A 130,466-nucleotide genomic window follows, 5' to 3' on the forward strand; every position below is an offset into this window, starting at 1 on the left:
TTAATTCTGCTAGTGATAAACCCCAAAACTTAAACTTTTTTCCACACGTTCAAATACTCAGTTTAACTGATTGAATACTTTTATTGGATAAAAACAACTCAAATATATGTGTTATTCAAAATGACCCTTGCATTAATAAATTCTTGTCACAGTGTTAATAGCATGATTCTACAAGGGTTGTCCATTTATTACCTTCACAATGTGATTAAAAAAACCTTCAGTCATGGCTGCCTTTAGCTCACCATTATGGTTCAAGACATTGGAAAGTGTTATGAAGGTACCCTAGGTCCGAGACGAGATTGTCAAAACCTGCAGGAAGGAGACCTTGCAGGTTCTCATCGTTGGTAGGTGAAGCTGGCTAATGTGGAGATCCAACTGGACCTTCATCAATACCAGCCCTAGATCCCTGCAGGTTGAGCCCTTGGGTGCCAGGGCTGGCTGGACTAAGAAGCAGGTCTCCAGAGAAGAGCAACTCCATGAGGCAGCAAGCCAATGGAGTCAAAGACAAACCACAAGTCAGGGCAGGCTGCAATCCAGTGAAGTCCAAAACCATTAGAACATAAGAACATAAGAACATGCCATACTGGGTCAGATCAAGGATCCATCAAGCCCAGCACCCTGTTTCCAACAGTGGCCAATCCAGGCCATAAGAACCTGGCAAGTACCCAAAAAGTCTATTCCATGTTACTGTTGCTAGTAATAGCAGTGGCTATTTTCTAAATCAACTTAATTAATAGCAGGTAAGAACTTATCCAATCCTTTTTTAAATACAGCTACACTAAATGCTCTAACCACATCCTCTGGCAACAAATTCCAGAGTTTAATTGTGCGTTGAGTGAAAAAGAACTTTCTCCAATTAGTTTTAAATGTGCCCCATGCTAACTTCATGGAGTGCCCCCTAGTCTTTCTATTATCTGAAAGAGTAAATAACCGATTCACATCTACCTGTTCTAGACCTCTCATGATTTTAAACACCTCTATCATATTCCAAGAATTGGGACAGGCAGCAATCCAGAAAAGTCTGAAACCATTCCAGAAGTTGGGGCAGGCAGCAATCCAGCGAAGTCCAAAATCGTTCCAGGAGTCAGGGCAGGCAGCAAGCCAGCAAAGTCCAAAATGTACCAGAAGTCAGTGGGCAGAGATCCAACAAAGTCCAGAAACGTAACAAAAGTCAGGGCAGGCAGCAATCCACATGCAATCCAAAACAATCCAAATCAAGACCAGAGAAGCAATTCAGGAGAAGATAGTGACAGACAACTAGCTACTCACAAGGAGCACAACCTGTTGCTGAGGCAAGGCATTGCAGGCAGGAGCTGGCTTTAGTAGGCAGAAGTGCTGACGTCATCAATAGGGACTGTGAGAACTATCCAATGCAACTGTTGTGGAGCCTTTATTCTGAGGGAAAGCATCTGGAGACTTGGAGCTTGCCCGATCTGTGCACAGCTCTCTTCATTGAAAAAGGAGCTGACTGAGGTTACAGCTCAATTAGCTTCAATTACAAGAATTACACCCACATTGCATTACTCAGAAAATAATTCCCCAATACCAAAGAATAACCAGGAGTCAAGAAAAAGAAATACAGTAGGCTCAGGTAGGATAACACATGTGTCCCACAGTCACCCATTCTTGACAGATGGGAAGCCAACAAGTAGGGGTGTGCATTCATTTTGAACTTATATGTAAAACGCTACTTTTTTTTTTTTTAACTTAAAAATGTGATGAGGCGAAAACGATCGGATTTCCAACTTATTCAACATAGCTATGTTGAATACGTTGGAAATCGCGATCGTTGATCCTAAATAAAAATTTAAACCCCTCACCCTCCTTAATCCCCCCCAAGACTTACCAAAACTCCCTGGTGGTCCAGCGGGGAGTCAGGAGGCCATTATTCTATTCCTTTGCGAGGAGCACGTGACGTCCGCATCACGTCGGAGTGACGCGGCCGTCACGTGGTCCACCACGGTTCCGCGGTGGACCACGTGACGGCCAAAAGTTCCGTTTGGTCCAAGGAGGGGTCCAAGGAGGGGTACAAGGAGGGTGACGTCCGCGTCACTCCGACGTGACGCGGACGTCACGTGCTCCTCGCAAAGGAATAGAGGAATGGCTTCCTGACTCCCCGCTGGACCACCAGGGAATTTTGGTATGTCTTGGGGGGGGATTAAGGAGGGTGAGGGGTTTAAATTTTTATTTAGGGAACCGGTGCATGTATGGACATAGACTCAACTTATGGAATTCTCCATATGTCCATATTGACCGAAATTGACCCCCCTTTTCGACTTATGGACTTATGAACATAAACTTTTTGTCTGCACATCCCTACCAACAAGTATACCCCCCGACTCAAACAGGTCATTTAGTAAATCATTAAAAACCAGGATTACGGTGGGCTCTGGTAGAATTAGACCTGTAACAAGGAGACACACACAGTATCAAATGCAACAAGAACAAAAAGCCTTCCCTATATTAATAACTGAAGAAGTTCTAGAGAAAAACATTGAAGTGTTACCAGAAAAGAGAAAAAAACAATGCATGCAGAATTTCAAGATCCATAACCAAAAGAAAAAGCTAATTGAGATGGATAACTCTGGCATCAGTGGCACAACTGCAAAAGGAAAGAGTGAAGTGAATAACAAATCTCAACTAAAGTCTCATAAGGAGTCCAGGAAAAGCAATAACCTTAAAGAGAGTACATGGAAAGCTATGACCACAAATGCTCATAGTTTGGGAAATAAAATCCCAGATCTGCAGGCCCTAATGACGGAGGCAGAATTGGACATTGTTGCTATCACAGAGACATGGTTCACAGAATCTCATGATTGGGATACAGCAATACCAGGCTATAACTTGTTAGGGAAGGACAGAGTGGATAGAAAAGGGGGAGGTGTGGATCTTTATGTCAGAAATAATATCCAAGCATCTGAGCTGCAAGGAAGTTGGGGCAAGGAAGAAGCACTATGGGTCGACCTAAAAAAAGATGATGGAGCATCCATTTATATTGGAGTGGTTTACAGGCCTCCAAACCAAAAGGAAGAGCTGGACAGAGATCTGGTTGAAGACATCCATAAGATAGGTAAGAAGGGGGAAGTGGTGATCGTTGGTGACTTTAATATGCCAGATGTAGACTGGAAAATCCCATCTGCAGAATCTAAACATAGTAGAGCGATAGTGGATGCCATGCAAGTAACTTTGTTCAAACAAATGGTATTGGAACCCACGAGAGAAGGAACTATACTCGACCTAGTGCTCACTAATGGAGATAATGTCTCTGATGTCAAAGTGGGCGCCCACCTCAGCACCAGTGATCATCAAACGGTATGGTTTAATATCACTAAAAGAATATGGAAAAGAAGCACAAAGACCAGAGTTTTACAGTTCAAAAACACAGACTTTGAGGAAATGGGGAAGTACCTAGAGGAAGAACTAAACGGATGGGAGAATGAGAGAGATGTGGATCAGCAGTGGACCAATCTAAAAGGAGCAATCACCAAGGCAACTGCTCTATATGTTAGAAATGTAAAGAAAAGCAAAAGAAAAATGAAACCTATCTGGTTCTCAAAGGAGGTGGCTGACAAAATTAAAGCTAAAAGAACAGCATTCAAGAAATATAAAAGATCCCAAAGGGAGGAGCACAAAGAAGAATACTTGATTCAACTGAGGGAGACGAAGAAATTAATCAAGTTGGCAAAATGTCAAGCGGAAGAGAGGATTGCCAAAGAGATAAAAAATGGTGACAAAACATTTTTCAGATACATCAGCGAAAAAAGAAAAGTCCAAAGTGGTATAGTGAAATTGAAAGGTGGAAATGATCAATGTGTGGAGAGAGATGAAGAAATGGCAGAAATATTAAACGAATACTTCAGCTCGGTGTTCACTAAAGAAGACCCTGGAGAAGGACCATCTCTACACAACAAGAAACTGGAGGGAAGTGGAATAGATGAAAATTAGGGATGTGAATCGTTTTAGGACGATTAAAATTATCGTCCGATAATTTTAATATCGTCTTAAACCGTTATGGAACACAATACAATAGAGATTCTAACGATTTATCGTTATAAATCGTTAGAATCGTGAGCCGGCACACTAAAACCCCCTAAAACCCACCCCCGACCCTTTAAATTAAATCCCCCACCCTCCCGAACCCCCCCCAAATGACTTAAATAACCTGGGGGTCCAGCGGCGGTCCGGAACGGCAGCGGTCCGGAACGGGCTCCTGCTACTGAATCTTGTTGTCTTCAGCGAGGGTTCCGGCGCCTCGCTGAACGACCTCCTGCAGTCGATCTCCTGCCGGCGCCATTTTCCGTACGGAAAACGATTCGCGGCGGGAAATCGCTCCCTGACCCCCGCTGGACCTCCAGGAACTTTTGGCCAGCTTGGGGGGGGCCTCCTGACCCCCACAAGACTTGCCAAAAGTCCAGCGGGGGTCCGGAAGGACCTCCTGCCGTCCAATCGTGTTCGTCTATGGCCGCCGCCATTTTTCGGCGCCATTTTGGAAAATGGCGCCGGCTGAAGACAACAAGATTCAGTAGCAGGAGCCCGTTCCGGACCGCCGCTGGACCCCCAGGTTATTTAAGTCATTGGGGGTGGGGGATTTAATTTAAAGGGTCGGGGGTGGGTTTTAGGGGGTTTTAATGTGCCGGTTTTGCGATTTTACGATTTTTCGATTTTTCACGATTTTTCACGATTTTTCACGATATTTTACCCCCCCCAAACGGCAACAATACGATTCCCTCCCCCTCCCAGCCGAAATCGATCGTTAAGACGATCGAGGACACGATTCACATCTCTAATGAAAATCCTTTTACAGTAGAAAATGCATGGGAAGAGCTAAAGAATCTGATAGTGGACAAAGCCATGGGGCCTGATGGGATTCATCCAAGGATACTGAGGGAGCTCAGAGATGTGCTGGCGGGTCCGCTGTGTGACCTGTTCAATAGATCCCTAGAAACGGGAGTGGTACTGAGTGATTGGAGAAGAGCGGTGGTGGTCCCGCTTCACAAGAGTGGGAACAGAGAGGAGGCTGGTAACTACAGACCGGTTAGCCTCACTTTGGTGGTGGGAAAAGTAATGGAGTCACTGTTGAAAGAGAGAATAGTGAACTATCTACAGTCCAGAGAATTGATGGACCAGAGGCAGCATGGATTCACCAAAGGAAGGTCCTGTCAGAAAAATCTGATTGACTTTTTTGACTGGGTAACCAAGGAATTGGATCAAGGAAGAGCACTCGATGTCATCTACTAGGATTTCAGCAAAGCTTTTGATAGGGTCCCACACAGGAGACTGGTGAATAAAATGAGAAGCTTAGGAGTGAGTGCCGAGGTGGTAGCCTGGATTGCAAACTGGTTGACGGACAGAAGACAATGTGTGATGGTAAATGGAACTCTCTCTGAAGAGAGAGCGGTTTTAAGCGGTGTACCGCAAGGATCGGTGTTGGGACCGGTCCTGTTCAATATCTTTGTGAGCGACATTGCAGACGGGATAGAAGGTAAGGTTTGTCTTTTTGTGGATGATACTAAGATCTGCAACAGAGTAGACACACCGGAAGGAGTGGAGAGAATGAGATAGGATTTAAGGAAGCTGGAAGAGTGGTCGAAGATATGGCTGCTGAGATTCAATGCCAAGAAGTGCAGAGTCATGCAAATGGGGAGTGGAAATCCGAATGAACTGTATTCGATGGAAGGAGAAGGGCTGATGTGCACGGAGCAGGAGAGAGACCTTGGGGTAATAGTGTCTAATGATCTGAAGTTGGCGAAACAATGTGACAAGGCGATAGCTAAAGCCAGAAGAATGCTGGGCTGCATAGAGAGAGGAATATCGAGTAAGAAAAGGGAAGTGATTATCCTCTTCTACAGGTCCTTGGTGAGGCCTCACCTGGAATACTGTGTTCAGTTCTGGAGACCGTATCTCCGAAGAGACAGAGACAAGATGGAGGCGGTCCAGAGAAGGGCGACCAAAAAGGTGGAAGGTCTTCATCGAATGACTTATGAGGAGAGATTGAAAAATCTAAATATGTACACCCTGGAGGAAAGGAGGAGCAGAGGTGATATGATACAGACTTTCAGATACTTGAAAGGTTTTAATGATCCAAAGACAATGACAAACCTTTTCCGTCGGAAAAAAATCAGCAGAACCAGGGGTCACGATTTGAAGCTCCAGGGAGGAAGACTCAGAATCAACGTCAGGAAGTATTTCTTCATGGAGAGGGTGGTGGATTCCTGGAATGCCCTTCTGGAGGAAATGGTGAAGACCAGAAGTGTGAAAGACTTCAAAGGGGCATGGAATAAACACTGTGGATCCATAAAGTCTAGAGGACGTGAATGAATGTGGAAAAAAAGATTTGCATTCACAAAAAAGCGGGGGTAGCATGCTTTTTACGGCAGTTACTACCCCAAACCAAATAAGCCTGATACTTCACTTTCAATGCATATCCAACATAGCTCTCTGCTTCAAAGGCAGGGGAGAAAGACTGATACTTCTCACATATCCAGCATTGCTCTCTGCTTCAATGGCAGGGGAGAAAGACTGATACTTCATGCATATCCAGCATAGCTGTCTGCTTCAACAGCAGGGGAGACAGTCTGATACTTCACGCATATCCAGCATAGCTCTCTGCTTCAACGGCAGGGGTGAAAGACTGATACTTCACTTTCAATGCATATCCAGCATAACTCTCTGCTTCAACGGCAGGTGTAATGAAGAAAAGTGGATCTATATACAGACAACCAACAAGGACTGAATTAGATAGTCTGGGTAATCAAATAAGCATGGGTGTAGCTTGCTTATTGCGGCGGTTACTACCCCTAACTAATTAAGCTAGATATTTCACTTAGATGCAGCTCCAACACTGCTCTCTACATTAACGGTGGGGGTGGAAGGGAAATAGAACCAAAAGGTTACTAAGAGCGAAGAGTAACAGATAAGTATGAGAAAAAAAAAAGTGTGAAACTTGCTGGGCAGACTGGATGGGCCGTTTGGTCTTCTTCTGCCGTCATTTCTATGTTTCTATATTCTAGTCCCTGTGGTTTTGATAGGGGTAAGACAGGCTGACAGAGCTGAGGTAGTCTAGTCCCTGTGGTTTTGATAGGGGCAAGACAGGCTGGAAGAGCTGAGGTAGTTGAGGTCAGACCCTTGTAGTGACCTAAGGGCTGTACAGACAGGCACAGCGGTTGAGGTCAGGCCCTTGTAGTGACGTAAGGGCTGGACAGTGGACAGACAGGCACAGCATTTGGGGTCAGGCCCTAGTAGTGACTTAAGGGCTAGTCAGAAAGGCACAGCAGTTGAGGTCAAGCCGTTGTAGTGACGTAAGGGCTGTACAGACAGGCACAGTGGTTGAGGTCAAGCCGTTGTAGTGACGTAAGGGCTGGACAGTGGACAGACAGGCACAGTGTTTGGGGTCAGGCCCTTGTAGTGACTTAAGTGTTTGACAGACAGGCACAGTGGTTGAGGTCAGGCCATTGTAGTGATGTAAGGGCTGGACAGTGAACAGACAAGCACTGCGTTGGGTTCAGGCCCTTGTTTTAACTTAAGGGCTGGACAGACAGGCACAGCGGTTGAGGTCAGGCCCTTGTAGTGACATAAGGGCTGGACAGTGGACAGACAGGCACTGCGGTTGAGGTCAGGTACATGTGCTGATATTATCTGGAGCATATGAGGTAAATGAAGCTGCTGCAAGGCTTTAAAATGCTTTTATTCATCTTGCCATTCACAAGGAAAATCTGGAAACCCAAGCAAAGCATGTTTATTTTCAAAAACACTAGCATTTCCATCAACTCTGGTGCCAGCCTTGAGCAATGAGGGCTCATGATTTCTCCTGTCATTGAAAATACACGTCCACTGGGCACACTGGTTGGTGGACATGACAGAAATCGCTGAGCCACTTTGGATAGATGTGGCCAGACAGTGGACTTCTGTGCCAAATATGCCAGCTGATCTGTCTGCATGTCCTCTATGGGCTCTGTGAGATACCGTGTCACTGACATTTGTGTTGGTGTCTCCTTTGCTTGGGTAGGATGAGAGTCCATCTTGCCAGCTGCTTTCGCTCTAGCCTGTGCCAGAAGAGTTGATTTTTTAGGGGCAACATGGCTTTGGCGTACTGAAGTGGAGGAGGAAGTATTAGTATTAGTACTCTCTGAAGTACCCGGTTTCCTCCTCTACTTCACGCCTAATCTGTCTCTGCCTATGGCGCTCCTGTTCACAGGCCTTTCCTAACAACATGTTCTTCACAAATGTGAGATAATCGGACTGTAGGGCGAATTTCCCTTTCAAACGGAGATCATACTGTGGCGAGCATTTATCTGTCATCTTTTGTTAATGGTCCTAATCTCTCTTGCACCTGCTTATGCAAAAAGTCCAGACAACACAGCACCTCTCCTGTCAAAGCCCTCTAAATTTTCCTCCAGAATATTAACTATAGGGATGATTTCAGCCAAAGTGGCACTTCTGGAACTCAGCTCCTCCATGGCATCCTGAAGGGCTGCAGGATTTTTACCAGCTGACTCATGACTAACCAATCATGATGCCCTAGGGGACTCTGCACACCTATGTCCATTTCCACAGAAAGTTCATGAAGGGGTGTCTGCTGCTCCACTAGCCTCTGCAGCATCATATAGTTGGAATTCCACAGGGTGCCTATGTCTTGAATGAGATGCTTGTGAGGCATCTCCAAATCAGTCTGCTTTTGTTGGAGAACATGCCCCGCCTTCACACTTCTGTGGAAGAACCCTGCTATGTACCTGTACTTGTGTATTAAAGTATGCAGGTATTCATTGTCTTGGTGCTTGGACTCCAACCCAAGAGCTGACTTCACTACCAGGTTCAGAGTGTGTGCAAAACATCGGATGTTCTGAAAGCCCCTGTTGGATATTGCCTTTGCCATGTTTGCACCATTGTCTGTGACAAAGAACCCTGCCTGAAGATTCCTGTCTCTCTGGTATAACTGCCAGCCTGCCAGCATCTGTCTGATGCATGCTAGAATATGGGCTGAGGTATGGGCCTCGTCTGTCAGGTGGGTGTGCAGTAAAGACCACCTCCACTCTGATACTTGTTCACTAATAGAGCTGCTGACTGAACCTGCCTCAGCCATGTCCCACCAGTGTGCTGTCAGGGAGAGGTAAGTGTGTGAAGCATTCATGGTGGTCCAGATATCGCAGGTAAAATGCACACTCCCCTCTGCCTTAGCTAGCATCGCTTGGATATGACTGTGACACCGGCTGTACCGGGTGGGGATGACCATTCTGCTAAATGTGGTTCTGGAGGGGGCTTAGTAATTTGGAGCTAAGACCTGCAGCAAATGCTTGAAACCCACATTTTACACTAACTGCAAGGGCTGGTCATCAAAGGCAATTATTTCCCCAATGCCCCTGGTTACAACATAGAAACATAGAAACATAGAAACATAGAAATGACGGCAGAAGAAGACCAACCGGTCCATCCAGTCTGCCCAGCAAGCTTCACACATTTGTTCTCATACTTAACTGTTTCTCTTGGCTCTTAGTAACCTTATGTTCTAATTCCCTTTTCACCCCCACCATTAATGTAGAGAGCAGTGCTGGAGCTGCTTCCAAGTGAAATATTAAGTTTGATTAGTTGGGTAAGCGGCAGCATAGCTCTCTGCCATGAAGCAGAGGGCAATGCTGGAAATGTGTGAAGTATCAGTTTTTCTTTTCCCCTGTCATTGAAGCAAGGAGTCATGTCGGACATGCACCGAAAGTGAAGAATGCCTTGAAAGTCACATTAACTATCATCAAATATTGAAAAGCCTAATAATTGGTAATACCTATAAGCCCATGAACCCATCCCTGTTTTTTTTTCTTTTTTTCTTTTCTTTTTTTAATTGGGAGATGGATGCCCTTCATCCTTCTACTCTGTGAAGCTGTCTGCCTCCTTCCCCGGGATAGAATTACTGAACACCACCCCATTTGTTCCATGGTGGGTTGTCGCTTCTGACACATGGCAGGGGGCTGCTGGCCTGCCACCTGACTTCTAGAAGGGGCTCAAGGCGTGGGATGACTCTGCTCCTTTTCAGCCACTTTACACTGCCTGGAGAAAGGGTCCCCTGAATGGTACTGCCTCCATCCCCAGATGTCAGTACTGTTGGGTGTTGCTTCTGCATATGATGCATCATGCCAAAATTACAGGTCGATACAGTAAGGCCGCGTTAGAAAGAGTGAGGCAGTGCCGGGCGCACCCTCGTTTTCCACACGCACAGTTCTGTTCACATACCGCTCGATACTCTATTTAAATTGCTTGCAAATGCAAGCCGCGTCTGCGAAGCGTTAGGCCCGCGCAACCCATTTTACTGTATAGGCGCTTAATACAGTGCCTATACAGTATCCTGGGTGCGCTGGTACCTGTCATTTCAAATGTCATTTCAACTGACATTTTAAATGACAGGTACCAGGAATTGGATGGTTCCCCCCCTCCCGAAGCAAGGCGCAGGGCGAAAATTAAAACAAAAAGGAATAAAGTGTAAAAAAAGTAAACTTACTGGTGGGAGCCGGCGGGCGCGCGTTCGAGGTGGGAGCGAGTTCATCGAGGCGGGAGCCGGCGGGCACGCGTTGATCCAGGCGGTAGCGGGAGCCGGCGGGCGGGGGGGCGCGCATTGATCCAGGCGGCGGCGGGAGCCGGCGGGCGGGTGGGTGCGCGTTGATCCAGGCGGCAGCGGCGGGAGCCGGCGGGCGGGTTGGCGGGCGTTCATCCAGGCAGCGGCGGGTGCCGGCAGACGGTGGGCGCGCGTTGATCCAGGCGACGGCGGGAGCCGGCGGGCGGGTGGGCGCGCGTTGATCCAGGCGACGGCGGGAGCCGGCGGGCGGGTGGGCGGGCGTTCATCCAGGCGGCGGCGGGAGCCGGCGGGCGGGTGGGCGCGCGTTCATCCAGGCGGCAGCGGCAGGAGCCAGCGGGCGGGTGGGCGCGCGTTCATCCAGGCGGCGGTGGCGGGAGCCGGCGGGCGTGCGTTCATCCAGGTGGAGGGAGCCGGCAGTGAAAGCGGCCTCCAGCAGCCCCCGCCGGCAGTGAATGAATGCATGCCTGTGTACGCCCGTGCAATTTTGGCGTTCAAGGCGTGATGTCACGACGCTTGACGTCACTGCATGTGACGTCAGCGTTCGCTAATGCACTGCCCGCGTGGAGATGGGGGATTCGGAAAGTGACATCCAAGGTTTTTATAACAACTTTACCAACAACTTGTTTTAAGTTCATTTAAGGAATTGCATGTGTAGTGCAATGATTCACAATATCATGTAAAAAAAAAAAAAAGGGGGGGGGGGGGGCTAGCCGACAATAATAAATAGACATGGACAGTAAATAAGAGATTAAAAGCTGCCCTTTCATATATTTAATGGTTTAAAGGTTTTTAGGTTTTCTTTTGAGGGAAAGTTTGCCGTCTACCCTTAACCCTTGCCTGTAACGCAGGGGTAGGGGTAGGCGGTAAGTTAGCAGGTTAAACGCGGGGCAAAATGGCAGGGTAAAATAGCGATAGTCGGGGCGCGCGTTACTGTATGGGAGGGAATAGCTAATTCGATCGTTTACATCTGATATACATGCCGCGTGCGGAAGGGGTTACCCGGGGATTTAAAGAGGCGGTAAGGATGGATTAAAGGGGATAGTGTATCGCGGGTTGGACTAACGCAGCGGAAAAGTGAGTAGAAAGCCAGTTAGGAGCAGGGTAACCGCAGCCGCACTTTACTGTATTGAGCTGCTTGTTAGATATCCCACTTGCTTGCCTCTACTAATATCCCTGGCACAGTAATTAGACTGAGCAAAACATGGGTCATCCCTTACTTTAAAGTGGCTCCAGATCACAGATTTCTTTCGTGATCCCTTCTCTATAGCCTTCGGGGTGGATGCTGGCACTGGAGTTGAAGTAGTAGGTGCACCCTGAGAAGTAATGCCAGGGGCATCAATCACACTCTGTGCCTTTGCTGACTGCTCTTCCTCCTCATCATCATCCATTTCCTCTCTCTCCACCAGCACTGAAGTGGAGGCTAAGACAGAACTAACTAATCCTCCTAAATCTTCTTCAGCTATTAAGTCTTCCATTTCTGATGAAGGGAATCCTATACAAGATGATTCTTCTTCACAATCAGATTCAAACAGTGTCTGCACTACATTGTCAGCACTAACCAGATTCTGCTGTCGCACTGCTGTTTTTGGGTCTCGCCCTTTTGTCTTGCATGACTCCGCCTCTCCTTCCCTCATCTCCAAAACCACAGAGTCAGAAACAGATGGTGGTGGTGCATCATCTTTAACTTTCAGTTTTCTCAGGATGGAACTGCCTACCCCTCCAGAGATTTTGGATTGGAACAGCTTCCTTTATTTCTTTATTGGTGAAAGAACACCTCCGGACCAATATATGTGAGTGTGGAAACTACACACACACACACACAGACCCAGACACACACACAGTGCAGTGCCTTGCTGTACACTACAAATGAGACTGCTGTATGTGCACAAAGAAAATGTAAACTCCAGATGCCTACTGGGGATTAGGATTAAAAGAACACTGCTGTACCAATATATGTGAGTGTGGAAAACCACACACACACACACACACACACACACACAGAGTGCAGTGCCTTGCTGTACACTACAACTAAGACTGCTCTGTGTGCACAAAAAAAAATGAAACTCTAGAGAAAAGACTGGAAGCCTGAGCAAGCCCAATTCCGACAGTGATGCTGCTTGTTGTTTGAAAATACCAACTCCCAGACAGTCACTGCAACTGTCACACTATCTCCCACCCACACCACCCATACCCTGCCTGCAACCTACCCCAGGGAGATAAGATCAGCAGCAAAATGCCACTGCTGGCTGCTTGTCTTATTGGAAGAGACAGAGAGACAGTCTGAGTTCAATAAAAAAAAAAAAAAGTGCAGTAAAAAAAAAGCCTGGCTGGCACAGCAACAAAAACGAACAAATATCTTTTTCTTTTTTTTTTTTTTAATTTATTTTTTATTAAGAATGTTTCAATAACAAACAATAACTTGCTAATTGCAAAATACTGCACATATTTGTACAATATACCAAGTTACATAAGATAAAGCACTTATAGGAAAACATATGTATAAATCCAGATCTCATCACAGGAAAAAATAGAGAAGATTATTTTTTGAGCGAAACAATATAATTACGTTATCAATTAGGTATAATGCAAAGAAACCCCTTATTTACTTGTAGCCGGTGTTATCATATTCTCAAGGAGGTTTTCCAGATGTAGAGGTTCTAGAAACGAATAAACCTTCCCATCAAACTTAACCACACAAATACAAGGGTGTTTTTTTTTATATCTCTTTATTACATTTTTTACAAATTACAAAGATAATTTAACACTTTGTAGTGAAATACAATAGCAGACATAACACATTGATGTTATTCAATAAAATTACAGACATAAATTACAAGAAATATTATCTCATCTTTGTGCTTGTCATTGCTAAAACATCAGAGAGGTAATACTTGCAAGAGGCTTCTGTGCAACATTAGATCGGGATTTCCAAAGATATTCTAACAATAACAATTGTATAAGATACAGCCATTATTCTTTATTGACCTCTTTACTATTTCCTTCATTCAGAACTTGTTGTTTTGCTTTCAAAAACTCTTTTAACTGATTTATTTCAAAGAAAATATATGTTGTTCCTCGAAGTTTTAACATACACTTACATGGGTATTTATTTTCATTATAGCACCTAATGCCTCAACTTCAGGTTTTAACAATAAAAAAACCTTTCGACGTACCTGGGTACACCTTGCTAGGTCAGGAAATAACCTGACCTTATTACCTAGAAAATTAATATTCATATTTTTAAAGTATGCTTTCATCACTAAATTCTTTTCCTGTTCAGATTGGAAAGTAATCAAAAGTGTAATGTGTGTGAGTATCTCTACCTGAGATTCTTCTAGAAATCTTGTTAAATTCTGAAAATCTATGGGATTTCTTTCTATATTATCATTAGAAGTAGTAGTTTGCTTATTAGATAATTGAACAATTTTCTTTATATCCGGTATATTATCTGATGGAATTTTTAAATTTTCCATGAAATATTTCTTAAAGGTAATAAGCAATGATTCTTCTTTAATTTTTGGGAAATTTAAAACCCGGATATTCAAGAATTTAATGGAATTTTCTAAAAACTCTATTTTTCTAGATGTTGCCAACTTGTCTCGGGAGATAACTGATGACAAATCTTTTAATCCCTTTACTTCCTCTCCTAGAGATTGTATCTGTACACACTGGTCTGTAAGAATTTTCTGATGATCTTGTGATACAAAATCTAACTTCTGGGAAACATTTCTTAAAATTAAAGACTGTTCTTGAATGCTAACAGACAACTTTCTGATCATGTCCACCAAGGACTCTATGGACACAGCTGATAGTTCTTTAATCCCTTCATCCTCTACTACCCCAGATTTACCTTCTGGTGTAGAGGACCTAGCTATCACTAAATCCTCTCCATGATCTCCAGTTGTTTGTTGTACTGTGGTAGATTTATCTCCATTTCCAGCAAAAACCATGGAGGGTGTTAGGGGGGAAGCTGTAAGCAGCTGGCGAGGTTCTGGGGGGCTTAAGGATATTTCGCCCAGTGATAGCGGTGTCCCTACCCCCGCTACACCAATGGGACTAGCACTCCCCTGTGGTATGGCTGATGTTGCATATTCAGGAATTAGGCGTTGTTGTAACAAGGGAGAGGGTTCAGTTGGAAAAACCCGTACCTTGGCTTTTCTCTTATGAGGCATTACTTAATAGGAAATTTTAACACTTAACCCAAAATCCTGAATCAACTCTTATACTAACAATTAGTACACAGAAAGACTCTTATGGAGAGGTTTGGAATTTTCTAGTCAAAAAACAAAAGGATAAAATATCCTTTAAAAGGAAAAGTTATGGGCCCTAAAATCCGTATAATCCGGACTAAGCCGGACAAAGCCGCGCGCGCCCAAGGGGCGCACGCGGCTTTGGCGGAGCGCCGGCGGCAGCGGGGCGCCGCAAGGGCGTGGGTCTTATGTGCACCTCTAGCTCCTCCCACTGGCGTCCGAATTCAAAGAAGAAATCTTTAAGCAGGCAATAACTCACACTGCAGCAAGAAATGTCCCACACAGACTGTCTGATGAAACTCCAATTGAGAAAAGGATTCCAAATCGCCCGGTGAGCTCTCTCAGGCCGCGGATCTTATGCGCGCCTCTAGCTCCTCCCACTGGCGTCCGAATTCAAAGAAGAAATCTTTAAGCAGGCAATAACTCACACTGCAGCAAGAAATGTCCCACACAGACTGTCTGATGAAACTCCAATTGAGAAAAGGTTCCAAACCGCCCGGTGAGCTCTCTCAGGCCGCGGATCTTATGCGCGCCTCTAGCTCCTCCCACTGGCGTCCGAATTCAAAGAAGAAATCTTTAAGCAGGCAATAACTCACACTGCAGCAAGAAATGTCCCACACAGACTGTCTGATGAAACTCCAATTGAGAAAAGGATTCCAAACCGCCCCACAAGGGTATTTTAATAAGAAGTTACCACCCTTGTCAATTACACTTTTTCTCATACCCAAAAATTTCCTCCGACGTATTTGGGTATTCCTAACAAGGTCAGGATATACCCAAATTTTTTGCCCATAGAAAGGAGTTAATCTATTACGGAAGAAAAATCTTAATACATTTTCTTTATCAGTAATGAAAGCAAATTTCACAAGTAGTGTTCTACGCAATTTAACCTCAATTTCCTCTTGAGATTTTTGAAGCAAATCTGAAATATTAATTACATTTCCATCAGAAATTTCTTGTTCTTTATTGATCTTTTCCTTACCCTGTATTAGATCTTGTTCTTGTTCCTTCATGTTCCCTATATAAAAAGCTTTTTCAATTACAGGCATAGCCTGGTCAGGGACCTTTAATATCTGTGAAATATATGATTTGAATAAATCAACAGGATTTAACTGCTTAATAATTGGGAAGTTAACTACGCTTAAATTCAGTATCCGCATGTTATTGTCCAAAATTTCAAATTTTCTTTGACTTTGCTCCTCTACCTTAATTTGATTACACTGAATTTTTTCAATCTTAGTAATTCGCTCTTCAATTTTATGAATTTCCTTTTGCTGACTCTCGATCTTTTCTGAATTAATTTTCATTGTGTTGTTTGCTTTCATTACTGCATCTGTCAAATTTGAAATAGAAGTATCCAATTTAGCTATATAATTCCACAAAGTCTCCAAAGTAATATTTGGGGGTTTCACAATTACAGAGGTTAATACTTTAGGTTTAACAACTTTAATTGTATCTTTATGCTTTATCATACCCAGCTTTTCTATCTTAGGTGTACTTTCATCTTTGGGGATCAAAATTAGGCTAACAGAATCTTCTGATCCAGATACTTCAAGGGGGGGGGGGTTCCTTATTAATTTGATTAGATGTAAAACCTTGTTTAAAACTCTGGTCCAGTTCTCTTGAAGCCTCATGAGAATCACCCGGTTCTTTTTCTGGGGATTCCCCAGCAATCTCAGGTGGTGGAGGTGTTGCCAGTGCCCCTGGACTTAAAGAGATCTCCTCAACCAGGTGGGGTGCAGTCCGCTGTACTGGCACTTCCACAGCGGTTTCCTCTACAGGGGTTATCTTAAGGGGTTCCAGCCACTCTGTCACACTCCTCTGACTCATCTCAATAGGTATATTACCAGAGGAAGGTCTTAATTTAGCCTTCCTCTTAGTATGAGGCATTATTTATTTTAAATTGGTGTAGTATAATGAGATTACATACTGAGAAGGCACCTAGCAGCTGTAATGCATTCTATTTCAAAAATCTTCTCTAATGGGGGTAAGAGAGGAGAAAACTAAATACCAAGCCTACCTGAAGAAAATTTCAAAAGGTCCCCTTGGAGTCTCTTTTCTTTTCACCAAACAACAAACACTCAGGATTGGAAGATAATAATATCCACCAAATCCAAACGAATCCGGATGAAGCCGGGCAAAGTTGCGCGTTGTAGCCCTTCCGGTTCAGGCAGGAAATGAAAAACAGCTGTGCCCCCTCGGGGCTAGGATCACTCCTACCCCAGTAAGGCTGTGCTGGAAGAAAAGTTCTCATCTGGCTCCCCAGGTAATCGCTGCAGTGAGCTTGTTCTTGTAGCCCTTCCGGTACAGGCAGGAAATGAAAATCAGCTGTGCCCCTTCGGGGCTAGGATCACTCCTACCCCAGTAAGGCTGTGCTAGAAGAAAAGTTCTCCTCTGGCCACAAATATCTTTTTCAATGTAAAATTCTATCAAAGTAGCAAGCAATAGCAATTGAATACAGATTTCAGACACTTGGAGAGAGCTCAAAAGCAACGACCTTCTCAGACAACAACCAAGAAGAAAGTGTGTGGAGCGCCACGTGCTTAAGGTATAAATAGTACAGCAGGAACAGCATCACAGAACACTGAGAGCAGCGATTGGCTGCATTTGAAAAATGCTTCGCTCTGATATGTTGGCTTTTGGTCTCCTTGCCAACCTGTCTGACCCACTCTATGACAGGGCTGTGAGGTCACTTATGACTCACAGGAAAGGGCTGGTTGTTGCTATGGATACTCCCACATGACCTTCTCCTATTTCAAACGGCTGCTAAGAAATCACTGCGAACTAAAAGAATGAAACAAATATGATATGTTTCATTCGTGGGGGATCGCCATGCGTTTTGCGAACCCACGAATCAAACAAACAGGGTCTTATGCATTGCGGATTGCACATTCGATGAAAACGACTGCACATACCTAGCAGTTGATACCTTTAGAGAAATATGGGGTTTCCTGCTTGGCGTGGAAGATACAACCTTAAGAAGCTTGCAGGGATTACTGGATGGACACCTTGGTCCCTCTCTGCTCTCACCACTCTGTTACTATGTCATAAATGCAAATCTAGGAGGTGGCCCATAAAATGCAGGCACCTGAGCATGCAAGACTCTGCCACCCACAGGACCTGCAGACATTAGGGCACTCAGTTTTCTTGATGGACTATGTTGATGGGGCCAGGTGTACCCAAGACCTGGAGAAGAGGATAGAGCACACATGCGTATCCCCCCCCCCCCCCCCTTGTCTGCAACTCCCCGACTGCCAACAGCCACAGGATCAGACAGAGATTCCATCCGAGACCAGCAGCATGCCTCAAACAGTGGCCAATCCAGGCCACAATCACCTGGTAGGCACCCAAACTCAAATTAAATCCCCTGAAGCAATAGCTGAATTCCACTTTGGGATTTATTTTTAGCCATACCTACCCGTGCATGGAGGACCTCCATGAATGGGGAGCACCACCACCACCTCCCAACAAGACTGCTAACTCAGTGGCCACTGTTGGAAACAGGATGCTGGGCTTGATGGACCCTTGGTCTGACCCAGTATGGCATGTTCTTATGCTCTTATGTAACTAGTAGGTCTCAGACATGCATGCCTACAGCCCACCCATGTTAATCTTGTGCCCACTCAAAAAATCAGTTCTGGCTATGCCACTGTTATCAAGGTCCCCCAGACACCAAAGTGAGGCCTCCCAAAGCAGCAGCAGTGTCCCCACATGGCAGCAGTGTCCCCACTGCTGCCATGGCAAAAATCAACAAGACTCATGGCAGCCTTTGATTGTCCTGTGATTGCAAGCACCTGCAGAACACCTCCTGCAGCATCATGTGAAACAGCACAGCTCCTGTGGTTATTCTTCATCCTCACCTGGGATTGGCACACACCATGGGGGGGGGGGGGGGTTTGAGGAGGGAGAAACATGCCTCAGCCTCCCTGCTGCTGTTGTCACCTCTAGAACCCAACACAGGGCTGAGCTCACCTGCCAGCCTACAAGCCAGAACCACTTCAGTCCTCATTAGCCAGGTAATTTTTAATTTTTATTATTATTTTTTTCTTTTTGACCCTGTTACTTTATTTGTACTTGACCCTTTTTTCTTTGCTGCCAAGTATCAGGCACAACAATCTTAGCCTAATTATGTAGACTATTCAATAGTAAGGTGCACACTCCTTTTGCTATGCATACAGCATTTCAACAGGACACATCCCATGTCATGTGCCTATTGTAGCCATTATTTGCAGGTTTTTTGATGCAACTCTGCTACATTCTTGTGAACAGCTATGTTTAAAAATGAGTCACTGACATCAGACTTATACATTGGTAGCTGGGAGATGGCAGCAGATAACACCTTTTAGGCATCCATACTGTCCAGTTGCTTCTGCCTATGCTACGTTTGCTTTGGTCATGTTATGGTTATGAAATGTTGGAGTGGATTCTTGGGTACTGCAGTGATGGCCACTCCCACGGGGAGGAGCCCCGTGAGTAACCTCAGTACTAGGCTAGACTCTATACACGCAGACACAAAGAAGTTGTATTTCTTGTACAGCTCGATGGTACTGCTCGGGGAGCAGGCAGCAGTGAAGCTAACACAGTGAAGTAGTCCAGGGGTCTTCAGCAGAGGAGACCAGTCTCACACTCAAGTAGGTGATAGGCAGCGCAGCGTAGTAGGGACAGGTCCCGGATGAAGAAACAGAGCGCTGAAGCTGAAGGTAAGCCAAACTGAAAGGGTTAGTACTCACTGAAGCATAAAGCTGTATAGTTGAAGGTCCTGGCAGGCATAAGTTGTTCAGTGGCAGGCACCAGATTAGGGGAAGCAGGCCCTCGAGGAGCGAGTACCCGGTGTCCTAAGATAGGTACCTGAAATAGAGCAGAAGGGCCCCCGAGGAGCGGGTACCCAGGTTAGTGAAGAAATACCCAGAATGGCAGAGAGAGCTTCCTGTGGCATCTGGGAAGTGGCATAGAAGCTTAGACTGGAGGCAATCCAATCCTTGCTAACTCAGTAGCAAACGAAAGGCAGGCTAAATACCAGGATGTGATGATGTCACTCGGAAGGGATGCCCCCGAGGTTCCCGCCATGATGTGGATAAAGACGGTGGCATGCGAGTGCGTACCCTAGGAGGCCCTCAGGAAAATCATGGCGAACACCATCGCCATTGCCGATCCAGGGACACCGGAGAGAGCGGCATTAAGACACAGCAGCAGCCATCTTCCCAAGGCTTGAGGAGAGAGAAGGAAGAAAGGTGAGGCACAGAGTTCAAAGCCATCTGAGACTGATGGATGCAGCAGTACCACCCTTTAAATGGCCCCCTCCAGACCCCCTACCTGGTCTAGGTTTTTGAGGATGCGATCGATGAAATTGATGAAGCATCTATTTGTCCATGATATTAGCCAATGGTTCCCAAGAGTTTTATTCTGGTCCATATCCCTCCCATGACAGGAGGTATTCCCAAACCCTGCCTCTATTTCTTACATCAAGGATGGCATCAACCTTATATTCGATGTCTTCTTCTGTATCAACTGGGGTAGGTTCAGGTGTCTTGGTGGAAATCTCGCTAAGGACAAGCGGTTTCAGCAGCGAAACATGGAATGCATTGTGAATCCTCATAGCTGGAGGGAGTCTCAGACTATAGGTGAGTGAGCTCAACCTTTGGAGAATAGGAAAGGGTTCGACAAAGGGTGGAGCAAATCGAGCAGATGGAAGCTTAAGTCTCAGATGTTTAGTAGAAAGCCAAACTTTATCTCCAGGCTGGAATTCAGGAGCCTTGCTTCGGTGAGCATCATAGCCTTTCTTTGCTCTTTGTCCTGCTTTTTGGAGGATCTTTTTAGGTACAGCATTCGAGGTCAAACCCTTGTAGAGACATAAAGCCTGGATGGACAGTCACAGCATTAGAGGTCAAGCCCTTGTAGGGACATAAGGCCTGGATGGACAGCCACAGCATTCAAGGTCAAACCCTAGTAGAGACGTAAAGCCTGGACGGACAGGCACAGTATTAGAAGTCAAGCCCTTGTAGGGACATAAAGCCTGGACAAACAGGCACAGCATTCAAGGTCAAACCCTTGTAGAGACATAAAGCCTGGATGGACAGGCACAGCATTCAAGGTCAAACCCTTGTAGAGACGTAAAGCCTGCACGGACAGGCATAGCATTCGACGATAGAGGTCAAGCCCTTTTAGGGACATAAGGCCTGGATGGACAGGCACAGCACTCAAGGTCAAACCCTTGTACATGCGTAAATCATGGACGGACTGGCATATGATTCGAGGATAGAGGTCAAGCCCTTGTAGGGACATAAGGCCTGGACGGACAGGCACAGCATTTGAGGTCAAACCCTTGTACAGATGTAAAGCCTGGATGGAGAGGCATAGATTTTGAGGATAGAGGTCAAGCCCTTTTAGGGACATAAGGCCTGGACGGAGAGGCACAGCATTCGAGGATAGAGGTCAAGCCCTTTTAGGGACATAAGGCCTGGATGGACAGGCACATCATTTGAGGTCAAACACTTGTAGAGACGTAAATCCTGGACGGACAGGCACAGCATTAGAGGTCAAGCCCTTGTAGAGACATAATGCCTGGACGGACATACACAGCATTCGAGGTCAAACCCTTGTAGAGACGTAAATCCTGCACGGACAGGCACAGCATTAGATGTCATCCCTTGTAGGGACATAAGGCCTGGATGGACAGGAATAGCATTCGAGGTCAAATTGTTGTAGAGACATAAAGCCTGCATGAACAGGCATAGCATTTGAAGATAGAGGTTAAGCCCTTTTAGGGACATAAGGCCTGGATGGACAGGCACAGCATTCGAGGTCAAACCCTTGTACAGATGTAAAGCCTGGATGGATAGGCATAGCTTTTGAGGATAGAGGTCAAGCCCTTGTAGGAACATAAGGTCTGGATGGATAGGCAAAGCAGTTGAGGATAGAGGTCAAGCCCTTTTAGGGACATAACGCCTGGATGCTGTATGGACAGGCACAGCAATCGAGGATAGAGGTCAAGCTCAAGTAGGGACGTAAAGCCTAGACGGACAGGCACATCACTAGAGGTCAGGCCCTTGTAGGGACATAAAGTCTTGATGGACAGGCAGGCACAGCATTCAAGGATAGAAGTCAAGCCCTCATAAGGACATAAAGTATGGATGGACAGGCAGCAGGCACAGCATTCGAGGAGAGATGATCAAGCCCTCGTATGGGCGTAAATCCTGGACGGACAGGCAGCAGGCACAGCATTCGAGGATAGAAGTCAAGTCCTCGTAGGGATGTAAATCCTGGACGGACAAGCACAGCATTAGAGGTGAAGTCCTTGTAGAGATGTAAATCCTGGAAGGACAGGCACAGCATTTGAGGATAGAGGTCAAGCCCTTTTAGGGACATAAGACCTGGACGGACAGACACAGCATTAGAGGTCAAGCCCTTTTAGGGTCATAAGGCCTGGATGCTGGATGGACAGGCACAGCAAATCGAGGATAGAGGTCAAGCCCTCGTATGGATGTAAAGCCTAGATGGACATGCACATCATTAGAGGTCAGGCCTTTGTAGGGACATAAAGCCTGTATGGACAGGCAGGCACAGCATTCGAGGATAGAAGTCAAAACATCGTAGGGACATAAAGCCTGGACAGACAGGCAGCAGGCACAGCATTCGAGGATAGAGGTCAAGCCCTTGTAGGGGCATAAAGCCTGGACGGACAGGCAGCAGGCAGAGCATTTGAGGATAGAAGTCAAGCCCTCATAGGGACGTAAATCCTGGATGGACAGGCACAGGATTAGAGGTCAGGCCCTTGTAGGGATGTAAAGCCTGGACGGACAGGCAGCACTGCATTCGAGGATAGAAGTCAAGCCCTTGTAGGGATGAAAGGCCTGGATGGACAGGCACAGCATTAGAGGATAGGAGTCAAGCTCTTGTAGGGACATAAGGCCTAGATGGACAGGCACAGCATTAGAGGATTACCTTTGTGCAGGTATGTTGTGGTTTGATCTGTCACTTCTTCTTGAACTGGTTCACTGCCAGAAGAAATTGGCATCTTTTTCATTTCTGAAAGATAATTCAACAGAGGATGCTTTTAGAGCAATAGAGACTGCCATTTGTGAAGCAAGAACTGAGCTTGAGATTATTTGTAAATCCCAGAAGCTATTAACAGTACTTATGCACTTCAGCTGATGACAAAAAAACATGAAGCGCTCTCAGAAATAAGAAAATAGCTACTCAAGTCCAAATCTACAATATCAACCTATGTTGACTTTGTAGTTTACACAGTGCCTCTGTAAACTATGGGAAGACAGAGGTTGAACTAGAGTGCAAGTACCACCAGTTTTCTATAATACTAGAAACATTACTGTTGGCACCTAAGAAAGATTTCGGGAACATGGCCCATATTATGAAGGTCATGAAAACTATTGAGCATATGAACTATGCAAGCTCCAAACATTTATTTATTATTTATTTATTTATTTAATATCTTTTATATACCGACGAACGTTGGGAACATCTCGTCAGTTTACAGAGAACAGAACTGAGCAACAGGCTTTACAATTATCGCATAATTATATGAGGAACAGTAAAAACATACATACAATAACAGAGTAGATTATACAAGTAATAATTAACTAAGTGGGATACATGATTGCGGTTATCTAAACGGGGGGGGGGGGGGCAAAGAATTCTGATAAATAGGAAGGATATTAACATTTGTAGGATATCAACATAAGGATATCTTAAGTAAGCTTTTTATGTTCTTACATTCCAAATGTTGCAAAACAGGAAAAGAATATTCTGGAAAGAAGTGATGCACAAATACATGAAACCGAAATTAGAAATACTAGAACTAAACTCAGACAGGCACAGCGTTTGAGGTCAGGCCCTTGTAGGGACATACGGCCTGGACAGTTGACGGACAGGCACAGCGTTTGAGGTCAGGCCCTTATGGGGACGAACAGCCTGAACAGTGGACGGACAGGCACAGCGTTTCAGGTCAGGTACATGTGCTGATATTATCTGGAGCATAGGAGGCAGTTGCAGCTGCTGCAAGGCTTTCAATAGCTTTTATTCATCTTGCCATTCACAGGGAAAATTTGGAAAACCAAGCAAAGGCAGGTTTATTTTCAAAAACACTAGCATTTCCACCAACTCTGGTGCCAGCCTTGAGCGGTGAGGGCTCATGATATCCCCTGTCATTGAAAATACAGGTTCACTGGGCACACTGGTTGGTGGACATGACAGATATCGCTGAGCCACTTTGGATAGGTGTGGCCAGGCAGTGGACTTGTGTGCCCAATATGCCAGCGGATCTGTCTGCATGTCCTCTATGGGCTCTGAGAGATACCGTGTCACTGACAGTTGTGCTGGTATCTACTTTACTTGGGTGCACTAAGAGTCACTCATGCCAGCTTCTTTCTCTCTAGCCCATAGCAGAACAGATGATTCTTTAAGGGCAACATGCCTTTGGCGTTCTGAAGTGGAGGAGGAGGTACTAGCTGTCGCTGACAGAGTGCTGCTCTTGCTTGGGCTAGCACAACTCTCTGAAGTGCCCGCTGTTTCCTCCTCTGCTTCATGCCTAATCTGTCTCTGCCTATGGCGCTCCTGTTCACAGACTTTTACTAACAGCAGGTCCTTCACAAATGAGAGACAATTCGACTGTAGTGCGAGTTTCCCTTTCACATGAGGATCACAGACTGTGGCAAACATGTATATGTGGTCTTCTGTTAAAGGCCTTAATCTCTCTTGCACCTGCTGCTGCAAAAAGTCCAGACAATGCAGCACCTCATCTGTCATTCCCTCTTCCTGTTTAAAGCCGTATTCACGAGTTCCTAATAAAAATGATTTTGACAAAAAAAAAAAAAAAGCCCTCTAAATTTTCATCCAGTAAATTAACTATAGGGATGATGTCAGCCATGGTGGCACTTCTGGAACTAAGCTCCTCCATGACATCCTTGAAGGGCTGCAGGATTTTTACCAGATGACTCATGACTAACCAATCATGATGCCCTAGGGGATTCTGCACACCTATGTCCATTAAACCAGAAAGTTCATGAAGGGGTGTCTGCAGCTCCACTAACCTCTGCAGCATCATAAATGTGGAATTCCACTGGGTGGCAATATATTGAATGAGACGCTTGTGAGGCATGTCCAAATCAGTCTGCTTTTATCGGAGAACCTGCCTTGCCTTCACCCTTCTTTGGAAGTGCGCTGCTATGTTCCTGCACTTGTGTATTAACGTATGCAAGTATTCATTGTCTTGGTGATTGGACTCCAACCCCAGGGCTGACTTCACTACCAGTTGCAGAGTGTGTGCAAAACATCGTATGTTCTGAAAGTGCCCGTCGGTTATTGCCTTTACCATGTTTGCACGATTGTCTGTGACAAAGAACCCTGCCTCAGGATTACTATCTCACTGTTGCAGTTGCTGGCCCGTCAGCATCTGTCTAATGCATGCTAGAATATCGGTTGTGGTATGGGCGTCGTCCGTCAGTTGGGTGTGCAGTAAAGCCCACCTCCACCCTGATACTTGTTCACTGATAAAGCTGCTGCCTGCCTCTGCCTCTGCCTCAGCCAGGTCCCACCAGTGTGCTGTCAGGGACAGGTAAGAGTGTGCAGCATTCATAGCGGTCCAGATATCGCAGGTATAATGCACACTCCCCTGTGCCTTAGCTAGCAGCGCTTGGATGCGACTGAGACACTGCTTGTACAGGCTGGGGATGACCTTTCTGCTAAATGTGGTTCTGGAGGGGACTTTGTAATTTGGAACTACGACCTTCAAAAAATGCTTGAAACCCACATTCTCCACTTCTGCAAGGGCTGGTCATCAAGGGCAATCATTTCCCCAATGTTCCTGGTTACAACTTATGAGGCTGCCTACCTCCTACCTGGGATAGCATTACCGCACACCACCCCATTTCCTCCATGGTGGCTTCTCGCTTCTGACACATGGCAGGGGGCTCCTGGCCTGCCACCTGACTTCTAGAAGGGGCTGAGAGTGTGGGGTGACTCTGCTCCTTTTCAACCACTTTACGCTGCCTGGAAAAAGGGTCCCCTGACTGGTACTGCCACCATCTCCAGATGGCAGTACTGTTGTTGGGTGTTGCCTCTTCATATTTTTTATTTATTTATTTATTTGAGTTTTTCTATACCGGCATTCACGGAAATTCGTATCATGTCGGTTTACATAAAACAAGGGGTGATCAATACATTATAAACGTACATAAATATAACATGAGAGTATTCATTTACAGATGTGTCATGCCAAAATTAGATAGATGTCCCATTTGCTTGCCTCTGCTAATAGCCCTGCCGCAATAATTACACTGAGCAAGACGCGGGTCCTCGGTCACTTTAAAGTGGCTCCAGATTGCAGATATCTTTCATGATCTCTTCTCTATAGCCTTCGGTATGGATGCTGGCACTGGAGCTGAAGTAGTGGGTGTACCCTGAGAAGCAATGCCAGAGACATCAGTCACACTCTATGCCTGCGCTGACTGCTCTTCCTCCTCATCATCAGTTTCATCTCTCCCCTGCAGCACTGAAGTGGAGGCTAAGACAGGACTAATGAATCCTCCTAAACCTTCATCAGCTATTACTTCTTCCATTTCTGATGATGAGAATCCCACACAAGATGATTCTTCATCGGAATCAGAAGCAAACAGTGCCTGTGCTACATTGTCAATGCTAAGTCAAGACTGCTGTCGCACTGCTGCTTTTGGGTCTCACTGTTTTGTCTTGCATGACTCAGCCTCCAAAACTACAGGGTCAGAAACAGGTGGTGGCGATGCATCATTTTTAGATTTCATTTTTTTACAGATGGAACTGCCTGCCCCTCCAGAGATTTTAGATTGGAACAGGTCCCCTTTTAACTTTAATGGGGGACTGTCACTCCCTTTTGAGGTGCCTCCTCTCCCAGTCCCAATCACTCGACCACGTCTAGCTTTCCCTGACATTACTGATTTAATGCCAGTGCCTACTAGGGATTTCAATTAAAGAATTATTTCTAAAAAAAAGCCCACTAGGGATTTGGCTTCAGAGACCACCGCTGTCCCAATATACGTGAGTCTGCAAAACTGGCTACCCACAGGAACAGTGCCTTGATATGTGCACTAATGTAATGTATATGCACCCAACAAAGTTGTAACTACAAAAGAGGCCCACTGGGTATTATGGTTTTGAGGTGTTTGAGTGGATTCCTGGGTACTGTGGTGGATGACCACTCCCACAGGGAGGAGCCCCGTGAGGAGCCACAGTACTGGGCTAGATTCAAGACGCACAAATACAGAGTTTTGTCTTTTATTGTACAGCTGATATATACCACCAGAGGTGGCAGTAGTGAGGTGATCCAGAGGTAGCAGTCCAGGGACCCCCGGCATAGGGGACCCGTCTCACCGAGATGGTATAGGGAGATCCAGGAGTAGGTTCCCATTACAGGAGAACTGTAGATGAGACAGACTGAGAATTAGATTACTCACTATATGGTAGCTGTAAGGCTGATGATTCCACCAGGCAGAAGTAGATGGTTACTGGCACCGAGGCAGGGAGAGCAGGCCCTCGAGGAGCAAGTACCTGATCCCAGTAAGGCACTTGAAAGAAAGCAAAGGGCCCCCAAGGAGGGGATACCCAAGATAGAGAATACCCTGCAGGGCAGAGAGAGCTTCCAGCGGCAGCACGGAAGCAGCAGAGTAGCTTAGACCGGATAAGTCCAATCCCTACGATCCGAGTCCGTGCTAACTCAATGAGCTAGCAAACAAGGGCAGGCTAAATACCCAGATGGCATGACGTCACTCGAGGGGGACGCCCCCGAGGTTCCCGCCATGACGTAGATAAAGACGTGGGTGGCGTGTAGGAGGCCCATGGGAGAAACATGATGTGAGGCTTTGCCAAAGCTGTTCCAGGGGTGCCGGAGAACGTGGCTTGCAGACGCGGCAGTAGCCATCGTCCCAAGGCTAGCGGGGAGAGCAGAGAAAAAAGTGAGGCACAAGGGTAGAAGCCGTCTGAGACCGACGGATGCAACACTGGGGATTTGGCTTCAGAGACCACTGCTGTCCCAATATGAGTGAGTCTGCAAAACTGGCTGCCCACAGGCACAGTGCCTTGATGTGCACTAATGCAATATATATGTACATAACAAAGTTGTAACTACAAAAGAGGCCCACTGGGGATTTGGCTTCAGAGACCACCACTGTCCCAATATACATGAGTCTGCAAAACTGGCTGTCCACGGGCACAGTGCATTGATGTGTGCACTAATGTAATGTATGTGCACACAACAAAGTTGTAACTACAAAAGAGGCCCACTGGGGATTTGGCTTCAGAGACCACCGCTGTCCCAATATACATGAGTCTGCAAAACTGGCTGTCCACGGGCACAGTGCATTGATGTGTGCACTAATGTAATGTATGTGCACACAACAAAGTTGTAACTACAAAAGAGGCCCACTGGGGATTTGGCTTCAGAGACCACCGCTGTCCCAATATACATGAGTCTGCAAAACTGGCTGTCCACGGGCACAGTGCATTGATGTGTGCACTAATGTAATGTATGTGCACACAACAAAGTTGTAACTACAACAGAGGCCCACTGGGGATTTGCCTTCAGAGAGAACCACTGTCCCAATATGCGTGAGTCTGCAACACTACCCAGTGCCCACTGTTACTGATGTCCACTGCCCAGTGCACTGCCTTCTTGGATTAAAAGAGAACAGAGAGACAGTGAGTTCAATAAAAAAAAACAAAAAACTGCAGTTATGCCAGATAACAAAAAAGCCTGGCTTGGCACAGCAACAAAATCAATGAAATATCTGTTTCAATTGCAATTCTATCTAACTAGCTAGAAATTGAATATATCTCCCACCCACAACACCCAAATGCACTTGCAACCTACCCCAGGGGGTAAAATAAGAAGCAAAATGCCACTGCTAGTGCTAGCAGCTTTTCTCAGTGGCACTGACAGGGAGACCGTCACAGATCAATTAAAAAAAGTGAGGTAAAAAAAAACCAGGGCTAGCTGGCACTGCAGCCAAATCTATCAAATATATTTTTCTATCGAATTAGCTAGCAATTGAATACAGATTTGAGACACTCAGATTAGCTCTGAGTTCAGCAGCCACCTCCCGGACCACCTTCCCACCATCCCCGGGAAGAAAGTGCGTGGCATGCCAAGTGCTTCACGTATAAATAGTGCTGCATCATCAGGAGCAGCGTCACAGAGCACTGAGTGAGAGCGGCAATTGGCTGCATTAGAAAAATGCTTCACTCTGATATCTTGGCTTCTGGTCTCCTTGCCAACCTGTCTGACCCACTCTATGACAGGGCTGTGAGGTCACTTATGACTCACAGGAAAGGGCTGGTTTTTGCTATCTCATATTTCAAACAGCCACTAAGAAATCACTGCAAGCCAAAAGAATGAAACTAATGATATATTTGTATTTGTGGGGGATCGTGATCCGTTTCGCAAACCCATGAATACAACGGAAAGGGACGTATACGTTGCAGATTGCCAATGTGTTGCAAACGAATGCACATCCCTATTATTTAACTTGATATTGCATAATTAACAAAATGAATGCAGTTTACAATAAAAATGCATGCATACAATTTCTAATATCACATTCAACACACAAATACAAAAAGTATGAAATTAAAAAATGTAAGAGGTGAATTTTAATGTCAATTGCAGGATTGCATGCACAAGATACATGCGTATCTCCCACTGTGCACACATATCAAAAGGTTTCCAAAGGGGGGGGGGGCGGCGCGGGACCTTGGGGCATGGTCAAGAAATGTGTGCATAAATACTTACGCGGCTGGGTGTACACCCAGGTCCAATGATGCATAAGTTGACTTCTGCTAGGGATGAGGTGTAAGTTAAAAAATAAATAGAAAGAGCCATTTCTCAGAGGTTAAAAGGGTCTGGAGTAATTGGGGGGGGGGGGGGGAATGCAGTCTATCAAACCAGGGGGGTTTGGAGGACCTGGCTGTTAAGTGGTTGAACTGGTAGATGAACTTGTGAAACTGGCAATAGCGTGGATGCGAGCCCCTTTTAAAAATCCCCAACTTACGCAATAGAAGTGGGCTTTATGCACATAGGCTCGAGCTCACTTCAAACTGGAGCCACACAGTGAGGCCATTTTATAACATGCCAGCGTATTGGTTTGAAAGTTGTCATCTTATTATTAGGAAAGACAGCCCAAACCACCCAATGATTTAAAAAATGATAGAAAAAACAAGACCAAACATTCTTCTTCAGTTTTAAATAATCTATCTCAAGCTTCATGTCAAGGAGAAGTGAGTAATACAACTGTGATGCCTGATAACTAAAAGTATTTTGTCAAGTGGTCTTGAAATCTCAATAGGTCAAAATAGTTTTTATAAACCCTGTTTGGAAGAACGTACTAACCTTGAAGGAGAATAATGCACTATGGGGTAGATTTTAAAAGAAGCGCGATCAGCCTACTTTTGCTTGCGCATCAGACTCAAGCAAAAGTACGCTGGATTTTAGTAGATACGCGCGGAGCCGCGCGTATCCACTAAAATCCTGGATCGGCGCGCGCAAGGCTATCGATTTTGTATAGCCTGCGCGCGCCGAGCCGCGCTGCCTCCCCCCGTTCCCTCCAAGGCCGCTCCGAAATCGGAGCGGCCTCGGAGGGAACTTTCCTTTGCCCTCCCCTCACCTTACCCTCCCTTCCCCTACCTAACCCACCCACCCGGCCCTGTCTACACCCCCCCCTTACCTTTGTCGGGGGATTTACGCCTCCCGGAGGGAGACGTAAATCCCCGCGCGCCAGCGGGCCTGCTGCGCGCCGGGCCGCGACCTGGGGGCGGGTACGGAGGGCGCGGCCACGCCCCCGGGCCGTAGCCACGCCCCCGTACCCGCCCCCAAAACGCTGCCGACACGCCCCCGGAACGCCGCGACGACCGGGCCCGCCCCCCGACACGCCCCCCTCCGAGAACCGACTTACGCGAGTCCCGGGGCTCTGCGCGCGCCGGGAGGCCTATGTAAAATAGGCTTCCCGGCGCGCAGGGCCCTGCTCGCGTAAATCCGCCCGGTTTTGGGCGGATTTACGCGAGCAGGGCTCTGAAAATCCGCCCCTATATGAAAAGAAAGATATGTTGGTTGACCTGTGTGCAATACAACAAATGTAAATGAGATACATTTACATACTTTTCAGTCCCAGCATATACAAATTTGTCTTATGCATATTCATTATGGATATTCTGAAAACCCAATGGGCTGTAGGGTCACCATGACAGGTTTGGCAAATCCTGGATTACAGGATGAGAGAACTGACTGTGAAGATGGATGAAGTGAACATCAGGATATAATCCGGCTCAAACACACATGGGTCATCAATTGATCTCTCATTTCAGAGATGCCACCATGCTTTATAAATTTTAAGTGAAGTGTTTTTTAATCTCTGGTAACACCAGATTGGCTGAGATGGTAATTTGATGACTCAGCCATGTTACTTCTAAGTTCTAATTTGAACTTCACAGGGGGGTGAATTTTTTAACTCAGTTTCTAACCAAGTCCTTTTCTTATTTACTACGGCTGCTGCTTCAAGCAAAAGTATTTTCAGAAAACAGGATTAAGTCACTTAAACTCTGATATTTATTAACCAATATGTTACAAGGCAATTACTTGGTTTACTTGAGGCTCCCTGTGGCTTTCCCCATTAGGAATTCCTTGGTGTTCATGTCTGGTCTGATTAGGATGATATAACATTTGGGGAAGAATATACAACCCAACAACCCAGCACTGGAAGACAAAATTGCAAATATTTCCACAGCCACTGTGTATTTCCCTGTTGTACTTAGATAAGCAGGAATGAAAGAGAGCCAGACAGCAATGAATATAAGCATGCTGAAGGTGATAAACTTAGCCTCATTAAAGCTGTCAGGCAACTTTCTAGCTAAAAAGGCTACAATGAAGCTGATAGTAGACAACAAGCCCATGTATCCCAGCATGAGGCAGAATGCAATCAATGACCCTTCATTGCATTCAAGGACTATCTTTCCCATCTGGGATTTCATGTTTATTTGGGGAAATGGGGGAGCCACAATCAGCCAAGTGACACAGATAAGGACTTGGACCAGGCTGCAGGCTAATACCAGGGCATTGGGCAGTCGCGGTCCTATCCATAACTTTAGGTTGCTTGTTGGCTTGGTAGCCTTGAAGGCTATGACCACCATGATGGTCTTGGCCAGCAGGCAAGAGATGCAGATGGCAAAGACAATGCCAAATGCAATCTGACGCACCATGCAAGTCAGTGTTGTGGGATGCCCTATGAACACTAATCCGCACCCGAAAGACAGGATAAGAAATAATAACAGGAGGTAGCTGAGTTCACGGTTGTTTGCTTTCACAACTGGGGTATGGCGGTTATGGATGAAAACAACAAGGATAGCAGCTGCCATCAGGGCAACAAGCACAGAGATAACAGCCAGAACCGTACCCAAGGGTTCTTGATAGGACAGAAATTCAATGGTCTTCTTCTGGCATCCATCTTTCTTCTTGGTGGGCCATTGGTCATGGGGGCACTTCATGCACTCTGTGGCATCTGTAGAAAGAAGAAATTTCAGATGTGGCTTTGATGAGGAAAATCAAAATGGGAGTATCATTCACCTATAGATTCTTTATCTTTTCCCATCTTCTTTGAATCCATCATCTTGTTGATTTACAAGATATATCTATATAGCCTGATTGTGGAGGCAATATTATTTTGTGTTTAATTTGTTATGCTTGTATTGATGGAATTTTTTCAATGTAAACTTGTTTGTGGTGGCTTTACTATTTTGAATCCTGTCTTCAGCAGTCTTTTATGAATGGAGAAACAGTTTATAAATCAATAAATTAAATTAAACTATGGCAAATTAAAAAAGGTTTACTGTCCTGCCTGATGAAAGCCTTACAATAAAGTCTAAATTAACACATTATCCCTTGAACATGAAATGTTTTACCTTAGCACTTCAAATAAATAATGCTTGTAATATTTGTTCCCTGGCCAGTCCCATGAATGGCAGAATACTTTCATAGTTGTGTTATCTTCTTGTGGTGAATTGACAGTTTTGACCTAGTCTCTGCATTTAAAAAAAAATGAATAATTCTGTAAAATTTGCCTTGGTTAGACTTGCTTGGGCAAAACAGCATGCCTTAACTTGCTTGCATGTGAACTACAAGTCCCAGAATCTCTAGCAGTTAGCTCCTAGAGGAGACTTGATTAGGGAACAGCTGGAGGCAGGGTGGAGTCAACCTGTGTTCCTAGCATCTAAAACAAATGGGACAGCCTACTGTTTGGGAGAGAAAGCAGGGAGGAGGTGGAGAGAAAGAGAAACCAGAATCTGGGCTAACCTTGGGAAGCATTGCTGAAGAAAAATCAGAATCATCCTTTAAGCTATCACCTAAACCTATTGCCTAGAAGACACTTGGATTACTAGGGGAATATATGGAGGTGTAAAGGGGGCTTTGTGTGCATTATACTTGTGTTAGCAATTCCTATAGAGGTTTGGGGGGAATTGTATGAAAATGGTTTGTTTTGGGGTTATTAACATTACAAGTTTTCTTATTGTGGGAATAGAAAAGAAAACCACAGCCCCATCTGGTTAATTTTGCAATGGCTGCAGCAGAGGAATTGAACTTGTACGAAGGGACATCTCAGGGAAAGAAAAGTCCAGGGCCAACTGACACAGAGGGTAGAGAACCCTAATCAAGGCTAAAGCCAGTTTTAGAGTGGAGTTTGCTCTATGTATGACTGTGCAGTTTCTGCCTACAGTTTAGTTTGGAAAGGGGCAAGATTCATAGAAACATAGAAACATAGAAACATAGAAATGACGGCAGAAGAAGACCAAACGGCCCATCCAGTCTGCCCAGCAAGCTTCACACATTTTTTTTCTCTCATACTTATCATTTTCTCTTAACTCTTGGTTCTATTTCCCTTCCACCCCCACCATTAATGTAGAGAGCAGTGATGGAGCTGCATCCAAGTGAAATACCTATCTTGATTAGTTAGGGGTAGTAGGGGTAGTAACTGCTGCAATAAGCAAGCTACACCCATGTTTATTCCCTTTACCCAGACTATGTCATACAGCCCCTATTGGTTGTTTTTCTTCTCTCCTGCCGTTGAAGCGGAGAGCCATGCTGGTTATGCATTGAAAGTGAAGTATCAGGCCCTTTTGGTTTAGGGTAGTAACCGCCGTAACAAGCCAGCTACTCCCTGCTTTGTGAGTGCGAATCCTTTTTTTTTTTTTTTTTTTTCTTCTTCTCCCCTGCAGTTGAAGCTATTCTGGATATGCGTGAAGCCTCAGCTTTTCTTATTCCCCTGCTGTTGAAGCAGAGAGCTATGCTGGAAATGCTTGATGTATCAGCCTCTCCCATGCCATGAAGCAGAGAGCCATGCTGGATATGCATCGAAAGCGAAGTATCAGGCACATTTGGTTTGGGGTAGTAACTGCCGTAATAAGCCAGCTACTCCCCGCTTTGTGAGTGCGAACCCTCTTTACTTCTCCCCTGCCGTTGAAGCAGAGAACTATGCTGTATATGCTTGGAAAGTGAAGTATTAGGCTTATTTGGTTTGGGGTAGTAACCGCCGTAACAAGCCAGCTACTCCCCTCTTTGTGATAGCAAATCCTTTTTTCCACATTTCCTCTTGCCGTTGAAGCTTAGAGCGATGTTGGAGTCACAGTAAGCATCTGTATGTTTATTTAATAAGGGTATTGTCTCCGGGCAGTAGCCATCTTTCTGGTGAGCCACCCACTCTACATTGGCGGTCTCTTGACTTTATGGATCCACAGTGTTTATCCCACGCCCCTTTGAAGTCCCTCACAGTTCTGGTCTTCACCACTTCCTCCGGAAGGGCATTCCAGGCATCCACCACCCTCTCCGTGAAGAAATACTTCCTGACATTGGTTCTGAATCTTCCTCCCTGGAGCTTCAAATCGTGACCCCTGGTTCTGCTGATTTTCTTCCTACGGAAAAGGTTTGTCGTTGTCTTTGGATCATTAAAACCTTTCAAGTATCTGAAAGTCTGTATCATATCACCTCTGCTCCTCCTCTCCTCCAGGGTGTACATGTTTAGATTCTTCAATCTCTCCTCGTACGTCATCCGATGAAGATCCTCCACCTTCCTGGTCGCCCTTCTCTGTACCGCTTCCATCTTGTCTTTGTCTTTTTGAAGATACGGTCTCCAGAACTGAACACAGTACTCCAGGTGAGGCCTCACCAAGGACCTGTACAGGGGAATAATCACTTCCCTTTTCTTACTCGATATTCCTCTCTCTATGCAGCCCAGCATTCTTCTGGCTTTTGCTATCGCCTTGTCGCATTGTTTCGCAGACTTCATATCATTAGATACTATCACCCCAAGGTCCCTCTCCTGCTCTGTGCACATCAGCCTTCCCCCCCCCCCATCGAATACATTTCATTCGGCTTTCCACTCCCCATATGCATGACTTTGCATTTCTTTGCATTGAATCTCAGCTGCCATGTCTTCGACCACTCTTCCAGTTTCCTTAGATCCCGTCTCATACTCTCCACTCCTTCCGGCGTGTCCACTCTGTTGCAGATCTTAGTGTCATCCGCAAAAAGACAAACCTTACCTTCAATCCCTTCCGCAATGTCGCTCACAAAGATATTGAACAGGACCGGTCCCAACACCGATCCTTGCGGTACACCACTTATAACTGCTCTCTCCTCAGAGAAGGTTCCATTTACCATCACACATTGTCTTCTGTCCGTCAACCAATTTGCAGTCCAGGTCACCACATCGGCACTCACTCCCAAGCTTCTCGTTTTATTCACCAGTCTCCTGTGCGGAACCGTATCAAAAGCTTTGCTGAAATCCAAGTATATGATATCGAGTGCTCTTCCTTGATCCAATTCCTTGGTTACCCAGTCAAAAAAGTCAATCAGATTTGTCTGACAGGATCTTCCCCTGTTGAATCCATGTTGCCTCTGGTCCATCGATTCTCCGGACTGTAGATTGTTCACTATTCTCTCTTTCAGCAGTGACTCCATTACTTTTCCCACCACCGAAGTGAGGCTAACTGGTCTGTAGTTTCCAGCCTCCTCCCTGTTGCCACTCTTGTGAAGCGGGACCACCACCGCTCTTCTCCAATCACTCGGCACCACTCCCGTTTCTAGGGATCTATTGAACAGGTCCCACAGAGGAGCCGCCAGAACATCTCTGAGCTCCCTCAATATCCTTGGATGAATACCATCAGGCCCCATGGCTTGTCCACTTTCAGGTTCTTTAGCTCTTCCCATACATTTTCTACTGTGAAAGGATTTTCATCTATTCCACTTCCCTCCAGTTTCTTGTTGTGTAGAGATGGTCCTTCTCCAGGGTCTTCTTTAGTGAACACAGAGCTGAAGTATTCGTTTAATATTTCTGCCATTTCTTCGTCACTCTCCACACATTGATCATTACCACCTTTCAATTTTGCTATACCACTTTGGACCTTTCTCTTTTCGCTGATGTATCTGAAAAATGTTTTGTCACCATTTTTTATCTCCTTGGCAATCCTCTCTTCCGCTTGACTTTTTGCCAACTTGATTAATTTCTTTGTCTCCCTCAGTTGATTCAAATATGCTTCTTTGTGCTCCTCCCTTTGGGATCTTTTATATATCTTGAATGCTGTTCTTTTAGCTTTAATTTTGTCAGCCACCTCCTTTGAGAACCAGATAGGTTTCAGTTTCCTTTTGCTTTTCTTTACATTTCTAACATATAGAGCAGTTGCCTTGGTGATTGCTCCTTTTAGATTGGTCCACTGCTGATCCACATCTCTCTCGTTCTCCCATCCTTTTAGCTCTTCCTCCAGGTACTTACCCATTTCCTCAAAGTCTGTGTTTTTGAACTGTAAAACTCGGGTCTTTGTGGTTCTTTTCCCTATTCTTTTATTGATATTAAACCATACCGTTTGATGGTCACTGCTGCTGAGGTGGGCTCCCACCTGGACATCTGAGACATTATCTGCATTAGTGAGCACTAAGTCGAGTATAGCTCCTTCTCTCGTGGGTTCCAACACCATTTGTTTGAACAAAGATACTTGCATGGCATCCACTATCGCTCTACTATTTTTAGTTTCTGCAGATGGGATTTTCCAGTCTACATCTGGCATATTAAAGTCACCTACGATCACCACTTCTCCCTTCTTACCTATCTTATGGATGTCTTCAACCAGCTCTCTGTCCAGCTCTTCCTTTTGGTTTGGAGGCCTGTAAACCACTCCAATATAAATGGATGCTCCGTCATCTTTTTTTAGGTCGAGCCATAGAGCTTCTTCCTTACCCCAACTTCCTTGTAGCTCAGTTGCTTGGATGTTTTGTCTGACATAAAGAGCCACACCTCCCCCTTTTCTATCCTTTCTGTCCTTCCTTAACAAGTTGTAGCCTGGTATTGTTGTATCCCATTCATGAGATTCTGTGAACCATGTTTCTGTTATAGCAACAATGTCTAATTCTGCCTCAGCCATTAGGGCCTGCAGATCTGGGATTTTATTTCCCAAACTATGAGCATTTGTGGTCATTACCTTCCAGGTACTCTCTTTAAGGTTATTGCATTTCCTGGACTCCTTATAAGATATTAGTTGAGATTTGTTATTCACTTCACTCTTTCTTTTTGTAGTTGTGCCACTGTTGACAGAGTTATTCCTCTCAATTAGATTTTTCTTTTGGTTATGGATCCTGAAATACTGCATGCATTGTGTTTTTTCCCTCTTTTCTGGTAACACTTCAATGTTTTTCTCATGAACTTCTTCAGTTTTTAATATAGAGAAGGCTTGTTCTTTTTGCATTTGGTACATGGTGTGTCTCCTCATCACAGGTCTAATTCTACCAGAGCCCACTGTATTCCTGGCCTTTTGAAGGCAGCAGGAATGTAAGCTGAATACACAGATACAGGAGGTGGACGTGACTTTAATTGGTGGGGATGTAATTCCCATCAGCATTAATTGGTTACTCTCTGGCTGGGAGCTGGGTTTGACTAGTGTGGGGGCTGCTTGAAACTCTGGCCAGGAATCTTTCTTCTACGCTAGGTGAAGAAACAACCAGCAGCACCATGATTTGTGTCTCTCCTTTGTGCACCCCTGGTGTGGTGAGGAGCTTACATGTGGAGCCTTCTCAAACTGTTGTTAAAGAGGCTTCAAGTTATGGTTAAAGGTTAAACCTACAACTAATTAAATAAAGAGAATTTTCTGGTTGACTGAATTGCAGCTTGCTAAAGTGATTATTGAGGAGCTGAAATGGTGCAAGGTTTTAGGGGGCCTCAATAGGAGCACACCAACGAGTTAAATAAATGGATAAGAGTCCAGGGCCGGGTTTTGCTGAGTTTAAAGAAAGAACTAGTGGCACTGTGGTCAAAGACACAGATAAACTCAAAGTATGGGATTGCAGGGACCTGCACAAAGCTTCAGCTTCTAAGGGAAGCTGGTATTAGGCACCGGATAATGAGAATTAGTGATCAGAAACCTCAGACAGGGCCTCAGGGCAAAGGGAGGTTTGAGAACTCACACCCGGAGTGTTTAGCAAAGGAGGGCTTCGGAGATCATCGAGCATGGTACACTTTGTTTGAGAATGACATTAACGGAATCCTTAAATTGGACAGGCCCACTATCAACCTCCCTTAGCTGTGTTAGGGGGGAGGACAAGACGTGAGTAGGGGTATCTTGTAATATAAAATCCATGGATATAGAGAATACTGCACCTCCATATTGTCCTAAGATTTGCAGCATGAAATAAACCCAACCAACACCCTGAGACTGCTCCCTACATCACACTTCTGTTCAACCATTCAAAGGAACAGAGATAATTAATGTTACCAGCTGACACCCATTGAAACATCAAAAGGAAATAATTACAATAGAACCCAGGGCTCCCTGTCTGACCCTGACAACCCTCTGACCCTCAGACTCATTCCCTGTCTCACCAGATTTGCAAGTCTGCTGATGTCCTCTCTCATGTAGCCTTCCAGGGCCCTTTACTCAATCAGTTATTGCCACTGTGTTTTCCATGGATGTGCAGGTTTGCATAGTATGTGCATCAGATGATGGACAGCGCTCCCGCTGGGGGCTACTGTTGTATCTCTGCACACCAAGCCCCCATCAACAGACAGACAAATCCATGCATATGAAAGATATAGATTGTTAGCTTCCAAGTCCTCATCGGTCTCTTCTTGAAGATGTTACATCATACATTACTTAAGATCTACGAACCACCGAGGGACTTCAACTCAGGAAAACATCACAGGGGCTATAAGTATGATTTAGTGCATTCAAACCTTCAGAAAGAAGGTGTAAACAGTGATGAAGAGGGATACATTTCCAGTTAGCACCTAAGGAATAACACCTTCCTGCATTCTTCCTTTTGCCGTCGGGGTTTGTAGACATGGTTTCTTTTGATGTTGTGTGTGCTTCTAGTAATCTGGTGGTACTTCAACTAAGTTCGGCTAAGGCCAATGTTTGATATGCAATGTAATCTGTTCAGTTATTGATATCAATTGGTAGATATATATATATTTTTTTGCATTTATTATGTATGTTTCTTGTACCCTGTTGAGAATATTGAATTGTACATGTAAACAAATTTTTTCAAATAAATAAATAAAACACAAGGCAATTCTTCACTAGAAATCTACTTGTTTATGATAGAAACATAGAAACATAGAAATGACGGCAGAAGAAGACCAAACGGCCCATCCAGTCTGCCCAGCAAGCTATGCACTCTTTTTTTTTTTTTTCCTCTTACTTGTTACGCTTGGCTCTTAGTACCTTTTAGTTCTATTTCCCTTCCACCCCACCATTAACGTAGAGAGCAGTGTTGGAACTGCATCTAATTGAATATGTAGCTTAGTTAGGGGTAGTAACTGCCTCAATAAGCAAGCTACACCCATGCTTTTGTTTACTGGACTATGTAATTCAGTCCTTGTTGGTTGTTGTCTATATATAGATCCTCTTTTCTACTTTGCCCCTGCCGTTGAAGCAGAGAGCTATGCGTTGAAAGTGAAGTAACAAACTTTCTCCCCTGCCGTTGAAGCAGAGAGCTATGCTAGATATGCATTGAAAGTGAAGTAACAGACTTTCTCCCCTGCCGTTGAAGCAGAGAGCTATGCTGGCTATGCGTTGGAAGTGAAGTATCAGACTTTCTCCCCTGGCGTTGAAGCAGAGAGCTATGCTAGATATGCATCGAAAGTAAAGTATCAGGCTTATTTGGTTTGGGGTTAGTAATTGCCGTAACAAGCAAGCCATACCCAGCTTTTTTGTGAATGCAAATCCTTTTTTTTTTCCACATTTCCTCTTACCGTTGAAGCTTAGAGCAATGTTGGAGTCGCATTAACCATGTATATGTATATTGAATAAGGGTAGTATCTCCAGGTAGTAGCCTTCATTCCCGTGAGCCACCCCCTCTTCATTCACATCCTCTAGACTTGATGGATCCACAGTGTTTATCCCACGCCCCTTTGAAGTCCTTCACAGTTCTGGTCTTCACCACATCCTCCGGAAGGGCATTCCAGGCATCCACCACCCTCTCCGTGAAGAAATACTTCCTGACATTGGTTCTGAGTCTTCCTCCCTGGAGCTTCAGCTCGTGACCCCTGGTTCTGCTGATTTTTTTCTGACGGAAAAGGTTTGTCGTTGTCTTTGGATTGTTAAAAGCTTTCAAGAATCTGAAAGTTTAAATCATATCACCCCTGCTCTTCCTTTCTTCCAGGGTGTACATAATTAGATTCTTCAATCTTTCCTCATAAGTCATTCGATGAAGACCCTCCACCTTTCTGGCCTCCCTTCTCTGTACCGCCTCCATCTTGTCTCTGTCTCTTTGTAGATACGGTCTCCAGAACTGAACACAGTACTCCAGGTGAGGCCTCACCAAGGACCTGTACAAGGGGATAATCACTTCCCTTTTCTTACTCGATATTCCTCTCTCTATGTAGCCCAGCATTCTTCTGGCTTTTGCTATCGCCTTGTCACATTGTTTCGCCGACTTCAGATCATTAGACACTATCACCCCAAGGTCTCTCTCCTGCTCCGTGCACATCAGCCTTCCCCCCCCCCCCATTGAATACAGTTCATCCGGATTTCCACACCCCATATGCATGACTTTGCACTTCTTGGCATTGAATTTCAGCTGCCATATCTTCGACCACTCTTCCAGCTTTCTTAAATCCCATCTCATTCTCTCCACTCCTTCTGGCGTGTCCACTCTGTTGCAGATCTTAGTGTCGTCCGCAAATAGACAAACCTTACCTTCTATCCCGTCCGCAATGTCGCTCACAAAGATATTGAACAGGACCGGTCCCAACACTGATCCTTGCGGTACACCGCTTAAAACCGCTCTCTCTTCAGAGAGAGTTCCATTTACCATCACACATTGCCTTCTGTCCGTCAACCAGTTTGCAATCCAGGCCACCACCTCGGCACTCACTCCTAAGCTTCTCATTTTATTCACCAGTCTCCTGTGCGGAACCGTATCAAAAGCTTTGCTGAAATCCAAGTAGATGACATCGAGCGCTCTTCCTTGATCCAATTCCTTGGTTACCCATTCAAAAAAGTCAATCAGATTTGTCTGACAGGATCTTCCCCTGGTGAATCCATGCTGCCTCTGGTCCAGCAATTCTCCGGACTGTAGATAGTTCACTATTCTCTCTTTCAACAGTGACTCCATTACTTTTCCCACCACTGAAGTGAGGCTAACCGGTCTGTAGTTACCAGCCTCTTCTCTGTTCCCACTCTTGTGAAGCGGGACCACCACCGCTCTTCTCCAATCACTCAGGATTTTAATATATATGCTGGAACATGTTTGCTCAGAATTGAAACTGCATTGCCCTGAAATGCTGTTCTTCATTAAAATCACCTAGAAAGAACTATTGTACCCTCTAATACCAACCCTCCATCCTACAAAATATGCTCACTACTGAGTGAAATTCATGGCACTCACCTGTTTGGTTACTAAACTCATCTTCAGAGCAGGGGACGCAGTTAAAGCAGCAGGCCGGTTGTCCATCTAGAACAGCCTTCCGGAACCCAGGACCACAACTCTCACTGCAGGTAGAGACAGGAGCCTTAACAGAGAGAAATGGGGAGGGGGACAGAGCAAATTTGACTATTAATAATGAACCAAGAGGCTCTCTGTTTTAGAGAATGTGGTGCATAAGATTAGAGACACTGGAAAAGGTGGAAAAAATGAAGACTGGAAAAGTGATTTGAAAATAAACATGGTTAGTAAAAAGTGTAAAATTCATACTTTTGAGGCAGAAAACTCCATAAGGTACATATCATTTGGAAGACAAAACCTGGAAAATGTTAAACAGGAAGGAGATTGTTACATTTGTCAGTCCGCAGGCGCTCCTTGCGAACTGCAGCACTCACCTCCCTGGCTGGGCGGTCCCTCTCAGCTACTGATGTGGTCTAGTGCCTCCAGCTCTCCACACAGCTGGATACCATGCTATGATGTGGCAGGATGCTGCCAGTTTCTCCTGCAGCAGGACGCCTCTGGTCTCACCTAGCTGTGATCCTTCCTAGGCACCCTATTTAAAGGGCCTGTGGCTGAAATGTCCTGACAGCATCTAATGATGACATCAAACAGATTGATAAAAGGCCCTTGCTCTCTCTCCTTCACTGCCTCAGCAACAGGTCCAGCTAAGCTTCATTGTGCATGCTTCCCAGCTTCTTCTGTTCGTTTCAGCCTTGTCCAGCTTGTCTTCAATTCTGCTCCAGTTTGTCTTCAATCACATTGTCCACTTGTTCTTTTCCTTGCCTGCCTATCTGTTCCCCTTCTCTTCCCTCAGACAGATACCCAGTTTGACCTCGGCTTGAATTCCGGATATGCTTGACCGCTGCCTGCCTCTGACCATTGCCTGGATCTCAGATACACCTGACTGCTGGCTGCCTATGAGCCTAGCTAGCCATGGAACTTCTCTTCTGTCATCAGCAGAGTGTTAGGATTCTGTGATGTCAGAAGAGGTGTGAACCCTAGGCCGAAGTGAGAGGTGGTACCGCCCACGAGGATGAGCCCCGTGAGCCTCACTGTCTGGAGGCTAGGTATCAGCAGAGGAAGGCACAGAATGAATAGAGTCTTTATGAAAGAGATAGAAGCACTACCCGTGGAGCAGGGGTGCCAGGGAGAGAAAGAACCCACACAGACCCTGAGACACAGGGTCGATGAGATAGGTAGTACCCTGAGGGAATACCTCCATAGCGCTGGTAGTAGTCCGTGAAGCGAGTATACCGAGAGGTCTCCTGTAGAGATGGTAGTGGCCCGCGAAGCGGGGTACATCGAAGAGACCTTGAAGGAGATGGTAGTGGTCCGCGAGGCGGGGTACACCAATGATGTCCTCGGTAAAGATGGTAAAACCTGCAGAGTAGGAAATACAGATGAAGCCCTAAGAAGTGACAGCGGTCCGTAGAGAGAGGAGCACAGTCGAGGCCCTAGGTGGAGGTGGTAATGGCCCGCAGTGCAGGATACACCGGTGAGAGTCCTCGGTCGGTCTGGTAGCAGTCCGAAAGGCGGGGTGCGCCTGTGAAGTCCTCAATAGCGTGGTAAAGATCTGTAGAGCAGGCACTTCTGACAGAGCTCTCTGTAGTGATGGTAATGGCCCGCAGAGTGGGGTACACCCGATAGGCACTTGGTAGGTAGAAAGTGATCCACAGGGATGAGTACTCACAAGGAGCGAGTTGGTTTCAGGAAGCCCCAAGTAACAGAGCAGACAGAGTTCCAGGCATCAGGGCATCTGAGGAGCGGATAGCCAGGATGAGAGAGAGGCACTCGAGGAGCGGGTACCTGAGACGTCCACGTCAGAACTGGAACTGGAATGCAGGGTCCTCAGGAAGCGAGGCGGAAATAGTAAGGATGTCACTCTTTTCCAATCGTCTTTGGAGAGGGCCAGCAGGTTTAAATATCCACAGATCCTGACGTCATTTGGAAAGGACTCCCCCCGAGGTTCCCGCCATGATGTGGATAAGACTGGCCTGTGTGCGCGCACGCCTAGAGAGATCAGATGGCAAGATGGTGGTCGGCGGCATCCGTGCTGACCTGGCAGGCCTGGAAGCGGTAGGCAGGTCATAGGTAGCTAGCGGATGCTGCCATTCTACCCCATGGAGTTAGGGAGGTGAAGAAAGAGGTGAGCAGAAGTGGTTGCAGCCATCTGCGACCGACAGGCGTAACACAGAGACCCCACCTAAATCCTGCTGGACCCAGCACCCAAAGGCTCAACCCAAGAGGAACAAGGACTGGTATAGGAGAAGATCCAGATGGGTCTCTGCCTCGCCTGGGTTCACCTGCTGATGGCAGGAACCTGCAGGGCTCCTCCCTACAGGTAGAGTTAATCACATCTTGGACCAAGGATCCACAGATGCAACAGGTTGCTGAGGCCATGGACATGGTGGACTTGAGTACTCTACAGGTGATTCCCAGTATAGCCCACAGGCTGCAAGATTAATAAGGTGATCTGGATGTCCTGTGATGGATCAGCTCTCCACCCAACTGGATATACTCACAACTCCTACAGCACCACCTCCATCTGCAACAGCACCGCTACCTCATCTAACTTCTAGTCAGTCAGTACCTCAGTTGCCAGCTCCACCCCAGTATGCTGGAGATCCCAAATGATGTCAGGGATCTTGAACCAGTGCAGAATGCATTTCTATTTGCAGACTCCACTATTCTCTGATGTTCAAGCTAAAACTACATATATTCTCTCCCTTCTCGATGGAACAGTCCTGGCCTGGGGGTCTCCCCTCTGGAAGTGATGGGACACTTTCTTAATTGATCATGAAGCAGTTCCATATGGTCTTTGAGGAGCCAGGTTGTGCAGCTGCCATGGCCTCTGTGTTCCTTCACCTTCGTCAAAGCTCCCAAATCCTGGCTGAATATGCGGTGGAGCTTTGGACAGTGGCATCTGAATTAAACTGGCAGGAGGATAGTTTGGTCACCATCTTCTTAGAAGGTCTTTCTGGGAAGATTAAAGATGAGATAGCTGCTTGGGACCTCTCCCCTTCACTAGAGGCTGTCATTGCCCTAACCATAAAAAACATTGATCGTTGCCTGCAGCAAAAGGCTCGAGTGACCCGTCCTGTGCAACAGAAATTCATTTTGGCATCCTGGTTCCGGCATCCGTTCTCACCCCTGGCTGTCGCATCCTCAACCTCTTTTTCTCCAGAAGAGTCAATGCAGCTGGGCCATTGCCACTTGGTCCCAGAAGAGAGGATCCATCACAGACAGCAGGGCCTCTCTCTATACTGTGCTGCCCAAGGCCATATCTTGGCCCAATGCCCACAGAGATCAGGAAACTCTTTCAGGGAGATGACCCTAGGCCTCACAATTCCAGCTCCCCACCTACTATTACCAGTCATAGTGGATTTGGGTTCCATTCATTTCTCCATCCAGGCTGCTGTAAATTCTAGCTCCAGAGGAAACTTTATTTTAAAGGAAATCGACCAGCTCCAAATCCCCATGTCCCAGTTGACCTCTCCTTTGATAATTGTCTTGGCTTATGGTGACTCACTTCCAGGCCAGGTTACTATAACCATGGTGCCAGAGGCCTTATGGACCGGCATCTTGCATCTAGAAAAAAATCAACCTTCATGTGATCTCCAGAGCTTTCCATCCCATGCCGTGGCCGCAGCAACATCAACAACATTTTGACTGGTCTGTCTTATAATTTGCCTGATGGGGCCATACGTGTACAGATTCTTGTTTGGTACCTGTAGAACCTCCTTGTTTAGTGACTGTAGCTTGCTTACTTCTGTAACTCTCTCTGAAGTATATGGATTACAAGGATGTCTTCTGAAAATTGAGTGTTGAAGCATTGCCTCCCCATCTCACGTACAACTGTAGCATTGAGTTCATCCCAGGAATAATTCTTCCACAAGTAGAGGTTTACCCCTTATCTCAAACTTTTTACCTACTACCTCACTCTTTACAAAATCAATAAGAAAAACTGATTCCCTGACACCAACAGTTCTTCCGAAAGCTAAACATGTTCCCAGGGGTGTTGTGTTTTCGATGGTTTGTTGGACTTTTACACTAACTATAGAAAAAAAAAAGGATAATTATGTTTTCCCTAACTAAATTCTGGTCAGGAACAATAGGGTAACCAGTTTACTTCTTGCCAGAGAGAACTTATACTCTTACTTGAGTTCTCCTGTTTCTTTTTAAGTTAGTTTCTCTCTTTATCTCTAAAGGGATATTTTCTTTCTTCTGTTTGAAAGTAGTGAGTGTTTTAATCTCCAAGACCAAGACAATTTTTCTTTACTTTTCTTAGAATCTCCAGTTAGAACTCACAAGTTCCAGTCAGTCCTTGCATAAGGAATGTACAAACTCTTTCATCAAATCTCTCTTCTCTGAGCCGTTTATCGAGAACATTTCTTTCCAGGTTTTATCCAAAACCAGTTGAAACTTTTTCTCTGGAGTGCACTAGTCTCAAAGTAAATGCTTCTGCTTGTAACCTTCTTTTGAATTGGGAGTCTTTAGGAATTTTGTGTGCTTTTCTAATATTTTTCAATCACTCTCATAAACAGTTTTTCTAAAATAATGATCCCTTTCATTCACTGAAGCTAACTATAAATGCTGACACCAATTCACCACGGGTCACCTAAAACTACACTTAAGGTTAACTACTCCTAACCTTACTTTTGCTGGGGGGGTTGTATAACATCACTATTCAATCACCCCCACATTCATTCCAGAGTGGATACTTTTGTTCATGTTGGGTTTTAAAGTGTTTTGAGCCACTTTTTTCACTTTCAGAGAAGAGTACAAGTGTATTTGTCCCTCTCCATTTGACTTCAACTCAACTCTCTCCCAGATTCTAAACTGCCTATAGATTTTCTCGCATCTCTATATCAATGCTCTGATGATGTTATTTTCCTTGTGTTGCATGCCATTCCCTTACTAAGCATCTGCTAATGATGTTATACCTGCCACTTCGCCAGTTGCAGCCCCTGGATATGGCTTCAGAATTCCCTGAGTCTCTATGGTTGGCCTAACTTTTATGTGATATGTAAGGATGGAACATTGACTTTAGGGTTGGATGGATGCTACCATCTTCTTGAAAAATGTTTGTTTTCACCTTGTTGTGGACTCAAAAAGCATTATTTCTATCAGCAAAAGTATTTCTCTGGTCTATTATTTTCCCTTCTGCCACTAAAATCCTTAAAAGTCACTTATTGATGCTAATATTTCTCTTTTAAAAACTAGTCTTATGAATTAATTTATCCATCGTGGTTAAGAATGGTGGGTACCAGGCTTCTGGTCAAGATGGCAGCACAAGCGGGACGCTGTTAAGATCAGCGCATAATATTTGGATTTCTCGTTAAAAACTTAATTATGCCACCCAAACGCAAGGGTAAGGTGAGGGTATACCCTATGGAGCCTTTACCCTCACCTATCCAACAAGAAATTATACGCTTCCTGTCCACACCTACCAGAGAACCAGGAACCGAGGAACGCACTGGACAGAGTGGCAGGGGAGAGTCTCTCGTGCCGTTGGAGGAGGCATCGCTGAGCCCCGATCTGAGGAGGCCACCGGCACAGAGAGGAGACGGAGAGGATGTCGGGGATGACCCGGGAAATGTTTCCAATTCTGGGGTTGCCCTCGAGCCTGAAGGGAGAGCTGGTCTGGAGACGCCACGACTACCAAATACACCAGACGAAAACCCTGATGTGGAGCCTACGGAGAGAGAGGAGCAAGGCGTAGGCAGAATATCGAGGCCAGAACATCAAACCAGAGGAAATACTGTCGAACCCGAACTATGGGGTGCAGCAAGTATGGAAGAGAATAGGGCAGATGGCATCTCTGGAGTCAATCCCCCCCATCCCACTGTGGTGACCCTAGATGGACTCTGGGATTTGGTGGTTGGATTTAAATCCGAAATGAAAGTTGCCTGACAGAAATTAGACCAAGCTAATGTTAAACATCTCCAAGATTTGTCTGAAATGAAAGAAAAATTAACTGAGACAAATAGTAGGGTCTCTTTATTGGAAATGAAAGATGAAAAGACTCAAGAATTTAAAGCTTTAGTAGTTAAGGATCGACTAATGTTGGAAAGAAGAATGGAGACTGTTGAAAATAATACAATATAATACTTAGTTGCCAATTTTTCCTTGAACAAGTAATAAAACTTGTCAGAGAGATCAAAATAATTCCCTGTAGCCCCAGATGCTTTATGCAACATCTATAGGTGTCCAGAAATACCCAAACTATCTCTGAGATTGCCCATCACTATATAGGGAAGAGTGGTCTGCTTCTGAGAATGACGGCTCCGAGCTACACAGAAACACAAATGAGCAGGAGACCCAATAGTTTGCTACTAGATTATTACGTCCTTTTTTTTTTTTCTAAGCACAGAACAGTTGAGTTTGTGGAGAAAAGAACTACATTAACCTTATTTGGAGTTTCCTTTGCTTAAACAAAACCATGATTTTAACAAGACAACACTCTTCCAAACCTGCCCCAGAGCAGTTATTACAAAGATTTCAGATGAAGCAGCTTGATGCGGATCTCCACATTCCCCTGGGTTATATACATTATTTATTTATTTATTTATTTATTTAAAAACTTTTATATACCGGTATTAGTATGCATACATCATACCGGTTTACAATGTAACTTTAAAGGCAGAAATTACAATGAACAGGGAGGGCGAACAAGGAGGAGTATACAAAGAGCAGGAGGTGGAGGAATTAAAGCAATAAATAAAAGAGCACAACACAGAGAGGCAATCTACCACAAGAGGGAAATATCCAAAATCCAGCAGGCAGATAGTAGGGAATACTCACTTGATAGGGGCAGGCAGAACAATTTTGAAAAATGTCCACCACTGAGCGCAGAGCTTAGGAGCCATTCTGGACCCCCAGTACACCAGGACATCTATCGTAAGTGCAGGGGGGATCTGGATGATGGGCTAGGAGGGAGGATTAGCCCGTGGGGGGAGGTGATTTTTTAAGTCAAAGGGGACAGGTTGGGGTGGTGGTGGTGGTGCCTGACCCCAGAGGTTTAAACTCTTAAATATGTATTTACTTACTTATTGGCTGCCTGCATGGGCAGCAGGGATTGTATAGTGATCCCCAGAGTCTTTTACACAGTCTGGGCCAATTGGCTCCATTAAGACATAGCAACCCCCACAGTCTTGGGACCACCATTGTGTGAAATTTTGGAGCCAAGTAATGCAACAGTATTTTTCCTGGCAGTATTATACTACAGGGGAAATACCATGCAATTTACAAAGCAACTTAGTAAATGATTCCCTTAGATTGTAAGCCCTCTGGGGCTAGGGAAATATCTACAATATCTAAATGTAATCCACTCTGAAGTGTAATGCAAGGAGGAAAATAAATAAATAAAAATTACTTCTGACTGTTGCAATGTTTCTTCCCATAGAAACCTTCCCAAGGTACAGACTGCCGAACCCTGGATTCTGGGGTGGTGACTCTACTACTGAGCTAAAGGTCCCAGACAGCTTCTAATTAATGAAAAATAAATCAGAGTCAGATTCAAAGCAAATGATTGAAAAGCTCCAAGTGAAATATTAATGTGTCTGAAATTGATCTTTGATCATGCCAAAGAAGGTTCCTCCCATCACTACTTCTGAGCACCTTGTCAATCAGTTTTCTATGAAGACAGGGGGGTCATCTAACCTGTGCATAGTCTTCACTCCACGTGATGGCACTGGTGTTGATTTTGATGTCCCGGGCACCGGTGGCTCCAGAGTCATAGTAGCCAACCTTTACATAGGCAAAAGTGCCATTTGAAGTCAGTTGCCAGTTAAGAATGTCATAAGCAGCTGGTGGGTTTCCCTTTTTGTCAAAGAAAATCTCCTGGCCCATGGTGTTCTGGAATCGCACCTTCCATACATAATGCAGGAGCTGTGCGGAGAAAAGGAGACATGCTTGCATTGATTTCACACTGACAGCCTGATTTCATGGGTGTACAGCTGTGCCTCAGCCTTGCCATTCATATTGAGAATTTGTAATGCATTTCTAGATGAGAAACAGGCTTATTACACAAGTATAAATACCCTAATAATCACTGAAGTCTGCACTCCTAGAATGTGGCTTAAAATATCACTTCAGAAACACTGACTACATTTATCCCACTTCATTCTGAGCTAACCAGGCAGTTTGATCCAGGCTGCTGGGCTCCTTGATAGCATAAAAAGATATGTGTTAAGCCCCATATTACAGAAACAATAACCCAAGGGCCGGATTTTAAAAGCTCTACGTGCATAAATCCAGTGGATTTACGCACATAGAGTGCCTTATGTGTGCCGGGCCTATTTTATAAAGGCTCGGCAACGAGTGTAAAGCCCCGGGACTCGTCTAAGTCCCGGGGCTTTACAAAAGGGGCAGTCTGGAGGCGGGGCAGGGGCGGGGCCAGAGGCCTCCGGCACAGCGGCCATTTGCCTCCGTGTTGGAGGATCACGTGCCGGCAGGCTGCCGTCGTGCACAACTTGCTGCTGCCTGGAGGCAGGTGCAAAAGGTAAGACAGAGGTCGGGGCGGGTTAGAGTAGGGCTAGTGGGGGGCAAAGGTTAGGGGAAGGGGTGTAAATGTTAGAATAGGGGGAAGAGAATGGGGGAAGGTCGCGGGCATCAGCGCGTGCAAGGTGCACCAGTGTGCACCCCCTTGCAAGCGCCGACCCCTGATTTTATAATATGCGCGCCCTTGCGTGCACATGTTATAAAATCGGGCATACACGTGTGCGCGCCGGGTAGCACGCACACATGTACGCCCGCATGTATTTTTGAAAATCTACCCCACAATGTAGATTTTCTCTGCCATAATAATACCCTGTACACTGCAGATAAGGTTTTCAGTTACTACTTGTCAAGATGATCCAGTCCTTGTATTACTCTCATTCTATGCATGGGCGCATGTTATCTGTGTTTTTCTGATATAAATCAGAATAGGTCTTCACATGTACAGAGGTAATACCTGCAATGGATATCAGAGAGACCGAGAAGTCTACCTTTAGACACAATGATTTCAACCATCCAAGGTAAAGCACTCCTTGAAGAGTGGAAGCTGATATTATTCCATGGGTGCTCTGAATTAACCTCTTGCCAAATGTATGGTTTGCAAGCCAAAGTAGGCTCCTCTTTTGGGGGCTAGGGGATGGCTGGAAGTTAAGCCTATATGAAGCTTATAAGATGGATCCCATGACTCTGAGGAACTCCTGCAATGCTGGGGAGAGAACCAAGGGTTGAAGGGACAGGGGGAGAATGTCATGGCGTTTATTTTTGACGCAGCACCCAGTGTTTGTGGATGCTGGGCTGCAGACCCGGCAATTTCTTTTCAGTTTTGGACAGAACACCTGCCATATGTACATAGAAACATAGAAACATAGAAATGACGGCAGAAGAAGACCAAACGGCCCATCCAGTCTGCCCAGCAAGCTTCACACACTTTTTTCTCTCATACTTATCTGTTTCTCTTAGCTCTTGGTTCTATTTCCCTTCCACCCCCACCATTAATGTAGAGAGCAGTGATGGAGCTGCATACATCTCACCTATTGTTCTGTTGATATTTACTGCTTATTGCCCACCTATTAAGGAGGCACTAAATGTATTTTATCCTTGCTGTACACCTACCCTGTCTCAACCTATATGTGACTACGGTCATGTCTGACTATATTTATTTATTTTTTAAAATGTATATGCTGCCTATGTAACACAAGTTATGGTACTATGTTTTATATTTAGGAACCTTCCAGCAAGGGAGGGGTTAAGGAGTAAGTGAGTGAAAGGAGGGTCCATTCCACCAAGATGATAGGTCTTAGAAGTGGTATATAAGATGGCTCCTTAAGTCATGGGGAGAGATTAAGAGGATTTCTGAAGTGTTCGAACCTGAATCTGGTTCTGAGGAGATCAGAGATATTGCATGGAGATATTAGATCCTCTGGGCAGAGTACAAGTGTCTCTCCCTGGTATGAGCTAAAGAGTAAAGACCAATCTGAAGCAGTGGATCCCCTAATACATCATCCCTCATCATCCATCTCAGTGAGTTGTGTGGTAAAAGATGAGAAGTTTCCTGTTCTTCAGTGAGGCCTAAAGAAAGAGAAAGGCTTGGACTGCACTCAAGTGACGTTAGAAAGTTGAATAATTTGTTTTGCGCTTTGTATTATCTGATAAACTATGGAGTCTGCATTGCTTGCATCTTGGATATTTTGTCTTTTTGCAATAAATTCTTTATTCTATGGAATGCTAAGTTGTATATACTACATGTTTTTAAATTATTGGGCCGTGCAGATAATCCCACTCCCCACAATTCAAATCCATGCATTTTTCCAGAGGCTGCAGCAAGGAGGATAATGAGGGTGATTGAATATATTTCTTATAGCATTTTATATAAGCTGTAAACTGCACAGAGCACCAGTTTGACATGGCAGTATAATAAAACTTTAAATATTAATAGTAATTTTTGAATACCACTTAAGTATCTTTTTAAACTTTTAGCCACATACTATATTCAAACATAATGTATGCAACAAGTTGGTGTTTTAAGACCAGTTAAGTTTCTGTAGGCTGAAAAGTCTACGGTACATGTACTTCTGCAGTTAGATGATATTTAAAAAATTTAATTCAAACTGTGTATCATTGTAATGTAGTCAGCTATACATATAGATCATGCTTACTGAAAATTTTAAGAGAGTGCAGAACTAAATGAATGTGACTGTTTATATATTTTAAATTAATAGTACTTGGTTTGATAGAATTGTACCAGGAAGATAGATGATTGTATGTTTGATTATTTTTATTTGGATCTGATGTAGTATTTGAATTTATGTGCTGTATGTTCCTGTTTATGATTATGAATGTTATTATTGTAAACCACGTAGAAATGGCGATTGGAGCTCTATGATATTTTAAAATAAATAAATAAATACATTTCTCAAACAAACATTCACCCATACCTGCCAAGGCTCAAAGTGTTTGATGTCCCCACATGTCCCATTGAAGAAAGGTCCTTTTCCAGGTTCACAGGCATACATGGCATGTAGGGCATAGGCCACCATGTAGACAGCATTATAGTTGTTATAAACAGATCTTAGGTTTGTTGTATCAAAGAAATGGATATTAAGGGTCCTCAAGTCCTCCTTTCCTGTACAGAGTTTCTTTTCCCTGCCTACTTCTGGAAGAATGACTTGGTCTGCTTTGGGGTCAGCCCACCTGCAGTCAAAGGCTTCTTCCCAAAATTGCCTAACAAAGATATCTTCAGTATTTCTGAGAGGATGAAGGTCATACAGGTACTCTTTGAAATTTGGAATGTTGCCTGTAGGAACAGAGATTGCAATGGTTCCTTTCAGAGTTTTTAAGAAATCCTTTTCATTAAATATTGGATAGTCAGCCCAACCATCGGAAGCAATCCAGACTTTCCCAGATATGTCACTCTTTGCAATTGCCAGCATCACCGGATAGAAGTTGTTGGCAGAGGAAAAGACCACAATGACCTTGGCTGATATCTTCTTCACCACTTCCACAATGCGCCGTGTCTTCTCTTGAGAGTAAAACAGGGGGATGATTTCATAGAAGGCTACACAGACCCCAGCCTTTACCAGCTCTTCTTTTAGCATCTGAGTCCCAATCAGTCCATAATCATTGTTCTCAGCAAGGATTCCAATCCATGTCCAATCGAAGAAGGTGATTAACCCGGCAATGACCAGAGACTGCAAATCATCACTTGGAACAGTGCGGAGGAAAGAGGGAAATCGACTTTTATCACTAAGAGTAGCTACAGTTGAAGCATAGCTGATCTAGAAGAATTTCACCAACAGCATGAATTAGTTTTTCTTACCTTTGATCAGTATTTATAAAAGTGATAACATAAATTATTTTTTCCTTTTTCTTACATGGTATCTCAAGACACACTAAACATTTGTCCTGCCTTAACCATGTCATTTAGATCAAAGATGATCAACTTCTTTGTCTCCACCCATCCATTCTCCTTCTTGACAATAAATAATATCTATGGCTACTGCATATGAAGTGTCCTTGAAAGTAACGCGTATGCAGTAAAAGAACCCCTGAAAAAGGCAGTATATGCTGAAACATGGTCCTTGTCGGGTTGGTCTTGAATTAATTATGAAGCAGAGGTTTGCACTTTGGCACTTATTTTTGGTAAACCACAAGTTGAGCTTGTTTGAGAAGAAATCTTGTGATTTGATTTTTTACTTAAAAATGTTTTCGAATAGTGGAGAGCATTTTGATAATAATAAAAGTAAGATTGTTTGTAAATTATAGTTTTTGTAGGTATGAAGGTAAATGATTTGAACTTGTGGTGCAAGGAAGACTGATACTGCCTGAGGCCCATTGCGGGCGAGAGGCAGCAGATTATATCTGATGCACCAGTTTTTCTGATACCGTCTCTTCCCATTTTGGGTATTTTGAAATTTTCTTTTTGAATAACATTTTTTTTTCTTTTTTTTTTTGTTAAATATATTTTTTGAAAAAAATCTTTTGATTTCCCTCTCATTTGGTTTGCTTTAAATAACTAATAGCAACCATAATGACTTCTCATACAACCACATCTTCAGTATGACTTTGGAAAAGTACCAATCAGTGCATAGACATTGTTTTACAGCTAGCCAGAGCAGCAGAATATTTGAGATTTTGTTATAAGTGTTCCGTACCTGTGCCTGCTTATAGACTCCCAGTAGTTGTGCTATGGTTATGGACATCCGAGACTGGTTATCTCCAATGACTGCAGCTAATGGAGAGCTCCCCCTACAGGCATAATTTGGAATGGGGTCTTTGTTTCCTGTGAGTTGCCACATTGTACCTTGCAGGGACCTGGACTGGGCATTGCAGGAGTCGTATATCCAGAACCCCAAGCTGATGTTGGAGAGTAGATAGTTGTTTTTATTAATTTCTTTCAAGGCAAATGCTATGACATTCACATGTTGGTAAAAACTTAATTGTAATCTAAAAAATAAAAGAAAATATCCTTAGAAAATAAGCAAATGTTCTCCAAGGAGTGACTTTTAAAATGTATTAAACAGGTAAAAGTAGCATATATGAAAGAAATGTAGGGGTAGATTTTAAAAGAAGTGCTGGCAGCGTACATGTGCGCGTGCTACGTGGTGCACGCACATGTACACCTGATTTTATAATATACGCGCACAGGGGAAGCGGACTCGGAGGGAACTTCCCTACCCCCCCGCACCCCCACCTTCCCTTCCCGTCCCCTACCTCCCCCGCCCTTTCCCCCTTCCTTTTCCTTTGCTTTTTTTTATCTCCAAACTTACTTTGCAAGCCCCGTCGCGCATAACCCTTTTAAAATCCCGCCCTTACTGTGTAAATCCTTTTGAAAATTCAGCCCTATGGAGTGAATTTTCAAAGGAGTTACAAGCATAAAAGTAGCAATTACCAATAGCCTTTTACTTGTGTAAATCCTTTTGAAAATGTTTCTGATAGGTTTAATTTTCAATACGGCACTGATCTGGCAATGCACAAACCCAGCTGATTTACAAACATAAGATACTCGCATACACTGACTTTAAATATCAGCTTATTCTGTGGATAAAATTATGCACATACACTTAAATGGTTTGAAAATTCAGTGTACACACAAAACTTTGGAAGATGCCTCCAAACCACACCCTGAGGGACTCTTTTCTATGAATGTACTTGTGTTATGCGACTAACTGCATATTTTCTGGAGGTTATTGGGGATTTATGTGGGTTAACTCCATGTTTACCCATATAAAAAAGAAGCCAAAATCTTTGAAAACTTTCTTCATGTTGTGGTTAGAAAAACAGAATAGGATGGAAGATGAGGAGCATAAGGTCCATCCAAATCTTACTTCTTGATGCAATGCCCCAATTGATCTCTGGTTTCCCCTCATTTCTTTACAGTGAGGGATCCTCTGGGTTTATCCCAGGCTTTCATGAAATCCATTTTTTGCCTCCACTTTCATGAAATGCTTTTACTTCTACTACCTTCACTGAGCGGCCATTCTATGCATCCACCTCACTTTCCATCAGGATGGTAAGATTATAGAGAGAGAGAGAAGATAGATACGGTACATACTGGCTGCTCCTATAGCTAGGAGCAGAGTGGTTCTGGACTCTCTTGGTTCAACATAAGGAAGCTGCAGCTGGGGAGCACAGGACTTTACACTGGGAAAGTGCTAGGATGTGATTATCATCGAGGGTATTCTGTTGGCTAATGGGAATGTGCTTAACCTGTAGGACAGATTATCTAACGGTGGGAGCTGTTTCTTTAAACATTTAAAACATAATCTTATGTCTTTGGTGGGAGTTGTTTGGTTTTCTTTTTCCATTCTACAGTCCCCATATTCAACCCTTGCCTAATTAGGGATTGGGAAAAACATTTGCAAATGGTGGCCTCCGACAAAATGTAAAATGAACCCTAACTAAAATGTAAGAACCCATGGGTCAATTATGGGTCTTTGACAGAGCAAACAAAAATGAACCAAATATTTGTAAGGAATTTAAAGCAAACTGATTCAGTCTGGATGCAGGCTATTCAGTCTGGCAGCCCCTTAGCTTCTAAGGCAGAGAAAGGTCACCTAAAAGAAGATCATCACCTTGGTATGGCAGGAATTTATCCTTTAGCTAGGAGCTGCTCTCCAGGTGATGAGATATCCTCTCACATTGAGGATGTTCCTCTATGGGTGATTGTACAGGTAGGAAGGACAGGACGCTATTATTATTGGTGAATTGATCACTAGGAATGTAGATAGATAGGTGCCTGGTAGACATGAGGATCACTTGGTAACTTATCTGCCAGACCTTCAGGTGGCAGATCTCATGTGTCATCTGGAAAGAATTTTAGGGAGTGCTGGGGAGGAGCCAGCTGTCATAGTACATGAGGGTAGTAAAGACAGAAAAGAGGTTCTGAAACCCAAATTAATATTTTAAGGTAGGAGATTAAAATCCAGAACCTCCAGGGTTGTATTGTCTGAAATGCTTCAAATTACCACACAGGACCCCAGAAGCAGGCTGAGATCCAAAGTATGGATGAGAAGATGGTGCAGGGAATAGGGCTTTTACAGTTGTTAGAGTGTGGGGAACATTAATTCCTGGATTTCTGAATCCTCTCTAGGAGTGGGGACAAATATCTTGGATGCTGATAGTTTGGGAAGTATTTTTAATCATTGACAATTCATTTTTCAGGTGAGTCAACTTCATTTTTATTGCATAAAGCTCAAGGCAAATGGGACAAGATATATTTGGTTCTTTTATGTTTACTCTGCCAGTGACCCATAATTGATCCATGGGTTCTTAAATTCTAGTCAGGATTAAATTTCCATTTTGTCTTAAGCCTCAAGATGGTATGTCTTAGGACTGTTATACTGAATAATAGTCATTGTATTAATTTGTGTCTATGAAGATCACTTGTTTTATTGTGACTAATCTGCAAGTTGTTAGATTTGTATTTAATTTGCCTAAGAACATAAGAACATAAAACTTGCAACACTGCATCAGACCAAATGTCCATCAAGTTCAGTATTAATTTTGTTTATTAACTTGATTAATTGCTATTTAAGAACATAAGAACATAAGAAATTGCCATGCTGGGTCAGACCAAGGGTCCATCAAGCCCAGCATCCTGTTTCCAACAGAGGCCAAAACCAGGCCACAAGAACCTGGCAATTACCCAAACACTAAGAAGATCCCATGCTACTGATGCAATTAATAGCAGTGGCTATTCTCTAAGTAAAATTGATTAATAGCCATTAATGGACTTCTCCTCCAAGAACTTATCCAAACCTTTTTTGAACCCAGCTACACTAACTGCACTAACCACATCCTCTGGCAACAAATTCCAGAGCTTTATTGTGCATTGAGTGAAAAAGAATTTTCTCCGATTAGTCTTAAATGTGCTACTTGCTAACTTCATGGAATGCCCCCTAGTCCTTCTATTATTCGAAAGTGAAAATAACCGAGTCACATCTACAGTCTCACAAGTTCTTCCTGCAATTTATCACAATCTGCTTGTGATTTAACTACTCTGAACAATTTTGTTATCATCTGCAAATTTGATTATCTCACTCGTCGTATTTCTTTCCAGATCATTTATAAATATATTGAAAAGTAAGGGTCCCAATACAGATCCCTGAGGCACTCCACTGCCCACTCCCTTCCACTGAGAAAACTGTCCATTTAATCCTACTTTCTGTTTCCTGTCTTTTAGCCAGTTAGCAATCCACGAAAGGACATCGCCACCTATCTCATGACTTTTTACTTTTCCTAGAAGCCTCTCATGAGGAACTTTGTCAAACTCCTTCTAAAAATCCAAGTATACTACATCTTTATCCACATGTCGATGCCATGAGGCAGAGGACTTGTGGATCATGCCGACCCATACCTTGGAGCATGCATTGGTCATCAATCGTCGTAATTGTTCCATCAGTTTCCTTCTCATCGGGGAAGGGAGGAAGACTTTGCTCTGTTTGGTGTCGAAATGGGCCCCCAGGTACTCTAGGGATTGAGAGGGCTGCAGACTGCTCTTGCCCGTGTTCACGACCCAACCGAGTCCTGCAGTAGGCTCTTGACTCTGCTGGTCACCTGCCAACTCTCTTCTTTAGACTTTGCCCTGATCAGCCAGTTGTCCTAGTAAGGGTGTACAAAGATCCCTTCCTTCCTCAGTGTTGCAGCCATGACCACCATAATTTGGAATTATGGTGGTCATGGCTGCGGATTTACTGCGGTAAATCAAAACAATTTGTAATAAAGAAAAAATATGGCAATAATAAAATAAAATAACCTTAGAACATACCACATTACAAAGTATAATAAATCTATAGCAAACATTTAAAAATTAATAAAGTTGTTATGATTAACAAGCAATCAGGCAATGAAAATATCCTGTTTCTAACAGCAGCCAGTCCAGGTCACATGTATCTGATAGGATCCCAAGGGGTAGATAGATTCCATGTTGTTTATCCTAGAGGTAAGAAGTGGAATTCTGCAATTCCACCATATTAATGTTTAAGAAGTTGAAATACTGAGTCAGACTGAGGGTTTGATAAGCCCAGCATCCTGTTTCCAACAGTGGACAAGTGTTATGATTCCTTGAACCCTTGGGTCGCAATGACAAGCTAAAAAGTATTACCGTGGTTCCTTGTCGGTGGGAGATGAGCCTCAGGGCCGGCAGCTGGAGTTACCAGCAGGGCAATGGTATAGACAGTCCGGAGTCAAGGCAGGCAGCAAAGAGACAAAGTCCAGTATCCAAAGCAGGGTCAGAGGCAGGTGGCAGGCAAGGCAGAGTCCAGTATCCAAAGCAGGGTCAGAGGCAGGCAAAGTCCAGTATCCAAAGCAGGGTCAGAGGCAGGTGACAGGCAAGGCAGAGTCCAGTATTCAAAGCATAAATCAACGCAAGGCAAGCAAGGCAGGAGACACACCAAGCTGGACCTATTGCAAGGCACTGGCAATCCTTCAGAAGCCTCCTTATATAGTCCTGGGTGAGGAAGTGGTTCCTGGGAGCTTGGAACTACTTCCTGTTGCTGCTCCTATAAGTGGGGGGAGGAGCCATGCGCCTGTGTCAGATTGGGGCTAAGGCTGCCCCTGCGGGAGCCATGCTGCTCGCTCCCTGCTGCCTTAGCCGATGATGAGGACCGCGCAGAGAGTACTGAAGAGACCCACCTCTGCCACTGCCGGTAGGTGCGGTCGGCCATGGGGGTCGGCCCCCGCTGATTGCAACAGTACCCCCTCCTTTAAGACCCCTTCCAGGAAGCCTAGGTTTCTCCGGGTGATTGGCATGAAAATCCACAAGGAGTGTTTTGTCGAATATATTCTTAGGGAATAGCCACTGCTATTAATTACATCAGTAGCATGGGTTCTTCTTAATGTTTGGGTAATTACCAGGTTCTTGTGGCCTGGTTTTGGCCTCTGTTGGAAACAGGATGCTGGGCTTGATGGACCCTTGGTCTGACCCAGCATGGCAATTTCTTATTTTCTTATGTTCTTATGGCTCCCACGAATCTTCCTTTGGGTCATACCTCTCCCAAGCTATGAGATATTCCCAATGTCTCTTATGACGGCGGACATTCAGGATCTCTCTGACTTGGTACGTCTCCTCCTCCTCTGTGGAGATTTCCTGGGGAGTGGGTGGTTTTCGTGCAGGCCATGACAGTATCACTGGTTTCAAACGCTAAACATGGAAAACATTATGGATTTTAAATGATGGAGGAAGACGTAGTTGATAGGTGACAGGATTGACCTGTCTCAAGATTGGAAAAGGACCCACGTAGAGAGGGGCAAGCCTCATGGAAGGCACACGTAGACATAGGTTGCAAGTGCTAAGTCAAACCTTTTATCCAACCTTAAGGTGATGTGCTGGCCGCTGATGCTTGTCTGTAGTATTCTTTGTTCTCTGGGAAGCTTTGCTGATCATGGTTTCAATCTGAGTCCATAGCACGTGGAGATCCTGTGCTGTCATCTGAGCAGCTGGGGATGGCACGGATAATGGTATTGGAAGAGGAGGGAGTGGTTGTCTCCCTGTTCTGTTAGGAGTTAGCAGTCTGCTAGGGAGTTAGCAATCTGTTGTTATTTAGGAGAGTTGTGGTTGGATCCTTGGACTGGTGGCAGATGACCACACCCCTGGGGGTAGATCCTGAGAGGGACCCACGGTCAGGCTCAGAGTTAGGAGACAGACACACACTAGTTATTTTATTAGACAGTATACTGAACCACCAGAGGTGGCAGTAGTGAGCTGGAATGCCCGGCTGGGCTGTAGTCCCTCAGATACTGGAACAGTGATCCCTAGAGGCTGAGCTGCAGAAAAACTGAAATATAGTGAGTAGGCAGGGTATGCAGAGTTCATGTACCAAACCTGATGGTAACACTCACACAATGTCTCATATAAGCCCAGGAGCTGGAATGTATAGGCCCTCGAGGAGCGAGTACCTGGTTCCAGGGAAAGCTCTGAGAGAGCGATGGTAACTCACTGATGTAGTTGGCAGTGATGACTTCCAGGCAAAAGAGAATACGGACCAAGACTGGGAACGAGGGCCCTCGAAGAGTGAATACCGGTTCCAGACTGTCACCTGAAAAACAAAGGAGAGAGCGAGGCCCCCGAGGAGCGGGTACCCCTGGTAAGTCCGAGGAGGCAGAGTAGCTTAGGTAGAGTAAACCGAACCCTTGCTAACTCAATCTGTTAGCAAATTCTAAGACCTTATACATACGTCGCAGGTGATGTCATCTCAAGGGGACGCCCCTGAGGTTCGCGCCATCTCCGGTACTTCAGTCGGGGCCGCACTGCGCGCACACCCCTAGGCCTCCAGGAAACATGGCGGGTTGCAGCATCTAGCCGGTCCTGGGATGCCGGAGGACTTCGGCAGAAGGACACTGCGGCAATCAATCTTCCCACGGGCGAAGAGGGAGTCGCCAAAGAGGTAAGGAGGGCGGAGAGAGGGCATCGGGAACTGACGGACACAACAGTACCCCCTTCAAAGGGTGATTTTCTCTTTGGGTACCAGGCTTAGGTTTTGAAGGATGCGCGAGGTGGAACTGACGAAGCATCTCTTTGTCCAGGATATTGGTCTGAGGCTTCCAAGAGTTTTCTTCGGGGCTGAAACCTTCCCATTTTAGAAGGTATTCAAAAGTCTTGCCTCTTTTATGAACGTCTAGGACTTCTTCGATTTTGTATTCTAAGTTGCCTTCTACATTGATGACAGGTAGATCTTGAGTCTTGGAAGAAAATTCACTGAGTATGTTGCTATAGATATCAGCAGCGATGGATAAGCTGCTGGGGACATCACTGAGATCTTCAGTGGAAGTGGCGAAGTCAGGGAACGTCCAAAGCCCACTTCAAGTTGTAACACAGTAGTGAATCTTCTAATTTGATGAGGGGACTCCTCAGGTCTTCCACTAGACGTCTGAGAATGAAGTTGCGTCCTGCCCCTGAGTCCACCAGGGCAGCAGTCTGAACCGTAATTGGTCCGTAGGTCAAAGAGACTGGGAGAGAGAGTGGAGGAGATATCATGGTATGGCCTAAGAACAGTCCTCCTGCAGGACTTAGGCCCGTCCGTTTTCTGGACGAATGGAGCATGTGGAGACATTATGGCCGGGCTGACCACAGTACATGCAAAAGCCGCACTTCTTCCGAAATCTTTTCTCTTTGGAGGTCAAGCGACCGTGACCAAGTTGCATAGGTTCATCTGTATCAGCAGCAGGGATTACTAGAACCATCCGAGGTGTAGAGACAGCACTGGCCTGTTTCAACCCAGGTAACACCCTAGACCGGAGTTTCTTCACCTTGTCCCGGAGCCGGTGATCAATCCGAGTAGCCAAGGCTACTAATTCGTCCAGCGAGTCAGGTGTTTGGCGAGCAGCCAGCTCGTCCTTTAAACGGTTATCCAGGCCTCTGCAAAAGAGAGTCTTGAGACATTTGGGGTCCCAGCGAAGTTCTGCCGCAAGAGTTTTGAACTCTATGGCGAATTCAGCCAATGATCTGTTGCCTTGCTTCAAATCCACTAAAGCAGAACCGGCTACAGAAGTTCGAGCAGGATCATCAAAAACGGATTTAAACAAGTCCATAAATCCTTCTATGTCCTGCAAAATAGAGTCCTTGCATTCCCACAAGGTGGATGCCCAAGACAGGGCCCTACCACCCAGGTATGAAAGGATGTAGGTAGTCTTGGAGAGAGCTGTAGGAAATAGAGACGGCTGTAAGGCAAAGTTCATGCAGCACTGGTTCAAAAAGCCCCGAGTCTTCTGGATTTCTCCGGAAAAGCAGATTGGAGCTGCCAGTGGTACGCAGTCTTCAAAGTTACCTCCGGTAGCTGACCTTCTTGGTTGGAGACAGTGCCTTGAACCTTCTGTGTGTGTAGCTGATGAAATGCTGCAGTAAGTTTCTCCAAGGCGTCTTGCTGCTCCACAATGTGCTGGGCCAGGCCCGGTATGGCCTGCAAGGCATTGAGTTGTGCCGAATCCATGGAGTTAGCAATCTGTTCTGTTAGGAGTTAGCAGTCTGCTAGGGAGTTAGCAATCTGTTGTTATTTAGGAGAGTTGTGGGTGGATCCTTGGACCGGTGGCAGATGACCACGCCCCTGGGGGGAGATCCTGAGAGGGCCACCGGTCAGGCTCAGAGTTAGGAGACAGACAAACACTAGTTCTTTTATTAGACAGTATACTGAACCACCAGAGGTGGCAGTAGTGAGCTGGAATGCCTGGCTGGGCTGTAGTCCCTCAGATACCAGAACAGCAATCCCTAGAGGCTGAGCTGCAGAGAAACTGAACATAAGAACATAAGAAATTGCCATGCTGGGTCAGACCAAGGGTCCATCAAGCCCAGCATCCTGTTTCCAACAGAGGCCAAACCAGGCCACAAGAACCTGGCAATTACCCAAACACCTAGAAGATCCCATGCTACTGATGCAATTAATAGCAGTGGCTATTCCCTAAGTAAACTTGATTAATAGCAGTTAATGGACTTCTCTTCCAAGAACTTATCCAAACCTTTTTTTAACCCAGCTACACTAACTGCACTAACCACATTCTCTGGCAACAAATTCCAGAGCTTTATTGTGCGTTGAGTGAAAAAGAATTTTCTCCGATTAGTCTTAAATGTGCTACTTGCTAACTTCATGGAATGCCCCCTAGTCCTTCTATTATTCGAAAGTGTAAATAACCATCTACTCGTTCAAGACCTCTCATGATCTTAAAGACCTCTATTATATCCCCCCTCAGCCGTCTCTTCTCCAAGCTGAAAAGCCCTAACCTCTACAGCCTTTCCTCATAGGGGAGCTGTTCCATCCCCTTTATCATTTTGATTGCCCTTCTCTGTACCTTCTCCATTGCAACTATATCTTTTTTGAGATAAGGCGACCAGAACTGTATCAAGGTATCAAGGTGTGATACAGAGGCATTATAACATTTTCCATTTTATTAAGCATTCTCTTCCTAATAATTCCTAACATTCTATCTGCTTTTTTGACTGCTGCAGCACACTGAGCCGACGATTTCAATGTATTATCTACTATGATGCCTAGATCTCTTTCTTGGGTGGTAGCTCAGCAGCGCATGGTTCGGAGAGATGTATCTTTAAAGGATACTAATGATGCATTAGAATTAGGGCATCCCGACAGTGAGGTTCCAATAATTAGAAAAGTAGTCCAAGTGCCTGTAACTAAAAACTCACCTGAGCTAAAAAATTCTAACTTATCCCTATCAATTAAAAAGCAGAATAAAAATACAAACAAAAAACAAACTTTGAAATGTTTGTATGCTAATGCCAGAAGTCTAAGAAGTAAGATGGGAGAATTAGAATGTATAGCAGTAAATGATGACATAGACTTAATTGGCATCTCAGAGACATGGTGGAAAGAGGATAACCAATGGGACAGTGCTATACCGGGGTACAAATTATATCGCAATGACAGAGAGGAGCAGTCGGGAGGAGGTGTGGCGCTTTATGTCCGGGATGGCATAGAGTCCAACAGGATAAACATCCTGCATGAGACTAAATACAAAATTGAATCTTTATGGGTAGAAATCCCTTGTGTATCAGGGAAGACTACAGTGATAGGGGTATACTAACCGTCCACCTGGTCAAGATGGTGAGATGGACAGTGAAATGCTAAGAGAAATTAGGGAAGCTAACCAAATTGGTAGTGCAGTAATAATGGGAGACTTCAATTACCCCAATATAGACTGGGTAAATGTATCATCGGGTCACGCTAGAGAGATAACGTTCCTGGATGGAATAAATGATAGCTTTATGGAGCAATTGGTTCAGGAACCGACGAGAGAGGGAGCAATTTTAGATCTAATTCTCAGTGGAGCACAGGACTTGGTGAGAGAGGTAACGGTGGTGGGGCCGCTTGGCAATAGTGATCATAATATGATCAAATTTGATTTAATGACTGGAAAAGGAACAATGTGCAAATCCAAGGCTCTCGTGCTAAACTTTCAAAAGGGAAACTTTGATAAAATGAGAAAAATTGTTAGAAAAAAACTGAAAGGAGCAGCTACAAAAGTAAAAAATGTCCAAGAGGCGTGGTCATTGTTAAAAAATACCATTCTAGAAGCACAGTCCAGATGTATTCCACACATTAAGAAAGGTGGAAAGAAGGCAAAACGATTACCGGCATGGTTAAAAGGGGAGGTGAAAGAAGCTATTTTAGCCAAAAAGATCTTCATTCAAAAATTGGAAGAAGGATCCAACAGAAGAAAATAGGATAAAGCATAAACATTGGCAAGTTAAATGTAAGACATTGATAAGACAGGCTAAGAGAGAATTTGAAAAGAAGTTGGCTGTAGAGGCAAAACCTCACAGTAAAAACTTTTTTAAATATATCCGAAGCAGAAAGCCTGTGAGGGAGTCAGTTGGACCGTTAGATGATCGAGGGGTTAAAGGGGCACTTAGAGAAGATAAGGCCATCGCGGAAAGATTAAATGATTTCTTTGCTTCGGTGTTTACTGAAGAGGATGTTGGGGAGGTACCCGTAATGGAGAAGCTTTTCATGGGTAATGATTCAGATGGACTGAACCAAATCACTGTGAACCTAGAAGATGTGGTAGGCCTGATTGACAAACTGAAGAGTAGTAAATCACCTGGACCGGATGGTATACACCCCAGAGTTCTGAAGGAACTAAAAAATGAAATTTCAGACCTATTAGTAAAAATTTGTAACTTATCATTAAAATCATCCATTGTACCTGAAGACTGGAGGATAGCAAATATAACCCCAATATTTAAAAAGGGCTCCAGGGGCGATCCGGGAAACTACAGACCGGTTAGCCTGACTTCAGTGCCAGGAAAAATAGTGGAAAGTGTTCTAAACATCAAAATCACAGAACATATAGAAAGACATGGTTTAATGGAACAAAGTCAGAATGGCTTTACCCAGGGCAAGTCTTGCCTCACAAATCTGCTTCACTTTTTTGAAGGAGTTAATAAACGTGGATAAAGGTGAACCGGTAGATATAGTATACTTGGATTTTCAGAAGGCGTTTGACAAAGTTCCTCATGAGAGGCTTCTAGGAAAAGTAAAAAGTCATGGGATAGGTGGCGATGTCCTTTCGTGGATTGCAAACTGGCTAAAAGACAGGAAACAGAGAGTAGGATTAAATGGGCAATTTTCTCAGTGGAAGGGAGTGGACAGTGGAGTGCCTCAGGGATCTGTATTGGGACCCTTACTGTTCAATATATTTATAAATGATCTGGAAAGAAATACGACGAGTGAGATAATCAAATTTGCAGATGACACAAAATTGTTCAGAGTAGTTAAATCACAAGCAGATTGTGATAAATTGCAGGAAGACCTTGTGAGACTGGAAAATTGGGCATCCAAATGGCAGATGAAGTTTAATGTGGATAAGTGCAAGGTGATGCATATAGGGAAAAATAACCCATGCTATAATTACACGATGTTGGGTTCCATATTAGGTGCTACAACCCAAGAAAGAGATCTAGGTGTCATAGTGAATAACACATTGAAATCGTCGGTTCAGTGTGCTGCGGCAGTCAAAAAAGCAAACAGAATGTTGGGAATTATTAGAAAAGGAATGATGAATAAAACGGAAAATGTCATAATGCCTCTGTATCGCTGCATGGTGAGACCGCACCTTGAATACTGTGTACAATTCTGGTCGCCGCATCTCAAAAAAGATATAATTGCGATGGAGAAGGTACAGAGAAGGGCTACCAAAATGATAAGGGGAATGGAACAACTCCCCTATGAGGAAAGACTAAAGAGGTTAGGACTTTTCAGCTTGGAGAAGAGACGACTGAGGGGGGACATGATAGAGGTGTTTAAAATCATGAGAGGTCTAGAACGGGTAGATGTGAATCAGTTATTTACTCTTTCGGATAGTAGAAAGACTAGGGGACACTCCATGAAGTTAGCATGGGGCACATTTAAAACTAATCGGAGAAAGTTCTTTTTTACTCAACGCACAATTAAACTCTGGAATTTGTTGCCAGAGAATGTGGTTAGTGCAGTTAGTAAAGCTGTGTTTAAAAAAGGATTGGATAAGTTCTTGGAGGAGAAGTCCATTACCTGCTATTAAGTTCACTTAGAGAATAGCCACTGCCATTAGCAATGGTTACATGGAATAGACTTAGTTTTTGGGTACTTGCCAGGTTCTTATGGCCTGGATTGGCCACTGTTGGAAACAGGATGCTGGGCTTGATGTACCCTTGGTCTGACCCAGTATGGCATTTTTTTATGTTCTTATGTTCTTATGGAACCTAACATCATGTAACTACAGCAAGGGCTATTTTTCCCTATATGCAACACCTTGCACTTGTCCACATTAAATTTCATCTGCCATTTGGATGCCCAATCTTCCAGTCTTGCAAGGTCCTCCTGTAATGTATCACAGTCTGCTTGTGATTTAACTACTCTGAATAATTTTGTATCATCCGCAAATTTGATAACGTCACTCGTCGTATTCCTTTCCAGATCATTTATATATATATTGAAAAGCACCGGTCCAAGTACAGATCCCTGAGGCACTCCACTGTTTACCCTTTTCCACTGAGAAAATTGACCATTTAGTCCTACTCTCTGTTTCCTGTCTTTTAACCAGTTTGTAATCCACGAAAGGACATCGCCTCCTATCCCATGACTTTTTAGTTTTCGTAGAAGCCTCTCATGAGGGACTTTGTCAAACGCCTTCTGAAAATCCAAATACACTACATCTACCGGTTCACCTTTATCCACATGTTTATTAACCCCTTCAAAAAAATGAAGCAGGTTTGTTAGGCAAGACTTCCCCTGGGTAAATCCTTGTTGACTGTGTTCCATTAAATCATGACTTTCTATATGCTCTACAATTTTGATCTTGAGGATAGTTTCCACTATTTTTCCCGGCACTGAAGATAGGCTCACTGGTCTATAGTTACCCGGATCGCCCCTGGAGTCTTTTTTAAATATTGTGGTTACATTGGCCACCTTCCAATCTTCAGGTACAATGGATGATTTTAATGATAGGTTCAAATTTTAACTAATAGGTCAGAAATTTCATTTTTGAGTTCCTTTAGTACCCTAGGATGCATACCATCTGGTCCAGGTGACTTGCTACTCTTTAGTTTGTCAATCTGACCTACTACTCTTCCAGGTTGACAGTGATTTCGTTCAGTTCGTCTGACTCATCACCCCTGAAAACCATCTCCGGAACTACTAGTCAGGGTATGCAGAGTTCAGGTACTGAACCTGATGGTAACACTCACACAATGTCTCATAGAAGCCCAGGAGCTGGGACCAAGACTGGGAACGAGGGCCCTCGAGGAGCGTGTATCAGTTCCAGACTGTCACCTGAAAAACAAAGGAGAGAGCGAGGCCCCCGAGGAGCGGGTACCCTTGGTAAGTCCGAGGAGGCAGAGTAGCTTAGGTAGAGTAACCCGAACCCTTGCTAACTCAATCTGTTAGCAAATTCTAATACCTTATATATCCATCGCAGGTGACTTCATCTCAGGGGGATGCCCCTGAGGTTCGCGCCATCGCTGGTACTTCAGTCAGGGCCGCGCCATGCGCGCGCTCCTAGGCCTCCAGGAAACATGGCAGGTTGCAGCATCTAGCCGGTCCGGGGACGCCAGAGGACTTCGGTAGAAGGATGCTGCGGCAACGAATCTTCCCACGGGCGAAGAGGGAGTCGCCAAAGAGGTAAGGAAGGCGGAGAGAGGGCGTCGGGAACCGACAGACACAACACTCTCATAGACACAGAGGAAGGGGGAGGATCCTGTAGCTGCGTTGGCATGACTGTTATAGGAGAATTCTGCCCATGGCAGAAGGTCGGCCCAATTATCCTGTCGTTCATTCACAAAAGCTCTTAAAAATGTTTTTAAGGTGCGGTTAGTTCGTTCGGTTTGTCCATTGGGCTGGGGGTGGTAGGCTGTAGTAAAATCCAGTTTAACCCCAAATTTGTTGCACAAAGACCGCCAATATTTGGCCAAGAACTGGGTTCCACGATCGGACACAATATGGCGAGGTAGTCCATGTAATCGAAAAATGTGTTTTGTAAACAATTTGGCCAATTCTGGAGCAGAAGGTAGTGTTGGGAGAGTGATAAAGTGGGCCATTTTAGAAAAACGGTCAATGACCACCCAAATTACTCGATTACCATTGGAAGCAGGTAATTCCACCACAAAATCCGTGGCAATATGAGTCCAAGGCTCCTTGGGTGCCGGTGGAGGTTGTAATAAGCCCCAAGGACGTCCAACTTGAGTTTTCTGCCCCACACAGGTTGGGCACGAGTCTACATAGGCTTTCACATCCTGGTACATCTGTGGCCACCAATAACATCTTCTGAGGAGTGAGAAAGTTCGAGCTCACCCTGGGTGTTCTGCTACTTTAGAATCATGGCCCCATTTCAACAAGCGTTGTCATAACTGGGTTGGAATGACAGTCTTCCCTGGGGGAACTATATGGGTAGTGGCCATCAGGATTTGTGCTGGGTCGATAATGAGCCTTGGTGGGTCTGGAAGATCTTCGGCCTCGGAAGCACGAGAGAGAGCGTCTGCTCTGACATTTTTGGTGGCTGGCCTATATTTCACCAGGAAATCGAAACAGTTAAAAAATAAGGACCAGCGTGCTTGACGGGGGTTTAGATGTTGGGCTTGGCGGAGATGTTCTAGATTCTTATGGTCACTATAGACCATAATAGTGTGTTGAGCTCCCTCCAACCATTCTTGCCAGGCTTCAAAAGCTAGTTTTATGGCAAGGAGCTCTTTATCTCCGATACCATATCCTTTTTCAGCTTGGGAAAATTTATGAGAAAAATAGGAACAGGGGTAAAAAACCCCCTTAGTGGGAATTTAGACAAAATTTAGACAAAAAACTTAGACAAAGGGATTTCATTCCTGCTAGTTCTCTTGGACATATCTGCGGCATTTGACACCGTGAACCATAGCATCCTCCTCAATCGTCTCTCAGACATTGGTCTATCCGGAAACGCCTTCCAATGGTTCAGCTCATTCCTCGATAATAGAAGCTCCAAGATCACTATCAACAATAAAGAATCCCCTAACTTCAAATCCACTCTAGGTGTTCCTCAAGGCTCCTCTCTATCCCCCACCCTCTTTAATATCTATCTACTGCCTCTCTGCCAGCTCCTCACAAACCTTAACCTAATTCACTACTTATATGCTGACGATGTTCAGATCCTGATCCCTATAAAAGAATCCCTTCCAAAGACGCTCTCCTTCTGGGAGGACTGCCTCAAGTCCATCAACCACCTACTCACCAGCCTGAACCTAGTCCTCAATGCAGCCAAAACGGAAATTCTTCTCATCTTCTCCGACCTTTTTACCAGCCATCATCAGACAACCTCTACTCCTCAGACCACTCAAGTTAGAGACTTAGGAGTCACCATTGACAATCATTTAAACCTAAAAAAAATCAATTAACAATATTACAAAGGATTGTTTCTTTAAGCTACAAGTTATGAAAAGACTCAAAACCCTCCTCCATCTCCAGGACTTCAGAACGGTCCTCCAGTCAACAATATTTTCCAAAACAGACTACTGCAACACTCTCCTCTTAGGACTCCCGATCTCTGCAACTAGACCACTACAGATGCTCCAGAACTCAGCAGCCAGGATATTAACCAACACTAACCGGAGAACTCACATCACCCCTATACTTAGAAATTTACACTGGTTACCTATTAAATACAGAATTTTGCACAAAGCACTCACTATTATCCACAAATCCATACACAACCACCTTCCTTTAGACCTTCGGTTCCCTCTCAAACTATACACATCTGCAAGACCCATCAGAGCGGCACACAAAGGAATCCTTCAAGTTCCCCCAAATAAATCCACCCGTCTAACCTCCACGAAAGAACGAGCATTCTCCACAGTTGGCCCCACCATCTGGAACAACCTGCCAACTGACCTAAGACTGGAACCCTGCCTGACTACCTTCCGAAAAAAACTCAAGACTTGGCTTTTCGTCCAAGCCTTCCCTGAAACCTAACAGTGCAACAGTTTTCGTCATATAGCCCAATAGACTAAATGTCCGACCCAGCCATTGTATATTCATTCGTGTTCATTCTCCAGTTTTTTTTCTGTCCTTTGTTTCCTGGCTACTCTAGCCCCCAAGTTTATTCTCCATGTTCTTTGTATCTGTGCCTCGGCCTTCTTGTTATATGGTTTTGTTAAGTTAACCCCTACGTTTGATGTAAACCGGCCTGATATGAAGCTTGTCATGAAGTTCGGTATAGAAAAATGTTGAATAAATAAAAATAAATAAAATTTGACTCAAGACAGCCCCAATGGCAGTGGATGAGGCATCTACTTCCAAGACAAAAGGACGTGCAGGATCTGGGTGGTAAAGGCCTTCTTAAGCCTGGAAAAAGCATCCAATGCCTCCACAGACCACTCTCTGGTATTGGCTCCTTTGCGAGTTAGTGCGGTCAATGGAGCAACTAATTGAGAGTAATGAGGAATGAAGTGTCTATAAAAATTGGCAAAACCCAAAAATCGTTGTAGGGAGCGCAGACCGGAAGGCTGGGGCCATTCCCGGATGCAGGCCACTTTATCCGGATCCATTTGGAACCCGGTATTGGAGATAATGTATCCTAAAAAAGGCAAGGACTCCGCTTCAAAAATGCATTTTTCCAATTTTACATGGAGCTTGTGGGCTCGCAAGCTTTGCAGTACTTGTTGGACATCACCGCGGTGAGATTGCAGATCTCGGGAGAATATCAACACAGCATCCAGATAGACTACTACTTTATTATATAATAGATCCCGAAAAATTTCATTCATCCTGGACTGAAAGACTGCAGGTGCGTTACACAGTCCGAAAGGCATTACTAAATATTGTGATGCAGTACGACCTGGCCCGGGGCAGAAACAGCCGGGACACAGAAAAGCAGAAGCTGGCGGTACCAAACCTAGCCACCGGAGGGCGCTGAGGAAGGTAGCAAAGACTACACTTCCCAGGTTCCCTGAACCGACACCTGACCCCTGGCTGGAGGATGAGCAGGAACAGGTGGAGGAAATTGGGACTGATCCCTATGACTCAGCAGAGTCTATGGAAGCTGAGGAAGAGGGCGTGCCACCGTGGTGGAGCTGGCCACAAAAGCCCGGCTCCTCAGAGTCTCAGGAGGAGGAGATGGAGGTAAGCTGGGGAGAGGAAAGCTCCAGCTGTTCCTCTATGGAGCTGGAATAACCAGGAGGTTGGGGGATGGTAAATCCTAGGTTTAGACAAGGAGGTTTAAGAAATGTTGAAAGGATATTATGGTTCAAATGCTGTTTAACTCTAAGCTTGCTAAGGAGGACCTAAGCAGTTAGGCTTGGGGGTTTGTACAGTCAAGCAGGCATTGTTGCAGGGCTGCAGCCGGTGAGGCTACAGGACTCCATTAAACCCTTTTTGTGATAAAAGCCTTTTTCTCTGTGTACTGTTTGGGAGTGCCAGGACTAGGCCTGGCACTCTGACTAGAGGCTGTGAGGAGTTCATAGCAGCGCTGTGCAAGTGGACGGGACGTGGCATAGGAGCGAAGCCGGAGGCCTGAAGCCCAGCAAAGCCCCACAGCATGCTGAGCGGATGGGCGTGATTGTGACAATATTCAAAATGTCCATCTCGAGTATTAAACGCAGTCTTCCATTCGTCACCCGGTCTGATGCAAACTAAGTTATATGCCCCTCGTAGATCAAGTTTCGTAAACACTTGGGCGCTCTGTAACTGGTCCAGTAATTCAGGAATGAGAGGCAATGGGTAGCGATCTTTCCTGGTTGTGGCATTTAATCCTCGATAATCTATACAAGGCCATAGTGTACCATCTTTCTTGGCCACGAAGAAAAAACCAGCTCCAGCTGGTGAAGTAGATGGGCAAATGAATTCCCGGTCTAAATTCTCCTGGATATATTGGACCATGGCCTGAATTTCAGGGAGAGATAGTGGATATACCCTTCCCCGAGGAGGTATGGTCCCGGGAAGCAGGTTGATGGCACAATCAAATTGTCTATGTTCAGGAAGAATTTCTGCATTTTCTTTTGAAAATACATCAGCGAGACTGGCATATTGTGAAGAGAGGTCTCCTGACGTGGTAGCAAAACATACAGTAAGTGGACGTGTCACTGGAAGAAGGCATTGCTGTTGACAATGTGAGCTCCATTGGTTAACTGAAGTGTTTCCCAGTTGATCATAGGGGAATGTTTTTGGAGCCAAGGCATTCCTAAAATTTATTTATTTATTTTATTTATTTAAGAGTTTTTTTATACCGAGGTATAGCTAGTAGACTTCACTCCGGTTTACAAGTACAACAACCTATTACAATTAACAGTAAAAACTGGAAAAGAGAGAAACTAACCATCTCCCCTGTTGGTTCTAGGCTCTGGAGTTTCCCCCTTTCTCGAGACAATTGGCCAAAAAATGTCCTTTGCCTGCACAGTATAAACATAAACCTTGGGTTCGGCGATGCCATCTTTCTTCAGTCATTAAAGGACTCCTCCCTAGTTGCATTGGTTCTTCTGACTGAAGGTTCATAGCCATTGGTTGAGAACCCGTCAGAGGCCGAGAGAAGGAGGGTGCAAGAGTGATTGGTCTACAAGGTCCATGCAATTCTCTGGCACATTGCTGAAGGCGTTGATCAATTTTGCCTGCTAGATCAATCAAATCATCCAAAGAGTCAGGGAGATCTCGAGCAGCTAACTCATCTTTGATGCGGGTGGCTAGTCCTTCCAAAAAAATACTTCGTAAACTGTCCTCTCGCCAATTCAATTCAGTAGCCATTGTCCAAAATTCAATGGCATAATCGGATAGCGTATGACTATCTTGGCATAAATGAAGAATGTCTGACCCGGTGGCCTCCAAATGCCCAGGATCATCAAAGGTGCATTTAAAAACTTGGAGAAAACGTTAAAGGTCCTGAAGAATGGGGTCTCCTCTTTCCCATAATGGAGATGCCCAGGCCAGAGCCTTTCCGTCTAACAAGGACAGTATAAAGGTGGTTTTAACTGTATCTGAAGGAAACTGTGCGGGTTGCAGTGAAAAGTGCATTGAGCATTGATTAAGAAAACCTCGGCATTGTCCTGGATCACCTGCATACTGGGGAGGGGCCGGTAGCCACACAGGAGAGTTATTGTGTGCCGGAACAGTAGGTGGTCCACTGGAGGGCCCAGAAGCATCTAGCCGAGAGTTCAGACGTTGCAGAGATGCCGCCAGGGAGTCCAGGCATTGTTGCTGCTGCTGTATCTTTAATGCTAGGCTTGGAATAGCCTGCAGACCGGAGAGGTCCATCGGGTTCATGGCCTTGCAATCTGTTACGATTCAATGAATCGATGATGAGGACCGTGCAGAGAGTACGGAGGAGACCCACCTCTGCCACTGCCAGTAGGTGCGGTCGGCCGTGGGGGGGTCGGCCCCCGCCGCTTGCAACAACAAGTCATGATACAAGTAGTTCACAAGTACCAAAACATTAAATAGATTCCATGCTACTAATGCCGGTAATAAGCAGTGGCTATTCCCTAAGTCAACTTGACTAATAGTAGTTTATGGACTTCTCCTCCAGGAACTTGTCCAAACCTTTTTTAAAACCCAGCTAAGCCACCTGCCTTAACCACATCCACTGGCTTAATTGTGCATGGAGTGAAAATAATATTCTTCTGTTTTAAATGTGCTACTTGCTAACTTTATCTAGTGCCCCCTAGTTCTTCTACTATCTGAAACAGTGAACAATTTATTCACATTTACCCATTCTAGTCCTCTCAAGATTTTATACACCTCCATCATATCCCCATTCAACTGTCTCTTTTCCAAGTTGAACATCCCTAACCTCATTATCCTTTCCTCACAGGGGAGCTGTTCTATCCCCTTTATCATTTTGGTTCCTCTTCTCTGTACCTTCTCCAGTGTATTTATAACTTTTTAAAAGATGTAGTGATGGGAATTGAACACAGTATTTAAGGTTCGGTCTCACCATTGAGCAATACAGAGGCATTATTACATTCTCCGTTTTATTCACCATTTCCTTTCTATTAATTCTTCCTAACATTCTGTTTGCATTTTTTTAAATTCTTTATTTATCAGTTTTTCATTTTACAAATTAACAACATTCTTTTGAGACCTCAATCAACATGCTTTACATTTATCTCAAACTCATGTAAATATTTTAACAAAATATATGAAATATATCCCATTTGTAATTAAGCATATATTAAGGATAAATAAACAGAAGGGACAGCAAAATTAAAAGGAGATACAAAGCAAAACATAACCATCTTAAATAGGCATTTTCACTTTTCACCGGACCTTACTTTTACATATTGGACCTGTCCCCATTCTGAGGAACTGGGATAGAAGTAGTAGGTTGTCTAGCCTCAATAAACTGACGTAAATGGTCAGACTGAAAAAATATATAGGTCTCCTCTCCTTTCTTTAATATACATTTACAAGGATATCTGAGAATATAGGAATATCCTAAAGCTAAAGGGGTAGATTTTAAAACCCCTGCGCGCGTAAGTCCCGGGGCTTCGTAAAAGGGGCGGGAGGGGGCGTATCCGGGGCGTGTACGGGGGCGTGTACGGGGCAGGGGGCGGTCCGGGGTTAGGGTCCGGGGGCGTGGTGATGGTTCGGGGGCGGGCCGGGAGGGCGGTCCCGAGTCCCGAGTCCCCCGGCACTGTGGCCAGTGCCGGGGGATGCCGGGGCGGCGTGCGCAAGTTACTCCTACTTCAAGCAGGCGTAACTTGCCCAACAAAGGTAAGGGGGGGGATTTAGGTAGGGCTGGGGGGTGAGGTAGATAGGGGAAGGGAGGGGAAGGTGGGGGGACGCGGAAGGAAAGTTCCCTCCGAGGCCGCTCCGATTTCGGAGCGGCCTCGGAGGGAACGGAGGCAGGCTGCGCGGCTCGGCGCGTGCAGGCTGCCAATTTTGCGCAGCCTTGCGCGCACCGACCCCGGATTTTATAAGATACGCGCGGCTACGCACGTATCTTATAAAATCTGGTATATTTTTATTCGCACCGGTGGCGCGAACAAAAGTACACACGTGCGTATGTTTTGAAGATCTACCTCAAAACGTTTTGGCTCAATAATAGAAATTCCTTTCTCCTGGCCTGGGTAACTTGTATCAAATGATTGTAAATCCCCACACCTCTTATTATACACCTTTACTTGCGCATTACTAATTGACCGTCATAATAGGCGTCATTGTGTGGCAATCCATGCCAATTCAATCACTCTGCCTTATGCATAATCATTGGTCAGTCCATATATTTTTTGATTTTTCTGTGCCTAAGTGTTCCGTGTCTTAAAACTCATCCATTCAATATTCACTTCAATATTCACTGTGTTGTCTATTTGAAACAATCTTCATAATGCTTCTTGGTACTTAGCTTTTTGTTGGATATATTACTGCTACAGCCCGAGTTTCTCCGATGGTCCAAGCAATGTGACCGATACCACATTGCCGTGTCTGTGCCCGACACTGTACAGGTTTCGGACGGTATCGTCCTTCCTCAAGGGCAGATATCTGCGCCACAAAGAATTGAATCACTACAGTTGAACATACATTATCACCAGAACTCAATCATGTACCAGCTACTTACTCGTTACCACAGCGTAATGGCTCTCAGCGTTTTTTGTGCATCTCTTCCGGTTTGAATTTCCCGCCTCCATTTTTAAAGCCCCTTGTCATTACGTAACGTCTACCACGTCACTTCTGGTATAATCGTAAATAATGCTTACGCAAAATTCCCACACCCATTTCCACAGCCCCTTCTCATTGCATTGCGTCCCGGCTGATTTCACAGTGAATACCACTCTATTGTGCTATTAAGTCCAGATGGTATGACTGTATTCATACGGAAAATCCATTGTTGTTCCCTTAGATTTAATAAAAAGTTGGGGTCACCTCCTCGCATGTTGTCTGAAACTACCTCAAGCACACGCCACCTGAGTTGTTGAAAAGAATGATGTTTATCTAAACAATGTGCCACCATTGGAGCTAATGTTTTACCTGTGGCTATGCAGCTACGGTGTTCAATTAGTCTAACTCGTATTTGCCGCTTCGTACGTCCTATGTAATACTGGTTGCAAGGGCATACAATAATATAGATTACTCTCGAGGTATCGCACGATGAATATTGTCGTGCTTTGTGCACTTGTCCGTTATTGTCAACCCAATTATCGCCCTCAATAGCTTGACTACACACAGAGCAATGTTTGCAAGCCCAATGTCCTCTCTTTTCATTGATGTTAGTTACTCTAACTGGTGACAAAAAAGAATGCATAACTAAATCTCCCACATTCTTGCCTCTACTATATGTAATTAAAGGGGACACTCTGAATATACTGTGTATTTTCAACACAGACCAATGTTGATGTATTACTTTTGAAATTGCACTGTCCTGACTCGAATATGGTAATGTACACACTATACGAGTTTCTTCTTTGTCCTTCATTGTGTCTAATAGGAGCCACTGTCTTTCTGCATTGTATGCTCTCTTATATGCTCTCTTGATGTATTTCACCGGATACCCTCTTTCCAACAGTCGTGATTTAAGCAGTACGGCTTGTTGTATGTATTCACTTTTAGTGCTGCAAATCCTCCGTAGCCTCAAAAATTGGCCCATTGGTAAATTTTGACGTAAATGATGGGGATGAAAGCTGGTATAGTGAAGAAGAGTGTTCCTCTCACACTCTTTTCGATATAATGTGGTGATGAAATTTCCATTAGCATATTTAATGGCAATGTCCAAGAAATTGATATCTGTATGGTAAAAGGTGCTAGTAAACTGCAAATTCTCATCCAATGTATTCAACCAATGAAAAAACTCCTGAAGACTCATTGCGTCTGCATGCCAAATGCAAAATATATCGTCGATATATCTCGTCCAATGGGACACTGATCTAAACTCTGGCTGATGATATAATTTATCTTCTTCAAATTGCCGCACATAAAGATTAGCTAAGCTTGGAGCCATGGTAGCACCCATGGCGGTCCCGCTCACCTGTTTGTACCACTGATTCTGGAAAACAAAATAATTTTCACATAACGCTAATCGTGCTATAGCCATTAGGAAAGATGTTGGAATTCGATGCGGACGTTCTCTATTATCCAAATAATTCTCCAAAATTTTTAAAGTGTCTTCTTGAGGTATTGAGGTGTACAGGGATTTAATATCCAAAGATACTAAAATCACTGGACCTTCTACTTGGAGCTCTTGTAGTTTGGAAAGCATATATTTGGTATCTTTACAGTAAGAGGTTGCACTCTTCACCATAGGATTGATGATTACATCTATGAACGTGGAAAGTGGTTCTAAAAGGGAACCGATGGTTGTAACAATTGGACGGCCCGGTGGATTGTACAAATTCTTATGCACTTTGGGAACCATGTACAAAGTTGGAAGACACGGATGTTTCACCCGTAAAAATTTGACCTCTTTAGTAGTCAAAAAGCCTTCAGCGAAGGCATCTTCTATTAGAATGTCAATCTGTGATTGTAATTGCTGCGTGGGATCTTGAGCTAGTGGTACATAAATATGGGTAACTTGTGCCAGGTCAGGATATATTTTCAATGGCTGATCATAAAAGGATATTGGAAATTTCCTGACATAGGCTTTCATTACATTATTTACATCCTGTTTAGTTATCAAAGAAACCAGCAAAGTATTCCTTTCTAGTACATCAATATTTGAATCCTCCAGGAAACTCGTTAGATTTGCGGGGATAGCTACTTGATTAGTTCCTTGCGAAGTACTCTTATTTAAGAAATAGCAAGAATTTACAGCAGGTAAATTTTCAGGAGGAAAAGCGAGAACTTCAATAAAAAAACGTTTTCAGAGTAGTAAAGAAAATGTCCCCTGCAATCTTTGGAAAGTTTAAAATCCTTAAATTTAGATGTTTCATACTATCACCACTGAGCAATACAGATGCATTATAACATTCTCCTTTTTATTCACCATTCCCTTTCTATTAATTCCTAACATTCTGTTTGCATTTTTGACTGCCGCAGCACACTGAGCCAACAATTTTAATGTATTGCTCACTATGATGTCTAGATCTTTTTCCTGGGTGATAATTCCTAACATGAAACTTAACATCGTGTAACTACAGCATGGGTTATTTTTCCCTATATGCTGCACTTATCCACATTGGGTGTCCATATGGCAGACGAAATACAATCTTCCAGTCTCGCAAGGTCCCCCTCCAATTTTTCACAATCCACATGTGATTTAACTACTCTAAATAATTTTGTATCATCTGCAAATTTGATCACCTCACTTGTCATATCCATTTTCAGATCATTTATAAATACTGTATTAGGAAAAGCACCGATCCAAGTACAGATAACTGAGGCAGGCCACTGTTTACCTACATCTTGTCATTGAGAAAACTGACCATTTAATCCTACATTCTGTTTCCTATCTTAACCAGTTTGTAATCCATGAAAGATCATTGCCGCCTATCCCATGACTTTTTAATTTTTTTAGAAGCCTCTCATGGGGTCTTTGTCAAATGTCTTTTAAAATTCAAATACTCTACATCTATCCTATCACCTTTATCTACATTTGTATTAACCCCCTTCAAATAAATGAAGCAGATTTGTGAGACAAGACTTCCCTTGGGTAAATCCATGCTGGCTCTGACCCATTAAACCATGTCAATCTATTTGTTCTGTGATTTTGATCTTTAGAATAGTTTCCAGGATTTTTCCCAGAACTGAAGTCAGGCACACAGGTCTACAGTTTCCTGGATCACTCCTGGATCCCTTTTTAAATATCAGGGTTACATTGGCCACCTTTCAGTCTTCAGGAACAATGGATGATTTTAATGATAGGTTAAAAATTACTAGTAATAGATCTAAAATTTCATTTTTGAGTTCTTTCAAAACCCTGGGGTTTATACGATCTGGTCCAAGTTATTTGGTACTCTTCAGTTTGTCAATCTGGCCTACTACATCTTCCAGCTTCACCGTGATTTGGATCAGTTCATCTGAATCATTGCCCTTGAAAACAATCTCTGGAATGGGTATCTCCCCAAAATATTCATTTGTAAATATGAAAGCAAAGAATTATGTTAGTGTTTCCGTGAAGGCCTTATCTTCCCTTGGTGCCCCTTTTAACCCCTCGATCATCTAATAATCCAACCAACTCCCTCACAGGCTTCCTGCTTTGGAAAAATTTAAAGAAGGTTTTATTATGAGTTTTTGCCTCTATTTCCAACTTTTTTTCAAATTCTCTCTTAGTTTGTCTTATCAATGTTTGACATTTAACATTTTAATGCTTATGCTTTTTCCTATTTTCTTCAGTTGGATTCTTCTTCCAAAGTTTGAAGGAAGGTTTTTTTTGTACCCTAAATAGCCTTTTTCACTTCGCCTTTTAACCAAGCTGCCAGTTGTTTAGCCTTCCTTCCACCTTTTTTAATGCATGTAATAATACATCTAGACTGTGCTTCTAAACAAAATCCATGACTGTTGTACACTCTTAACCTTTGTAGCTGCACCTTCCAGTTTTTTCTATTTTCCTCATTTTATCAGTTTCCCTTTTGAAAGTTTTGTGCTAGATGTGTAGATTTACTTATTATCCCTCTTTCAGTCATTAGTTGAAATTTGATCATGTTATGATCCCTATTGTCAAGTGGCCTCACCAGACCCTACATTCCACTAAGAATTAGATCTAAAGTAGCTCCTTTTCATGTAGGTTCCTGAACCAATTGCTCCAAGGTGCAATCATTTATTATGCAAGCAATATTTGACCTATGACTTTGGAACAACTATTTAGGAAGAATAGACCATTGGGTAAGTGGGTGAGTGGTAGGGTAGGAGAGAATGAAAAAACTAATTTAGATTCAAGTCACTTTTAAAATTCCTTTAAAAAAACTTAAAGTTAAAAAAAAATAACTCCAGAAATTTTCTAAATGTTATGCTCAGGCTTGTGAACCCTTAGACCAATGGGAGGATGGTATACCTGAGGAGGTGGATCCGTAGGTTCTCCCATCGGGTGGCGAGGCAGAGCAGAAGATGCGACCAGCTGACCCTCAGCACTGGAGACTGAGGTGACTGTGGAGGCAGACGAAGAGTCGTGATGTCAGGGAGAGGAACTGTGTCTTCGCCACTGGAAGCCCGCATTCCCCCCAGGAGGAGCCCATAGGGACCCGGACCGCTGGGACTTAGGTGGATCTTTGAGAGGTCAAGAAATCGAGAGCTCAGTGCAAGGGCTAACTGGAACTTCACCACTGGAAGCCCGTGGTCCCCCGGGAGGAGCCCGTAGGGACCCGGGCCGCTGGGACTTAGGTGGGCCCTTGAAGACGATGGTCCAGAAGAAGTCCAAGGTCAAGTGCCAGAGGGTCGTCGCTTACCAGTCCGAGGTCACATACCAAGGGATCGCAGCTTGCCAGTCCGAAGTCACATACCAGGAATCACCGCTAGCCAGTCCGAAGTCAGGAACCAGGAATCACCGCTAGCCAGTCCGAAGTCAGGAACCAGGAACAAGGATCCAAGGCGCAAGAAGACTCACCGAAGCAAGCAGACTCAAACAACACTGGAAGGACGTTGCCAAGTCAAGGAATAAGCAGAGGAAGTCTCCTATGTACTTCCTCTGCTCTGGATCATTGAGAACAGCTGAGAGTAGTTAAAGGGACGAGGTCCCTTTAAATCTAGCAAGGAGGCACGGTCTTGCGCCTAAGATGGTGGCGGCCATCTTGGATTTCCTCCGCGGAGGAAAGGCTGCCTAATGCCGCGAGGGAGGAGCAGGACAGCTCCCCACCCGGCGGCTATCCCGGGGACCCGCGCCAGAGTGATGGGCACAGACTCAGCAGCTTCCCTTGAAGCTGCTGCAGCAGGTCGCCACCACGGCTGAGGTAGGGGGCTGCGGCCGTGGCCATCCATGGCCGCGGAACACAACACTAAACAGATATTTGAAAGAAAACATATTTAAACCAATCCATTATAGATTAAAAGACAGAAACTGAAATCAGGAATTTGCAAACAATGTTTTCTCAAAGTTAAAAATAATTAATACCAGAAACTTAGTTTAATTTAGATTACTTTATTAAAATGTATTGATCGCTTAAGTCAAAGCACTAAGCAATGTACAATATAGACCGGGGCCACTTGGACTTAGGTGGGCCTCGCAGGTTCTCCTGGAAAGGTAGTAGAGAGGCATGCCCATGGACAGCAAGGAAGCGTGGTCGGACTCTAGGCTGTAGGTCTGGAGGAGCAAGGAAGACCAGAACAGCATAGGCGATGACAAAGCAAGGGACAGAGCCAGAATCAGGAGACATGAGCAATGGTAGCTGAGGTCAGAATCCGAGGATCAGTCCGAGGAGTAGTCAATGAGGCAGGGGTCAGGTTCCAGAGGTCAGATGAGGTCACAAGTCAGGCAGAGGTCAGGCTCCAGGCAGCGGACAGAATGGTCAAGGAGCAGGCCAAGGTCAGTACCAGAGAGACAGTCCGAGGGTACTACCTGGGAAGACAGGACAGACAGACGCTGGAACAGAAGGACGCTGGAAGGCTGGAACAGGAGGATGCTGAAACAGTAAGACGCTGGAACAGTAGAACGCTGGAACAAGACAATGAACACGGAGGCAAACTAGTACAATTACAGTGCCGACCCGATTGCCAAGGCAAGGAAGTGCAGGCAGGGACTTCCTTATATCGTTCCATCAATCAGGGAGCACCGCAGAGCTAGTACCCGCCCCTGGCCCTACAAGAGGCTGGGCGGTCCGCGCACATGCGCGGAGGGGCGTGGCCAACGCCACTGGAGATGCCAAACTCTGGCGTGAGGTCTGGTGCACAGTGGAAGGCCCGGCGACTGCCGCCATGGGGCGCCGAGGCCTGGAAAAGCTCACGGCTGCCACTGGGGAGGCCGACCCGTGACCTGCAGAGGAGCTAGCGAAATGAGCAGGCCTGTGCGCGGGCCGGACGTGGACGGGGCGCGCAACAAAGGAAAGTTTTGCCTAACAAATCTGCTTCAGTTTTTTGAAGGAGTTAATAAACATGTGGATAAAAGTGAACCAGTAGATGTAGTGCATTTGGATTTTCAGAAGGTGCTTGACAAAGTCCTTCATGAGAGGCTTCTACGAAAACTAAAAAGTCATGGGATAGGAGGTGATGTCCTTTCATGGATTACAAACTGGTTAAAAGACAGGAAACAGAGAGTAGGATTAAATGGTCAATTTTCTCAGAGGAAAAGGGTAAACAGTGGAGTGCCTCAGGGATCTGTACTTGGACCGGTGCTTTTCAATATATATATAAATGATCTGGAAAGGAATATGACGAGTGAGGTTATCAAATTTGCGCATGATACAAAATTATTCAGAGTAGTTAAATCACAAGCGGATTGTGATACATTACAGGAGGACCTTGCAAGACTGGAAGATTGGGCATCCAAATGGCAGATGAAATTGAATGTGGACAAGTGCAAGTTGTTGCATATAGGGAAAATTAACTATTTCTGTAGTTACATGATGTTAGGAGCTACCACCCAGGAGAAAGATCTATGCATCATAGTGGATAATACTTTGAAATCATCAGCTCAGTGTGCTGCGGCAGTCAAAAAAGCAAACAGAATGTTAGGAATTATTAGGGAGGGAATGATTAATAAAACGGAAAATGTCATAATGCCTCTATAATCGCTCCATGGTGAGATCGCATCTTGAATACTGTGTACAATTCTGGTCGCCACTTCTCAAAAAAGATATAGTTGCGATGGAGAAGGAACAGAGAAGGTCAACCAAAATGATAAAGGGGATGGAACAGCTCACCTAGGAGAAAAGGCTGAAGAGGTTAGGGCTGTTCAGCTTGGAGAAGAGATGGCTGAGGGGGGATATGATAGAGGTCTTTAAGATAATGAGAAGTCTCGAACGAGTAGATGTGAATCGGTTATTTACACTTTTGGATAATAGAAGGACCAGGGAGCATTCCATGAGTTTAGCAAGTAGCACATTTAAGACAAATCAGAGAAAATAATTTTTCACTCAACGCACAATTAAACTCTAGAATTGTTTACCAGAGGATGTGGTCAGTGCAGTTAGTGTAGCTGGGTTCAAAAAAGGTTTGGAGAAGTTCTTGGAGAAGTCCATTAACTGCTATTAATCAAGTTTACTTAGGGAATAGCCACTGCTATTAATTGCATCAGTAGCATGGGATCTTCTTGCTGTTTGGGTACTTGCCAGGTTCTTGTGGCCTGGTTTGACCTCTGTTGGAAACAGGATGCTGGGCTTGATGGACCCTTGGTCTGACCCAGCATGGCAATTTCTTATGTTCTTAAGAGATACAGGCATCATAGTGGATAACACATTGAAATCATCGGTTCAGTGTGCTGCGGCAGTCAAAAAAGCAAACATAATGTTGGGAATTATTAGGGAATGATGAATAAAACGGAAAATGTCATAATGCCTCTGTATCACTCCATGGTGAGACCGCACCTTGAATACTGTGTACAATTCTGGTCACCGCATCTCAAAAAAGATATAGTTGCGATAGAGAAGGTACAGAGAAGGGCGACCAAAATGATAAGGGGAATGGAACAGCTCCCCTATGAGGAAAGACTAAAGAGGTTAGGACTGTTCAGCTTGGAGAAGAGACGGCTGAGGGGGGATATAATAGAGGAGTTTAAAATCATGAGAGGACTAGAACTGGTAAATGTGAATTGGTTATTTACGCTTTTGGATAATAGAAGGATTAAGGGGCACTCTATGAAGTTAGCATGGGGCACATTTAAAACTAATCAGCGAAAGTTCTTTTTCACTCAATGCACAATTAAACTCTGGAATTTGTTGCCAGGGGATGTGGTTAGTGCAGTTAGTATAGCTGGGTTTAAAAAAGGATTGGATAAGTTCTTGGAGGAGAAGTCCATTACCTGCTATTAATTAAGTTGACTTAGAAAATAGCCACTGCTGTTACTAGCAGCAGTAGCATGGGATAGACTTAGTTTTTGGGTAATTGCCAGGTTCTTATGGCCTGGATTGGCCACTGTTGGAGACCGGATGCTGGGCTTGATTGACCTTTGGTCTGACCCAGTATGGTATGTTCTTATGTTCTTAATTCAGTAATGATCTGGAAAAGTGAGCAATGAATGAGGTCATCAAAAGACAGAAAAATAATCAAAGTAGTTAAAACAGAAGCAGACAGGAAGTACAGAAGGAACTTGGCAGACTTGAGAACTGAGCATCTGAATGGCAAATAAAATTGAATGTGAAATGAAGCACATAGAAAAAAATAATTTTAACTACACATACACAATGCTGGGTTCATTATTAGGAGTCACCACCCAGGAATAAAATGTTGAAATATTTGCTTTTTGAATACCATACTGCATGGCGGTATTCAAAGAAGCAAAGAGAATGTTAGGAATTTTTTTGGAAGGGAATAAAGAATAAAATGAGAACATCATATTGCAGCCATATAGATCTATGGTGCAACCACACCAGGATACTTCCCCTACACAATTAAGCTATGGAATTAGTTGTCAGAGGATGTGTCGCTGACTTTAAAAAGGGTTTTGACAATTTCCTAGAACTTGGGAAAAGTCAGTGCTTGCCCCTCTTTATGTTTATTAAAATGTATATATCGCCTATATGCAAAGGACTAGGCGATTTATACTTTGATCACCCTGCAGGAGAGCTACAAGAAATGGTTCTAATCTTTGTGATCAGTCGGGTACTTCCTAGTGATCTGGATTGGCCTTTGTTGGGTTCTGTTCACTTTTGGTCAGACCCAGCATGGCTGTCTAATGTTCTAGAGGACATTCCTGAAAATCAGCAAGCAGCAGATTTAAATTACATTTTAATAGGCATTTTTTTCATCAATGGCCAATTATGCTGTGGAATTTATTACCAAATTTCTAGAGGACAGATTCTTAAAAAAATATTAGTCGGATAGACTTGGGTGGCTCCACTTTATGCTAATGGGAACATAAGAACATAAGAAATTGCCATGCTGGGTCAGACCAAGGGTCCATCAAGCCCAGCATCCTGTTTCCAACAGAGGCCAAACCAGGCCACAAGAACCTGGCAATTACCCAAACACCTAAAAGATCCCATGCTACTGATGCAATTAATAGCAGTGGATATTCCCTAAGTAAACTTGATTAATAGCAGTTAATGGACTTCTTTTCCAAGAAGTGAAAGGGGAATGGCATTTACTATTTGGTTCTGTTGGGTTTTTCCAGGTGACTTAGACTGGCCACTGCTGAAGGCAGGATGCTGGGCTTGATGGACCATTGGTCTGCCTCTGCATGACATGTCTTGTTTTACCTGTTCCTTGTATCGCTCCCATGCGACTTTTTTTTAGTTTCAATGTAAACCGGTGTGATTTGTATTTTTTACAGGAACGTTGGTGTAAAAAAGTTAAAAATAAATAAATAAATGTCTTATATTCTTATGAATAAGGGAGTAGAAATATAGAGAGGTAACTTTGCAATGATGCTATAACGAAATTATATAGAACAGCATGGAAATGAGAAATAAAGAGCACAGGGAAAATAATCTGTCACTTACGTGTTGCAAGGCTGGATTCTGGGGGCTTCAATGTAAGGAATCGGAGGGTAGGTTTTAGCACTGTGAACAGGGATGATCCCCCCTATAATGATGTCCCCCTGCTTTGTATATCCTGTCACATTCACACTGCTCAATCCACAGTTGACATTAGCAGTATTATTAACAGGGACGGAGAGTATCAGGAAATGAGTCAGAGCCATCAGCATAAATTCCTGCATCGAGCTGTGCTGGTCTCAACCTGTCTTTCCTTCAGCTTTTACCTTGTGTGGAGTGGAAAATAAACCAGATTATCACTTGTGAATGTAAAGGGCTATGGATAGAGTTACGGTTAAAGTTAGCATTAGGGTGAGAGTTAGGTTAGGGTCATAATCAGGGTTAGGGTGAAAGTTAGATTTTAGGATTGGATTAGAGAGAAGAATGAAGGTTAGGATCAGTGTTAGGGTTAAAATAGGAATCAGTGTAAGGGTTAGGGTTAGATTTTGGAATAGAGTTAGGGAGAATATTAGGATTAGGGTTAAGGTTTGTATGAAGATTAGGGTCAAGGTTAGGGTTAAGGGTCAGTGTAAGTGTTAGAGTTAGATTTTGGGATAGGATTTGAGTGAAGGTTAGGATTAGGGTTTGTGTGAAGGTTAGGTTCAAGGTTAGGGTTAAAATAAGGATCAGTGTAAGGGTTAGGGAGAGGATAATGGATACGATTAGGGTTAGAGAGAAGTTTAGGGTCAGGATTAGCATTAAGATCTGGAATTTGTTGCTAGAGGATGTGGTTAGTGCAGTTAGTATTTTATTTTATTTATTTAGAACTTTTTTATACCGACATTCATGGAAGAATACATATCACATCGGTTTACAGTGATATCACTATTTTGTAATACCATTATATAGAACAGGGATTACATCAACTGGGATTTTGGGTAATAAATATGAAATGATTAATAAGTTAAACTGATAACATGTAGAACTGGTAGCAAAAAGAATTGTTTGGTAAAAAAGGAACAGAGAGGGCCCCCATCTTCACTGATGAATACAGAGTTAATTCTATGGTAGGGGGGGAGGAGAGGGGGAGGGGGAAAGATAAAGAGGTAGGCATGAGGGTTACAGCAAGAGGGTGAGCTAATGGATAAGTTAACAATCAGATAATAAGCAGATTACGTCCTGTCAAGTCCCGTTTATGAGAAAGTTCATTCATTATGGAAATGCTTGTCTGAAGAACCACGTTTTGAGCTTTTTCTTGAAGGTTAACGGGCATGGTTCCAGACGAAGATCAGTGGGGAGAGCATTCCATTGCGGTAGACCTGCTGTCGATAGGGCGCACTTCCTTAATGAGGTTTTTGCTGGGGGGGGGGGGCATAGAGAGTGCCTTTGTAGGCTGATTTTATAGGTCTATAGGATGTGTGGAGTCGAAGAGGGAGATTTAAGTCGAGGGGGGGTTTGATTGTGCAAAGATTTATGAATCATCATGAGAACTTTGTAGCTAATTCTGAATTTAATGGGGAGCCAATGAAGATTCCGAAGTATGGGGGTAATATGATCTCCTTTGCTGGTGTTGGTCAGTATCCTGGCGGCGGAGTTCTGTACCATCTGAAGGGGTCTGGTGGTGTTAGCAGGGAGTCCGAGAAGTAGAGAGTTGCAGTAGTCGATTTTTGAGAAGATGATGGATTGAAGAACCGTGCAGAGGTCCTGAAGGTGGAGGAGAGGTCTCAGCCTTTTTAGAGTTTGTAGTTTGAAGAAACAGTCTTTTGTGGTGTTGTTGACACATTTTTTTTAGGTTAAGCCGGTTGTCCAAAATTACTCCAAGGTCTCTCACCTGGGAGATGTCCGTCTTTTGGGAAGTAGTGGATTTGTTGATTGCCCCGTCTTTGTCATCCTGTGCGATAATAAGAATCTCTGTTTTGTTGGTATTGAGGACTAAGTTGAGGCTAGTGAGGAGGTGGTTTATAGACTGTAGACAACTGTTCCAGAAGCTGATGGTTTTAGAGAGGGAATCTATGATCGGGATAAGGATTTGCACATCGTCCGCGTAGATGAAATGAGTTATCTTTAAGCTTGCCAGTAGCTGGCATAGCGGGAGAAGGTAAATGTTGAAAAGCGTGGGGGATAGAGATGAGCCTTGTGGGACTCCCAGTGTGGATCTGACTGGGTGGGATTCTTTGTTATTAATTCTAACCTTGAAGTTCCTGTTGCTAAGGAATGATTTGAACCAGCTGAGTGCAGTTCCAGAGATGCCTATATCTGAGAGATGACCTATGAGCATTGAATGGTTCACAGTGTCGAAAGCCGCAGAAATATCTAGAAGAGTGAGAAGATATGGTTGTCTATTGTCAAGGCCCAGGAGAATGGAGTCTGTGAGCGATATTAAGAGGGATTCCGTGTTTAACGATTTGCGGAAACCGAACTGGGTGGGTGCAAGGATCTTATGTTCCTCAAGGTATTCTGTGAGTTGATTATTGATGATTTTTTCCATGAGTTTTGCAATAAGTGGAAGGTTAGCTATTGGGTGAAAGTTGGAGGGATCAGCTGGATTCAAGTTAAGTTTCTTTAATAATGGTTTGAGAATGGCAAGTTTTTGAGAGTCTGGTACTAATCCTTGTGATAAGGAACAATTGATGATTTCTGCTAGAGACTTAGCGATGGTTTTTGGGATTGAAATGAGAAGTTTAGAAAGTATAGGGTCCAATGGATGAGAGGAAGGTTTCATTTTCTTGAGCAAGGATTCTATCTCAAGAGATGAAGTGGGTTCAAAAGATTCAAATATAGAGGGATCCAAGATGGCCGCGGAGAAATGAACAGCTGACGCCGAGCTCCGGAACAAATTTCTCTTTTCGCTTTATTTCCTCAAGAAATTCTTAATTTTCCTCAAGGTAGGGCTGCAAGATGCCCCACACGAAGCAAAAAGCTAAAATTAGAGAAAATACCTCGACTCCGATTCTGACAACAAGGCAGCCCCGGATCGAGGAGGTCTTCACCGGACTGGTGCAGACACAGCCTGAGGGAGTAGCCGCTGGAGGTTTCGGAGGAGAGCAGACGCCGAGCCCCTTGGCTATCGAGACATCTCTGAGCCCAGGCGCGCCTTCCACACCGGATCCCCTGCTCGGGAAGATGACCCCTGAGCAGAATTCAGCTGCTCTGCTGGAGGAAAGTACTGCTGGGGAGGACAACAACCAGAGAAGGAGAGACGGTGGTCTATCTCCTTCGGAGAGTCCAAAGACAGAGGGCTCCAGGGGCCGTCCAGACCTAGCCCAGCATCGAGCAGAGGAGAGAGGTGAGCCCTTGGAAAAGAGAAAGGATGATGAGGGAATTTGTGTTGTATGTGGAGCTCCTGAGTTTAATTCAAATAATGTGACGTTAGTGGAAATCTTGAAAGCTATATCAGCTATGGAAAAATCGATTACTTCTCTAACTTTAATGGTGAAAGAAAGTATTGAGAAACATCAAACTACAGAAAATAGAGTTGGAAATATGGAAACCTTTGTTAAAGGGATTGAACAAAAGGTTGCTGAGTTAGAAAAAATTCAAGGGAATTTGATTAAATCCGAAAATATGCAGATGGCAAAAATGGAAAATCTTGAAAATTACCTAAGAAGAAATAACTTAAGAATATTAAATTTTCCTAAGCTCATCGTGAACTGTTTAAGAGCTACCTACTGAATCTCCTAAAAATTCCTGAGCAATCCATTCCAACAATTGTCAGAATATATTACCTACCTCAGGTTGAAAAAGGAAAGAATTCAGAACAAAATGAGAAGGAAAATCTTTCGTATGATTTAACATCCATATTAGAAAAATCACATGAGTTGATTGTGGAAGAAAGAGCTACTCTTTTTATTCAATTTGCAACTTCATCTGACAGAGATTTAATCCTGAGAACATTCTTTCGCAACCAGCATTTAAAATTTTACGGATATCCATTAAAGATATTTCCATATATAACCAAGAATACTCAGGTTAAAAGGAAAAAATGTATTGCCATGAGAGAAGAAGTCCTTGCAAGAGGAGCTAAGTATATGCTTAGATATCCGTGCTATTGTTTGATTACTTATCAGAACTCACGATACATATTCAGAGAGCCAGAACAACTGCGAGTATACCTCGATTCCCGCTCTGAATAATTTCCAAAGGAAAAGGAAGGCAATAAAAGTAAAGCACCGGTTAATTTTGAAGCAAGTTGTATATCACATGTGTTTGTATTTCCTAGTATTACTGCTTGATTTACATCTTGGATCTACCAATTTCCTATAAATATGACAAATCGGGGGGAATTGTATGTTTTTCTCATTGTGTTTTGCTATATAGAATTATATTCTGAAACCTGTTGTCAAAATCATGAACGTTTGCGTTCTGTATATTTTTTTTTTTTAATTCAATAAATAAATAAATAAAAAAAAAATTCAAATATTGTTGACTGAAGATTAGTGGGGGAGTAAGGGGGAGGTGGTTGGGGATTGGATGCAATAAGAGGGGCTAGAAAGTTGGTAATTTTTTTCTCAAAGTATGTAGCAAGTTCTATAGATTTGAGTAATGCTTGGTCATCGGGGATAGTAGGAGGGGAAGGTTTGGTGAGCTCAGAGACTTAGGAGAACAGGGCCTTTGGGTCAAAGATGAAGTGATGGATTTTTTGGGCGAAGAAATCTCTCTTAGTGCAGAGGATGGAGTTCCTGTAAGAGTGCATGAGGGATTTGTAGGCGGCCAAAGTCGTTGTGGAGGGTTCTTTGTGCCATTTGTGTTCTCTACTTCTTAGTTCACGTTTGAGTTTCTTCAGTTCTGGGGTAAACCAGGGTTTCCTGTTGTCGAGAGTGGGGTTAAGAACTTTAGTAGTCCAGCTACATTGTTGGTAATGTTTAGCCATGAAGCAATGGCCGAGTCGGCGTCTGAGAGATGAAGGTGAACTAGTTCTCTGGAGAGATGAGCGCTAAGGTTGTCCATATTGCAGGGTTTCCTGAATTGAATTGTGGTTTTGGGGAAAGAGGAAGAAGGGGTCTCGGTAATCTCTAGGTTGGTTGTGATCATCCAATGGTCCGACCATGGAACTGGGGAGCATGAAGGCGTGGAGGAGAGGGTAAGGTCAGCATTTATGAAGATTAGATCCAAGGTATAACCAGCTTTGTACGTGGGACTGTTTATGATTTGTTTGAAGCCCATGTAACTGAGAGAAGATAGCAAAGTTTCACAGTTGGGAGATAGGGGAGTAGAATCCACGTGTAAGTTGAAGTCTCCCATGATGATAGCGGGGGCATCAGTATTGATGTGTTTAGCTAAGTGTTCAATTAGGGGAGAAGGGTCTGAGTCTAATAGCCCCGGGGGGGCATAGATTAGACATATTTGAAGATGTTTTGATTTGAAAACAGTGAATTTGAGTTTGGAAGCTAGATTTGAGTGTTGGGGAGATAATCTAAGTTCTTTTTTTGCTGCTAAAAGTAGACTTCCACCTCTTTTCTTAAGTCTAGGGATTGAGAATATGACATAGAGCTGTGTAGGTAGTTGGTTGGTTAGAGCTATGTCAGTGGGTTTCAGCCAAGTTTCTGTAATTGCGCAAATGTCAGGTTTGATGTCCAATAGATAGTCGTTGAGGATATGGGTTTTCTTTGTGAGCGATTGGGCATTGCAAAGAGTTAGCGAGAAAAGCGAGAGTCCGAGGAATTGAGTGATGGGTGAGATCATGATGGGAATAAGCCTCTTCTATTGGATGGGAATCAGCCTTTTCTGTTGGGTGGTAGAGAAGGTAGTAGGTTTTGTCCAGTTTTTGACGGGATTTCTTAGTGTAGCTGGGTTCAAAAAAGGTTTGGATAAGTTCTTGGAGGAGAAGTCCATTAACGGCTATTAATCAAGTTTACTTAGGGACTAGCCACTGCTATTAATTGCATCAGTAGCATGGGATCTTATTTATTTATTTTTTTATTTATAACTTTTTTATACCGAGGTTCAGGTAACAGAGTTACTTATCACTCCAGTTTACATTCCAACAGGAAAATAAATAATGACAGTAATATGTCTTACAATGAACAAGGATGAGAACAACTTGGAAAAACATAACTAGGAAAAAAACAATGTGTACAGTTAGAAGGAGATGGACTTGAGGGATTTCAAGCCGACTGGGGAGGGATTGAAATCCCTCCCCAGTCGGGATCTTCTTGGTGTTTGGATACTTGCCAGGTACTTATGGCCTGGTTTGGCCTCTGTTGGAAACAGAATGCTGGGCTTGATGGACCCTTGGTCTGACCCAGCATGGCAATTTCTTATGTTCTTATATTCTTATAAAACAAAGATCATTATAAGGGTTAGAGTCATGTTTTGTGACAGGGCTAGGATTAGGGTTAGATTTGGTTGAAGTCATTGTGAAGGATTCCATTACCAAAAGATTTTCTCCCAAAGATTAAAAAAACAGCAGTGAAATTTCTTAAAAACTGCAAGCAAAATCTTATAAAATAACTAACTCTGTTCCCACAACTGCTTTTTAAAAAATCATCCATCAAAAACTATAAATGTTGTGAGGACAAAGTTCAAAGCAATTTATATGGGTAATTAGCTATTTTTTTATAAGGTAAATTGGTCCTCTGGAAACTTCATTCCCTCAATCTAGCTAAAAGTACATGTGCTCATCCGGCTGCATTTATGGGAGGTGATACCGGGATTTGTCTTGGGCAGGATCAAAAAATAAGTCACAAAAAGCCAGGAGAAGTGAGCCTAGGGCAAGTTTTAGCATGAAAGCCCACACACATCCTTCCTCTTTCACAACCAGGATAATGTCCAGGAGTGAACGGAATGCAACCACTTTGTCCAAAGATGGACAGTTTTAAATCTCCCCTCAACAAGAGAGGAGGTTTCAATGGGAAGTGCCAGGTAACAAAGGAGAGAGGAGCAGGGAGAGGAAAAACATGGGCAATATCCAGAGATACAGGAACTGCTGAGGGGAAAGAGAGAGAGGGGTAGGGATGATAAAAGAAGGGACCATAACCATAGATACAGGATCTACTGAGGAGGGAGAGAGGGGCAAGGAGAGGAAAAGCAGGGGCAATAACCAGAGATACAGGAACTACTGAGAGGATAGAACATAAGATATGCCATTCTGGGTCAGACCAAGGGTCCATCAAGCCCAGTATCCTGTTTCCAGCAGTGGCCAATCCAAGTCACATGTACCTGGCAAGTACCCAAACATTAGATAGATCACAAGCTACTATTGATTATTAATTATCATAATAGCAGTTTATGGATTTATCCTCGAGGAACTTATCCAAACCTTTTTTAAACCCAGTTACACTAACTGCTATAACCACATCCTCTGGCAATGAATTCCAGAGCTTAACTATGCGCTGAGTGAAAGAATTTTATTTGATTTGTTTTAAATGAGCTATTTCCTTACTTAATGGAGTGCCCCCTGTTCCTTCTGTTATCTGAGAAAGTAAATAACCGATTTATGTTAACTTGTTCAAGTCCTTTCATGATTTTGTAGACTTCTATCATATCCCCCTCAGTCGTCTCTTCTCCAAACTGAACAGCCTTAACTTCTTTAGCCTTTCCTCATAGGGGAGCTGTTCCATGCCCCTTATCATTTTGGTTGCCCTTCTCTGCACTTTCTCCAGTGCAGCTATATCCTTTTTGAGATGCGGTGACCAGAATAGCACACAGTATTCAAAGTGAAGTCTCTGTATCGCTCACCATGGAGCGATACAGAGACATTATGACATACTCCGTTTTATTTTACATTCCCTTCCTAGTAATTCCTAACATTTTGTTTGCTTTTTTGATCGCCACAGCACACTGGGCCAATAATTTCAATGTATTATTCACTATGACGCCTAGATCTCTTTCCTGGGTGGTAACTCCTAAGATAGTACCTAACATTGTGTAACTATAGCAAAGGTTATTTTTCCCAATATGCATCACTTTGCACTTGTACACATTAAACTTCATCTGCCATTTCAAAGCCCAATCTCCTAGTCTCACAAGGTCCTCCTGCAATTCATCACAATCCGCTTGAGATTTAACTATTCTGCATAATTTTGTGTTGTCCGCAAAGGTAATCACCCCACTCGTCGTACCCCTTTGCATATCATTTATAAATATATTAAAAAGCACCGGTCCAAGTACAGATCCCTGAGGCACTCCACTGTTTACCTTTTTCGACTGTGAAAACTGACTATTTAATCCTACTCTTTGTTTCCTGTCTTTTAAACAACTTGCAATCCACAAAAGGACATTGCCTCCTATCCCATGATTTTTAAGTTTTCTTAGAAGCCTCTCATGCAGGAGTTTGTCGAATGCCTTCTGGAAATTCAAATATACCACATCTACCAGTTCACCTTTGTCCACATGTTTATTCAACCCTTCAAAAAAATGGAGATTTGTGAGACAAGACTTCCCTTGGGTAAATTCCTGTTGGCTGTGTCCCATCAAACCATGTCTATCTAAATGTTTTGTGATTTTATTCTTTGTAACAGTTTCCACAATTTTTCCCAGCACTGAAGCCAAGGTCACCGGTCTATAGATTCCCTGATCACCCCTAGATCCCTTTTTAAATATAGGGGTCACATTTGCCATCCTCCAATCTTCAGGTACACTGGATGATTTTAATGATAGGTTACAAATTTTTACTAATACTTCTGAAATTGCATTTTTTAATTCTTTCAGAAGCCTGAGGTGTATTCCATCCGGTCCAGGGAATTTACTCCTCTTCAGTTTGTCAATCAGGCCTACCACATCTTCCAGGATCACCGTGATTTGGTTCAGTTGATCTGAATCATCACCCATGAAAACCTTCTCCACAATGGGTATCTCTCCAACATCCATTTTAGTAAACACTGAAGCAAAGAAATTGTTTAATCTTTCTGTGATAGCCTTATCTTCTCTAAGTGCCCCTTTAACCCTTGATCATCCAACGGTCCAACCGACTCCTTTGCAGGCTTTCTGCTTTGGATATATTTTAAAATGTTTTTATTGTGAGTTTTTATCTCTATGGCCAACTTCTTTTCAAATTTTCTGTTAGGCTGTCTTATCAATGTCTTACATTTATCTTGCCGATGCTTATGCTTTATCCTATTTTCTTCTGAAGGATCCTTCTTCCAATTTTTGATGAGGATCTTTTGGCTAAAATAGCTTCTTTCACCTCCCCTTTTAACCATGCCGGTGATTGTTATGCCTTCTTCCACCTTTTTTAATGTGTGGAATACGTCTGGACTGTGCTTCTAGGATGGTATTTTTTTTAACAATGTCCATGTCGGTTGCACACTTTTTACATAAGAACATAAGAAAATGCCATACTGGGTTAGACCAAGGGTCCATCAAGCCCAGCATCCTGTTTCCAACAGTGGCCAATCCAGGCCATAAGAACCTGGCAAGTACACAAAAACTAAGTCTATTCCATGTTACCATTACTAATGGCAGTGGCTATTCTCTAAGTGAACTTAACAGCAGTTAATGGACTTCTCCTCCAAGAAATTATCCAATCCTTTTTTAAACACAGCTATACTAACTGCACTAACCACATCCTCTGGCAACAAATTCCAGAGTTTAATTGTGAGTTGAGTAAAAAAGAACTTTCTCCGATTAGTTTTAAATGTGCCCCATGCTAACTTCATGGAGTGCCCCCTAGTCTTTCTATTATCCGAAAGAGTAAATACCCGATTCGCATCTACTCGTTCTAGACCTCTCATAATTTTAAACATCTCTATCATATCCCCCCTCAGCCGTCTCTTCTCCAAGCTGAAAAGTCCTAACCTCTTTAGTCTTTCCTTATAGGGGAGCTGTTCTATGCCCCGTATCATTTTGGTAGCTCTTCTCTGTACCTTCTCCATTGCAACTATATCTTTTTTGAGATGCGGCGACCAGAATTGTACACAGTATTCAAGGTGCGGTCTCACCATGGAGCGATACAGAGGTATTATGACATTTTCCGTTCTATTAACCATTCCCTTCCTAATAATTCCTAACATTCTATTTGCTTTTTTGACTGCTGCAGCACACTGAGCTGACGATTTTAAAGTATTATCCACTATGATGCCTAGATCTTTTTCCTGGGTGGTAGCTCCTAATATAGAACCTAACATCGTGTAACTACAGCAAGGGTTATTTTTCCCTATATGCAACACCTTGCACTTGTCCACATTAAATTTCATCTGCCATTTGGATGCCCAATCTTCCAGTCTTGCAAGGTCCTCCTGTAATGTATCACAGTCTGCTTGTGATTTAACTACTCTGAATAATTTTGTATCATCCGCAAATTTGATAACCTCACTCGTCGTATTCCTTTCCAGATCATTTATATATATACAAGCCGTTAAGCCCGTAACAACGGGCTACATTAACATTTTTTTTTTGGTCCATTTCCTTTCCACTCCCTCCCCCCACCTCTCTCTCTCTGCTCCCTCCCTCTCACCTCCCCCCACCTCCCTCTCTCTCCTCCCTCCCCCCACCTCCCTCTCTCTCTCCTACCCCCCACCTCCCTCTCTCTCCTCCCACCTCCCCTCCCACCCCACTCTCTTCCCCTCCCACCCCACCTCACTCTCTCCCTTCCTCCTCTCCCACCCCACTCTCTCTCTCCCTCCTCTCCCACCTCACTCTCTCCCCCCCCCATCTCACTCTCTCCCACCTCACTCTCTTCCTCCTCCCCTCAGCTCACTCTCCTCCCAGCTCATCCACTACCGGCAGACAGGGGGTGTCCCTCCCGCGCGCGCGCCGCCGCCGCTACTGCTCCTCCCTGCCTCTCTCTCTCGCGCGCGTCGCCGCCACTATTGCTCCTCCCTGCCTCTCGCGCGCGTCGCCGCCGCGGCTACTGCTCGTCGTCGCCGCCACCGCCGCCGGTCCTGCTCGCTGCCACCGCTGCCGGTCCTGCTCGCTGCCGGTCCTGCTCGCTGCCGGTGCCATTTTTTTTCCTGACACGCTGCGCTCTGGCCGATGTGCGCGCATGCGCAGTAGAGCTGCTCTCTACTGCGCATTTGCGGCACGTCGGTCAAGCTTCTTTTATTAGTATAGATTGAAAAGCACCGGTCCAAGTACAGATCCCTGAGGCACTCCACTGTTTACCCTTTTCCACTGAGAAAATTGACCATTTAATCCTACTCTCTGTTTCCTGTCTTTTAACCAGTTTGTAATCCACGAAAGGACATCGCCTCCTATCCCATGACTTTTTAGTTTTCGTAGAAGCCTCTCATGAGGGACTTTGTCAAACGCCTTCTGAAAATCCAGATACACTACATCTACCGGTTCACCTTTATCCACATGTTTATTAACCCCTTCAAAAAAATGAAGCAGATTTGTTAGGCAAGACTTCCCTTGGGTAAATCCATGTTGACTGTGTCCCATTAAATCATGTCTTTCTATATGCTCTACGATTTTGATCTTGAGAATAGTTTCCACTATTTTTCCTGGCACTGAAGTCAGGCTCATTGGTCTATATTTACCCGGATCGCCCCTGGAGCCTTTTTTAAATATTGGGGTTACATTGGCCACCCTCCAGTCTTCAGCACTATCCCATTGGATAACCTCTTGGTTATCCTCTTTCCACCATGTCTCTCATCATTCACTACTATACATTCTAATTCTCCCATCTTACTTCTTAGACTTCTGGTATGAGCATACAAACATTTCAAAGAGTGTATTTTGTTTGCATTAACATTCTGCTTTTCAGTTCTCAGGGATAAATTGGAATCTTTTAGCTCAGGTGAGTTTTTAATTATAGCACTTAGGGTGTTCCAATAAAAAAAAAGTAGTCTAACTCTAATGCTTCATTAGTATCCTTTGAAGATACCTCCCTCCAACCCATGCGCTGCTGAGCGATTGTCGGCTTTCCCCTTTGTTCTAGTTTAAAAGCTGCTCTGTCTCCTTTTTAAAGGTTAGCGCCAGCACCTGGTTCCATCCCTTTGGAAAAGACTCCCCATTCCCCAAAAGGTATCCCAGTTCCTTACAAACCTGAATCCCTCTTCCTTACACCATCATCTCATCCATGCATTGAGACTCCGGAGCTCTGCCTGCCCCTGGAGACCTGCGCATAGAATAGGGAGAATTTCAGAGAATGTTACTGTGGAGGTTCTGGATTTCAGCTTTCTACCTAAGATCCTAAATTTTGATAACAGAGCATCCCTCCCACAATTTTCTATGTCGTTGGTGCCCACATGTACCACGACAGCTGGCTCCTCCCCAGCACTGTCTAAAATCCTATCTAGGTGATGCGTGAGGTCCGCCACCTTCGCACCAGGTAGGCATGTTACCAGGCGATCCTCACACCCACCAGCCACCCCCTTCTATCTATGTTCCTAATAATCGAATCACTGACTATGACGGCCGACCTAACCCTTCCCTCCTTGGCAGAAGCCCTGGGAGACACATCCTCGATGCAAGAGGACAATGCACCACCTGGAGAGCAGGTCCTTGCTACTGGATCATTTCCTGCTACACCAGGTTGATACTCTCTGATCATGAGACCTTCCTCCTCCAAGGAAGCACCAGGGCTGCCAGTCTGAAGTTGGGACTTGGCTACTATGTCCCTGAAGGTCTCATCTATATACCTCTCTGTCTGCCTCAGCTTCTCCAGGTCTGCCACTCAGCCTCAAGAGACTGGACTTCTTCTCTGAGAGACAGGAGCTCTTTGCATCGGATGCACACATACAATTTCTCACCAGCGGGTAAAAAATCATACATGTGACACGTGATGTAAAAGACTGGGAGTTCCCCCCTCTTGCTGCTGGACTGCTTCCTTCATCATAAATTTCTTCAGTTCCTAGTTACGTTTTAGGGTGCTATGGGTGTAAGATTGTGTACAATTAGGATCCTTTAAATGTATTAGTGTATTTACTGTATATCTGGTAGTAACCTTCAAAGGAATGATCAAACTTTGGATAAGGTATGGGGAATTTCTGAGTTTAAGTTAAAAGGTTGATTTTTTTTTAAATTTTTTAAATTTAATTTTTATTTTAAGTATGAAAATGACACCTGCCTATAAATTAAAGGATGAGCTAGGGGTGGGTGGGAGAGGGTTGGGAGGGTTGGGAAATACAAACACACAAACTTCTGTTTATTGCCTGCCTTTCTGACTACCTATTTAAAACAAAACACATGAACATGCTAAATAATATAACCCAATAGCTTAGTTCTCCCCAATACTTTGAGGGGGTCATTTTCAAAGGAGTTACGCATGTAAATGTGACATACTATCGTAGCAATTTTCAAAAGCTATTTACTCGAGTAAAGTGCACTTACTTGAGTAAATCCTATGGACAATTCAATGGCATATATTGTAGCAATTTTGAAAAGCCCACTTACTTGAGTAAAGTGTATTTACTCGAGCAAAAACCAGTTTTGCTCGAGTAAATGCTTTTTAAAATCTACCCCTTAAGTTTTAAAAATTTCTCCAAGCAGAACTTACTGACTCCAGCCAGAAGCAAGGTGATCCTCTCCTCTCACTGCTGCCACAGATGATAAAAGCGGGGACAATAACAGGAGATGCAGAAACTGCTGAGGAGGCAGGGAGGGGAATAGCAGGGGCAGGAGCCAGAGATATAGGAGCTGTGAGGGGAGAGGATGGGAGAGGAGGAGATAAGTAGGAGCAAGAACTGAAGAGCTGTTCTTCCCATCCCCTGAAAGACTATGGACCAGATTTCAATGTTGGGCAAAATTCCTCAGCTCCATTTCCACTTATCTTGACTGCAGCTTCTGGAATTGAATAAAATTAACAAAAATAACCGCAATGGTTTTCTTTTACCCCAGGTATCTTTTGTTTCCCAGCCCGGTAACTAAATCCCATCCTGCAGTTTGCTGCTCTGCGCTGTCATTCAGCTTAGTGAGAGACTCTCAAACGTTATCTTAAAGAAATATTTTAAAATCTTACTCACTGCCTTCTGACGTCCTTCAGAGCGAAGCCGGAGCTCTCACACGTAGGGAGGGGTCTGATGCAGCTGCTGCTGACTACCGTCTTATAACTTTCACTTATTCCCCCATTACAAGGACCAATTTCCATGATGGGATAATTGCTAATTGTTTTATGATTGTTGCAGCTCCTGGGAGGAGAAGATGTGATTGACAAGCAAAGTTTGAAATAATTAGATTGAAGGGACATTACTGTTTCATGAGTGTGCAGTGTTAAAAGGAGACCTGCCAGTGTCCATAGTCTGGAATCAGCATGAGGGGGTGCAAAGGTGACCTGCACCTTCTTCTCAGGTTAAGGATATTAGAAAGTTCCTGGAAAATCCAAATATGAAAAGCCTGTTTCATGTTGCTCTCCCCAGCAAAGCCTCTCTGGCTAATCATTTATGGAAATGTCCTTCAGAGATGCTCACGATATTCAAGGTGCAGCCACAGCAGGGAGCAATGCAAAGGGCCTCATTGTATTCCCAGTTTCCTTTTCTATTCCCTAACCTTCCAGTTCCTTTCTGGCTGTCCACATGCACTGAGCTATAGATTTTAATGTTTGGTCCACACTGAGCCCCGAAAGATCCTCTTCCCAGGTAGTAACTCCTAATATGATGCCCGCACTTTGTATTCATAGTTAGGATTACGTCTTCCCATTTACATCACTTTTTATTTGCTGACTTTAAATGTCATCTTCCCAGTCTCGCAGAGTCCTCCTGCAATTCCTCTCACAGTTTGTGTGTATTTAACTACTTTTGAATAGTTTTGTGACCATCTGCAAATCTGATCAACTTGCTCATTGCTCATTTTCTAGATCACCTATAGACATGTTAAGCAGTGCAGGTCCCAGTTCTCATCCCTGAGGCACTCCACTGTTAACCTTTCTCTAAGAATGGCAAGAATTCCACAACTTACTATAATTTGTGTGTTTAAGGGTAGATTTACAATTTTGTCCTCCAGTGCTGGCTTGTTGGGTTGTATATTCTTCCCCAAATGTTATATCATTGTTAGGATTTGTGGGTATGTGGGCCCTGGGCCAAAGTGAGAGATGGTACCGACCACTGGGAGGAGCCCCGTGAGCCTCACCGTCAGGAGGCGAGGTCTCAGCTGTGAGGTGTAGAGCAACAAGTGCTGGAGAGAGAGAGAGAAGAGATGAGAGGCAGAGGAAGCTAGGGAGCGTGACCCCAGGTGGTGGAGTCATGGAACGTCAGCGCAGGGAGTTGACATTAGTTCTAGCTAGAGAGTACTTGAATCTTTATTAGAGACGTAGAGTAACACTGCCCGCGAAGCGGGGAGTGTAGCAGAAAGACACACAGGCGCTGGGGTTTCCCAGGGTCTGTGAAGTGGGGTATACCCACGGAGAAGTCCTTTGTAGTGATGTCACGGCAATGGTCCGCAGAGTGGGGTACCTCGGTGACGGTCCTCTGTAGCAATGGTATGGCAAGGGTCCGCAGAGCGGGGTACTCACTGTAGCAGAGTGAAAGTTCCAGAGAAGGCCCCGGGGAACGGAGCAGGCAGAAGTCCTAGGTGGAAGGCCCTCCGAGGAGTGGATAGCCAGAGACAGGAAGGGCCCCCGAGGAGCAGGTACCTGGAACGTCTTACCCCACGGAAGCAGGAGCTGGAACAAGAGTCCGTAGTGAGCGAAGCGGATTCAGCAATGAGGGAACTCATTGCCAAGTCATCGATAGGTAGGGTCAGGCGGCTTAAGAGTCCTTGAAGAATGATGTCATCTGAAGGGGACACCCCCCGAGATTCCCGCCATGACGTGCATAAGACTGGCCAGGTAGTGCGCACGTGTGCCTAAGGGACTCCAAGGGCAAGATGGCGATCGGTAGCATCCACGCTGTCCAAGTGGGCCTGGGAACCAGGGCGTATAGGCCAGCGATAGCTGACATAGGCCACGAGTCGACCCAGAGGAGTCAGTGTAGTCAAGCAAGAGGTGAGCAACAGTGGTCGCAGCCATCTGCGACTGATGGGCGTAACAATCATCCTAATCAGACCAGACATGAACACCAAGGAATTCCTAATGGGGAAACCCACAGGGAGCTCAAGAAAATAAAGTAATTGCATTGTAACATATGGACCTCATTTACTAAGCATTTTTCCCATAGACACAAAATGAGAGAAAAGCCGTATTTATTTATTTATTTATTTCGAATTTTTCTATACCGACATTCTTGAACAAAGATATCAAATCATATCGGTTTACAATTGAACATAACTGTCGCGGCTATGGCGTTACATCGAACATAGAACAGGTCAACAGTTCAACAATAATAAATAGTGAAATGCTTCATCATAGAGTAACATAATATATATAAATAGGGGAACAACAACTGGGGCGACTGTATGCGTAATATCAAAATACGTTTAATGAAGTGTCATTGTGCAGCTGCATAGTGGATAAGGCGTGGTGGGAGCATAGGGCATAAGGTAGCAATGAGAGTATGACTGAGTGGTGGAGGGAAGGAGGAGTATGTAGAAAGGAAGGGAGTGAGGCATTGAAACAAGATTGGCGGGATATAATATGGGAGTAATGGGTGATCAAGTCTCCTTAAAGATCCTTAAGGATCGAGTGACTCCTTAAAGAGTATGGTACGGAAGAGATGGGTGCTCCAGTGTCTGGGCCTTAGTAAATCAGGCCCATAGTAATTAATACATATTTGAGTTTGCGTGATGTAATCCTGTTTTCTGAAAACATATTTTTCCTTGAAGCAGCAGCCCTAGTAAAGAAGAAAAGAACTTGGTTGACAGCTGATCTAAAAAAAATCATCCCCCTGTAAAGTTGAACATTTGAACTCCGAAGTAACATGGTTTTACAAGTACATATAGAATCAGAACCCTTCACATCAAGAAACTTTTAACCATCTATTTTGGCTATCATAATAGGCACTCCCAGTATTTCAGACGCCTTGCTTTCAGTCATTAGCCAATATCTAATTCTTTTTGCATAAAATTATCTTAGTGATGCATAAAGCAGCATTCCCCGACACAGTCCGTGTTTCGGATGTCTGCACCAGGGGGATTGTATCTTTATATGGCAACTTCATCTTCTTGCAGATTACTTTAAATGTTGATTTTATACTAAAATAATGTTAAAAAATACCTTCAATCAACTGACAGTTTTTTCATCAAAAATAGACAGATGTACCTATTACATCTTCAGATCAAAAGTCATCAAAATTGGATGCACAGGGAATGTCCATGATTTTAATACTAAACTCCTCCAATTATCATTCAGGTACTGGCAAGATAAATTATTCAATATTTTCTCCCTTCAGCGTTAACGTCTTTCGCCATAGTGTCCTCTCAGCGCCAAAGTAAAGACCGGAAGTTGAGACAATATATCCGGTAATCACATTTATGCTGAAAAAATCTGAGCCATGTTTATGTTAAATTATTTCAAGATTTAACCCTTGAGGAGTCACAGTGTCTAAATAATAATACTGGTAAGTTTCAAGCCCCAGTCGTATCCTACTGTTTAGAGTACAACCACCAATTAAAAGCTTAGATAGGGTATTTTGGAACAAGTGGAGAGCAATCACACTGAACTCTAAATTGAAGGGAACAATTTTCAATGTATTTAGACAATGTAACTCCTTGAGGAATAATTCTCAAAATAGAATGGAACTCTGTAATTTAACATAAACATGGCTCCGTTTTTTCAGTCTAAATGTTAATACTGGATATCTTGGTCTCAGATTCCAGTCTTTACATTGGTGCTGAAAGGGCACTAGGGAGAAAGAAGGTAGCGCTGAAGGGAGAAAATACTTAATAAGTTATCTTGCCAGCAGCTGATTGAGAATTGGAGGTGTTTAGTATTCTAATTCTTTTATATTTCAATTGACGTGTGCCAGCATGATTAGTGAGCGCATCCCCCTATTGAAGTGCACACCAGGCTTTTAAAACTCACCTCTTTAGTTTTTAAATTTCATAGTTTTTGTATTTGTGTGTTGAATGTGATATTAGAAATGTTATGCGTGTATTTTTATTGTAAACTGCATTGATTTTGCTAATTATGGCCTGGATGGAGAAGGTACAGAGAAGGGCTACCAAAATGATAAGGGGAATGGAACAGCTCCCCTATGAGGAAAGATTAAAGAGGTTAGGACTTTTCAGCTTGGAGAAGAGACGACTGAGGGGGGATATGATAGAGGTGTTTAAAATCATGAGAGGTCTAGAACGGGTAGATGTGAATCGGTTATTTACTCTTTCGGATAGTAGAAAGACTAGGGGGCACTCCATGAAGTTAGCATGGGGCACATTTAAAACTAATTGGAGAAAGTTCTTTTTTACTCAACGCACAATTAAACTCTGGAATTTGTTGCCAGAGCATGTGGTTAGTGCAGTTAGTATAGCTGTGTTTAAAAAAGGATTGGATAAGTTCTTGGAGGAGAAGTCCATTACCGGCTATTAAGTTCACTTAGAGAATAGCCACTGCCATTAGCAATGGTTACATGGAATAGACTTAGTGTTTGGGTACTTGCCAGGTTCTTATGGCCTGGTTTGGCCTCTGTTGGAAACAGGATGCTGGGCTTGATGGACCCTTGTTCTGACCCAGTATGGCATTTTCTTATGTTCTTATGTTCTTATTCATCATTCTTCGCATAATGATGAATCCTGCGAAAATGGGGGGCGGGCCTGCGAAAGCCCGCAGCCTTCGCACTACGGTGGTGTAATTTTGGCGGCCACGGTATGCCAGCTGCCGGCTTTCGCACCGAATAGCGCCACTGTGAAAGGTGGTGCTATTCGGCGTGCTATTGCCAACGATAACGTTACTAACATTATCACCGGCAGCGAAGACACCGCCGACTCTGCCCCTCCCTACCCCGACTCTGCCCCCAATCTAATTAGCATGCTCTCACACACGAAAAGAGTCTTTTCGCATGCGTTAGAGGTTTATCGCACGCGATACGGCCGTATCATGTGCAATAAGCCTTTGAAAAATAACCCCCTATGTGATATATCAAACTAAAGAAAGAATAAATGATTGACTTTAAACCTTTTCTTCTAACCCTTGTCTGTCCCTGGTAGGTAAAATGAAGAGGTTTAGGTAGCATCAACATAGTCAACACACAGCCAATCAGAAACTTAAGACAGATTTAGCAAATAGAGGAGAGGGAGGAGGAAGATTAAAGAAATGGAGGCATCTGCGTTCAGTGTTACTATGGAAATGCATATGACCAATACCTGGAATGGTAGAGGGACAAAAAATGAAGAAGGGGAAATCAGTCAGCACAGAATGGCACTACTGCCTAGAATAGGAAAAGGGATGACGGGGTTTTATTTCCCATTTAAATGCAAAACTCAAGGAGAAGTGACCTCCTGCAGGCAGTCAAGCTGCTAGAGCTGAAAACTGGGAGACTTCCTTAGCTCAGAGATAGGACCAAGAGTGATGAGCCGCATGTTTGGAGCAAGTCATGACATCACTTCCTGTTTCGCAGGTTAGCTATGATTAAAAATCAAAGTTTAAAAATACCAAATTAAATTAAAATAACCCAGGAACTGAGGTCAAGGATGCCCTGAGATGATCCCATGAAATGTTCAGAGCTGCAATTTAAAATGGCAGCCACAGCAATTAAAGTCTTTAAAATATTCCAAATTGCAAAACCTATAACAAAATGGGCCTAGGGGGATTTCCAAGGGATGTTCTATACCCCTAGAAGGCTTCAGTTGGAGTTTTTGGGAACTTTTAGTGCTAAAATCGATGACATTTCTGTACACCTAGATAAACGCTTTACAAATAATTTCAAAAGGTAATGACATATTGGTGGTCTAATTAAGAATGTTGTTACTGGAATTGGGGCTCTATCTAATAGCTTGGTCTACTGGATAAAAATTCACCTCCAGAAGATCCCAAGCTACAAGACATACAGAGCATACATTGTTTGGATAATTTAAACTAGGAGTGAAAGCACAACAAGGAATTCCTGCTTAATTCAATGAACTGATGACATAATTTACACCCAAGCAGCTGATGGGAGGGAGAAATGGAGGGATTATATTGATAGTTTCCTTAACTGTTAATTTGTCTACTGAATAGAGATATGCATTCATTTAAAATGAATGTGGATAACATGACAAATAAGGGCAATTCGTTTCATTCAGTTCATTCATTTTAAAAGAATGCATCAAGCCTAGGCCCAAGGCCAGGACCTCACCTAGGGCATAGGCCAAAGCTCAAAGCAAGAGCCTTTCCTATGGCATAGGCAAAGGCCCAAAACATAGGCTGTGGCCTAGGCCTGAGCAACTTGCTGGGGTCTTGACCTAGACCCAGGCCAAAGACAGGGCCCCAGTCCAGACCACCGAAAAATAAAAAAATCTTACTTGATCTGTCGGGTAGCCAATGAAGGCCAAGTCCCAAACCCAGACCCATTGCCATACATCAAAATGGTGTAGTCCACTGGGGAGAATGTGCTGGAGTTATAGGAGCTATGAAGGGAGAGTGAGGAGCAGGTAGGGGAAAAGCAGGAGTAATAACCAGAAATATAGGAGCAGTGAGGGGAAGGGATGGGAGAGGAGGAGATAGGTAGGGACAATAACTGGAGCTACAGGAGCTGCTGCTGGGGAGAGAGAGGGGAAGGGCGAAGGGAATCATAGACACTGGAAGCTGATTTTGTGAGAAAACCTCAAATACAATTGAAATATCTGGTGAAGAGAGATAGGAGAAGATGTCTTTTTGTGGATTGCAAACTGATTAAAAGACAGGAAACAGAGATGGTCCTGTTTCACAGTAGAAAAAAGTAAACAGTGGCATGCCTCAGGGATCCGTACTGGGACCAGTGCTTTTTAATATATTTATAAATAATCTGGAAAGGAATACGATGAGGGAGGTTTTCAAATTCGCAGAAGACACAAAATTACTCAGAGTAGTTAAATCACATGCGCATTGTGATAAATTCAGGAGGACAATCTGAAACTGGAAGATTGAGTGTCCAAATGGCAGATGAAATTTAATGTGGACAAGTGCAAGGTGTTGCACATAGGGAAAAATAACCCATGCTATAGTTATACAATGTTAGGTTCCATATTAGGAGCTACCACCCAGGAAAGAAATCTAGGTGTTATAGTGGATAATAGATTGAAATTGTCAGCTCTGTGTGCTGTGGCAGTCAAAAAAGCTAACAGAATGTTAGAAATTATTAGGAAGGGAATGGTGAATAAAACATAGAATGTCATAATGCCTCTGAGTAATGTGTGCAATTTTGATCGTCGCTTCTCAAAAAGGATATAGTTGCATTAGAGAAGGTACAGAGAAGGTCAACCAAAATGATAAAGGGGATAAAATGGCTCCCCTTTGAGGAAAGGCTAAAGAGGTTAGGGCTGTTCAGCTTGGAGTAGAGACAGCTGAGGGGGGATACAATAGAAGTCTATAAAACCATGAGAGGAACAGAATGGGTAAATGTGAATTGGTTATCTACTCTTTAGATAATAGAAGGACTAAGGGGCACTACAGGAAGTTAGCAAGTGATCGGGTTGTGGACTCTTTGGCCGAGGGGGAGTTGGCGCCACCTGTGGGGATGGGACCCACTAGTCCCCACCATCGGCAGGTGAGGCCATAGAGGAGCAGAGACCCCACTGGAGCTTCACCACTACCAGCCCGCGTTCCCCTTAGGTTGAGCCCTTGGGTACCAGGGTCGACTGGACTTTGGTGGGGTTTCTGGAAGTCCTGATGGAGTGGTGATGCTGGCCAGAGCCAAGTGCAGGATCCAAACACAGAAGAGGGTCAGAGTCCAAGCAAGGTTAGATGCTGGTGGTGAATCTCGCAGTCAGATATTCAGGCTGTGGTCGTGGCAGGCAGTGAATCTCGTAAATGGTTATCCAGGCTGGGGTCATGGCAGGTAGTGAATCTTGTAGTGGTATCTGGCAAAAGTCAGGGTCAAAAGGCAGTCCAATTGCAAAACGGGTCAGGAGCTCGGGGACACCCTCCGGGGAGGAAGAGGAACAAGAGCCAAGTAGCCAAGGCAAAGTCTGCAGGCCAGACCTTGCCTTAAATAGAAAAAGGTGCTGATAGCAGGAAGGAGGGGCCGTGGCAATTTCCTGCTGCGGTCCCTTTAAATCTCGGGAGGCGGTGCACGCGCGTGCCTAAGGGGATCGGGGAGAGGAAGGAGCCTGAAGCAGAGTGCGGCCGTGCGCCGGGAAGGAGCGGCGCCAGAGAGGCCGGCCGTGATTGTCCAGCAAAGAGCCCGAGAGGAGCTGCGTCGGCAGTGGCTGCTCGCTGCCACCAGCAATCCAGGGCCCACCCAAGCCGCACCACGGTGCAGGTAAGTACAAGAGGTCGGTCGCGGGGAGCCGCAACTGGCAAACATAACAGTACCCCCTCCTTTAAGCCCCCCTCCTGAGGGTCTAGGTTTCCTGGGGTGATCCGCATGGAACTGCCTAATTAGGCTCTTGTCAAGGATGTTGGAGGATGGTTCCCAGGAATTCTCCTCTGGGCCAAATCCTTCCCAGGATAGCAAGTATTCCCATTTGTGACCTCGTTTCCTAGTATCGAGAACCTCACAAACTTGGTACGTGGTCTCGTCTTCGGCGGCAAGCTGAGGAGGCTCTGGGGTTTTCCGGGAGGGCCAGGAGAGTACAAGACGTTTTAGAAGGGAGACGTGGAAGGAATTGTGTACCTTCAGAGAGGCAGGTAGGTGGAGATGATAAGTTATGGGCCCTAATTGTCTGAGTACAGGGAAGAGACCAATATAGCGCGGAGCCAGGCACATGGATGGGACCCTCAGGTGAATGTGCCAGGTGCTGAGCCATACTTTTTCTCCTCGCTAAAATTGAGGTGCTGGTCTTCGATGGCGGTCGGCAAATTTCTTGGCCATCAGGGCGCCTCCCAGATCATGCATTGAGTGTGAATCCATAGTTCTTTCAACTTTACAGCCATCATCTGGGTGGCAGGGGATGGGACGGACAAGGAAAGCGGTAAGGGTGGAAGCGGCTGCTTCCCGTAGAAGATTTAGAAGGGTGATGCTCCAGTAGTGGTACAGGGGTGCAAGTTATGTGAAAACTCTGCCCAGGGGAGCAGATTGGCCCAATCATCCTGATGAGCATTGACATAAGTTCTTAAAAATTGTTTCAGGGTGTGATTAGTCCACTCCACTTGGCCATTTGCTTGAAGGTGATCGGCAATTGTGAAGTCCAGAGTGATGTGGAATTTTTTGCAGAGGTTCTGCCAGTACCTGGTGGTAAACTGGGGACCCTGGTCGGAAATGATATGTTGCGGCAGCCCATGTAGACAAAAAGCTGAGGGAAGGTTAGGCAGTGCTGTAAAATGTGCCATCTTAGAAAAGCGATTGATTACCACCCAAATGGCCGTGTTGCCCTCCGAAGTTGGAAGATCCACAATGAAGTCCATGGAAATGTGTGTCCAAAGTTCTTCAGGGGCAGATAATGGATGCAATAAGCCCCATGGTTTTCCCACTGGAGTCTTCTGCTGGGCGCAGATGGGACAAGAGTCTACATAAGCGCGGATGTCCTTATGCATCTCTGGCCACCAGTAGAACTGTTGGAGAAGGGCCTTCATCCAGGCCCATCCAGGGTGGCCAGTGACATGGGAATCATGAGTCCAGTCTAAGACCTTGTTACGGAATCTTATGGGGACAACCATCTTACCTGGCGGTATGGTCTGGGTGGCGGAGAGGATAACGCGGGATCTAAGATATGCTGTATAGGCTCGACATGATCCTTCAGAGAAAAGAAACAGGAGACTGCATCCGCTCTGAGGTTATTGGCTGCAGGTTGATAACAGAGCTGGAAATCAAATCATGTGGAAAAGAGTGCCCAACAAGTTTGGTGGGGGTTGAGACGCTGCACCTGCTGGAGGTATACAAGGTTGTTATGGTCCATGTAAACCGTAATACAATGTTGTGCCCCTTCAAACCATTGACGCCACTCCTCGAGTGCGAATTTTATGGCCAAGAGGTCTTTATCGCCTTTAGCATAATTCCGTTCTACCAGGGAAAAATTCCTCGAGAAGAAGGAGCAGGGTTGTAGGGTTCCTGATGAGTTGTGTTGGCTGAGCACTGCTCCTACTCCCTCGGAGGAGGCATCCACCTCCACCGTAAATGGAAGCCTAGGGTCTGGGTGTTGGAGGCATGGCTTCTGTAAGAAGGCCTTTTTGAGGGCTTGAAAGGCTTCTACTGCCTTGGCAGGCCAGTTCTTTACGTTGGCCCCCTTTCAAGTCAGGGCCGTGAGAGGTGCGGCCAGCTTGGAATAGTTCTAGATAAAACTGCAATAATAATTCGCAAAGCTGAGGAACCATTGAAGAGCTTGTAAACCGCTAGGTTGTGGCCAATCCTGGATACACTTAAGTTTAGCTGGGTCCATCTGGAAACCGCAGTTGGAGACTATGTAGCCTAGAAAAGGCAGGGACTCCTTTTCAAATACACACTTTTCCAACTTTCACTTAGGCATTGTAGCACTTGGGCAACATGTTGGTGATGAGCGTGCAGATCCTTGGAATATACCAAAATGTCATTGAGATACACAACCATGCAATTGTAGAGGAGGTCATGGAACACCTCATTCATGAGATTTTGGAAGACGGTGGGAGCGTTGGTAAATCCAAAAGGCATAACCAAGTACTCATAGTAGCCATCCCGCATGTTAAATGCCATCTTCCATTCGTCGCCCTTCCATATCTGAATCAAATTATAGGCACCCCAGAGGTCCAGCTTCAAGATGACCCTTGCCCCTTGAAGGAGGTCAAACAGTTCGACTATGAGAGGAAGCAGGTACTGATCTTCCACAGTGATGGCATTAAGGCCACGAAAGTTGATACAAGGGCTCAGGGACCCATCCTTCTCACCGACAAATAAATAGCCATCCCCAGCTGGGGAGGTAGATTGTCGGATGAATGCCTTTTGAAGATTCTCCCAGATATATTTGGACATGGCATGGGTCTCTGGTAAGGATAGGGATAAACCCTTCCTCGAGGAGGTGTGGAGCCAGGTACCACATTAATGGTGTAGTCGAAGTCCCAGTGTGGAGGTAGAGTATCGGCCAACTTTTCAGAGAACACATCTGTGAATTGCTGTATTGTGGAGGCAGTACTTCTAGGACCTGAGTACTGGAACAACAGGACGAACCTGCAACTCTTTCCAAGCATGTCCTTTGGCAGCGGGGCCCCATTGGGTCAACTGTTGCGAGGTCCAGTTGAACTGGGGGTTGTGCTGTTGCAACCAAGGTATGCCGAGCACCACTGGATGGATGGCCTTCAAAATGACGTAGAAGGAGAGGTGTTCCAGATGGTGCGGCTTGATATAGAATTCCAACGGAAGGGTGAGGTGTGTGATCCTACCCGGAAGGGGATCCCCGCGGATGGAGGAAAGGGACAGGCGGCTCAGACACGGATAGGTGGGAATTAGCAGCTGCACCATGATGTCCTGCATCAAGAAGTTCCCTCCCGTTCCAGAATCTACTAAGGCTAGCATCAGGAAATCATGTCCTTCCAGGGAGAGTGTCACAGGGAGTTTAATGGGGGAATTGGCGTGGTCAGGCCTAGGGTCCCTCTCCCGGTGGACAGTGAACAATGAGGTTCCGGGATCCCCCACAGTAAAAACAGAGGCCCACCCGGCAATGCCTCTGCTGTTCTTAGGGAGTCAAGGGCACTTGACCCAACTGCATGGGCTCCTCAGTTGGTCATTCCGAAGATGGGGGAGGCCACAAGATGGGTGAAGGGTGTCAGGAGCAGCTGGGGGCTGCCGTATGCTTCCTCAGGCCCTGTAGCTTGTGCACCCTCTCCTGCAGGCGGTGGTCTATCCTGCTGGCCATCTCAATGAGGGCATCCAGAGAGGTGAGAAGCTCCCGGGCTGCCAACTCATCCTTGATTTTCGGGGATAATCCGTCCAGGAAAATTGATCTAAGGCAGGCCTCCTCCCAATGGAGTTCAGTAGCTGGTGTTCTGAATTCGATGGCGGATATGCAGAGGTTCGGTGCCTGCGGCTGCCAGTCGTCCTGAATTCTCGAACACCATCCGGAACAAGTCTAGGAACTGGGGAAGATCCTGCATAATGGGATCAGAGCGCTCCCACAGAGGGGACGCCCAGGCCAGAGCCTTGCCCTCAAGTAAAGACAGGATGAATGTGGTTTTGGTAGCGCTGTCAGGGAATAGTGTGGACTGGAGGCAGAAGTGCATATTGCACTGATTAAGGAACCCCCGACACTGTTGGGGGTCACCAGCATAATGAGGAGGAGCGAGCAGCGAATAACTGGACGAGAAGGTGGTAGCACCATCGGAGAACTCGGTGTGGATGGAGGTGCTGCACTTGCCGAAGCCACTGAGTCTGGGCGGGCGTTGAGGCATTCCATGGAAGTCGCCAGTGTCTCCGGGACCCTCTTTTATTCTAGGATCTTCTGAGCCAAGCCTGGAATGGCTTGCAGGGCGGAGGCCTCTGCCAGATCCATGGCCTTGGCTTACTGTTTGGGTTGTGGACCCCTGGGCCAAGGGGGAGTTGAGCCAACTGTGGGGATGGTCCGGCTGTAGAGGAGCAGAGACCCCGATGGAGCTTAACCACTACCAGCCCACGTTCCTCTCAGGTTGAGCCCTTGGGTACCAGGGCCAGCTGGACTTACATGGGCTCTCTGGAAGTCCCGATGGAGTGGTGACACTGGCCAGAGACAGATGAAGGGTCGGGACACAGAAGAGGGTCAGAGTCCAAGCAAGGGTAGTTGCTGGCGGCGAATCTCGCAGTCAGATATTCAGGCGGCAAATCTCGTAGTCAGTTTACAGGCTGTGGTCGTGGCAGGCGATGAATCTCGTAAATGGTTATCCAGGCTGGAGTTGTGGCAGGCAGTGAATCTCATAGTCATATCTGGGCAAAGGTCAGGGTCAAAAGGCAGTTAAATCGCAAAACGGGTCAGGAGCTTGGGGACACCCTCAGGGAGGAACAGAAGCAAGAGCCAAGTAGCCAAAACAAGGTCTGCAGGCCAGACCTTGCCTTAAATAAAAAAGGTGCTAATAGAGGAAGAAGGGGCCGTGACAATTTCCTGGTGCAGTCCCTTTAAATCTTGGGAGGTGATGCGCGCGCGTGCACCTAAGGGGATCAGGGAGAGGAAGGAGCCCAAGGCAGTGTGCGGCTGCACGTCGGCAGGAAGCAGCGCCGGAGAGGCCGGCCGTGACTGCCTAGCGGGGAGCCCGAGAGGAGCTGCGTCAGCAGCAGTTCCTTGCTGCCACCAGCATTCCAGGGCCTGCCCGAGCCACACCACGGTGCGGTAAGTACAAGAGGCCAGTCGCGGGGTGCCATGACCAGTGAACATAACAGCAAATAGCACATTTAAAACAAATTGAAGAATTATAGTAAGCTGTGGAATTCATTGCCAGATGATGTGGTTAGTGCAGTTAGTGTAGCTGGGATTAAAAAAGGTTTGGATAAGTTCATGGAGGAGAAGACCATAAACTGCTATTAATAAGGTTGACTTAGGGAATAGCCACTGCTATTATTGGCATTAGTAGTGTTGGATCTATTTAATGTAACCTGGATTGGCCTCTGTTGGAAACAGGATGCTGGGCTTGATGGACACTTGGTCTGACCCAGTATGGCAATTTCTTATGTTCTTATGTTCTTATGTTCTTAGAGAAAGGTACATAGTGCAGTGCCCCAGGCATGAGGACTAGGACCTGCGCTGTTTAATATATTCATAAGTGATCTAGATAAAGGAGCAACGAGCTGGAGCAAAATTATTCAAAGTAATTAAAACACAGTCAAGCAGTGAGAGGAATTACAGAAAGGACTCTGTGAGACTGGGGAGATGCAATTTAAAGTGAGCAAATAAAAAGTGAAGCAAATGGGAAGACGTAATCCTAACCATGCGTACAAAGTGCTGGCATCCATATTAGGAGTAACTACCTAGGAAGAGAATCTTTGGGGGTGAGCTGTGTACAAATCATTAAAATCTATAGCTCAGTGCATGTGGACAGCCAGAAAGAAAACTGGAAGGTGAGAGAATAGAAAAGGAACCTGGGAATGCAATGAGGCCTTCTGTATTGCTCCCTGCTGGGGCTGCACCTTGTTCCTCTGTTTATTTATTTATTTATTTGAAAGCTTTTATATACCGGTATTAGTGTGAAACATCATATCGGTTTACATTAAACTGAAAGATAGAAATTACATGGAACAGGGAGTGGGGAAATGGGGACTAAAGAGAAAACTGCATAAATGATTATAGGATAGGCAGAGGGAAGAGGAAACAAATAATGCATAATAAATAATAACATGATTATATCATAACATTAAAATGATTTAAAAAACAGTATAACAGCTGGGGGGTGATAGGATTAAGTGGTTATAGGTTATGGCTTTCGGGTAATAAATCATAACAGAGAAATATCATTGAGAACACGGTAGGGTAAGAGGGTAAAAGATGGCATGACAGAAAGGTGTCATATAAAGAATAGATAGTGATAGGGGATGCACGGGGAGGGGCAGAAGGGTCCTATTCTGGGTATGCCAGTTTAAAGAGCCAGGTCTTTAATTTTTTTCTGAATTTATTATTGCAGGGCTCAAGGCGGAGATTCACAGGTAGTTTGTTCCAGTGGGTGGGGCCTGCAATAGAAAGGGCTCGATCTCTTGTGGAGGATAGGTGTGCCGTTTTGAGGGAGGGGGTGTGGAGCATGCCGTTGCGGTTAGTCCGGGTGGGACAGGTGGATTGTATGAAATGAAATGGCTCATCAAGCCAGTTAGAAGTATGTGTGTAAATAGATTTGTGAATAATGGTTAAGGTTTTAAAGAGGATGCGAGAGGGGCTAGGAAGCCAGTGAAGGTCTTTGAGGATTGGTGTGATGTGGTCCGGTTTTCGTGCATGTGTGATGGTTCTAGCTACAGCATTCTGCAGCATTTGGAGTGGTCTTATGGTGGAGTAGGGGAGGCCAAGGAAGAGGGAGTTGCAATAGTCTAGTTTGGATGAAAGGGTTGCCTGAATGACAGTGCGGAGGTTGTGGGTGTAGAGGAGCGGTTTGAGCTTTTTCATGATGCTGAGCTTCTAGAATCCTTCCTTCAAGACTTTGTTGATATGTTTTTTCATGTTTAGTGATTGGTCAATTAGGACTCCAAGGTCTAGTACACAGGGTTGAGAAGCAATGGAGTTGAAAGCTGGGTCACTAGAGAGTGATGGCTTCAGACTATGATGGTTAGAAATGAGTAGAGGTGTGCATCCGTTTTCCACATATTTGTAATCCGCAACTTATTTTTTCCTATCTGTTAAATACGTGGGGAGGCGAAACGCATCGCGACTCCCCACGTATAAAACAGATTTCTGTTTTATTCGGCGCGCCACAAGGCGCGCGCTTTTCTTCGCCGCCATTAGCTGCGAGCTAGTACCCAGGATTACCACAAAATGGTGGCGCCCCTGCGGTAACCATGCCAACCTGTCTGACCCTTTCCTGTGAGTCGCAGTGACTCACAGGAAAGGGTCGGACAGGTCGGCATGGATACCGGAACGCAGCGTATCCGCACTGACATTTTCTGAGCAGCACTGAATGCAGCCAATCACGCTGTCATTCAGTGCTCTCTGTGGATTTTAGTGATGAGCCTGTAGTATATAAACAGCAGCACGAGGAGGCACGCAGTTATTTCCAGCGATTCTGTGGGGAGGTGGGCTGGCTGGGTGCGTGGAAGAGGCAGCCAGGCAGGCAGGCAGAAGCAGAACTGATAGAGAAGAGATACTAGGCTAGCAAAGGAAAGAAAAATATTCCTTGTCTTGCTGTAGTGTCAGGGGTCAGCTACAGTCACTAGTATTCCTGTTTCTTTCAAGCAGTTTATTTTGGTCATACTCATCTGTGACAGAGAAGAGAAGCTAGCTGACCACCATTTACCATTGAGGGTGTTGGTGGGCTGGCTTGGAGAGAGAGATATTATTTTCAATGTCATCCATTTTTCTGGAGTGACAAAAATTCCTGCTTTATTAAATCCAATTACTTAGTCTGTCAGTGCAGTGGGCATTTTAAACAGACTGAACATTGTCATTCAGTAGGTCTGTGCATCTGGGCATTTTAAACAGAATGAACATTGTTTGGACATCTGGGCAGTGGGCATCTGGGCATTTTAAACAGACTGAACATTGTCATTCAGTGGGTCTGTGCGGTCAAGTGCCCGGGGAGTACTCTGCCTCTTTTGTGCTTAAAAGCAAGCAGGTTCTGTGTGCACGCCACACACTAGTACGCAGCCAGGCAGTGAGACAGTGGGCGGTGGGCATTTTAAACAGACTGAACATTGTCATTGAGTGGGTCTGTGCAGTCAGGTGCCCGGGGAGTACTCTGCCTCTTTTGTGCTTACAAGCAAGCTAGTTCTGTGTGCACTCCACACACATTAGTGCACAGCCAGGCAGGCAGTGTGACAGTGGGCAGTGGGCATTTTAAACAGACTGAACATTATTATTGTGGGCCAGTGGGCAGTGTTACCACTCAGTGACATAAAATCCATAATGTCAGGGAAAGAGAGATGCAATCGACTTATTGGGACTGGCAGAGGAGGCACCCCAAAAGACACTAGTGCAACACCACCAGTACAGCTAAAAAGGCAACTGTCGCAATCTAAACTTTTTGTAGGGGATGGCAGTTCCATGCCAAAAAAAACAAAATCTGACCATGATACATTGCCATTGCCACCACTTGTTTCTGGCCCTGTAATTTTGGAGGAGAGGGAAGGAGAGGCAGAGTCATGCCAGACAAAATGTAGACACACAAAAGCAGCAGGGGGGCAGAAGTCTTGACTAACACTTAGCGTTCACAAGGTAGCACAGTCACTGTTAGCTTCTGATTCAGATGAAGAATCTTCTTGGGTGGGATTCTCATCAGATACGGAAGAAGTAATATCTGACGAATCTTCGGTAGAATCAGTTAGTCCTGTCTTAGCCTCCAGAATTGTGCAGCAGGGGAGAGATGACAGTGATATCGAGGAGGAGGAAGAGCAGTCAGTACGGGGACAGAGGGTGACTGGTGCCCCCTCTGGCATTGCTTCTCAGGGTGCACCCACTACCTCAACTCCAGTGCCAGCATCCACCCCCAAGGTGTTAGAGAGGGGAGGATCACGAAAGACATCTCCGATCTGGAAACACTTTATAGTGAAGGAAGACCCGCGTTATGCTCGGTGTAATTACTGTGCCAGGGATATTAGCAGAGGCAAGCAAATGGGACATCTATCTAATTTTGGCATGAACCATCATATGAAGAGGCAACACCCAACAAGATTACTGCCATCTGGGGATAGTGGCAGTTATTTTATTTATTTTATTTATTTAACATCTCTTTTTACCGATATCCGTTTGCACATCGCATCGGTTCACAATAAACAAAAGCTTTTGGGCGGTGCCCTTACATGTAACGGATAACTTAGTGACCTAGGAAAAATACAATTAACTTTTGGGAGGAGCCCTTACATATAACAAACATCAATGGGTAGATGCAAAGCAATAGAACTGTAACTATAACTATATACATGAGAGTGCACAGTACAAAATCAGCGGACATAAGGCGTTCATAACAAAATGACATTGTAAAATTCACAGGGGGGTTTTATGTAATAGGGGAACTAGTCGGGAAACTCCTTCCAACCAGTGTGCAGTGGTAGGTAAGCAGCAGAGTCTGCCCACGCCCTCATACCCTTCTAGCAGTCAGGCGGCAGGCCAGCAACCCCCTGACATGTGGCAGAAGCGACAAACCACCATGAAGGAAATGGGGTGGAGTGTGGTAACGCTATCCCGGGGTAGGAGGCAGGCAGCTTCAAAAATTGTAACCAGGAGCATTGGGGAAATGATTGCCCTTGATGACCAGCCCTTGCAGCTAGTGCAGAATGTGGGTTTCAAGCGTTTTTTGAAGGTCGTACTACCAAATTACAAAATCCTGTGCAGAACCACATTTAGTAGAAAGGTCATCCCCAGCCTGTACAAGCAGTGTCGCAGTCGTTTGCAAGCACTGCTAGCTAAGGCAGACGGAAGAGTGCATTTCACCTGCGATATCTGGACCGCCATGAATGCTGCACACTCTTACCTCTCTCTGACAGCACACTGGTGGGACATGGCAGAGGCAGATGCAGCCAGCAGCTCTATTACTGAAGAAGTATCAGGGTGGAGGTGGGCTTTACTGCACACCCACCTGACAGACCAGGCCCATACCGCAGGCAATATTCTAGCATGCATCAGACAGATGCTGGAGGGCTGGCAACTACACCAGCGAGACAGGAAAACGCAGGCAGGGTTCTTTGTCACAGACAATGGTGCAAACATGGTTAAGGCAATAAGCGATGGGCGGTTTAAGAACATCCGATGTTTTGCACACACTCTGCACCTGGTAGTGAAGTCAGCTCTGGGCTTGGAGTCCAATGACAAGGAGAATGAATACCTGCATAGGTTAATACAGAAGTGCAGGAACATAGCAGCACACTTCCACAGAAGTGTGAAGGCGGGGCAGGTTCTCCGACAAAAGCAGACTGATTTGGATATGCCTCACAAGCGCCTCATTCAAGACATTGCCACCCGGTGGAATTCCACCTTTATGATGCTGGAGAGGTTACTGGAGCTGCAGATACCCCTTCATGAACTTTCTGGTACAATGGACATAGGTGTGCAGAATCCCCTAAGGCATCATGATTGGTTAGTCATGAGTCAGCTGGTAAAAATCCTGCAGCCCTTCAAGGATGTCACGGAGGAGCTGAGTTCCAGAAGTGCCACATTGGCTGACATCATCCCTATAGTTAAATTCCTGGATAAACATTTGGAGGCCTTTAAACAGGAAGAGGGAATGACTGCTGAGGTGCTGCAGTGTCTGGACGTTTTGCAGCAGCAGGTGAAAGACAAATTAAGTCCTTTAACAGATGACTGCACATACATGCTCGCCTCTGTCTGTGATCCACGTGTGAAAGGTAAACTCGCCCTACAGACCAATTGTCTGTCATTTGTGAAGGAGCTGCTGTTAGCAAAGGTCCGTGAACAGGAGCGCCATAGGCGGAGACAGATTAGGCTTGAAGCAGAGGTGGAAACAGCAGGCACGTCAGAGAGTTGTGCTGCTAGCCCAGGCAGGAGCAGCCCTGTGTCAGTGACAGATTGTACCTCCTCCTCCACATCAGAACGCCCAAGGTATGTTGGCCATAAAGATTCATCAGTTGTGCAACGGGCGAGAGAGAAAGTAGCTGGATTGAGTGACTCTGAGCCCTCCCAAGCACAGGAGGAGACAGCAGCACAGCTGTCAGTGACACGGTATCTCTCAGAGCCGATAGAGAAAATGCAGACAGATCCGCTGGTATATTGGGCACACAAGTCCACTGTCTGGCCACACCTAGCCAAAGTGGCTCAGCGATATCTGACATGTCCACCAACCAGTGTGCCCAGTGAACGTGTCTTTTCAATGACAGGGGATATCATGAGCCCTCACCGTTCAAGGCTGGCACCAGAGTTGATGGAAATGCTAGTGTTTTTGAAAGTAAACCTGCCTTTGCTTGGCTTTCCAAATTTTCCCTGTGAATGGCAAGATGAATAAAAGCTATTCAAAGCCTTGCAGCAGCTCCAATTGCCTCCTATGCTCCAGATAATGTAAGCACTGCAGCACATGTTCCTGACATGAATCGCTGTGCCTGACCGTCTACTGTGCAGGCCTTGTGTTCCTACCAGTGTTTGACCTCGATAGCTGCGCCTGTTCATCCAGGCCTTGTGTCCCTAGGTAGGATTGACCTCTGTCCTCGACTGCTGCACCTGTGAATCCAGGCCTTGTGTTCCTAAAAGTGTTTGACCTCGATTGCTGTGCCTGTTCATCCAGGCCTTGTGTCCCTAGGTGGGATTGACCTCTGTCCTCGACTGCTGCGCCTGTTCATCCAGGCCTTGTGTTCCTAAAAGTCTTTGACCTCGATAGCTGTGCCTGTTCATCCAGGCCTTGTATTCCTACCAGTGTTTGACCTCGATAGCTGTGCCTGTTCATCCAGGCCTTGTGTTCCTAAAAGTGTTTGACCTCGATAGCTGTGCCTGTTCATCCAGGCCTTGTGTTTCTAAAAGTCTTTGACCTCGATAGCTGTGCCTGTTCATCCAGGCCTTGTGTTCCTCTGGGGATAGGGAAATACCTACAGTACCTGAGTGTAATCAACTATGAAGTGCTGGAAACGTTTTAAAATAAGAATATAAATAAATTAAAAATAAAAAAATTACTATCCCTTTTCATCCAGGCCTTGTGTTCCTATAAGTGTTTGACCTCGATAGCTGTGCCTGTTCATCCAGGCCTTGTGTTCCTAAAAGTGTTTGACCTCGATAGCTGTGCCTGTTCATCCAGGCCTTGTGTTCCTAAAAGTGTTTGACCTCGATAGCTGTGCCTGTTCATCCAGGCCTTGTGTTCCTAAAAGTGTTTGACCTCGATAGCTGTGCCTGTTCATCCAGGCCTTGTGTTGCTAAAAGTGTTTGACCTCAATTGCTGTGCCTGTTCATCCAGGCCTTGTGTCCCTAGGTGGGATTGACCTCTGTCCTCGACTGCTATGCCTGTTCATCCAGGCCTTGTGTTCCTAAAAGTCTTTGACCTCGATAGCTGTGCCTGTTCATCCAGGCCTTGTGTTCCTCTGCTGATAGGGAAATACCTACAGTACCTGAGTGTAATCAACTATGAAGTGCTGGAAACGTTTTAAAATAAGAATATAAATAAATTAAAAATTAAAAAATTACTATCCCTGTTCATCCAGGCCTTTGTTCCTAAAAGTGTTTGACCTCGATAGCTGTGCCTGTTCATCCAGGCCTTGTGTTCCTAAAAGTCTTTGACCTCTACGGTACAAAGTCAACATAGGTTGATATTGCAGATTTGGACTTGAGTAGCAGTATTCTTATTTCTGAGAGATCTTCCATTTCCTTTTTCATCAGCTGAAGTGCGTAAGTACAGTCGGAATTCACTAGACGCCAACGATATTCACTAGACGCCAATGTAAACACTGGGTACACCCAACTCTATGAGTGGACCCGTTCCAGGGAGTCCTTCCCTGCACAAAGGAAAGGGAACTCTCTCCTGGGCCAGCTTGTCTTTCCCCTATCAAAACCACGGGGACCAGACTACCTCCACTCTGCCAGCCTGTCTTGCCCCTTTCAGCTTTCTGTCACTCTGCTTTGCTGCCATACACCAGATGACTCACTTAACTCCTTGTGGTGCTCTAGCCACTCTCATGGTTCCTCAGTGTGTTGGTGCTAGTCTATCTGCTTGCTATGTTCCCCCTTCATTGTGCTGTTGGATGTCAATGCAACTTGTTTTGCCGCTTTGCCTGTCGTGCTGCCTTCGATGGTTCATGCATCTGCTATCGGTGCTCTGTTTTGAAGCTGTGGTGTGTTTTTGACATTCTCACTGCTGCTTTGTGCCTCTGTTAAAGCACTCTTGTCACTTCTGGTACCCCTTTGCACCTTTCCAGTGCCTTAGGCTATTCATGCCACTTTGGTGCCACTTTGCCACAGTCTAAGTACCTTGGAGCTCTTTTGTTGTTGTGATGATTGCTCCCCAGAAGTTTCATGAAAATTGATAAGAAAACCCCAATTCTGCAGCCAAAAATAGGCTGGAAATCCTTCCCCCATTGACTTTAATGGGAACCGGGAAACGTATTGACAGATCGACAACTTATGGAATTCTCCATACTTCCGTATAAAACGGAATCGACCCTCCACGAAAACGTATCACGAATACAATGAAAACTTTTTGTCTGCACATTCCTAGAAATGAGTAGCTCAGTCTTAGAGGAGTTCAGGGCTAGGTGGAGGGTTGTGAGTAAGTTGTTTATGGAGTTTAGGCATTTCTCCCAGAATTTTAGAGTGTCTGAAATTGAGTTTTGTGTCGGGATGATGATTGTACGTCATCTGCGTAGATGTAAAATTTGAGTCCCAATCAAATCTTCTCCCCCCAGGGCATGCAACAATATAAAACAATTTAGCAATTATCCCATCATGGAAATTGTTCCTAGTGATGGGGAATAAATGAAAGTTATAAGAGGGTAGTCAGCAGCAGCTGCATCAGACCCTGTGTGTGAGAGCTCCAGCTTTGCTCTGAAGGACGTCAGATGGCAGTGAGTAAGATTTTAAAATATTTCTTTAAGATAACGTTTGAGAATCTGTCACTAAGCTGAAAGATAGCGCAGAACAGAAAACTGCAGGATGGGATTTAAGTATCAGGATCACAAACAAAAGGAGCCAGCGAAAAACCTGGTGCAAAAGGAAACCACTGCAGGCAGAAGCCCCTCAGAGTGTCCACAAAGGAGGATGTGTCTGTGCTTTCATGCTGAACCTCGCCCTGGGTCACTGCTCCTGGGGACATTTGCACTGGCTTTTTGTGATTTATTTTCTGATCCTGCCCAAGACAAACCCCGGCATCCCCTCCCATAAATGCAGCCAGATGAACACATTTACTTTTAGCTGGATTGAGAGAGGGCAGTTTCCTGAGGGCCAGTTTACCTCGAAAAATCACTAATTATTCATATAACTTGCTTTGAACCTTGCCCTCCCAACATTTATAGTTTTTGATGGAAGATTTTTTTAAAAAGCAGTTGTGGGAACAGAGTTGGTTATTTTATAAGATTTTGCATGCAGTTTAAGAAATTTCACTTTTTTTCCCCCTTTTTTTAACAGTTTATTTTAGCCTACAAGGTTTTTTTTCCTATTGAACCCAATTTGATATTTTATGTTATTTTATCAATTACCAACATATTTTATTACTTTTTATATGCCGGTTCATTTTATTATATCTTGACAGTTCATTTTATTATAGTCTCTCATTCTATATGGGGAGAAGAAAAACTGATACTTCACGCATATCCCGCATAGCTCTCTGCTTCAACGGCAGGAGAGAAGAAAAACTGATACTTCACGCGTATCCAGCATAGCTCTCTGCTTCAACGGCAGGGGAGAAGTAAAACTGATACTTCACGCATATCCAGCATAGCTCTCTGCTTCAACGGCAGGGGAGAAGAAAAACTGATACTTCACTCATATCCAGCATAGCTCTCTGCTTCAATGGCAGGGGAGAAGAAAAACAACTAGGGGTGTGCATTCGGATTGACCGCATTAGTAAAACGCAACTCATATTTTTTTTTTACTTAAAAAATTGATTCGACATAAACGATCGGATTTCCCACATATCGAACATAGATATGTTCGATATGTGGGAAATCGCGATTGTTGAGCCAAAATAAAAATATAAACCCCCCTCACCCTCCTTAATCCCCCCCCCCCCCCGACTTACCACAACTCCCTGGTGATGGAGCGAGGAGTGAGGACGCCATTTCTGCAATCCTTGGCGAGAAGCATGTGACGTCGGCGGCACGTCGAGTGACGCCGGCGTCACGTGATTCCCGGCTCGTTCGCGCCGGACGGCTCGTTCGGCCCAAAAAGAACTTTTGGCCAGCTTGGGGGGGCCTCCTGACCCCCCCAAGCTGGCCAAAAGTTCTTTTTGGGCCGAACGAGCCGTCCGGCGCGAACGAGCCGGGAATCACGTGGCGCCGCGTCACTCAGACGCGACGTCACGTGATTCCCGGCAAGTTCGCGCCGGACGGCTCGTTCGGCGCGAACAAGCCGGGAATCACGTGACGCCGACGTCACGTGATTCCCGGCAAGTTCGCGCCGGACGGCTCGTTCGGCCCAAAAAGAACTTTTGGCCAGCTTGAGGGGGTCAGGAGGCCCCCCCAAGCTGGCCAAAAGTTCTTTTTGGGCCGAACGAGCCGTCCGGCGCGAACTTGCCGGGAATCACGTGACGTCGCGTCTGAGTGACGCGGCGCCACGTGATTCCCGGCTCATTCGCGCCGGACGGCTCGTTCGGCCCAAAAAGAACTTTTGGCCAGCTTGGGGGGGTCAGGAGGCCCCCCCAAGCTGGCCAAAAGTTCTTTTTGGGCCGAACGAGCCGTCCGGCGCGAACGAGCCGGGAATCACGTGACGCCGCGTCACTCGACGTGCCACCGACGTCACATGCTTCTCGCCAAGGATTGCAGAAATGACGTCCTCACTCCTCGCTCGATCACCAGGGAGTTGTGGTAAGTCTGGGGGGGGGATTAAGGAGGGTGAGGGGGTTTAATTTTTTTTTTGCACATATGTACATATACCCAACTCATTGGATTTTTTTTATGTCCATATTGGCCGCAAGTGGGACCCCCTTTCGGACATAAAAAATATGAACATAAAATTTTGCTCTGCACATCCCTAAAAACAACCAATAAGGGCTGAATAACATAGTCTGGGTAAACAAATAAGCATGGGTGTAGCTTGCTTATTGCAGTGGTTACTACCCCTAACTAATCAAGCTTGATATTTCACTTGGATGCAGCTCCATCACTGCTCTCTACATTAATGGCGGGGGTGGAAGGGAAATAGAACCAAAGAGCTAAGAGTAACAGATAAATATGAGAAAAAAAATGTGTGAAGCTTGCTGGGCAGACTGGATGGGCCGTTTGGTCTTCTTCTGCCGTCATTTCATTTCTATGTTTCTATGTTTTATAATGTTTTAGTATGTTTTAGTATTTAGTTTACATTTGTTTGTCTTATGTAAAATTTTTCTGTTCTCCACATAGGCCATTCTGTTAGGTGGGCTATAAATCCAAATATATGTAAATGTAAATCTTTGGGAGAAAAGCTTTATAAATTAGGCCCTTCGGTAATAGAATCCATCCATTATCCTCTCCTTAACCTTTACACTGATCCTTATTTTAACCCTAACCTTGAAACTAACTTTCACACAAACCCTAAATCTAATCCTAATATTTTTCCTAACTCTATTCCAAAATCTAACCCTAACACTTATAGTGATCCCTTTTTTAGCGCTAACACTGACCCTAACCTTCATTCCAAACCAATCCCAAAATCTAACTTTAACTCTAACTCTGTTTATAAACCTAACTTTACCCTAACCCTAATGGTAACTTTACTCCTAACTCTACCCATAGCCCTTTACATTTACATGTGATAATCTGTGTTATTTTCCACTCCACCCAAGGTAAAATCTGAAGGAAAGACAGGTTGAGACCAGCACAGCTCGATGCAGGAACTTTTGCTGATGACACTGACTCATTTCCTTATGCTGTCCCTCCCTGTTAAAGATACTGCTAAAGTCAACTGTGGATTGAACAGTGTGAATGTGACAGGATATATAAAGCAGGGGGACATCATTATAGGGGGGATCTTCCCTGTTCACAATGCTAAAACCTACCCCCCAATTCTCTTCACTGAGGCTCCCAGCATCCAGCCTTGCAACACGTAAGTGACAGATTATTTCCCCTGTGCTTTTTATTTCTCATTTCTATGCTGTTCTATATAATTTCATTATAGCATCATTGCAAAGTTACCTCTCTATATTTCTACTCCCTTATTCATAAGAATGTAAGACACGCCATGCAGAGGCAGACCAATGATCCATCAAGCCCAGCATCCTGCCTTCAACAGTGGACAGTCTAGGTCACCTGGAAAAAACTACAGATCCTAATAGGAAATGCCATTCCTCTGTCGCTCATTCCCAAAAGAATAAAGTGGAGACAGCCAATTCTATCTGGCAAATATTTTCTAAGGATCTGTCCTCTAGAAATTTGGTAATAAATTCCACAGTTTAATTGTTAATTGACTGAAAAAAGAACATAAGAAATGCCATATTGGGTCAGACCAAGGGTCCATCAATCCCAGTATCCTGTTTCCAACAGTGGCCAATCCAGGTCACAAGTAACTGGCAAGTACCCAAACATTAGATGGATCACAAGCTACAATTGCTTATTAATTATCGTAATAGCAGTTTATGGATTTATCCTTGAGGAACTTATCCAAACCTTTTTTAAACCCAGTTACACTAACTGCTGTAACCACATCCTCTGGCAATGAATTCCCCAGCTTAAATATGCGCTGAGTGAAAAATAATTTTCTTCAATTTGTTTTAAATTCCCCATTTTATTTTCCATTCCCTTCCTAATAATTCCTAACATTCTCTTTGCTTTTTTGATTTCCACAGCAAACTGGGCTGACAATTTCAGTGTATTATCCACTATGATGCCTAGATCTCTTTCCTGGGTGGTAACTCCTAAGATAGAACCTAACATTGTGTAACTACAGCAAGGGCTATTTTTCCCTAGAGACATCCTTTGCACTTGTCCACTGTTAAATTTCATCTGCCGTTTGGAAGTTCAATCTTCCAGTCTCACAAGATCCTCCTGCAATTCATCACAATCCGCTTGAGATTTAACTACTCTACATAATTTTGTGTTGTCCGCAAATTTGATCACCTCACTCATCGTACACCTTTCCAGATCATTTATAAATATTTTAAAAAGCACCAGTCCAAGTACAGATCCCTGAGGCACTCCACTGTTTACCTTTTTCCACTGTAAAAACTGAACATTTAATCCTATTCTCTGTTTTCTGTCTTTTAACCAACTTGCAGTCTTCAAAAGGACATCGCCTCCTATCCCCTGACATTTCAGTTTTCTTAGAAGCCTCTCATGCAGGACTTTGTTGAATGCCTTGAATTGCCTTCTGAAAATCTAAATACACCACATCTACCGGTTCAACTTTGTCTACATATTCATTCACCCCTTCAAAAAATGTAAGAGATTTGTGAGGCAAAACTTCTCTTGGGTAAATCCATGTTGGCTGTGTCCTATCAAACCATGGGCCATGTGTCCCATCAAACCATGGGCCATCCAATATTGTATTGGATACCAAAAAGGGGTGTACCTTATGCTAATAAGCATGTGTATTGCAAATTGCAATATCAGGTATGTAAAAGGCTGTTATTGCACTATTAGCCCAATTTGGACTACATTGCCAGTATATTGTGGTTCATGATGTTTCTGGATGGGCCTGTTTCAGTATGCTGCAGAGAGAGAGAGAGAGAGAGAGAGAGAGAGAGAGAGAGAGAGAGAACCTTGCTATAGTGCCTCCTCCCTAGACAGGTATTTGTATCCCTATGGGAGGCCCACCTAGTAACTCGAGGTGAGGTTTAAGTATTAGTGTAGGGGGTTAGGGGCCACTTTCCCATTCAACGTGAGACGTACGAACAGAACAGTGGTCTCTTGTGAAGATTTGATGACCTACGGAGTGAAGAAACTCACTCCAAGATAAGATTTAGGCAATGTTCTCTCAACCTAGCTTGATGGACTCTCTACCTGGGTAACAACAAGCCCAGGTAAGCGGGAGGAGCCAAGAACAAGGTGAGGTAAGCGGGGCGAAGCCATTGAAGACCGGACACAACACAGTAGCATGGGATCTATTTAATGTTTGGGTACTTGCCAACTACTTACATCCTGGATTGTCCACTGTTGGAAACAGGATCCTGAGCATGTCAGACCCTCAGTCTGACCCAGTATTACAACTTCTTAAACATTATTAAGGTGGAGTTACAGAAATCCACTGCTTACCTCTGGGATAAGCAGCATGGTATCTAACTACCCCTTGGGATCCTACCAGGTACATGTGACCTGAATTGGCTGCTGTTAGAAACAGGATATTTTCATTGTCTAATTCCTTTTTAATCATAACAACTTTGTTAATTTTTAAGTGTTTGCTTTAGATTTATTTTACTTTGTAATGTGTTTTTTTAATTATTGCCATGTATTTTATTCTTAATTTAAAATTGTTTTGATTTACCATAGAAAGAAATAGCGATTAATCAAGTTCATAAACTAAACTAATATTGTTCTTGATGGACCTTTGGTCTGATGCAGTGTGGCAAGTTTTATGTTCTTATGCAAATTAAAAACAAATCTAACAACTTGCAGATTAGTCACAATAAAACAAGTGATCTTCATAGACACAAATTAATACAATGACTATTATTCAGTATAACAACTGTAGTGCTTTAGTCCTAAGGCATACCATCTCAAGGCTTAAGACAAAATGAAAATTTAACCCTGACTAGAATTTAAGAACCTATGGGTCAATTATGGGTCCTTGTCAGAGCAAACAAAAAAGAACCAAATATATCTTGTCCCATTTGCCTTAAGCTATTTGCAATAAAAAAACAAGTTGACTCACCTGAAAGATGAATTGTCAATGATTAAAAATACCTCCCTTAGTAAGGGCGTGAAGGCTGGTCTCTCCCAGTTGCATTTGAAATTTCTTATCGAGCTTACTATTTTCTTTTGAGATTTTCCTGGAAAAAAGAATATGCCACACAAAAAGGAAAGCTCGTATATGAGAAATTACCTCTACCCCGGAGCAGGATTCTTGTCAACCAAGGATTGACGAAGTCTTCACTAAAACGCCGATAGATAGGCCGGATGCTGATGTCGCTGGAGCCAGTAAGGAGCAGCTACCAAGCTCCCTGACCCTAGAAATATCATTAAGCCCGGGTGCACCAATAATACCAGAACCACCGCTGGGATACCCCGAGGACATGCCGAATGTGGACAGACCGCGAGAGTCGCGGGAAATTCTTGTTGATAACTTCTTAATGGCAGCTGGAGTCCAGAGAAGAGCGGAAAGTTATTCCGATTCTTCAGAGAACCATGGAAAACTGGGTTCCAGGAGCCTTGATAACCGGGAGAAACAACCAACCCCAGAACAACATAGGAGAAGTGGTGAAGGCCTTATCGAGGCAGGAACTGTGAGTAATAACAATATTACACTATTTACCGCCACTCCATCTCTCGTGCCCTCTTTAGAAGAAATAAGAAATATCTTGATATCAATGCAGAAGTCTATCAACACCTTAACTGTTACAGTTCAAGAAGCCATTACCAAAGTGCAGGTAATAGATGAAAAAGAGGTAACAATGGAAAAACAACTAAAAACAACTGATGGGAAAGTAAAAGAGATTGAAGATATTCAATTTAACTTGATAAAATCTGATAAAATGATGGAAACCAGGATGGAAATTCTTGAAAACCAGTCTAAGAGGGCAAATTTGAGGATTCTAAATTTTCCCAAAACCAAGCTATCATCTCCAATGGAGTTATTTAAAAGTTATCTTTTAAATATTTTGAAATTCTCATCAAGTTCACTACCAGTAATATCCATGATGTATTATTTAGCTGTGAGACAGCCCTTGGAGAATGGTATATCGCAACAGGAAAAGAAAGAAGATACAGATTTGGACTTGACTGATTTTTTGGAAAAATCTTTTGAGGCAGATATAAAATCAAGAGCTACGCTATTGGTGTAATTTTCCTATATATCTGAAAGGGACAATGTCTTAAGACATTATTTCAGGTTTAAAACGTTAAAATTTCATGGGCAAGTAATCCAAATTTTCCCTGACATTGCGAGGATAACCCAAATAAAGAGGAAGACATTTTTAGCGATGAGAGGGGAGGTGGTAGATAGAGGAGTAGAATTTGTTTTACATTTTCTGTGTCGTTGCATTTTGTTTTGCGGAGATACTAAATATATTTTTAATTACCCAGAACAACTTTTAAGACTAAATTGCCTTACTTATATGTTTAAAGTTTGAAACTAGTTAGTTGGTTTGCTTATTCTTCTCATATCAAGTTCTGATTTGTTCCAATGAAAAAATTTGTTCCATGTAAACTGCCACACGGCAGTAGTTATTACCGTTTAACTGTGAACCGGAGTGATATGTATTGTATACAGGAACTCCCGGTATATAAATCCATAAATAAATAAATAAATAAATAAACTTAGGTCATATTTAAATGATAGATCTAGTTCTTGAGATCCTCTTTAAGGTATTGGTTATAAGGAGAGTAAGACGTTCCCTTACAGTTCTTGCATATTTAGTAATTGTTAGGGATGTGAATCATTTTTGAACGATTAAAATTATCGTCAGATAATTTTAAAATTGTCCAAAATCGTTAGAGTGCACGATACAATACAAATGCCCCCGATTTATCGTCAGAGGCATTTGTATTGTATCGTTAAATAGGGCGCGGGAAAACCGGCACACCAAAAAAAACCCTAAAACCCACCCCGAACCTTTAAAACAAATCCCCCACCCTCCCGAACCCCCCCAAAATGTTTTAAATTACCTGGGGTCCAGTGGGGGGGTCCCGACGCAATCTCCAGCTCTCTGGCCATGGCTGCGTTGAGAAATGGCGCCGGTGGCCCTTTGCCCTTATCATGTGACAGGGCAAAGGTAGCGCCGGCGCCATTTTGGTTCCTGGCTCCCGACGTCACGCGTGCAGGAGATCACCCCCGGACACCTGCTGGACCCCCAGGGACTTTTGGCCAACTTGGGGGGGCCTCCTGACCCCCACAAGACTTGCCAAAAGTCCAGCGGGGGTCCGGGAGCAACCTCCTGCACGCGGGCCGTATTGCCAATCTTCAAAATGGCGCCGGCGCTACCTTTGCCCTCACTATGTCATACGGGCGACCGTCACCCGTATGACATAGTGAGGGCAAAGGTAGCCCTCACATAGCGTCTGTTTGCCGTCCTCTCCGGTGTCCCCGGACCAGCTTTGGTGATGCCTCCTGCCATGCTCCTTCAAGGTACCTCAAGGGCGCGCGCACGCACGCCACCCTCATCTTTATTTCCAGGTTGGCGCAAACCTCAGGGGCGTCCCCCTGTTCTGACGTCACAACTCCAGGGTATATCTGCCTACTGCATTTGCTAGCTTGTTGAGTTAGCAATAGGAACACTACCGGAACACT

General features: G+C 44.5%; 1 protein-coding gene across 1 annotated transcript; it reads right to left on the reverse strand.

Annotated features, from left to right (window-relative positions):
* Positions 1-31,425: 31,425 nt before the first annotated feature.
* Positions 31,426-110,848, reverse strand: LOC115080257 (extracellular calcium-sensing receptor-like). Its single transcript, XM_029584412.1, has 6 exons — positions 110,423-110,848; positions 87,934-88,182; positions 52,678-53,517; positions 49,406-49,633; positions 41,708-41,831; positions 31,426-32,339 (listed from the first exon to the last, which is right to left on the reverse strand). The coding sequence occupies exons 1-6, from the start codon at positions 110,846-110,848 to the stop codon at positions 31,426-31,428; spliced, it is 2,781 nt and encodes a 926-aa protein (XP_029440272.1).
* Between the last annotated feature and the right edge of the window lie 19,618 nt (positions 110,849-130,466).

This window comes from Rhinatrema bivittatum, chromosome 19, assembly GCF_901001135.1.
Source record: "Rhinatrema bivittatum chromosome 19, aRhiBiv1.1, whole genome shotgun sequence".
Classification (NCBI taxonomy): domain Eukaryota; kingdom Metazoa; phylum Chordata; class Amphibia; order Gymnophiona; family Rhinatrematidae; genus Rhinatrema; species Rhinatrema bivittatum.

Excerpts from the sequence above, each read along its gene's own strand:
- LOC115080257 (XM_029584412.1), bottom strand. The coding sequence starts at position 110,848 with ATGTCCAAATATATCTGGGAGAATCTTCAAAAGGCATTCATCCGACAA. Across the intron at positions 49,634-52,677 it reads AACACTTTGAGCCTTGGCAG|CTCCTGCATTATGTATGGAA; the intron begins GTATGGGTGAAT and ends TTCTCCGCACAG. Across the intron at positions 32,340-41,707 it reads TGAGTTTAGTAACCAAACAG|ATGCCACAGAGTGCATGAAG; the intron begins GTGAGTGCCATG and ends TTCTTTCTACAG.